This window comes from Anolis sagrei, chromosome 5 (genome assembly GCF_037176765.1).
Source record: "Anolis sagrei isolate rAnoSag1 chromosome 5, rAnoSag1.mat, whole genome shotgun sequence".
NCBI classification, from domain to species: domain Eukaryota; kingdom Metazoa; phylum Chordata; class Lepidosauria; order Squamata; family Dactyloidae; genus Anolis; species Anolis sagrei.
Genome location: NC_090025.1, coordinates 153136306 through 153280484, shown reverse-complemented (window position 1 = coordinate 153280484; position 144179 = coordinate 153136306). Strand labels below are relative to the sequence as shown.

Sequence of the window (144179 nt, the reverse complement as noted above, 5' to 3'; positions counted from 1 at the left end):
CTGAAATGAAGTGCTTTTAAGAGAGGATGTATGGCTTGAATCCAGCAGGAAGCCAGGGAGCACGAAAAGGAGTCTTTGGAGAAATTTCCTTCATTAAACAGTCTTTAGGAGGCTTGAGCTTAAATATAACAGTCTTTTATTGATGAACAAACAGGAATTGTAAAGCTTTCTTGGCAAAAATCCAGTTCTCTCAAACTTGTCCACAGGGAACAGGCACTATCTTCAAAAACTTTGTTCAAAGGAAAATTCCCCTTTCTAGCTCCTCCCAGGCTACTGTGAACCTAAACCTGACTGATTTGAATCCACTACCGGCTGAACTGCATCTCAGAACTGAGCAGACGTACCAGCAGGCCTGTAGTCACTTAGCTGGAGATCTTGACGATTACAGCTGTTATTCCCTCCGGAATTCCTCAGGGCTGTAAGGCTGTTTCCCCGGAACCTTTGGGAATCTTTATAGGCTCTTAAGACTGTTCTCCCCCAGGAAGTCTTAAGGGACGAAGCCTTTGTACAGGAGGACGTCTGTATCCATCCTCTGCATTGACTTCCTTGGCTGAAAAATGGCCCCTTCCCTCCAAAAAACCTAGAGAGGGGCAGGACCAGGGATCCTAACTATTATTGACAGGTGGCTTGCCCTATGAATACAGCCAAAGGAAGCCACCTATCTGCAAAGTCCCTGCAACTTAGGACTATGAACAAACACTCAGTGCAATGCACAAAATTGGAGCCCCTGGAACAGCCATTCCAGAACTGAATGATTTTTAAAATGTAACTTGCTAAAATGCTAGAAATCTAAGGAATTCAGTGAAATTTCATGAAGTTGCATTTTTTTATTAGAGAGGCCCTCGTTTTGCCCCACTTCATAGTTACATCCCTGGATAATAGGATCTGTACTGTATTCATAGTGAAATGGACAAAGAGCACTTAAAAGTTCTGAATCAATGTCTGCATAGGTTGGTTTTTTGTTTGTTTCAGGAGCGACTTGAGAAACTGCAAGTAACTTCTGGTGTGAGAATTGGCTGTCTTGAAGGACATTGCCCAGGGAATGCCCGGATGTTTTTGATGTTTTACCATCCTTCTGGAATGCTTCTCTCATGTCCCCGAATGGGGAGCTGGAGCTGACAGAGGGAGCTCATCCACACTCTCCCTGGATTCGACCCTCAGACCTGTCGGTATTCAGTCCTGCCGGCATAAGGGTTTAGCCCATTGCTCCACCGGGGGCTCCTGTCTGCATAGGTAACATGTACGTTTTATTGATTAGCCCATTAACCACATCAATTTCTGCATAGGTGCAGAACTCATTTTATTCATTCATTTCATTCCATTTCTATCTCATCTTTTCGCTAAAAAAATACTACTTGGGCGACAAATAGCCACATACACATGGAAAAGGAAGGGGGGGGGACAAATTTAATATGAGTATAACAACAAATTTTAAACAGATTACACAGCAAAGCCATTTAACTTGTTAATAAAAAATAAATGAACAATAATTTTGGGACAGCACAGTAAGAAAATATATACACCAATGTTGACAAAAATTATTTACATACAAGTTTATTAGAAGTTTGTCCATTTCTTGCTTTGATTACATCCAGAGTGAAAAAGAGCAGCGAATATAGTATTCCTATTGAGAAAATGTCCAGGACCCCTGAGAATTTTGAGAAGTATTTTTATTTGTTCTTTTTTTTTTCTTCCTTCCTTTCTTCCTTTTTGTTCCTAGTTAGCCGTAGGGTGTCTTAAAATATTTTGATTCGCTTCATCTCAATCTGTATGGCTGGGAAGATTCCCAGAACCATTATGAGGAATAAAAGAAATGTTTCATATTTTGCTTCTATATCTGTCCTTAGGAAGCATGAAAGTCAACTTGAGCCACTGCCTTTCAGAATCATTTTTCTTTTATGCTCCATTGTGCTCTGAATGAGTTTAGTTTATAACACGATACATTTGCTCAAAGTCAAGGTGACACAGAATAGAAAGCTTGTTTCATAACAGATAAATCCTATAATATTAGCATTCTTGTTTTCCTCTGAAGAGTTGAAACATGGTTAATCACCAGCGGCTATGGGGCAAGATTTGTGAGCCAGACACTGGCAATGCTCATCAACTGGAAGAAACAAACCAAATCAACACCCTTCAAAGCAGTTTTGATACGTTAGGATTCCACTTCAGGAATCAAAATCTGCAATTTTGATTTGAAAAGGAAATCTCCTAGTTTGTCTTAGCTAGTTCTTAGCTTTGTTTATGGAACCATTAAGAGTGCAGTTTGACACCACTTTAGCTGCCATGGCTCAGAGCTATGGGATCCTGGGAGATGTAATAAAACCTTCTCTATCAGTGAGTGTGCATACCTCATCAAACTACAACTCCCATATTTCCATAACATTGAGCCATTACATTGGCACTACTAATTCAGAGAACCCAAAAAGATGATAAAAATTGAAGGACAGGTCAATGTCTAGCTAGTATATGAGTTCAACTGTTTTCAGTGACAATGCAGTCATTGTCCTTTGGATTTTCTTCATTATCAGATCAGAGCAAACGTAACCACCCACTTTTTTAACTGTGCCATTAAAGCTGATGTGAGTACTGATTTAATCAAAGGATTACAAACTTTTCATTACACAACAAAAGTACTCCCTCCACAATTCTCATTGGCATTTCAATTCTGCCAGTTTGGGATATCAATCAGAGTTTAGTTTAAAAAATGATAGGGCTTCTGTATTCTTAAAGGAAGAAGGACATTTTATGGGCATGTGGGCATAGATTCCCTCCTAATTCCTACTTTTGTTAGCTTGCAAGATATACAAACTGCTCTTTAAAGGACATTTAAATAAATGCCATTCATTGTAATGCTAGGAATCAAATGTTCTGTAAACAAAGAAGATTGCAGTTCTTGGGAACACCAGTAGAAATTCAAAACTAATATTAGGGGCCATTTCCACATGACTTATATTGAGTTGCAAAAAATATTAAGTAAATCACGTTTGTCTCCCATGAAATCATTTTAGAGCAGCAAGTGTTGAACAGAGAAACAAACAAGACACTCTATCCACATTCTCCAACATGGCATTCTCCAGGTGTGAAGGACTACAAGACCAACGCTTCCCCATGCCATTGTGATCATTGCTATAGAGCAGGTATGGGCAAACCTTGGTCCTCTGGGTGTTTTGGACTTCAACTCCGACAGTTCCTAACAGCCAATAGTCCAAAATACCTGGAGCCAATAGTCCAAAACACCTGGAGGGCCAAAGTTTGTCCAAGCCTGCTATAGAGGCTGGAGATTTTGAAAGTTGTAGTCTAGTATATCTAGTAAGCATCAGGCTTGTAAAGGTTGGCATTAGAATGCCTTCTGTATGCCTCTTCCAGTTGACAGAGTACAATAGAATTCTCTAGATTCCTGTAAAACAGAATGTGTGTGTGTATACATACATATACATATACAAATATAAATATAAATGTATTCACTGGTCCTGTATCCACAAATTCAAATATCCATTGTTTGAAAATATTCCAACTCCCCCCCCCCTCCCAAAAAAAAAAAAAAGAAGCCTTATGCGATTATCTATAATGGAGCTTGTCAAATTCTGCCTCTAACAGTCATGCCAATGTAACCTTTGTAAAAAGAAAAAAATTACTAAATACAGTGGGTCCTTGATATTATTTATTTGTGTCAGGTGTGACTTGAGAAACTGCAAGTCACTTCTGGTGTGAGAGAATTGGCCATCTGGAAGGAGGTTGCCCAGGGGATGCCCAGATGTTTGATGTTTTTACCATCCTTGTGGGTAAACAGTATTTCTTGCTGTTTCTTTGTCAGTGTTGATGTGGAGATTGTCTGGTTTGCCCACCCTGGTACATGCAACATATCATTGTCCTTCTTTAAGGGTCCCTTTCAAATCTATGATACTATATCTGTGTGTGTGTGTGAATCATATCTCTATCTATCTCTATCTGTCTGTCTGTCTGTCTATCTATGGCTGGATGGCTCTTTGTCAAGAGGACTTTGATTACATTTTCTTGCCCTGATGAAGGAAGTTGGATTGGATGGCCTTAAGTATTTTCTGTTGAGCATGGGGGATCTGTGTGGGAAGTTTGCCCCGATTCTGTCCTTCGTGGGGTTCAGAATGCTCTTTGATTGTAGGTGAATTGTGAATCCCAGTGACTACAAATCCCAAATGTCAAGGTCTATTTTCCCCAAACTCCATTTGTGTTCATATTTGGGCGTATTGAGTGCTTGTGCCAAGTTTGGTCCAGATCGATCATTGTTTGAGTCCACAGTGCTTTCTGGATGTAGGTGAACTACAACTCCCAAACTCAAGGTCAATGCCCACCAAACCCTTCCAATATTTTCTGTTGGTCATGGGAGTTCTGTGTGCCAAATTTGGTTCAATTCCATCGTTGATGGAGCTCAGAATGCGCTTTGATTGTAGGTTAACTATAAATCCCAGCAACTACAACTCCTAAATGACAAAATCATAATTTTTGAGTGATTGTCACTCCTTGTGTTGTGAGACATTTTGCTGCCAAATTTGGTGTGATTTCGTTCATTGGTTCTTTTGTTTTTAAGGTACTCATTATGCACAGAGCATTTATATATATATAGATTATTATTATTAATAATAATAATAATAATAATAATAATTGCTTTTTATCTCCATAAGAAGACTTAAAGCAGCTAACAGTAAAAGCGTTACAATACAATTTAAATATACAAATATTTTTAAAATATTAAACATCATTAGTATTAAAAACAATTCAGATTTTGTTCCAAGACCCCATTGATACCAAAATCAATGTATGCTCAAATGCTATTATATACTATAGTAAAATTGTGTTCCTCATATAAAATGGCAAAATCAAGGATCAAGTTTTTGGGTACACACACACACACACACACAAACTCGTTGTCTAGCCATGGAGGGTTGAATACACAAATGCAGAATTTGTGGACACAGAAGGCCAATTATATACACCAGTGAATACCAACTTTTGGTCCTCCCAATATTTTGAACTTCAGCTTCCATACTTCCTAACAGCTGGTAAGCTGGCTGGGATTTATGAGGCCCTCTACACATGCCTAAAAATCTGGAATTAACCGGGTTAAAGGAGGGGCTAGACAATATTTAGTTAAAATGCGGATGAAATCGGATTAACAGCTGAAAAGTATATGTTAAAAAATGCACGTAAAACCCAATTCCTTCCAGAAATTGGCATATTCACATGACTGTATAACCCTGCAGTCATGCAAAACATGCAAAACACGTGCTTTCCTCCCTTTCCTCCTGTGTGGACTGCTCCAGCATGCTTGCACTTTTTAAAAGCTTGAAACAGCTGATTGGGCTGTCAAAACATGGAGCCCTGGACACACAGATGGCTCATGGGAAGCAGAATAGGAAAGCAATTAGAATTCTCTGAAACTCTTTCTTTTCAACTTCATAATATTAAAGAGAGCTTGAGTTAACAACTGGGAGAAGAGAGAGTTCCAATGGAAGTTAAAAAAAATCACTCCATTACGCACACATGCAAATCTGCTTATGTTTATATTAAGATATTTGCATGTATGCGTATGAAGTCCAGTGCATAACAGAGTGATTTTTAGGGGGGGGGGGGGAGATGGCAAGGGACCATTTCCCGGGACTGACAGGTCAATGTGTGGATCTGCTATCAGGTCCTGGGATTTTTTGCCTCAGTTATAAAATGCAGATTTTGGTGCTATCTGGAAGCATCCTGGGAGTTGAAGTTTAAAACAACTGGAAGACCGAAGATTGGGAACCACTGATATACACAATCCTTTGGTCACATTTGCTTTGGTCACATTTCTTATAGCACAATGGTTCCCAACCTTTTTTTTTTTGACAAGGGACCACTCTCCAACATTAGTACGCACTAAAAGGGTTACAAATCAATTTTTGGTCAACTTCAGATTCAGTTTGGTTATTGGGGGTGTTGATTCAGAAAATTGCATTGGATAGACCACATTAGCTCTAGTTTCTGATACAGAACATATGTCATCTAGTAGTCACCATCTGCTCACCCACAGAAAACCATATTTAATAAGCCCCGGCATTATATGAGGGTTTTATGAGACCTGTTGCTCTTATTGCAACGATGTAGTAACAGTGAGGCCATGGACCATATTTTAGTTCTTGTGAACCACAGGTTGGGAACCACTGCCCTGCAGTTATTCCTTAGAGTTACACTTTTCAAACTTTTTCAGAACGGGATATGTGGAGAGAAAAGGTATGAATGAGGTGTAAAGAGCAATCTTTATTGCATCTTTCACACTCCTCTCAGAGGAAGATATTGGGCACGGTGAAACAAGGAAAAAGGAAATCAGCAGACAAGTTAACTAACAATCAGTATAGGCATATACCTGTGTTGTCAAAATAAAAAAAAAATCCACGATCCACAAAAGAGCAATATCTTTATTAGAAAACCAGATTGCACAAAACACAATTTGTGAGCTTTTTTAGTACAGGCATGCGCATGTTGCAAACAGCATACATATGGTGTTTCATCTGGGCTAGAGTTTTATACTGTTTTGTTTTTGAGAAAGACTTGCAGTAACCTGCAAGGAATCTGCTGGGAGTTCTAGTCCAAAAATATTTCTCCATTTTTGAACTTCATCACAGGAGGGGTCTAAGTGGCCTTCCTGAAATGTGTTCTGGACAGCAATAGCATATCCAGTGGCGCTGGGAGACATCTAGGTTATTTTAATGGACCTTTGGATGACAAATCAATGAGTCAGAATTGTGCTATAATAGAAGAATCAATCAAAAGTCTTTAAATCAAAGGCTGTACCTGGATGCCTTAAAACAAGAGGCAATTTCAGACTACACAGGAGGCTTTGTTTCTTGTGAGAGGGGTGGTTTTTTGTGTGTGGCTAATTATTAAAATTACAGTTAAGCAACAATTTTCTGAACTTCTAAAAGAAGTTGAAATGCTTAACATCAGAAGATTAATAAACCAGAGTAGATGTCTGTACTGCATTCCAAAGCCACCCTGCAATTCTAACTCCAACCCTGACTTAGCCTTAGAGGCAAAGCAATAATATAAACCTAGCTGACTCTAAAGTGTACCTTGGGGGAATTTCTGAGCAACACTTCTAGGTCAAAGGGCAAATCTTTGGCAAAAAGGACAATTGTTTAAAAACCTCAATCAAATTCACCACCTGGGGCCCAGGATAGGCTCAAAGGGCAGGTTTTACAATAAAAAGTGTCATGACAAAACAGTTTGTTATCCAAGCAAGGAAGTCTGTGGGAAATCAATAAAGGGAACAAATGGTCTCTGTGTCTTTTACTCAGATTCTATTTTCTGCCTTTTAAAAAGATAGTATGGAAAGTGCAGCTGGTACAAAAAATATGGCCGCACACCTTCTGGTAGGCATTAGTAGGATGGCGTACATATACCACAAGTGTTCTGCTATTTGCATTTTGTTTGTTTGTTTAGTTTTCCCTTACCTTAGTCATGTCCAACTCTGGGGGTTGGTACTCATCTCCATTTCTGAGCCAAAGAGCCGGTGTTGCCTGTAGATACCTCCAAGGTCACCTGGTCAGCATGACTGCATGGAGCACCATTACCTTCCCGCTGGAGCGGTACTTATTGGATCTACCCACATTTGCATGTTTTTGAACTGCTAGATTGATAGAAGATGGGGCTGACAGCAGAAGCTCATGCTGCTCCCCAGATTTGAACCTGAGACCTTTTGGTCAACAAGTTTAGCAGCTCAGCGGTTTAACCCACTGCACTACCGGCGGCTCTGTGGTTGGGTCCAATTCAAGGGTATTATTATACATATCTATAAACCTCTATATCAGGTATAGGTAAACCCATGCCTGGGGACCAGATGCTACCCCTTGGGCTCTTTTCTCACACCCTCCTCTCTCACACCATCCTATCCTCCCTATCCTATCTTTCCTTCCTCCTTCCCTCCCTTCCTTCCTTGTCTTTTTCCTTCCTCCTTTCCTCCTGGGGTATGTTTAGCTGGGAGAAGAGAAGGTAGAGAGGGAACATGAGAACCATGCTTCAAGATGTAAAAGGGTGACCTATTGAGGAGGAAGGAGAGGGAAAACTGACTTTCTGCTGCTCTAGAGACCAGGTCACAAGGGAGCAATGGGCTCAAATGGCAGGGGAAAAGATTTGACTGAAAAGATTAGGAAGAACTTCCTGAGAGTAAGAGTTGTTGGAGAGTGGCATAGGCTGCCTGGGAGTGTGGTGGAGTCTACTTCTCTGGAGGCTTTTCTGCAGAGACTGTCTATCGGAGTGCTTTGATTGTGCCTTCTTTCATAGCAGGGAGTTGGACTAGATGGCCTTTGGGTGTCTCTTCCACCTCTAGGATTCTAGGATTATATATCGGGAGTAGGCAATATGGGGTCTAATTGATACACTTTTTCTTTCCCATCCATCATCTCATCCTGACCAAGGCCAACCCTACTGGGATCCAAATGTTTCCTGTCTTCCCTTCACTTTCTGCCTCCTAAAGAGAAGAGGAAGGGGAGGAAAGGGCAGGGAGGGGACTTGGGGAGAACGCCCCCCTCCTGGCCCACCCACACCACTCCAGCCTGCCATGTGGCTCCCAAGTTAGAAAGTTTTCCCATGCCTGCCCTATATGATTCTAGCACAGTCCAGGGATCCTTTTTTAAAGTCAACAGATCCCATCTGATCTTGGAAGCTAAGCAGGATCAACCATATTTAATATTTTAGAAGAAGGAATGAGCAAAACCAGGTTTGAGTATTCCTTACCTACAAAATCTAAAGCAGAGAAAGTTCATCAACATCTACATGTCTCGGAATCTCTGAATTATAAATGCAGAATAGTTATGCTAATTGTATGATTGCATAATGCACAATCTCATACCTTTTAAAAACAAACAAAAAACTAATTATATATGGTTTCAATGCGGTTCCCCAGACATTAGTATTCACTGCCAATGATCTTTTAAAATTTACTTCCTTTAAACAGAGCACACTATTCACAATGAAAGGGCTTGTTTTGCCTCTTTAAATAACCATAATAAAAATGCCAGAACCATATAGAACATGTGGCTAAAGTGGGTGCATTTAGGTACTTGAGATGAGATAAATTCATTTTTTTCTGATAGAACTTCATTAGCTCCAGCAGAGAAGAGCTCTTTGCCCCACCCCAGCCATTTCACAGATATATAAACCCATTGTCCTAATTCCAACAGACCTCACTACCTCTGAGGATGCTTGCCATAGACGCAGGCGAAACGTCAGGAGAAATGCCTCTAGAGCATGGCCCTATGGCCCGAAAAAAGCGACAAGAACCTGTATTGACACAGTTTTTGTAACCACTAAATTACCAATTAAGAGTCATTTTCAGGTTTTTTAAGACTTGAAACTTTGTTGGCAAAATAGAAATTTGATTTAATTAAGTCTCTATAAAATATAAAATGAGTTGTAGAATTTAAATTATTTTGTGTTATGGGCTTAATGATTCACTGAAAAATAAACATTGTCTCTTCTGTTGAGAATGAGTCCCCACCAGTCCAGTCAAATGAGGGATTTCTCCCCAAAACAAATAACAAAGGGAAAGAATTACATTTCCCTGCCATATCTGCTGCAGCTGATTCAATACATATCCCATACCTGTTTGCATGATAAGGGGCTCATCCTTAGTGGTCAGATGGGTCAGGAAACAGTATCTTTTAGGCTTATCTCTTCTTTTTTCCAAGAGCCAAATGATGTTTTGCCAACCACAACCATATCAGGTTTTCCCAACTCTTTTTCTTCCTATCAGCAACATGATTTACTCAAACTGAAACTTTCAAGTATCTGTTGGTAGTGGATTGCAACATTCAATGTGGGCACGCCTGGTCTGTTCACCTTCCTGTTCACCATTTGTTCTTATAACCTATGATTTCATGCTTCTGCTTCCATTGTTTGATCTTTTCCTCCTCCTCTTTCTACAGCATTAGTCAATAAGTTCTGATAACTATTATTGTTGAGCTGGGATGAGATCAATCTCTCTGACCCATATACCTCAGTATTACATTAATCTCCTCCATATTCATCAGGAGTTCTACTGTATATGTTTGTAGAAGACTTGTTCTATGGGAAGGATCTTATGCAGTACAGAAGAAGCAACCCTGCAGCTTAGAAAGGTATTGATGGTATGGAGAAATTATTAAAACATAATTTCAAAATCAAAACATTCCACTTTCTAAGATTTTTTTAAAGAGTGTGGACATGGAAATAGGAAGAAGCTGACCAAAACCTAATGCTCTTGATATCGAGCTCCTTTTTGGAGGGTTCTCCCAGCGAGGGGGAACCCTGGAGACCTCTAATGGGGTCTTGACCTTGGCGAGCTGCCAGCAGAAGCCAATCCAAAGCGCACAATATTAAGAATTAATCTCGCCAGAGGCTGAAGAGGTACCCAGCGACCGAAGCGTTTATTTAGCGATTCAGCTGAAAAGGATGCATTACAGGGATATTTCCTCAAGTAAGCATACAGTACAGTGAATTTCAGGCATATTTATACAGGCAAAACAAAGAAATCCAGGTTTGAATCCCCCGCCCGCCTCCTGTCAGTTCCCTCTGTCCTGATTGGCCGGCTCCGGAACAGCTGGGAGGAGGCTTGGCCGCTGGTCCCACCCTCCCTCCAATCGCCGGCCGCTGTTGCCTCCAGAGGGCCAATCGGAGCCCTCGGAGCGCCTCCAGAGATTGTCCAATCAGCGGCCAGGAGGCGGGCTCTAGTTTGACAGCGCAGAGGGGCGGAATGCCTGGGAGGCGACTGCCAGCTGATGGAACACCTTTTGTCTCTTCACGGCAGGGAGGCGGATGGGGAGAACAAGGGATTTCCTGGGTCTTGATAAAAGATGTGTATGAGCAAAAAGGGAGGCTATGGATGGTGCCTGGATCTCAACCCTGTAGGCAAAGGAGATCCTTTGACACAAGGGAGCATACACAAACACCATAATTTGATGCAATCAGTCTGTTTTTCCGGCTTTTGGCTGATAAAATCTCTGACCTTTGTTTGTCTGAACTCTGAAAAACAAAGCCATAGATTTGCCAGTATTTATCCATGCAATGTCAATATGAATGGAGTTTCTTCCAAGGAAATTGGATTCCTTAAACTGTAATCCCCAGGTCACATACTCTTTTGTAGGGTAAAGTTCAAGGGGGGGAAAGGCAAGGAAAAGGTGAGGGTACATCTCATTTCATTTCATCTCATTACATATCATATACTTCATATATATTCTTCATAGATTTCATAGGAAAGATCCCCATCCCGTCCCAGCAAAGTTTATTAGAAAAAAACCACAGCCATTGATAGAGATAAGCAACAGAGTTCCTGAGGTATGATCCTTTGCAACAAGGGCATGCACCCACAGGCGGGGGCCATGCTTCCCAAGCGGCTTGGCTTTTGGAGTTCATGGAGGAAGTCCGTGATGCAAGGGCACCAAGTCAATCAGAGAAGGCAGAAAGATCCGCAAAGAGTCCGCAAATGGTGGAGAGTGGGGCAATGTCCTTTGGAGAACTACATTTCCCTGATCTTTGGGCCAGGGTCCAGTGCACAAGCCAGAGAATTCACAGAGAGGAAACAGGAACCCAGTTATGTGTGCTGGGTCAGGAAGCAGCAGAATCCATTGCCCGGCCCTTGGCGAACTACAAATACTTGGGGGGGGTAGATGCTCTGCATCAAATCCTCCCTTCGAGGCTGGGAAATGGTTACACTCATTTCCTCAAGCCTCGACAATCCCCCCCAAGCATCCAGGGCCTCTTTCTAGACTGATTAGATTGTATTCTGTTGATTATTTCGGGGCCCAACTCAAGCAACAACAGCAGGACCCCGCCGGGTGGGAGAGACCAGTGGCAGAATGTCCTTTGGGTTGGAGGAAAGAAAGACTGAAGTAAGAAGGCGAAGACGGTGGAGGCAGGGGATGATGGGGTCTGTGATGGCCCAATGAAGAAGGATAGCACATGGTGGAATTCTCCCATCTGGCAGTGGTCCTCAGGCCTCCTGGGGGCGCTGGCTCCTCCCTTGGCGCTTGGGGGAGGGAGAAGATGGGGCACAGTCTGGCTACTCCTTCTGGCGTGGCGCCTCCTGGTGACCGCAGACAGGTCCGGCTCTCCATCATCACAGAGACTCAGGGGTAGAGTCTAGGACAGTCAGAAAGAAGGTTTACAGCCCCCTCCCACCCCCCCCCCTTTCCCAGCCCAAGGGTAGTTAGTGGGGAAACAAAAGGGAAAGAAAACTTTCATACCTAGTGGGGGCGTCAGTGGTCTCCTTTTGGGTCACTCCTCTGCACAGCCTCTGGAACGGGCAGGGCCTCCTTCCTTCCTGGCAGTTGCTGTGGGATCCTGGTTGCTCCTCCTGCGATGGCATTCCCCCGTGGGGGCTCAGATCAGCCTCTAGGAGGGGCTGTCTCTTCTGGGCGGCGTGGGGTCTAGTCCTGCTCTCCTAGGATCTTCCTGTGCCATCTGGGTTCCACACAGGAAAGTCCACAGACCTCCCATTGTTCACCTCGCCCAGGTAGTTGTCCTCAGCGGCAGGAGTGGATTATGGGTCCCACAGTTCGATCTGCGCCTCTTCACTGTGCAGAGGGGATCCCTGGACCTCGACGCCCCCCCCTCATATTTAAGGCAGTTAATGGGATAATTTAGACATACACATACATGCGCTCAGGGAAAGGGGAGGGAGGAAGGGCCAGGAAGGAAAAAAAGCATCCGAGGGACTGCGTGTGTGAGAGAGAGACTTAACCATAGATGTGGGTGAAATGTCAGGAGGGAATGCTTCTGGAACATCCCTTCCCTAGGTTTTTGGAGAAGAAGGGCGAGGGAGCAGCAGGATTTCTCTGGGATAGAGGGAAAAAAAATTCACAGAATGCTGGCTTCTTAGAAGATGGGAGGGGAGGGAGAAGAGAGAGAGAGAGAGAGAGAGAGAGAGAGAGAGAGAGACCCAGCAAACTTTACTTGGCAAAAGGAAACAGGAGCAGGAAAAAGGTCCCCCCCCCCCCCACACCTCCCTTTGTTTGCAAGAGGAGAGAGGGAGGAGGGGTTTGAAAGCAAAAAGGGGAAGTTGGAGAGTGAAGAGAAAACAAAGGAAAGGCAGGGACATTGGTGACTGCCCCTGAAAAATGGGTTTTGTAGTTGCACAGAAGAGAAGGGGAGAGGAAGAGAGTTCTTGGGTCAGGGAAACCAGGCGAGAGAGAGAGACTTTTGCAAGGCAGCTGAGTCACATCAGTGGCAGGGTCTCTCTCCTGGTGAGGGGAAACACTGTTTATTATAAATAAACAGGCACTGAAGATTCAGCTTTTGAAAGAAAGGGGTGTGGTAGCTTGTTGAAGGGGGGAATGAGCAATGCCTCCCTTTTCCATCTGAAGGAAGGAAAAAGGTGGCACAGGAGGAAGCAGGAGAGGAGGAGAGCAAAGAATTTCCCTGATCATTTCCTCAAGGAGCAGTGGAAAAAAAACCAAAAAAAACAAACAGACAGAGGGGCATATGAATGCATCATAAATAGGGAATAGGGAAATGGAGGGGTTGGGAAGGGAAGGAAGGAGTCAGGGAGATTGGGTAAAGGGAAATGGGAATGGGATGGTAGGGGAACAAGCAATTTCTTCCAAAGGGAGAGGGTGAAGGGGTCTGGAGGGGGTTTCCTGGGGGTTGGGGCTCTGTAACCTTCCCCTGCATGGTCGGAGTTGGTCGCAGCTACCCCCCTTCCGCCTCCCACCGGCATATGGTAAAAAAAAGCATGAGGCAAAGGCGGTTTCGGCCCTCTTGGCCCCCTCACAGCGATCCGACTGCCATGAGGGGCCACGAAACTCCACCTGCTGAGGGCCCGGAGGGCCACCTCTCCATGCGATTTTTACCCTACTGGCCTGCGTCGGCGACGCAACCCTGCCCCATTCCGCCAGTATCTTCCCAAAAGATGTTTCTGATGAAGCAGGACGTTTGATCCCAGAATAACATGCGCCCATCTCTCTTGATAGCCCCACACTGAAGTGGCTAATCAGGGTAGCCCCCCCAACCGCTGGCAGGCTAGAGCCTGAACGGTCCCCTAGCAAGAGAGCCCGAGGCGATCAGCCCTTGGCAGCTAGGCAGTCCGAAAGGGAAGGGCTCCCTCTCCAGCGTAGCTCCAGCCAAGGCCGCAAAAGCGAGCTGAGTTGCTATTCTGGACCTCAAACGTGGATGTTCGCTACCTCCCGCCAGGAATTTGTTACCGAGACCTAGAGAATCCCTCCCCAGTGGGCCGACTCCGAAGCTGGTTCAGAAAGCCTAGAATCCCCTCCCACCTGGCAGCCAAGGCAGCCTGCGGTTGGCTTCTTACCCGTCCGGACGTTTTCTTCCCCCCTTTCCGCGTCGGTCGCTCCTCTTCCTGGAAGTCCTTAGATCAAGGCTTCCCTGGCGCTCCTTTGTGCTGAAACCCTAGGTCAGAGCTTGGGAGGAAGTGGCTGCGGGAGAATTTGTAGTTTTGGTTAGCTGGTCAAATGAAAATCCGAATTGGGAGAGGCGCCTCTTTTCCCAAGCCGTTCCTCCTTCGCTGCTGGCCCAAGGAATCAGACCAAGGCGCCTGCTTGAGAATTTAGGCTATAATTTAGTCTGGAACCTCAAGCAGCAGTCCCTTCGTGGTAAAGCCAAATGATATCGAGCTCCTTTTTGGAGGGTTCTCCCAGCGAGGGGGAACCCTGGAGACCTCTAATGGGGTCTTGACCTTGGCGAGCTGCCAGCAGAAGCCAATCCAATGCGCACAATATTAAGAATTAATCTCGCCAGAGGCTGAAGAGGTACCCAGCGACCGAAGCGTTTATTTAGCGATTCAGCTGAAAAGGATGCATTACAGGGATATTTCCTCAAGTAAGCATACAGTACAGTGAATTTCAGGCATATTTATACAGGCAAAACAAAGAAATCCAGGTTTGAATCCCCCGCCCGCCTCCTGTCAGTTCCCTCTGTCCTGATTGGCCGGCTCCGGAACAGCTGGGAGGAGGCTTGGCCGCTGGTCCCACCCTCCCTCCAATCGCCGGCCGCTGTTGCCTCCAGAGGGCCAATCGGAGCCCTCGGAGCGCCTCCAGAGATTGTCCAATCAGCGGCCAGGAGGCGGGCTCTAGTTTGACAGCGCAGAGGGGCGGAATGCCTGGGAGGCGACTGCCAGCTGATGGAACACCTTTTGTCTCTTCACGGCAGGGAGGCGGATGGGGAGAACAAGGGATTTCCTGGGTCTTGATAAAAGATGTGTATGAGCAAAAAGGGAGGCTATGGATGGTGCCTGGATCTCAACCCTGTAGGCAAAGGAGATCCTTTGACACAAGGGAGCATACACAAACACCATAATTTGATGCAATCAGTCTGTTTTTCCGGCTTTTGGCTGATAAAATCTCTGACCTTTGTTTGTCTGAACTCTGAAAAACAAAGCCATAGATTTGCCAGTATTTATCCATGCAATGTCAATATGAATGGAGTTTCTTCCAAGGAAATTGGATTCCTTAAACTGTAATCCCCAGGTCACATACTCTTTTGTAGGGTAAAGTTCAAGGGGGGGAAAGGCAAGGAAAAGGTGAGGGTACATCTCATTTCATTTCATCTCATTACATATCATATACTTCATATATATTCTTCATAGATTTCATAGGAAAGATCCCCATCCCGTCCCAGCAAAGTTTATTAGAAAAAAACCACAGCCATTGATAGAGATAAGCAACAGAGTTCCTGAGGTATGATCCTTTGCAACAAGGGCATGCACCCACAGGCGGGGGCCATGCTTCCCAAGCGGCTTGGCTTTTGGAGTTCATGGAGGAAGTCCGTGATGCAAGGGCACCAAGTCAATCAGAGAAGGCAGAAAGATCCGCAAAGAGTCCGCAAATGGTGGAGAGTGGGGCAATGTCCTTTGGAGAACTACATTTCCCTGATCTTTGGGCCAGGGTCCAGTGCACAAGCCAGAGAATTCACAGAGAGGAAACAGGAACCCAGTTATGTGTGCTGGGTCAGGAAGCAGCAGAATCCATTGCCCGGCCCTTGGCGAACTACAAATACTTGGGGGGGGGTAGATGCTCTGCATCACTCTGAGTTTTGAATAGAGCAGAATGATTCAGTACTAATAGTGCGAATGAGCCCAAGATGTACTTGCTGATATCTTTCTTATGCACAACTACTGAAAGTGTGAGAGAAATAACCTTTTGTTCTACACCAGACCACCCTAAGGCAGTGCATTTTAGGCCCTGTCTACACTATCATATAATCCAGTTTCTGAGTGCAGAATAACTGCATTGAACTAGATTATATGGCAGTATAGACTCATATAATCATAGCAGCAAGTCTGCTTTCCAAAACAGGATTATGTGGCAGTGTAGATGGGACCTTAAGCTATCTGACATGGTGGGTAGCAGTTTGTTTTGTCTACCAATTGCATGATATTTATGCTGTTTGACTACAACTGTGTTTCCCTTTTCTGAAAACTATGAACTGTCAATGGTTTACGAATCAATTTATTGTCGAAAGCTTTCATGGCTGAAATCACTGGATTGTTGTAGTTTTTTGGGCTATATGGCCATGTTCTAGAAGCATTCAAGAACATGACCATATAGCCCAAAAAACCTACAACAACCCAGTTTATGAATCAGCATGTGTATATGACCACCACTCCAAGTAACACTAGCCTAGAGGACATGTACTTTTGCCACAGTTGCACATCTTGTAAGGCACTGAGAAATATCTTCTTACAAAGACATTGTTTGGAATTTGAATTGTTTACACAGACAAAAGATTGGTACTTCCTTTATACAATGCTATGAATCTTTGCTCAGTCTTTGTTGGATAGAATTCATAACTCTGCTTATTCATATGCATAATCAGGCATAATTACTGTGATTAGGTCAAGAACTTAATCTCTTTTGGCTTGAAGGTCTTTTGTGGATCAACATGTGCTAGTTCTGAACTGTGAAATCTCTCTAGCTGTCTCTTAAAGAGCTGGGGGAGGATGAGGAGCTGTAATTCAATAACAACTAATAATTTATATGCAGATGATCCCATGTTCAATCCTTAGCACCTTCAGTTATGGCAGCCTAAAGCCCAGGAAATCTAATGCCAAATCACAAATTCTAAACTCACTATCAGGCATTTCCTATAAAAGGTAAAGGTTTCACCTGACATTAAGTTTAGTCATGTCAAACTTGCATTGGGGGGGGGGGGGTTGCTCATCTCCATTACTAGGTGAACACGTCCAGGGTCATGTGACCAGGATAATTGCATGGAGTGCCCTTACCTTTCCGCCAAGGCAATACTTATTGATCTATGCATATTTACACGTTTTTGAACTGCTGGGTTGGCAGAAGCTGGGCCCAACAGCAGGAGCTCATCCTGCTCCCCAGATTTGAACCACTAACCTTTCAATCAGCAAGTTCAGCAGCTCAGTGGTTTAATCTGCTGCACCACCAGGGGGCTGACATTGCCTATATTACTGTGTAAATTGAGTTCCTAAATAACAGTGCCTGAATTATTCTTATACCTTTATCAGAAATGAATAGGTGAAGAGTCTCATAACACAAAGTGTAAGATTGGGCACATTTATACTGACTGCTTAATGTGGGAAGTAGGCTAGGCAGACAGCTCAAAAACAGAGTGTTTAAATGGTGCAAATATGCACAGCAATGCAAATTTAAGATTTTAAACCAGGTTAAATAAAATCAAAGGATATTCCAAAACAGAGCTGTAAAGCCCATCAATGAACATAGGCACAAACTGAATGTGAAACCAAAACTGCGGTGTGTGTAATTCCACTGGTGCAACCCTGAACAGAATGTTTATTTTCTGCAAAAATATTCACTCAGTTCTATGCACGTGCACAAGACACCAACAACTCAATTCTGACAACAGTTGAGATGTTGATATGTAATCACTGATATCATACCAAGCATTTGGCCTTGCCTATTTTGGCCAGATCTAAGGCCTTTTGCATGTTTTGAATAAAAATTGCAATTGCAAGATGTCATTAAGTTCTTGGGTTTTGCCCACATATTAATGTGTACTAAAAGTAAGGAAGTTAAAAAACTTTATAATTTTCCCCTCTTCTGTTTGTCTCCTTCTGACTCACTTGCAGCAAGGAGACTGAAACACAGAAAGAAAGAAGGAAGGAGTCAAGTTTTGAACATTAAACTTTAATGGGAAATTATTCCTAACTGAACTGTCTCCTATACTAAAGGTCAACAAATCTGGTGTCTCATCTATGCCAAATAATATATTCAAAAACACTACTATTCTGATACATAGACTCAATTTTCCTAGTTTCCAACAGACCCCACTACCTCTGAGGATGCCTGCCATAGATACAGGTGAAACGTCAGGAGAAAATACTTCTAGAACATGGCTATACAGCCCAAAAAACCTACAACAACCCAGTGATTCTGGCCATGAAAGCCTTTGACAACACACTACTATTCTGTTTTCTAAAATGAATGTATATTCACCATTACCAGAAAAATATCTGTTTAGGATAGTTCTACTGAAATGAATTACTGGCATATTTTATCTGTAAGATTTATGAGAACTTTGTATAACAGCAATATCAATTTAGGATAATACTACCTAAATATCAATTTAGCATAGATTTATTCCAGTGTGTATGTGTGTCGGGGGGGGGGGGGGAGGGAGAGAACTGTGTGAAATGAAGATGATCCTTGATGGAAACATTAAAGCTATATCTTTTAGAACTCATCAGAATGGAAACATCCCTCCTTATCCTAACATTAATATCTCTAGCCAAAAAAAAAATCCTATATCAAAAAGTTAATAAGACTAATTCTAAGTACATCTATCCATTGCCTGCATTTCTGTCTCAGTCTCTTTGAAGTAGTAGGTACATCATCCACTTCTTCCAGTTAGTGACATACACAGACATAAATCCAACTTAAACATGTTCTTTCTTTTTTGTAGCATGACCACATCAAAAGGCCAAAGTCTGAAACATAGCCTACTACGCTTGGTATTCAGGTAGGCTTACTTATGTAATCATTCTTTGGAGAAAATTCCAATAAATATGTCAATTTATCTTCATGTTAAAATCAGTATGTGTGGTTGAATTGGAATACACTTGCATGGAATCTTGTAAAAGGACTTTGTTTAGTATTAAGAAAAGAAGAATCCACTTTCCAAAGAGTAGAAATCATCTTATCTCTCCCCCATCCCCCCCCCCCCCAACTTTCTGAAACATATGCACACAACTCTTGCCAAATCGCAGTAAAATCCCACTAAAATCTCACTTCCACATTCCATGCTCTCCAGTTTTGAAACAGCAAAGCTGGAGAAACAAGATAAAAGGCAGCATTCACCAAATAAATCCGCCCCTACATTCTTCAAAGGAGTGATGTCTTCACTCTTCAGGTCTTCTTATTGCAACACTAAGATAATCGCCTGATGTTTCTTTGGTGTGCTACAGTAAATGCACACCTAGCATTGCACAGAAAGGAATACCAAAGCACTATAGATGCTCTATACTCCCAGGAAGCCGGTGAAGGAAGTTTCAAAATTAAATGGTGGGTATTTTAATGTACATTGAAAAATCAATAAACATATTTATAAAAAAAATTAAATGGTGGGTGTATCAACAAAGGAAATTCTCTAAAAAACAGCAAAATCCCGGCTCCAACTGTGTCAAAGGACCAGAAATAATGTAGCAATGAGTAGGGGATAAAATAAGGTTATTCCCCCTATTTCCCCAAAAGAATTCTGTGCTCCTGTGACATTTACCTTCAGCCCAAAGATTTCTAGCATGGCTGTAACTTAAATTCCAGCATATTTATCGTATCAGTAGTGAACCGAGGGCGCAGTTGTAACATATTTAAAAAAAACACAAAGTTTTAAAACTTGGCATTATACTAAATGTCCTTTGACCAGTATCTGGCCACTTGGAGTGTCTCTGGTGTTGCTGTAAGAAGGTCCTCCATTGTGCATGTGGCAGGGCACAGACTGCATTGTAATAGGTGGTCTGTGGTTTGCTCTTCTCCACATTTGCATGTTGTGGACTCCACTGGCTCTGCATCTCATGGGAGCACAGTCTGTTCAGTGTTTTCCAAGTGGCCGAGTCTTCTGTGCACCCAGGAGGAAGTCTCTCATTCAATATCAGCCACAGTTTGAGGTTCCATGTTTTCGCCTGCCACTTTTGGACTCTTGCTTGCTAAGGTGTTCCTGCGAGTATCTCTGTAGATCTTAGAAAACTATTTCTTGATTTAAAGTGTTGGCAAGCTGGCTGATATCCAAACAGGAGATGGGCCAGAGATGTCACTGCCTTGGTCCTTTCATTATTGGCTGCTACTTCCCAGCAAATGTCAGGTGGTGCAATACCAACTAAACAGTATAATTTCTCCAGTAGTTTAGGGCATAGTGATCCAGTGATAATGCGGTATGTCTCCAGTAGAACTCCAGTAGACTTCTTAGAAATACAGTTCAGACATTCGTAGCAAAGGAGCAGGCAATTTACCAAGTGAATATGCACACAATGCATAGGAGTCTTCTGAGTGTGAATGGTTTTCACTGTTTCCCTTTGCAATGCTCAAAATTTGAAGAATGAAGACAAAGTTAATGGGGGTCAGAATTCTTGTTTTGGAGGCAATACCTTCTTTTCACTCCTCACAGATACTCTCTGATATATTCAATTATCAGATAGCCATGAATTTACCCCAAATAATAGCAATGAAATTATTCATGAATGATGATAATGCAAGAGCAGGAATTATCATGAAATCTCCTGGTTGCTTTTCGAGCTTTTTAGTTTTAGAGGCCAAGTGCTGTGTAGCTGATAATCACCACAATCTTCTTCACCACAACATAAGAAGGAGTTCTCTTCTTGGTTTCACTTTGTTTAGGCCATGACATATGCTCACACATGCAAGGCAGGAAAAGTCTCACTGCTGGGCCATTGCACAAGCCTGCCAGCCCCTCAAATAAAAATATCCTTCCTCAAAAACATTATATTGGTGGATGTAACAACAAAAATAAAAACTTTTTTATTCTGAGGACTGTATCAAATGCATGGTCTTGGCAGTGCAGCCCTCCCAAGTTCTGCCATACAGCTGTCCAGCCAATAGTAGCTCCCCAAAACCACCCATTTTGAAGAGTAGAACCTGTTTTTATTTATGGCCTGGTAAAGAGCCCCCAGTGGCGCAGTGGGTAAAAGCACTGAGCTGCTGAGCTTGTTGATCGAAAGGTCGCAGGTTCGATTCCGGGGAGCGGCGTGAGCTTCCGCTGTCAGCCCTAGCTTCTGCCAACCTAGCAGTTCGAAAACATGCAAATGTGAGTAGATCAATAGGTACCGCTCCGGCGGGAAGGTAACGGCGCTCCATGCAGTCATGCCGGCCACATGACCTTGGAGGTGTCTACGGACAACGCTGGCTCTTCGGCTTAGAAATGGAGATGAGCACCACACCCCAGAGTCAGACATGACTGGACTTAATGTCAGGGGACTACCTTTACCTAAAGAGCATGTAACCCCAATTGCACTAAATTTACAAATGGCATTTGCTTTTGTGCAGAAGTAAATTGCCCCAGCTTCCTTTTGATGTCCACATTCACAAAGTTAAAAATCTAGATTGTTGGGCTTTCTTTTAAAGGAATTGAAACTCAGCATGAAAGAGTATTATGATGCATTATACAATGCTGAGCCCCGGATTTTAACATATCACTTGCAAAGTCTCGATGGAACCGTAAGCCCTTTATGAAGTAAACGTTTGTTTGTTTTTTGGACAGCCTTTTGCTTCCTATCGCGATCACTGAGAAGTTTTAGGGTGCAATCCTGTACTGAAGATCTACCAGCTGATGGGTTATAGGATTTGGCAGAGGCTCTACACCAGTGTGGGCCATTGGGGAGGGATGGCATTGCCACATTTTGGCACACCAAAATAGATACTTCATCTGGTGGGTGACCTTGTGACTGATTTGGGCCATTGTTTTTGTATTTTGAGAGGAGCTTGGGGGGGGGGTGAGGTGGAACTGCCACATTTCCAACCAGAATGGAGTGTTTGAAACTAATTTTCAGGGGGTTTTAATCACTCTAAAACCAGCATTAATTTAATACTGATAAATGCTTACAAGTTCCATAGTAGTTATCTTTAGAAGCAGCTTTTCTGTTCAGCCATTGTCCAAAACATGAGAATGCTACTGGGACATCTTCTGGGTATCCACCAAACATACATCTTTGTTTTCAGGATATAGAGGCTGTGGTAGTGTTTCCAGGAAGTTTGTGGGTGTATTTAATATCATTTATTGCATTTTTTTAGTTTGTGATTTTCCCTCCTTCACCCCTGCTGGGCATGAATCAACCAATTATGTTTCAGGACAAGTTATAATGTTCATTGAGGACTGCTTTGTCTACATATTTCCATCAGCAGAGGAAAAGGAAGGATGCATCTGCCTTTAAATGGAGTAATTTGTCATGGTACATTATGTTTTCAAGACATTTTACAACATTCCATGTAGAAAAAGTGTAGGTAGTCTACGTGGAGGAGGTATCCTCTGGAAATGTGTTCCTTCTAGCTGTTAGTATGGCAACTGTTCATTACATGTGATTGCATTCATAAAATGACACCAATTCTTTGAGTGAGTCACAGAGAAAGAAGTGACAAATCTCATCAACAACAACAAGAAAAATATTTTAAGCAAATGCCTGACCTTCTACAAAGACATATCTATTTTTGAATAGAAAATATGACCCTATCTGAGCAATCACATTTTTCTCAAACAGCTTTTCTGGTTGCTGTCTTCTGAACAAAGAAACCATCTTAAAAATTGTGAGAAGAATTGGCAGCTGTGTAAATGTAAGAAAGGATTGATAGAAACCACCTCAAGAATAATAGTAATAATTAACTTTATTTATATCCTGCCCCCTGTTCCAAAAGGGACTCAGAGCGGCTTACATTGAAAATAACAACATGGCTCAAACAAATTGTAATACAAAAACAAAAGCAGCTATAAAAATATTAAATTGCAATATCAAAACATCACAAAGTATAACATTTTGTGCTGGAATAAAATAAAGATAAAAACAAATGTCCTAACCTGAAAACATGTTCCCTTAAATACAAGGATAACACTGCATTGCACATTGATATTTTGATGTTTTGATTGATACTTGAATAGCTAATTCAGCAATCTATTATTATTATTATTATTATTATTATTATTATTATTATGTTTATTTATATCCCAATTTTTGTCTCCATATGGAGACTCAAAGCGGCTCGCAACTATAAGCATTTCAATACAACTTTATACAAATATACACATACTAAAACAATATTAAACAACATTAATATTAAAACAATCCAGGTTAAACCCATAAAAACATATAAAATCACATCACTAAATCACAGCATTATTGACGGTTAGGGTCAACACTGTCAACACTGACAGGAAAGGAATAGCTGGAAAACAAAATGGTCCTTTCTACAATAAACTACAAAAGGAAGGGCACTCTGAGGTTCGAAGGTTAGATTTGCTTGCTATTGAGCAATGGTTGGAATTCAGCATTGTACAGGATCAGCAAAGATATTTTCAGATAGAATAAACACTTCTGTGTATCTGGCAGGTTTTCATTTGCTAACCATTTTTTGTTTGGTCACAAAGTTACTTGGTTGTTAATCCAGAGACAAACATGAACACATTTGACAGATACTGCTGTTTAATATTTGCTGTTTTGAATGTATGAAAAAAAAACTATACATGGGGAACATGTATAGTTTCCTGGCATGTGAATGAAATGTACATATTAATTTCCACCTAAATACCCTCAAGGCATCAGATCCCATCTGATCTTAACAATTAAGCAAGATCAGGCTTTCTTACTTCTTGGAAGGGACACTTTTAAGGCATACCAAGTGCTTTAGGTTGCTAACAGGAGCGGCACTCAGGGAGCACACCACTCCTCTGCTGAGCCAGCTCCACTGGCTGCCAATCCGCTACCGGGCTCAATTCAAGGTGCTGGCCTTGGCCTATAAAGCCCTAAACGGTTCTGGCCCTGCTTACCTCTCCGAACGCATTTCCACCTATGAACCGACTAGAACATTAAGATCGTCTGGGGAGGCCCTGCTCTCGATCCCGCCTGCGTCACAGGTGCGCTTGGCGGGGACGAGAGACAGGGCCTTCTCAGTGGTGGCCCCTCGACTATGGAATGCCTTGCCAGCAGACATCAGACAGGCACCTTCGTTGCTGGCGTTTCGGAGAATGGTCAAGACCTGGCTTTACGAACAAGCGTTTGGCTAGGCAATGCAACTAATTAAGGAAGACGGTAATTGAACATAGGAATGGCACAATGACTATGAGAATGGATCTGACTTTAACGGAGGCGTTATATATGTTGTTTGTTGATTTGTCTCGTCTGATGTTAACTGTTGTGGAACGACGTTGTCGTCCCTGTTGTTGTATTGCTGTGTTTTAAAATTGCACTGTAAACCGCATTGAGTCGCCTGTTAAGGGCTGAAAAATGCGGTATAAAAGTGAAGCAAATAAATAAATAAATAAATTTAGGTAGAGTTCATAAGACACCAGTGGCAAACCTCCTCTGAATTCTCCTTGCTATGAAACTCATTGAAAGCCATAAGTTGACAGACATCTTGAAGGTCCATCTACACAACATTTATGTAATATTGAGGTGTTAATTTCAAATAATACTATCAGGGCAGAAACTATGTGCTCAAATTAGGAGACAGATAGAAATTATAAATATTTATTTATTATTTATTTTATTTACCACATTTATACACCACACTTCTTACTCTGAAGGGGACTTAGAGTGGTCTTACAGTAGGCACAATTTGATGCCACACAAATACATACAAATAAATAAACAAATACATTAAAACCCAAAAAAGTTAAAAACATCAAACATTAAAACTAATCATTAAAACCATGCAGTCCAAAATCATAACCCAGAGCCATTCCATTTGTCATTGCACTATTTTGTATTCACTTTATGCACTGATTGAAAGTTACTGTCCAAAAGCTTGGTCCCATAGCCATGTTTTTAGCTTTTCTTGAAGGTCAGGAGGAAGGGAGATGATCTAATTTCACTGGGGAAGGAGTTCCATAGATGAGGGGCCATCACTGAGAAGCCCCTGGCTCTTCTCTCCACCAACCACACCTGTGAAGAAGGTGGGACCGAGAGCAGGGCCTCCCCAGACAATCTTAACCTCTGAGGTGGATCACAAATCCTTCCAAGTATTTTTTTTCCTCATTAAATACATTTTTCTTCCAATGGCCACAATCCACCTGGTTCTCTTGCACAGGTTTCATTTTACAGTTCTAAGCACATTACTGCTTTCTTGCAAAGCTCCCATTCAGTTGGGCTGCAGAAATCTTTTGCAGAAATGCCAGTGGAGTCCAAATTAATACCTAATAATAAGATATATTCTCTAGAGATATTAATTTCCCCACGGTAATACCAGTTCCCTGGCTTTCATTTCCGATGTCACAACTTTGACAAGCTTTTGCAATGATAAGATTTGGACACAGGTTGCTAGACTGGTGGAATAGGGCTTTTCTACTCACTCTCAGATCCCAGAAAATACTGCACAGAAATTTTATTTTCTGTCTATAAAATGTTTCTTTTTTCATTTCCAACCCCCCCCCCCCTCCATGTGAAATCTGCACACAGTGAATCCCAAACTGTCACTCATTTTCAAAACTATCCCATAGTAGGAATTAATGTTCTAAACTTGTTCATTGGTTTCATTGAAAATGAAATTTGCAAAGAATTGCATTTTATGTCCCTACTGTTGTTGCTGCTGTGTGCCTTCAATGCATTTACAACTCGAGACCTTAAGGATAATTTATCACAGGGTTTTCTTGGCAAGATTTGTTCAGAATTATTTTGACTTGGCTTCATCTGAGGCAGAGTAAGTGTGATTTGCCCAGTCACATAGCGGGTTTCCATGGTCAAGTACATATTTCAACTCAGGTGTCCAAGAGTTAAGGCCTCACCAGACAGGGCTTGTTTCGCATCCTTGTGTCCCAACAAGGGAGCCTGCCCACCATGGATCTTCGCTGGGAGGGCAATGCTTCCCATGTGTGATGGGCAAAGTGGTGCCACAAGGGAGTGGTGTGCAGGGTGACAGATTCGCCCCTCTGCCCCCTCTGTCCAGCAGCAAAGCCAGGTGAAGCATAACACTTTGCCTGGCCTTTGTGATGAGGTTCTTACTCTAACCCTCAAACCACTACATTACACTAGCTCTCAGGTCCCCACAAACATCACATATTTCCAACTATCACTAGTCCCTATTTTGTACAGATTTCATTTTCTTTGATGGAAGATAGAGCTCCTCTCTCTCAGAAACAAGATGTGCATGTGCTTTTGCATGTCAGTGTGCATGTGTTTGTTGCTGCCCTTAATCTCAGGCCTAGCATGACATGTTGCCCTTGAGCCCTCAAATGTTGGCCATCTCTAATGTAGCCCAATGTTATTCCAACATGTATTTCCTCCTGCTTTAGAATAATTCTGGTTATTGCTTTATTATATACTGCATTGTTGTGTAAGCGGACTTCTTTGTATTTAATAGATATTGGAAGGTTCCTTGTTTATCTCTAAACCTGATTGCATGGTAGTGGCCCATTGAGTTAAATCTCTAAAGACTGAAGCTTTAGATAACAGCTTTGCTGTCTCTTAAATGCTGATATATCTGCAATGAAAACATAAATGACAACCCCTCTATTGTTCTATATTAGTCACATAAATCAGAATCAGTAGGAGTAGGTTATAGTGTTACATTGTCATGCTAAATAGATACAAATGGGAATTAATGGCTACTTCAATTATTCGCTTGTGCTTCTGAATGAAAAGCTCTAGACAAAAGAGTTATCATGTAGTAAAACAGAACTAACAGCTCAGCTGTGGGAATCTCAGAGCTGTGTGATCGCTATGTATCATCATCATTCCTACAAAAACAACTTGATGTTCTGCATTATCAACAGCGTAAATTGGTCCAGGTCAAGTCTAAATCAGTGGTCAGGTCAATTTTAACAGATATAACCAACAGCAGTCTTCAAGGAGAAGTATTGCACAAGTATTGGATAGACTTCCATATGCAATCCATACACCATAGCATAATTTAGGAATATGGACAGCTTTACAGCAGAAAGAGGTCTGTCTACACTGATGGCTAATCTAGAAGAGCTCAAAGACTTTTCCTATCTCTTTCATGGAAAAAGACTAAAGAGATGTCGTGTCTGAGGGCCCCATCTACACTGCCATTATAATACAGTTTCAGAATCCAGATCCGCTGCACTGAACTATATTATGTGGCAGAGTAGATTCATATAATTCAGTTCAAAGCAGTTAAACTGCATTCTGAAACTGCATTATATGGTAGTGTAGATGGGACTAGGGAAAGAGAAGAATCACGAAGAAAGGTTGTCTGTCTACCATGAAACAGAATACAGTTTGTCCATCACTGTTCTGATCAGTATGGTTTTACAGATCTTCTAAAAAATGTTCAAGTCCTGGAGTCCTGAATTCCACTCGTGTACAACCTTCAGCTATCTAGACAATCTACTGCAGTCAACTGGTTATCATGTTTTTCACCAATTGCAGTGATTCAGAGTCAAGCAGGAATTTCCCCCTTAATACATGGCCTCCTGTTTCCTATTTTAGGCAGTGGCCAAAAGGTGTTGAAAGGAGAAAAGCTGCTTATGTTCAGCATTATACAGCAATTCTCTTTCTCAAACAAGGACATTTTCTCTCACTTTAGTACTGTGCTGCTTGCCATGAAAGAGGTAATAAGAGTGAGTCATCTGTTACTAGTAACAGACTGTATGAGAGCATTAAGCTCTGGTTACTGCGGCATCTTTAGCTGTACAGCATGTGCAAAAAAGGATGTAGGGGGGCTGGAGTCTCTAAGAAACCAAGATGACTCTATTCTTTCCCACACAACCATTCTCCTTCTGTCATGGCATCAGCTGGATAACCTTTAAAATATAGTCAGAGAAAAACTCTTCATGCATAGTATTAATCTATGAATATATATTAGAATCCTATTACAGGCATACCTCAGTTATGAAAGCCTCTGTCTAAGGGTGCATCTGTTCTGTAGGATTAATGCAATCTGACAACACTTGAACTGTCATGGCTCAGTGCTATGGAATCATGGGAGTTGTAGTTTTACAAGGTCTGTTAGCCTTCTGTCCCCAAGCATGTTGCTACCTCACCAAACTGCAACTCCATAGCATTGAGCCATGGCAGTTAAAGTATTGTCAAACTGCATTAATTCTATAGTGTAGTGCACCAAATGAAGCTTCTTTTTTACAAAGATTTTTTTATGACAGCCCTGTCCAAACCCCTTTCTTGTCTTTTGCATAGCTGGAAGGACTCCCCAACCCCAACACTGGCGTTAAAAGGATGGAAGTCTAGAGAAAGTGACTGCAGATTTCAGTGTGACTGCAGTAAACAAGGCGATAAAACTTGACTTGGGAAAAATTGGATTCTCCTCTAAGACCCATCTACATGGGCCACACATGGCAGAGCTGATCCAGAGTGGGGTTTAGTGGTTGATGGGTGTGTGACACAATACTAACTTGGTGGTGGGAAGGAGTCTGCACTGCCCAATGGCACCAATTAGGTTTGACAGTATTCAAAGGCCATTCTTACAACTCAGGGGAAATTACTGGTGGCTATCTTTCAACACAAGTAATAGAACTGGCCAGAGTGATGTGGTAGAGGAAAGGGGAAAAGAAGGAATCACCCAAATCACCAATATACTTTGGCTTTGGCATGTTGAAATCATATCATTTTCAATCATCCATGGTCTGCCTTCCTGCCTATTAGCTATTCAGATTCCTCCAGCATCATTTCCTGACATGGTTGCACCTAGAGACATGATAGGAAAGGAAAAGCCTTTCAGATATCTTGGGGCTATTGTCAGTGCTGTCAATGTAGGGTAGCTGATGGGAGTTTTCCACTTACGACCTCTAGTGTTTTTTATCCTGGCACTTTTCCTGCACTATTAGCTCAATACATCCTTTTCCAACCCCTTTCCCTTGAAAAACTCTTGAAATGATTTTATTGTCTCGGGGAATCCCCATTAAAAATCATATCTATAGCCCCCCCCCCCCCAAAGTTCATTTTTACAATCATAGTCTCTTGAAACCCCTACTGACTTCTCACAGAAGTTTAGGGCTCCAGAGAAGTTACTTTGGATCACAGGTAAAGAGTTATGATGTCTTATAACTCCATGATATATATAGGCACTGATGGAGTTGAAATTCTATTCAAGAAGCCTAAAGATGTAAGAAAAGGTAATGTATGGAAATTGGTTTCCCTATCCACCATTCACTACCATTTGCTGAACTGTAATGAAGTCAAAGAATCTTTGATTTCAAATGCTCCAACACTACATTTCAGATGAAGATATGAAAAGCAATTCATCAATGAGAATATTTATGGGAGGAGACAATGTATTTGAAAGAATATATAAAACTATACAAAAAGAATCAGAATAATGCATTATGAAATGACTGCGTTATAACGTAAGTTTTAGAAGATGTTGTTTTAGTCTTGCCATTAATGTCTCATCATAATTAATTATTTAAGTATGTGTAAATGGAAGCCTATTATGTAGCTGTATGCCAGACACATTAAAGCCTACTCCTTCCATTAGACCTGCAAAAATGAGTTTCTAATTAAAAGGCATAATATTAAAATATCTGTAGATTTCCCATCAGGCTTTCTCATGTGTTGTATTATTCAATCCCTTTATGAAGCTTTTGAAGGACTCAATTTGACGATACTGATTCAAGAGCAAACAGTATGAAAATAATATTTGGTTACATACAAAATATAAATAATATACATATCTCACATTAATCGAAGTAAAATAAGAATGCTTTTTCTATGAATTGTATTATTATTATTATTATTATTATTATTATTTTATTCCTTACTCACGTCTCCTCGTACCCCAAAATGGGTTACAGCACAGTTAAACACATAAGCATTGTACACATATTATATATGTTTCTCATATATATATATAATATTAAAATGCACAGAACAGAGTGTAAAACACAGGTCATGAGTTAAAAATTCATGATTGAAACTGACTGGGTGATCAGGCCTGCCAGAAGAGATATGTCTTTAGATGGTTTTTAAATTCTGACAGATTATTTAGTTGTCAGAGATCTTCTGGCAGGTTGTTCCATAGTCTTTGGGCAGCCAATGAAAAGGTCCTCTGGGTGGTGGTCGTCAATCAGGTTCTGTCTGTCAGGAGTGGCCACCCCCCAGAGGACCTAAAAGTGTGGGGCAGATTGTACAGGATAAGACAATCCTTTAGATAACTTGGATCCAAACCATATAGGGCATTAAAAGTCAAAACCAACACCTTGTACCTTGCCTAAAAACTAATTGGCTGCCAGTGGAGTGACTTTAGGATAGGTGTAATATGCTCACTCCTGGATGTTTCTGTAATGAACCTGGCTGCTGTATTTTGAACCAGCTGAAGTTTCCAAACTTGATGCAAAGGTACTCCAATCTAAAGTGCATTGTAGAAGTCCAACCTTAAGGTTACCAGCATGTGCACAACCATCTTTAGGTCCTCCAAATCAAGGAAGGGGTGCAGCTGGCGCATCAGCCAAAGCTGGTAGTAAGCAGTGCACTTCTGACCATCGCATCTGCTTGGCTGACATTTGGAGTCTCCCAAGCTGCAAACACAGTCTTTCAGGGGGAGTGTAACTACCATCCAGAACTGGTTGACACAACTCTATCCCCAGATTAGGACTCTTGATGGCAAGTGCCTCTGTTTTTCACGGATTCAGTTTCAATTTGTTTTTCCTCATCCAACCCATACCTCCTCCGGGCATTCGTTCAGAAGAAACATGCTATCCTTAGCTGAGGCTATTTTCGAAGGCATTTGGGGAACATGGGAGAAGGCCTTTTTGGTGGCTGCTCTCTGACTGTGGAACTCCCTCCCAAGAGAGACCAGGATGGCTCCATCCCTGCTTATCTTCCACAGACAGGTTAGGCCTCTGCCAGAAGGATAAGGAACAGGCTTTGGGAAAGCTGTGGGTGGGATTGGGGAGGGTGTGAGTTTTAAATGTGATTTTAAGTATATTTATTATATTTTAATTTGTTTTTACTACACTGTACAATTTAATTGTTTTTTAACTTTTGTATTGCACTTTTTAAATTTGACTAAAGTGTGGGATTGTTGGCTGCCTTGAGTCCCCACAGGGAGAAAGGTGGGGCATAAATAAAGATTATTATTAATAATAATAATAATCAGGACCTCAAAATCAAACTGCAAAGGCTCCAGTACAGGTGGTCCCAGTGGTCATCGTCACACTAGGTGCCATGCCAAAAGATCTCAGCCGGCATTTGGAAACAATAAACATTGACAAAATCATGATCTGTCAACTGCAAAAGGCCACCTTACTTGGATCTGCACACATCATTTGAAAATACATCACAGAGTCCTAGACGCTTGGGAAGTGTTCGACTTGTGATTTTGTGATACAAAATCCAGCATATATATCTCGTTTGCTGTGACATTTTGTGTTATTGTGCCAGTAAAATAATAATAATAATAATAATAATAATAATAATAATAATAATATGCAAAGATGATCTGCAGGCTGCTAAACTTAAAAGAAACCTGCCATTTTCTGTCTAGAACATGACAGTACTGCATATTTCACCTCAGGACCTCACAAACCTATGAACACCGACTTGTTCATACTCAGCGTGGCAAGTCCTCTTGTTCTTTCCAGGATTATTAATCAGGCTGTTGCTATTCATAGTTGGGCTTTCATGCTTTCCTTCCCAGCAGGCTAAAGAACATTTACAATGAGCTGTGAGATTCTTCCAAGATGAGCTGCTAAGGGTCAGACCTAGATACCTGTAGGCCAACTCTCTAGAATATGAACAGAGGCATCATATGGAGCATGGATAGAGGCATCATTGTTGTGGTGGGAGAAACAGCAATGTGCAGAAACAGATGTACTCTTTGAGTATGAATAATAAAACCAATATTTTAAAAAGGGAGAAAGACTGAAAAATCAGAGATTGTTAGTCAATGTGCAAATGATTACTCTTCACTTCCAATTTAAGTACACCACTGGGAGCCAACAAGGTGTAATTGTTTGATTATTGGATGAAGATTTTTGAGATTAGGGCTCAAATACCCAGACACCAACAGAAACCTGGGAAAGTCCAATAAGAAGGGAATAGAAAACATACTCTAAACAAATCCTGCTGAGAAAACCTCTGATATGTTTGCCTTTGGAGAAGTCAAAAATGATCTGAAGGCACACAGTAGTAATAACAAATAACCACCGTTCAAAATTTTGGGTATATGAATATTGTATGTATTTCTCCCTAGACTTTGGGCTGTCTAAGCTTCACTCTTAGATGGCTCCTGGCTGGTTTGCCAAATGTGGGCACATACATAAATATCATTCTGAGCCTTGTTTTTGGATAGAATGTTATGTGACTCACTAATGGAAATAGCTTGACCTAAAATGCCAATTTGTCTCATTTTCCTTTCTTTTTCTCTGAGACCATTATAGCAAACTGCAGGAATCAGGCAAACAGCTTCCCTAAGATGCAAGCCACATACTGTGAAATTTTGCCATTCCACCTCCCCCAGCTCAGTTTGCATGAGCAATTTCCATTCTGTTGTGCTTGCTCGCAGATGGTGTTCTGGAAATATGAAAGAAAACCGAGACCATTTTTCAATCTGTCACAAAGAGATCTGTAGAAATTAGTGTAGTGTGTTAGTGTATAGACAAAAGTCCTCTAAGGAGTACTGTCACCAAAGGATGCTACCTTTTAATCTTTGGAATTCTGAATTAATGGAAAGATAGGAAATATAAACCTGGAGGCAGTTTAATTTTCTGCCTCAATCCCCATCTGCTGAGGTCTATTTAATATAGGTGTTTGTTTACAAGTGCTAACTGTACAGTGCCTAGCTGATGTGATGGGCTGGGTGAGGGGTAACAAGCTGAAGCTGAATCCTGACAAGACAGAGGTACTCCAGGTCAGTTGTGCGACCGATCGGGGTATAGGATGGCAACCAGTACTTGACGGGGTTACATTCCCCTGAAGACACAGGTCCGCAGTTTGGAGGTCCTCCTAGACTCAGCTCTGACACTTGATGCTCAGGTGTTGGCGGTGGCTGGGAGGGCTTTTGTACAGTTAAAACTTGTGCGCCATCTGCAAACGTACTTTAACAAGTCTTACTTGACCATGGTGGCCCATGCCTTAGTTACCTCAAGGTTGGATTACTATAATGCACTCTATGTGGGGCTGCCCTTGAAGACGGCCCAGAAATTTCATCTGGTGCAAAGGTCAGTGGCCCGATTGTTAACTGGAGCAAATTACAGGGAGCAGTCAAGTGCCCTGTTTAAACAGCTCCACTGGCTGCCAATAAGTTTCCGGTCCCAATTCAAGGTGCAGGTTATCACCTATAACACTCTAAATGGTTCAGGATCTGCCTATCTTCGTGACAGCATCTTCAGGGGAGGCTCTTGTCTTGTTTCCTCCTCCGTCTCAGCCGTGGTTGGTGGGGACGAGGGAAAGCGCCTTCTATATTGTGGCTCCCTGGCTCTGGAATTCCTTCCTCGGTTAGATCAGACTAGCATCCTCCCTGTCCACTTCCCGCAAGGACTTAAAGACCGGGATGTTCTGCTGCGCCTTCAACTAGGCAGTTCCTTGGATAACTGGTCCCAGTTAGAACACACACAAAAAAATCTGTCATTAAGCACTTTATCACTGTTATATTCCAACCTTTATTGATACATTTTCTTTCCTTATTGTTGCTATATGATACATGCACCTTACTCACTAGCTCTATCCTCTATTGTTGTGGCACAAGTCTGCCCACCCATGATGAGACACTGAATTTTACCACTGGTTGTTGGCCCTGATTTTTGCTTTATATATTGTTTAATTTTGCTGTTGTATTTATTCTGTTATATTGCTTCTGTTATTATTTTGTTGATGTGATTTTAATGTGTTATGTTTTAACTATACTATTGGGCCTGGTCCCATGTAAGCCACCTAAGTCCCTTCAGGGAGATGGAGGCGGGGTATAAAAATAAAGTTGTTGTTGGCATTATTATTATTATTATTATTATTATTAAAGGGCCATAATGTCAAGAGGTTGTCTAGTTCATGTTTACTTTTTTCTGTCTTAAGACCAATTTTCTCCCAGTGTCTCTACTCCTTTTTCATGTCTTTTTTTTTGGGGGGGGGGGGGGGGTTGGTTGTTTTTGTTTGTTTTACAGTGGCATGACAGTTTGAGTGCTGAACCGAAGAATAGGATTCAAATTTCCCATTTGGTCATGACTACCCACTGGGTAATCTTGGGCAAGTCTCTCAGAAGAAGAAGAAAATGTGTTAAGTTTGCGTTAGGGTTGCCATAAATCTAAAATGACTTGAAGGAATCAGGCACATAACAACAACAAAAACAACAGCAGGTAACATGAATCTTTTGCCCTTCGATCCCACTGTGCAATAGCCTTTCCATTGGATCTGTTGCCAATAGACCTTAGCTCAGGTTTCTGGCTTCACTCATAGACCATTTTGTTGCTTTGTCCTTAAGATTTGTCTTGCTAATAGATTCTTTAAAACTACAACGATACTAGATTTCCGTTCGCATTTAATTGCTAGTGAAGAGTTCTGAAAAGGTAATACCATGTGAGGTTTCAGAAGGCAACATTTCATATCTCTAGTCTTTGGGCTAAGGAATAATCTGGTTTTGTGTAGCACATAGCATGCCTGAACAGTTGTTGGTGATTAGAGTAAACAATACAATGCCTCTCCTCAATATAGGATGCCTCCATGCAGTGAGGAAATAGAAACAAAGAGTTAACAACTCAGAGTTGACTATATGGTCTGTTCAATAAAATTATGCTCATGTTTGAGTGTTTAAGGGTTCAAAAGCAAGCGATTGATGTGTTCAGAAGCGGGTTTACACAAATGCTTTTCAGTCTCTGTATTATGTCTTAAAGAAATGTAGGATAAACAAAATGCAAGGCTTATTGTGCATGATTATTAGCCTAAGGTACATACATACTGTAGTGTTACCTTTCATGCATATTCTAAGATTTTTTTATTAATATATATTCATCCATTCAACTTTAAAAGCTATGAAAGGTTGAGTTTGTAGTATTTATTTCATTCTTCGATATAATCATGTAAATTGCAACAAAGAAGATGTAACAACAGCAATTTAATGCACTTGGTTCTGCATCATTTAAATTTTCTGAACAGCTTTTAAAAACATCCACACATAAACATAGATTCTTGATCAACAGGAACATAAACATTATTGTAAAACATGCAAAACTGCTAAGAGTGAGCACTTTCCAACATCTTACCTCAGCACACTAGAGAATGAATCCACTTTAAAACTACAACTTTAAATCCAGTTTCTGCCTCCTGCAGAATGCTGGGGTTTGTAGTTTAATGAGGCTGTTAAAGTCTCCTCCCTAAACTACAAAGACCCAGAATTCTGCAGGAGGTAGCAAACAGATGTAAAGTGGATTCATTCTCTGCTAGAAATTGCAGAGCAGCAACAGCATTGCCAACATGGAAGGCCATATTTACCCTCGACTGTATCCAGAGCAGTGCAGTGATGAATGAATACTGAAGGCTGAGACCAGGACCCTGCTGTCTCTCTGAAAAATGCAGAAACAGCCACAGCCTTGGTAGAGTTACTTTGGTGAAGACAGACACACCAGACAGTAACAGAGATTAATCACACCTTTTTATGGTTCCATTTCCTGGCTCTTCTACAACTTTGAAATACCTTCAAGTGTGCAGGCAGGACAATCATACATGTCCTTTTAATGAAGTCACTGAAACCAACCATACAGAACCACAATTTCATGATATGGATCTTGACTTTATCCATATTTGGTTGCAGAAGGATACTTCCTCTTGAATCTGTTTAGGTAGACTTTTCTTCACCAGTCCTAATCTTAGCCACAGTTTAAACATTGCAGCAACACAGAGGGATGAATTCAAAGAGAATTTGTTTCATCAGCACCATGGAACATTAAAGTGTATCTTGGACTTTGAATGATAAAGCAAAGCATGTTATCTAGTCAGTAAAATCCAAAAGATTCCCTCCCCTCCATTCCAGTTATATCTCATATCTTAGTTCTTTTCATCTCTGCTTTTACATTTGGTAAATCAGTATGACTTAGAAAATATCAGGAGTGTAGGTATATTATATGATGAAAAACTGCAATACAATTTCCTACTTTCATACATTGTGTTGAAACAAAAACTGGCAGTCAAAACTGATACCTGCTTTTTGTTCATTATTGAGAACTTGATCCATATTTTCTGGCATATAAGACAACTGGGCATATAAGATGACCCCCAACTTTTCCAGTTAAAATATAGAGTTTGGGATATACTTGTCGTATAAGACTAATCCTCTTCCAACGCACACCAAGTAAAAATTTTAAAAACATCAGATTTGATTTCAATATGGTAATTTTCCTATTACCATGCTTCCTTCTCTGCCTCTCAGATCTTGCACATGTGTGCCTGCATTGCTTCACTGAGCCCTCAGGAGCGAGATCTGAGAGGCAGAGAAGGAGGTATGATAATAGAATAGAAGGGCGAACCAGACGGGTGAAAGAGGGATGTTTTTCTGTGCACAGCACTGCTCTATCTCGTTTTTCCATATCCTGGGGGTCCTGGACACCTGCAGCTTACTCCTCCCTTCACTTGCCCCCTCACTTCATCATCAGAACCATGTTAAGTCACTTCTTCCCACAAATCCTGGTGAGTGGCTTTTCTTGTACTATACTTGTACAGTACCACCCTTGCTGCTTTCATAAGGTTTCCGCATACGGTGTTTTTGAGCTTCCCCCACCATATGTGGCAACTACTGTTTGAGCACTCGAATTATAAGATGACACCTGGCATATAAGGCGACCCCCGACTTTTGATAATTTTTTCCAGAGTTAAAAAGTAGTCTTATACAACAGAAAATGTAGTACTCCTAAATCAATCATCTGAACATGAGGAAGAACTTCCTGACCGTGAGAGCCGTTCAGCAGTGGAACTCTCTGCCCCTGAGTGTGGTGGAGGCTCCTTCTTTGGAAGCTTTTAAACAGAGGCTGGATGGCCATCTCTCAGGGGTGATTTGAATGCAATATTCCTGCTTCTTGGCAGGGGGTTGGACTGGATGGCCCGTGAGGTCTCTTCCAACTCTTTGATTCTATGATTGTATGAATCATGCCATATTCTGTTTCTTGCTTTGGAATACAGTTCATCCCTATTGAGGACAGTTAAGTATTGGAGTGCATTTATTTATTTTATGTATTCATATCTTGTATTTCAGAGATATACTCTTACAGTGGGTCTGCAATTATTTCTTTTCATATGTGGACAAAGGCAGGCACATTTTGTTCATCTCTCCATCATTAAGCTGGCTAGCTAACATGACAAAATCAATAACAGGAACAAAGTTGTTGGAGTTCCTGGTCTGCTAAATTTAATTAAGGCCAGGGCTGGTAAATGGAAAATAGAGATTACAATACCGAGGAAAGGAATGCAGGACAAAAAAGAATAGGGCACAGCTCTCAAGAATTTTGTTTATGCGTAAGGCAGCACAGCCCATATGGTGTGGACGTAAACAGCGTGAGCTTTCTGTATTAGCATTGTGCCATTTCTAACCCTTTTCTATTAGCTTGTTCCTGCCTGCTGCCAAAAGTGTCTCCTCCTGCTTGCAGAACTGCAGACCTCTTACAAGTATAAAGAAGATTGCATGTTTATTTTTCTAAATACTTCTGTAAGAGAAATTCAATAAGAAGCTCTAGTAAAATGGCTTCTTCCTCACATCTCCTGAGATCATGTCACTTCTGGATATAGTTAAAGTTGACAAATTAAGATTTTAAAAAGAAAGGGAGAAATCTTAGCAAGTAACCAGAAGTATGCTTTGAAGATCCACAGCCCAGCTACTTAGCAGCCGGCTGCTGTTCCCTAGATTTTTGTTGGCAATTCCATTTAATGGCTCCTGAAAACTACAGGGCTGCAAGAGAATACTTTCAAGAGCAAATTACATGCTATCTGAGTCACACTGCTGACAAATGCCTATACCGTGGTGAAATATCAAATGTTCTTAATGCGGCAGATGGCTTTTTAAAAATTCTGTCATACAAAATATCACTCTGATGTAGCCTATCTTTTAAAATGCATTTTAACATCCTATGCATATTGATGGTTTTCTAAAATGAATTTAATAGCTTTAAAATGTCAAAGCATCTTTCCTAGCTTGACTTTCTAAACAAATGCATTCTTCTTAAAGTTTGTGTGGCATTCTCTGTAAAAGAATGAAAATTCTGCTCCCTGACAATGTTATTTTTAGTTTCATTGGTACATGTGTTGCATCATACTGCCGTTACAGGATTACAGATATCACTAGTCTAAGGATATTTTAAACAGAAATTCCTTGCTGGTATCCACAAAGAAAGCAGCTATAGGACTCATTGTGTGAGGGAGGCTATTATTATTATTATTATTATTATTATTATTATTATTACCACCTTGCTTTTCTCTCTAAGTGACTACTAGCATTGCAACATGATCATCATCTTTGGTGACAGACCCTATTGCACAGTGCTATGCAAATAGTGCTGCCAGTCCATCTCCTGGCTGTGATTAACTTGTCCCGTTCTATTGATGGGCAAAAACCATCAATTGCAGCTAATCCCAGAATATTTCTCTCATGCACCTAGCACGATGGGGCTGTTGTCCTTCTGTGCTGACATGCCAGCACTGAAATGACATCCAGGAGTGGGATTCTTCTACTCTCCCACTTTTTCCCACCTCCCTCTCATTACTGGATCATTTTTTAATAAAAAAAATGCAATGTTATTTGATTTTCTTAAAATCATGTCTGAAATTACAAATTGATTTTTTTTTAATTACAGCTCATTGGAAGTGTCAATGGGCAGGGATATGTTGTCTAAATGAAATGGGCAAGTCAGACACTTAAAGTTGTCTTCTAGCAAACACCATTCGGCACAAGGCTTCAAGATCCATAGTTTGCTTCATCAAATGTCTTTCTGAGCCATTTTAATTCTTCATTCATTGTTAGCTAATCTTTCACAACAACAAACTTCTGAGGGTCTTTATAGATCCAGAATGCAATATCTTCAACTATTACTTGACCTTGCTGTCCACTGAACATTGCTTTATGAATCATTCCTGCGATGAATTCTATGACTAAGTCTATGGCCCCATTTTCATTGTCTTATAATACAGTTTCAGAATGCAGATCATCTGCATTGAACTTTATAATATGGCAGTTTAGACTCATATAATCCAATGCAGTTCAATCTGCATTATATGAGTCTACACTGACCATTATAATGCAGTTCAAACTGGATTATATAACAGTGTTGATGAGGCCTAAGACATGTTGAAGTGTGGGACCGTGAATTGGCAAGTCAGCTTGTTGTTGTTGTTCATTCGTTTCTGGCTCTTCGTGTCCTCATGGACCAGTCCACACCAGAGCTCCCTGTCGACCATCACCACCCCCAGCTCCTTCAAGGTCAATCCAATCACTTCAAGGATGCCATCCATACAACTTGCCCCTGGCCGGCCCCTCTTCCTTTTTCCTTCCATTTTCCCCAGCATAATTGTCTTCTCTAAGCTTTCCTTTCTTCTCATGATGTGGCCAAAGTACTTCATCAGCACAACTGCACAAATGAAGACGCATGCAATAATAAGAATGTTCATGCCAGTATGTACCTACTATTGGTGATGATGGAACTGCTGTGGAATTGTGGCCTCATACAATAAAGTTAATATATATTCAGGTAAAATTCAGAGACAAACTAACAAACCCAATCCGAACCACTCACGTGAAAATATAATCTATTACAATGAATACAATTTACTCCAATAACATTTTGTAATGCAATTCTTTCAGTTCCACTTGCAGCTATGTTTTTGACAATTATCTCTATAAATAGATTTTTTTAGAACTGCCTACACAAAATGAATACATAAACCTGTACAGCTATGGTGCAGCTACAATGGAGTATTTTTACAGTCATATATGATTGTGCAAGTGGTTAAATAATGGTGCACTGGGGGAGGAGAGAAATCGGTTCTGTTTAAATAACCAAAATTAGATGCTGATCAAGTAACTGTTTTGATTAACATTGGCCACATCTATCACTCTACAATCATTTTCTTGAAAAATTAACATCAAAGATTAGAATTGTATTGTTGACACAGTAACAACAAAAGAAATCTCCAGCAACCATGGAGATGGCTTATTTACGGTTTCTCCATGAAACCATACCACTGAAATATATGTTGGCTGGAACTGATGAATCATCAGTTTCGTATTTTTAGCACTTCAGAAAACAGGAAAGCTGTGGTAAAACTAGCTGGGTTGTGATAAAATGAATGCATGAATGTTGCTGCACCTAAGAGATCAACATCATATCTAATCTTGCAAAGTAAATCCTGACATATAGTTGTGGGTTTTTCTCCAACATTACTGTGCTCTTATTAATCATCAGTTTCAGTAAGCCTATACAAAACTACCACATACCTTCCAAGATTTCAGAGGAGAACCAGAATATATATGGTCAAGATGGCAAAAGTTGGTAATGAACACATGCTACAAAGGGCACTATTTTTCCCTCCTCTCCTCTACCTGAGAGCCCTTCCGCACTGCCCCTATATCCCAGGATCTGATCCCAGAGTATCTGTTTATCCCAGATTATCTGGCAGTGGGGAATCACATACTGCAGTTAAAAGCAGATTATCTGGGATCCTGGGATAAAGGGCAGTGTGGAAGGACCCACAGATAGAGGAGAGGAGGGGGAAAAATAGTGCCCATCATAGCTTTCTCTTGTTTGTTGAACAAACTATAGCTGTGTAAATAATAGTATTGCTGCTTTTTCCATGGGGAATGTATGTTTATATGTTTCAATGAATTAAAGGTGAAAACTGCCCATTGTCTAACACCAAGATAGGTCCCACTTGTTGGATCTGAATTAGTTCCCAAAGATAACTGCCTTTGCAAGATGCAGTGTAATGTGTGGTTCCACCCACACATGATCAATGGATGATTCTAGTCGCTACTGGCAATTGAAGGCATATTTGTTTCTATTTTCTAACCATGTGCAAATTGCATTTTATTGGCCTATGCAACCAGGTGATTGGGCCCTGAACTAATCTTGCTGATTAATGCTTCAGGATAGCTACAGGCACAGGAAAACAAATTTTTACTGCAGCTTTTGTATTACTTTTGATACACATTTCAGGCATAATTCTGTTACCAAGAAAAGCTAACACAAAGGCTAATAAACAAAAACAAATGTATTATTCAATAATGTATTCCACTCATAATCTGATAAACAAATACAGGTACTTAAGCATATAAACATCTGAATATCTGAAACAGCATATTATCTAAACTCTCCCGAATGATATATTGATGACCTGCTGTTTTCAGGTGAGATCTTGTGCAAGATTGTTTTTCTTGAGTACTCACTGACATCAATGATACACATACACACATACAAAATGTACACTGCATTTGGCCATGCAGAATGGCATTTCCATGTTGCCAGAGCAGTTTCCTTCCATGAAGGCAAGACGTTTTGCACAATGTAACAGTAGTTTTGCATTAATTTTGACATCTACAGAAGGCATACGTACTATAGATATGAAAAATGACATTGCAGTAATAATCTAGATTAATTCAATCTGTACATACATTATTAACTTTTTTTGTCATAACATTAACATTTTGAGTATCTTGACAGGATGTGCAAAGTGCAGCTTTCCATATGTCATTGGACTGTAACTCTTACTGTCCATCACAACTTGATAAGTTGTCTAGGGCTGATGGTACTTGTATGTTATCAACAAGGCTTTACTTTGCTCCCATAAGATCTAATTGTACTAACATTGTAAAAAAGATATTTTTTTAAAAAATACAGTCAATTTTGCCTGTGGTCTCACAATCAAACATTAGTGCTTGGATCATCCCCCACCCATTATTCAAAGACAAAATTAATTGAAATACAATACTGAGCATGTATGTCCTGACCCAGGTAAAAGCCAAACACTTGAACAGTAAAGTTTGGGTTTATTTAAAAGGGACTTGAATTCAAGCCAGTGTTCAACTGGACTGATCCAGAAGGAATTCCCTGCCCCCTCCGTGCAGCAACGCATCAGTCTCCTGGCAAATGATAAGCAGTAGATAATTGGAGCCAACTATTGCTTTGAGGAGAGGGATGCCGGGATGATGGGAGAGGAGCTCAATGTGAATCTTTGAATGATATGTATGTGGTGCTCTGTATGGCATTTTTTCAACAGAATGGAAGGACTGCTACAGAGGAACGGGGTCACGATGACTAATGAAAAAGTCTCCTTTCATTACTGTATGCAGGTTTGATCCAGCTCTTTTTATAAACCCAAACAGGTTTTAATTTTAAGGACACCCAGCTGTCCACAAACACATGGACAAGGTGAACTGAAACAATTAATCATAACTCTTCCCTCATACTTATGTTTTAAATCTAAAGCTACACTCTTAATGATAAACCCTGAACAATTCATTCAATTATTTCTAACCCTTTCTCAAGCTCAGAATAGTTGTTGGCCTTGTAACAAACTTTTCAGGCATAACGTGCTGTAAACCCAGTTGTATTTAATTTCTTATTTGAATATTTGACTGTAAGCCACCTCAAGATTCTGAAAAGTGACTTGACAAAGACCACATAGTGAGCTTGATGTCTGCTGGAAGATTTCAATCTGGTTTTACAATATACTACAGCCATTTTTCACAATGCTAGCACAATGCAGTACCTTTTGCACAGGAAGCCAAGAAGCCAGCACATTCTTAAATAAGACACATGGATTGGGTTTTCTCAGGGAGGTATATTCTGAAAAGAACAATTTGTTATAGTATCTGACAGCTCCATTCTTACAAAGACTGACATTGGCATATGGCTTTAAATAAGATACTACTTAGAGCCAAAGCATACTCAATTGATGCCATTATTGCATTTCCTAAATCGTTATTCCAACCAGGTAACGATTTACCACTATAGCTTGAGCTAATGTAGCAAATTGTGAGAGATCATAGGAATTGAAATCCAAAGCATCTGAGAAGCACCATGGCTGTAGACGTGATACAGAGACTAGCGTAGTCTATTATGGTTTCTCAAAGGATCTTGAATTAACATAAGTGTGGAAAGCCCCTGATCTGATGTCATCGTACTTAGGACCCTATAGAGTTCAATATGGGTCTGCCTCTCAGATGCAACAGATATATATTTGGGTATTTTGTCATGCAAGAGTCTCATACTATTTGTAATGACTCTGAAAGGCATGAAACAAACCTCCTTATTTTAAATTCTATGTGTAGGATGACTGAGTCATGCAAAAAAGGTATTATCACCAGAAAATGGAGCCTTCAAAAATCAAACAGAATCCCACTTCAGCTAAGGAAAAATGGGAGAATCCATTATGGTCAATTAATACCTTTTACTCATTTCAAGCACAAAAGCTACTCTATATTACACAACTTTTACAATTAATATTCACTCAAGAGTTGATAGTTGTGCTTCCTTTCTCACAAATTCTGAGTCCAAGAAAAACCAAAGACTGGCTGCTTTTTTGTGGAACACAAATTTTCCAAAATAAAGTCTTCCAAAAATAAAGAGTCCATCATCCTTTGAGGCAAGTCTATTCCATTGTTGAACAGCTATTATATTAGAAAGGTTATTTCTAAAGTTTAGGTGGAATTGCTTTCCTTGTTAATTTGAATCTATTGGTCTAGGTTCTCTAGTCTCTGGAACAGCAGAAAGCAAGCTTGCTCCACATTCCACATGACATACTTTTAGATATTTAATGATAGCTATCATATGCAAAACTGGATAAGACTCTGATGAAGGAGGTGTGAAAACTGGAGGAAGGAATCTCAGCATTTTAAGATATGCAGATGACATATGCTACTAGTAGAAAACAGCAAAGACTTGGAACAACTATTGAAGAAAGAAAAAGAAGAAAGTGAAAAGAAAGGTTTACAGTTTTATTGTTATTTATTGTGTCAGGAGCGAACCAAGGGTGCAATTGTGATGTATTTGAGAAAACACAAAGTTTAAAAACTTGGCATTCTATTAAATGTCCTTTGAAGTGCCTCTGATGTTGCTATAAGAATGTCCTCCATTGTACATGTGGCAGGGCTCAGGCTGCATTGTAATAGGTGGTCTCTTCTCCACTTTGTAGCCTTAAGGTTAGCTCTGCATCTCGTGGTGCCAGAGCGCAGTCTATTCAGCGCCTTCCAAGTTGCCCAGTCTTCTATGTGCCCAGGAGGGAGTCTCTCATTTGGTATTAACCATGGATTGAGGTGCTGGGTTTTAGCCTGCCACTTTTGGACTTTCACTTGTTGTGGAGTTTCTGCAAGCATCTCTGTAAATCTTAGGAAAGTATTTCTTGATTTAAGGCATTGGCATGTCGGCTGATATCCGAACAGGGGATGGGCCGGAGATATCATTGTCTTGATCCTTTCATTATTGACTGCTACTTCCCAATGGATGTCAAGTGGTGCAGTACTGGCTAGACAGTGTAATTTCTGCACTGGTGTAGGGTGCAGACAGCCTGTGATAATGCAGCATGTCTCATTAAGAGCCACATCCACTGTTTTAGCATGGTGACATGCTTTCCAGATTGGGCATGCGTACTCAGCAGCAGAGTAGCAAAGCGCAAAGGCAGATGCTTTCACTGTATCTAGTTGTGATCCCTAGGTTGTGCCAGTCAGTTTTTGTATGATAATATTTCTAGTGCCCACTTTTTGCTTAGTATTCAGGCAGTGCTTCTTGTAGGTCAGAGAATGGTCCAGGGTAACTCCCAGGTATTTGAGTGTGCTGCAATGCTCCAGTGGGATTCCTTCCCAGGTAATCCTCAAAGCTAGAGATGCTTGTCTGTTCTTGAGATGAAAAGCACATGTCTCTGTTTAGATGGATTAGGAATCAACTGGTTTTGCCTGTAATAGGCAGTAAGGGCACCTAAAGCTTTGAAGAGCTTCTGTTCAACCATCACAAAGCTCCCTGCTTGAGTGGTGATGGCACGATTGTCAGCATAGATGAAACTCTCTATTCCTTCTGCCAGTGACTGATCATTGATGGAATAAGCATGCTCCCCTGAGGCAGGCTGTTCTTCTGTTTTCGCCATCTGCTTTTCTGGCTCTGGAATTCAACAAAAAAAGCTCCTGCTTTTTTTTTAGCAGATTTCCTATGAAGCGGGTGAGGTGGTAGTCCTTTGTGATATTATAATTTTTCCTCAGGAGAAGGCAATGATTTACAGTGTCATAGGCTGCTGACAGGTCTATGAAGACAGCCCCTGTAATCCGCTGCCTTTCAAAACAGTCTTCCATGTGCTGAGTCAGGTTCAACAGTTGAACAAATATAATGATCACATATTATTCACATAACTTTAAAGTAGATGATGAAAACATTGAGATAGTCAAGGATTTCCTGTTGCTTGGCTCAATTATTGACCAAAATATGGATTGCAGTAAAAAAAAAAATAGAAAAAATTAGGAGTTGAATGGGCAGCTATGAAGGAATTAACACAAAATCCTGGAGTGTAAAAATATATAATTAAATATCTAAGACAGGATTGCTCATGTCATCATATTTTCAGCTTCTATATATAGTTGTGAAAGATGGCTTGTGAAGAAGGCTGATAAAAAGATAATCAACTTATTTGAGATGTTGTACTGGAAGAAAGGTCTGTGGATACTCTGGATTTCCAAAAGGACAAATAAATAGATCTTAGAGCAAATCAGGCCTGAGCTGCCCTTGGAAGCAAGAATGACTGACATCACTGTCCTTGAGACACAACCATGAGAACACATGCTTCACTAGAAACGTGCAGTATCATACTTGGTAAGCTAGAAGGCGGCAGTAGGAAAAAGGGACGACTACATCACACATGAACAAGTCCATGAAGCCACAGTACTGAATCTGCAAGACCTGAGTGGGGCTATTGATGATATAGTAACTCTAAGGTTTTTCAGTTATATATAGGATCACTGTAAGTCGAAGTTGGCTTGACTGCAGTTAACAATTATGTCAACTCTCGATCTTCTTTTCTCCAAGCAAAGCATGCTCATTCCCTTGAATTATTCCTTATAAGGCTTGGTTTACAGACCTTCCATCAGCTAGGTCACACTTCTCTCTTCTGCTGCCTTCATCCCAGAACAGGGACTCAAGGCAGTTCACAATTAGAACAAAAACATAAAACCACATTATAGCATTAGAAGTATAATTAAGCTAGTTATAGTAGTAAAACACTACAGATTTAAATCATTTCTAAAAACATCAGTAGCACCATCACATCATCATAGTAACAAGCTGGTACTAAAATAGTGTTTTCCAAATACATTTTTCCAAGCAAATTTATTCTAATGTTTAACCAGTATTGCTTTTCCCCTGGTCATATGTAGAGAGAGCACATCTACTACATCTTGTGTGTCAAGTTGTGAGCATCATACACATATTTGCAGTGTGTAGTGGGATCTTCAATTAAGCAAACTTTCTTCTCCAGGCTAAATGTATCCAGCTCCTTCAGCTGCTCGTCACAGGAATTAGTTTGCAAATCACTCAGGATTCTGGTCCCTTCTCTGAATCTACTCAGTTAGCTTTTTATTTATCGTGTCATCAGCAACCAGATCATTGTATTACATTTCTAACAGAACAAAACAAGCAAACAGATAAAAAAACACAAATTTTGCAAACTTGGTAGTTGATTAAATGTCCTTTGACCAGTATCTGGCCACTTGGAGTGCCTCTGGTGTTGCCGCAAGAAGGTCCTCCATTGTGCATGTGGCGGGGCTCAGGTTGCATTGCAGCAGGTGGTCTGTGGTTTGCTCCTCTCCGCACTCGCATGTCGTGGATTCCACTTTGTAGCCCCATTTCTTAAGATTGGCTCTGCATCTCGTGGTGCCAGAGCGCAGTCTGTTCAGCGCCTTCCAAGTCACCCAGTCTTCTGTGTGCCCAGGAGGGAGCTCAGTTAGCTGGTTTCCAGTTTATTAAATGTGATGCTCGGAACTGGGGATCATACTTCACATGCAACAGAGCAGTACAGAATACAACAAGACAACTACATCTTGAGGCTAGGCTTCTGTTAACACAGGTGATGAATCATGCTCAGCTAGTGTCTTATCTATAACATGTAAATCCTGCCATTCAGCTCCATCTTCCTTTATTCTGTCATAAACTACTTCATTTAATATTTTAGTATTTAAAGGCAATACTTTAGATTTAACTGTTGCATGTTGTTTTGTTGCTTTGGCCTATATTTCCAGATTGTAAAGATTCTTTTACTTCTTGATCTCTATCAATATGCAGCCCAGGGGAAAACTAAGCCAATGCTGATCACAGATCTCCTGTTGCATGTCTGGTTCACCTGACAGACCAGAACCAACTATCTCTGATTAGGGGTCAGAACTTCTGGGTTAGAACACTCTACGAAGAAAGTTAAATTAATTGCATGTTTCATGTTTTCCTTGACATGAGCTGTTTTGCTGTGTGGGAAAAGAGCATATCTAAACAAATAAGGAAATAATACTGTCATTTTAGGAAAGGTTCAGCTTGGTGCACACACATTGTATGCACAGGACCTTATGCCTTCCAATAAAGTTATGTTACTATGCCTCAGTCAGTTTTTGTCTAAAACAGTTTCTATACAATATATTTTATTTTCCGAGCTAACATGTCTGCAATGGAGTCAAATAATGGATGATGTTCCTTTAGATTCCTTCATGTGGCCTTTTCCATGAAATTCTTCTCAAACTTCTAAACTGATTTAAATCCATTCTCATACAAATATCTCATATGTATTTTAAAAACATTGCTTTCTTTTTGAAAAGGGGTGCCTGAAAAGATGTAGTAGGATGTTAGGTGACATGGAAACATTATGAATTTGCATTCAGTTAAGAACACTGATAGAATGTAATCCTTTTTTCCAATTTTGGATAATAAATTGCTGGAGATGTTCATTCTAAAACGACTTGTGCTCAGCAGGATTCTCAATCACTGCCAGGTTATCAGGCACAAAGATTTGAGAAAAGTATGATTTTTTTTTCCATATATTCCATTTTAATTTGAATTAGTTTATGCCAGCATGGGAAAAAAAACTGTGCTACACTTGAAAAAAATATAGTCAAATCACATTTGTTTGCAAGCTCGTTTTGGTTTCTTTCAAACCTTTACTGAGAAGCAAAGATTCAACTATTTGTTAGCATCATAAAAGTACAGTGGGCTCTTGCTATCCAATGGGGTTGGTGCCAGGCTTCCAAAATCTGTGGATGCTCATCTCATTATTTACAATGGCATAGTAAAAGAGATGCTGTGCCCTTGTATAAAATGGCAAAATCAAGATTTGCTTTTGGGATTTTAAAAAAAATATTTTCAAGCCAGGTTGGTTGAATCTGTGGATGTAGAACCCCATGGATATGGAGGGCTAACTGTATATACATTTTGTAGGTAATTATTATTACAGTTATGAAAACCAAATATGTTGACAGAAATCAGTACTTTTAAGGAAACATTGCTGTATCATGACTCTAATTGTTTCCTGAATTTCCCCTCTTCACATGTATGCATGTGACTATGATCACTGAACATATGGAGATTAATTTGAATGTAGGAGTTGAAGTGTTTATCTCAATCTTACAGCTCTAAAAAAATAACAAAGTTTATGTGTTACTCATACAATCCTTTTAGCTAAGCAGTTTTCTCCTATTATCCAAATGAATATAAAATAAGGGGGGAAAGGTGGGAGGAAATCTATGAACAATTGCTTCTCATATTTCTGGCACAATGTCTATTTCTTAGGACAGATTTAAACTTCATTTTTTCGAAAGCATCACTGGCTTTTCCTAAGGAGCTAGAATAATGACTGAAGAATTCTAAGACTAGAGCTGCCTCCCAATTTCCTTCTTTCTGGTAACAGCTGCCTGATATAAAGAAGTTATTATTAAACTTCTTCATAATAAGCAGCTGTTACCAGGAAGAGGGAAAGTTCATGAGGATGAAGTCCCCCAATAACTCCTGTTCTTGTTGACTAAAGAAGTCATAGTTCGCCATCTGAAGCTTTAGTATTCAGCTACCAGTATGTAATGCTTCTTGTTAATAGTTCTCTTTTTAGACATGCATAGGAATCTTCTATGTAGTTTGGAAATATTGCCTGAAAGCTTTACAATTTTTGTAAAGCTTTCAGCCAATAACTCCTTGTGAATCTTTGAAATTCACAAGGAGTTACAATAATCTGGACTGCAAAATCTGGTTGCAACTCAGATTTTGACACTCTTCCTTGTAGAAAGGATCCCTGCAATCCTATGTCTAACAATCCTAATTTGATGAATGCAGCTCTATATTTTGTATTTTGTGTGTGTGTGTGTGCGTGTTATTCTCAACCTGGGGCTCACAACCCCTAGGGAGGTCGAATGGGTGTTTAAGAGGGGTTGCGCTGCCACCTCCTTTTGCCCTGCCCCCCCCCCCCCCGCCTCCCCGAAATGGCTGTCGGGCCCCCTCTGCCAGCCAAACAGCCAGGCAGCACCCATGGCCATGCCACTTCACCTTCTTCTCTATCTTTTCTCTTTCCAATCAGTATGGAGGGGACCCTCCTCCTCCTCTGGTGGGCTTACGAGGCACTTGGAGGTAGAGGTGCACACACAGCAGGAGGAGACACCCCCTTCTTTCTCCCCTTTCCTTTTTTTTTTCTTTCTCTTGCCTCCCTCTTTCCCTTCCTTTCTCCTTCTCTTTTCTATCCTTTTACTTTCTTTACATCCCCCGCCCCCCATTCTCTTCCCTTCTTTCTATCCATTCTCTCCCTCCCTTCTTGTCTCTTCTTCTCTCTATCCCTCCTTTTTCTTTTGATGATTGTCTTTTGGAGGTGACCATGTCCCTCCAGGGTGCCTCATGCACTGCAGGACGACAGCAGATGCAGGGAGAGGGAAGGAGGGAGCTGCTGCTGGCTGGTGGGGCATTGCCTTTGTTTGCCTGGGCGGCATTCAATTTTCTCTTTCTTTCTGTTACCCTTCCTTTCCCCCTCTCCTTCTTCTTTATCTTTCATTCTCAGAGGAAGGCAATGGGGAACACAATCTGGCCAAGAAAACCCTGATGGTTTTGGCCTAAGCCAGGTTTAGTTTGAAGTCACATCAGAGCAGCCTACCTCTAAGAAGAGACCTTCTCATCCACATCCCTATTCAAGTCTTTGTAAATTCATCCCTCATCTTAAACATATACAGGCAATCTTCAAGTTACAAACAAGATAGGTTCTGTAGGTTTGTTCTTAAGCTGAATTTGTATGTAAGCCAGGATATGGACATTTCTTCAGTGTAACTCCAGACAGGGCCGTAGCCAGAAAAAAAATTCGGGAGGGGTTGAAATTTTCGGGGGTGTGTGTGTGAAAATTTCATTGGGGGGGGGTGTTGAAACCTGCCTCCTAGCTCACGCTGAAGCCAAGAGCACAGCAGGGGGCAGAGCAGCCTTCAATAGCCTGCAGCTCTGCCCCTGTCAACCACCTCCATCAAGTCTGGTCTCCTTAATGAGAGCATTCAACACTCCCCCCCCCCCCCAACTTGGTTGCTTCGCTACATCGGCTATTGCTGCAAGTAATGACAGTGTGAATAAATTGTCAATATTTGCTTGAGATAATGCTTGCAGTTCTGGAGGGACTCTTGATTTTTTGCATCTCATAGACTTAGCATGGGGATTTGGTTAATCAGTTAAAATTCACAAGTAAACCAGTTTTTTAAAAAAATCTGAAACATTTGGGGGGGGGGTTGAACCCCTAACCCCCCCCCCCCCCTTGCTACAGCCCTGACTCCAGATACACACACACACACACACACACATTTGCTTTGGATAGCATAGGGAAGGATTAACACTCCGGTGATGTTTGTTTTGCTGTCTTTGTCCCTGTTCAGAAGATGTCATCTCACTTTCCATCCCTGTGAGAATTGGATTTTGAAAAACTTGGAAACAAGGATCAGAGATAAACCTTCAGTGGAGACACTTTTCCCTTTGATAATCCTTTTGGGAGTGAACTTACCTTCTGAAGAATCGATTCCTCTCCCTTTCTTAACTAGGAGTCATTTGTAACTCAGGGACAGCCTGTACTCTGAAGAACATCGTCACACAAATGTGGACAGTTCTAAGGGATGAAATTATGAAGTAGCAACAAAAAGAATTTTATTGTTGGGGGTCACCACAAAATGAGGAATTGCCAGGGAGGCCCTCCTCTCAGTCCCAACTCCATCCTAAGTGCAGTTGGTGGGGACGAGGGAGAGGGCTTTCTCAGTGCAGGCTCCCCGACTTTGGAATGCTAGCCCCCACTCTCCAAGTTTTCCAGACACATCTGAAAACATGTTTTTTTAAAACAAGCTTTTGACCACAATTAGTACTTTAATTAAATTCGAGGACCTAGTGACTGTCATGTTAGCACTTTATGGGATGGTATATTGTAAAAAGCCTGCTTATATCCGCAGCCTTTGCTGCATTTTATTGAATTCAGTATGTTATTTTATGTAAATGGTTGTGTAAATTTACCTTGTTATTTGTTTTTATTTTGTGTGTTGTTGCACTATAGAGTGCTTTTTGTGAGCTGCCCTAAGTCCCTTCAGGGAGATGGTGGTGAGATCCAAATAAGGTTTTATTTATTTATTTACTTATGATAACTATTATAACTGTATTAAAGGGTTGCAGCATTAGGAAGCTTGTTCTGTGAACCATTTAGTAAATTACTGTCTATACATACTGATACTTTAAAATAATAAAACTCTTCAGTGATACTCTCAACTTGCTTTTTTCTGTCACGCCATTTTACTTTAACCCACTTTCCCTCTCTGATTTCCATCAGCCATTTTATGTTATTGAGTGTCAAATGTTGATCGCAAGCATATAATACTGAATAGGATAATCAGAGTAACCTGTTTCCCATGGTTACAAACTCAAAATAAGCACATGATATTTCAAAACTGAAATGCTAAGAGGATGTAAGCAATTTATAGTATTATCCTATGTATGCTTATTCAGACACAAGTCACACTATGTTTAAAAGATCTAATTCCAGGTAAGTGGCCAGAGGACTGCAACTTTATTCTTTTTAAGGGATATTACTTAGGACTTCAGCCTTGTAGTATCTGCTTCCTCTCTTTTTGACTTCTCACTCCCACCTTAGTGATAAACTGTAGAACAATAAATGAGAAATGATTTGTTATGCCATTGCTGGTAATAAAAAGAGCATCTTGAATAAGTAGTCTCTAAACTTGTGGAAGTTCTCAAAGTTATCTCTTCTCATAAATGGTATTTGTTTGTTTGCATTGTTGGTCCAATAAACTATATAATGAAACCTGTGGTTCTGGGAATTATAATTCACTTCCAGTGCTAGGAAGCTACCTGTCTGAAGCTAGAACAGCTCTAAAAAAATCCCAGCTGAGCTTTCATGCCTTTGAACAATCTCAACAGTAACATATATTTTTGAAGGTAGAAAATATTTTAAGGAAATGCTGGTTGAGATTGTTACTTTCCTCCATGAAGATGATTTATTAGAAAGTACTGCAGAAGGTATGAAAGAGCATACTAATTTTTAACATATGGATTGTCTCCTGAGGCTGGAATATTTCTTCATATAGAATATATACAATTGAAAATTAATTACAAACAAAATCAGACTGTATCACAAGATTTCGCCATCTTATATATACCTTAATTTTGCTAAGAAGCAAAGTTTATTTCCAGAAAGGTTTTTAAAAACATCATCCTACCAGATGGGACATTTTAGTACTCCAGTCATATTCTGTTACAGAATTCACACCAAACTGGATTTATAGGATAGGTATTTTATGACACTGCAACTCAAGCATTCTAAAGAAATGTCTCCAAGTTTCAGCCACCTGCCAAATAGATGGATTTTTTTTTTGGTACAGATAAAAAAACATCTGGAACAACTGTTATTTTAGAAATATATTTCATTTTGCCATTAGGAAATCTTTGTTTTTGTCTTGCACAATGTAATGCATTAGATTAAAAAGTGCCATGTCATTACGTGGTGAAACATAATGCAGAAAGCTAGCAAGAATACTCAGATGAGAAATAACTTAGCCCTTTGCAGAAGGATGGGAGGGCAGCAAGTACAGTAGCGTCTCGTTTATCCAACCTTTGCTCATCTAACGTTCTGTATTATGCAACGCAGTCTGCCTCCCGCCCAGATCCACAGCTGTTTCAATACATTGAGATGTTTTGGTGCTAAATGCGTACATGCAGTAATTACTACATAACATTACCATGGATTGAACTGCTTTTTTCTGTCGATTTTTTGTAAAACATGATGTTTTGGTGCTTAATTTGTAAAATCATAACATAATTTGACATTGAATAGGCTTTTCCTTAATCCTTCCTTATTATCCAACATTTTAACTTATCCAACGTTTTGCCAGCCTGTTTGTGTTGGATAAGCGAGACTCTACTGTATATGTTCACTTTATCCTGTCCAAGGAGGACCAAACAAAGATATTAGTGTATTAGAAGCAGTGGTGGAAAGGCCTGAACTTGACATTCACAGAGAGATTTTTTACAGAGTATCCAGATATATCATCTAGAAACACAAGGGGCCAAAGAAGGATGAAAACACTGTATGAAAATCATTTGAATGACTCTTCAGAGGAAGTATTAATTGACACATATTGCATGAAATATATAGAGAGAAATGCTCTTTCTTGAGAATACGGAAGAAGATGAATTCAACTAAAGAAAAAGTATGAAACATCTTGGCAATGGCATCACTTTGAGACAAAGGCATACGTTTGTTTGTTGCTCCTGGCAGGAGTGCATTATGAAAAACAAAAAGGCTTGGAGAAAATTATGGCATCCCATTCTCAAGACACTACTACTTCTAAGCAAGTGAATCCAATATTTTGTGCACCTACTTATGTATTTGAAGTTTTAAAACAATAACAATGTTTTAGTGATAAACTAGCTAGACTCCTGGACCTCCACACTGTATTTGTAGAGCAGCTTTGGCTAAAGATTTCCACCCCACCTTTATTTCTGTTAAGTTAAAAATAACAGTTGCATTCATTTGGGAGCTTTAGCTGCTTGCATCTTTTTACTGAAACAAATATTCCACAACATGGGAATATGCATTTTCTGGTTCTGAGTTTTTTGGTATTGTGAAATGTTCTTTACTCTATATCTTTAACCTCAGGAAACACATATAAATTCCCATGGGGTCAGGAAATATCCCAGAAGACAATAATGTATGGTTGTTTGTTTGGTTTTTTTAAAAAACAATGTGATGATGAAAGGTAGTATTACAAACCATTGACAAATTTTCCTGTGCAAATCACTCTGAAACGAATAGGATTGCTCAAGAGTGGAACTACCGTACTATATAGCTTCCATATACAGTGATACAGATAGGTCTCCTTTATGTAGAAATCTTAAATACTCCAAACCCCTCCAAAGACCACTGCCTCTTAGGAAATGGGGTTATTTATACATCCAGAACCTGCCAATAGTGGTGTGCAGGCAGGCTTTAAACCAGACTATGAAGGCAAGCATGAAGCAATCCTATTGGTTGCCACTTGTATTGAGCCTAGAGATAATTAAAAAGAATAATAAGGGAGAAAGCATTTCCCCCTCCCTTCCTGGCTACTTTGCTAAAATGGCAGAAAGTGTGCTGACAGCTAGGAAAATGTCTGGTTTTTTTTTACAAGGGTCTTTTCATAAGTGAAGTCCTCTCGCCTTCCCCCTTTTCTCTTTCCCCTGTCAGGGTTACTTCAGGAGAGATGCAGCAGATGTTGGACTAGCCTCCTTTCCTTCATTCATACGTATTCCAAATGCCAAAACACCTGAAATCTGAAAAATGTATGGTCCCAAGCATTTCAGATAAGGGGGACCCTATCTGTATTTGTAACAGAGTTTCCTGGAGACTATGCTTCTTAGCATAGTGTACCTCCCCAGGAGACATTGCAAGAGGCATTTTGACTGTTAGAGACCCACTTAGCTCAGAAAAGGAGTAAATTACTTCATGTAGCAATTAATTATGGCAAACTATTCTTGCTGACAAGAAACTAACATGAAGACAGTAATCTCTACTCCCACCTTCTCAAGAGGAAAGCATTATGTGATAAACCCTTTTCTCTGCCCACCGTTGCAGGGTAATAAAGAAGTAATAAAAGAAGGCTGAGGCAACCTTGTCAAATTAATCTGATAGCACTTTTTCTTCCAGATTTTATAATATGATTACAAGTTCACATCAGAAATACTGAAGGGAATGTCTTTAAAAGTGCAGATGTATAAGCACTGTTTCTGTACTAAGCTTAAGAAAGGATTTGTACTGATTTGCACAACTAATCTCTACTATTTTTCTTAAATCTTACTTATTGGCAAGACATATACAGTTCTAGATTACTTGTTAAGATGAACTAAATAGGAGTAAAGTTTTGGCAATTAAGACTCCTGTGGCTATGGTTTCATTATCTGAATGTCTCTGTAGAGTTCTGCTACAAAATTCCTCACAATACAAATACATCACTTGATAGGAGTGGGGTTTACTGCATATAAAAACATATAGGATTTGTTTTTTGTTTCTACAATGTTCTACATTGTACTTAGATACATGGTAAACAAATTGCTTTAATCAATGTAGATCTGATCACTGAAAAGCAGCTCCAAAGTTTACTCTGTAACCTAAAATTGCCTTGTCAAAATGTGGAACAGCATATAACCAAAACTTACAGACTCCTCTATGGTGCAGGTAAATAATAATTCACCTTTATATTCAGGTTATGTCATTACATTTAAAGCCTCTTAAGAAGTCATCCTTTTACTTATGGCCTCTGGTAGAGAAATTATGTATGCCAATTATTTATCTTCTTTCTCTTTGAGGGAGTGGGTAAAAAGCTTAATTATTTCCATTATGTTCTATGGATTGCACAAAGACTGTCCCCATCACTATTTTAATCTGTTTGTCTACACTAGGATTCTCTATTGTCATTAAGAACAACTTCTAAAAGCACTATTGTTCAAACACTTAGCAATGTTTGTATCTTTCGCATTTGAACATGTCCACTGAAGCATGTGCATAAATACCTGCTAAATAAGTCAACATTTTATACTATAACATTTTATAAAATGGGCTGCTGTCCATAGAATCTTATGTCACATAAAAATGGTTAGCCTTTAAGTTGCCATCACACTCTTTGTTATTATTTCCAGTGGAAAGGAAAAAGAAAATATCTGGCAACTAGAAGATGTGAGTGGAACACATCTGCTTGAGTCAGAAAACTGTTTCTTCAAATGCAGTTTTCAAATGTTGGGGAAGGCTTGCTGAGTTACAATGGCCAGTACAAATGAGAACACCGAGCTGCAGAGGGATTGAAAAAGAATTTTGCATGATCTGAGGATGTATTTTATTCATACTGGGAAGGCATGCAAGAAAATCCCATAATTTAGTCTGCAGGATGCATCTGTTTCATTGTTTTGATTTTTTTCAATTGACCTAAATATATCAACTGTGAGGTAATACTTAGCTGCATTCAGTCAGGAAACGAATATTGCAGTGGTTCCTCCTGTCTGATTGCATTCTTCAATGAAAGACTTTTTAAAGTGTCAAACTTATGTCAAACAAGAGTGACAGAGCATGAGACCAAGCCAAACAAAGAATAATATAGCAATAATAACTGAACTGATAAGATCTTTTAGATTCATTTGTTTATAGGGACTCAGACCCTACAGCTCAGCAGAAGCTTGCCTTGCTCTTCCTTCACAGCACAATGGCCTTGAACAGTCACAGATGCCATATTGTATGTATAGATACAATGCAAAAGGAAATGGTCTAACTGAGGCCCAAGTCCAATTGAATTAGCCATCTTTAAACTCATTGGCCTCAATCCAATTAATTCTTGCTAGACATACTGACACAGTGGGAATTTAATAAAATACTAAAATAAGCTACATTAATTCAATGGGCCCACTTAAATTGGGATTAGCTATTGGATTTAGGCCACTGCAGTTTACAGGCTTAAGTATGCCTAACTGCACCAGACTCAGATTTATGATTGAACTGAAGAAGATAGGATGATAAGCTCAGAAAACAAAACAGCAGGTTTGTTTGGGCTTGCTCATCAACTTTTTAAATATTAGTTTTGATGTATGAACACATGCAACTTTGCTAGATTGTACATTACAGTTTTTTTTAGTTTCTTCTGTGTTGTTGCTGCTGCTGTTCTGAATTACTTATAAATTATGTCCACCCTAAAATGAACATGTCATGAGGATTTCTTGAAAAGATTTGTTCAAAGTGGGGTTGCCTTTCTCTGAGTTCAAGTTGATTTGTCCAAAGTCAGCAAGTGATTTTGATGGCTGAGCAAGCATCCAAACTCTGGTCTCCCAGAGTCCTAATACTATATTCATGTTAGCTCCCACATATTGATGTAAGACTAAGATTGAACCAGCCAGATGTCGTTGCGAGTTGGACTATCACTCTGAAGGCCAGGGTTCGAATCCCCATTTAGCCATGGAAATATATGAGATTGGTCACGTTACACTCTCTCAGCCTCAGAGGAAGGCAAAGGCAAGCCCCTCTAAACAATTTTTGCCAAGAACACTGTTAGGCAAAAGTAAAAAAATACTTGGAGGTACACAACAACCTGTTCTATGCTCTCTACTGGAATGTTTTCATTCTAGTTCACTATGAATCTGACAGATCAGTTTTGAACATTCAGGTAATTATTATCCATTCTCATATTGCCTAATGCCTAATTTAATAGGGAGTAGTGCTGGGTTTTTTTAGTGGCATTTCCCCTTCTTTTGCATTATCAGTAGGATCAAAGGGAATAAAGGATTTTAAAAAATATCAATAATACTTTCTTATATTTGATTGTATGACACAGCTCTTTCATTCATTTCTGTAATGAGAAAAAATATTCATATTCATATTTGTGAGAAACCATCTAATTTACCTGCAGAAAAACTTCTGCAGAAAAACATGAATATTTCAAAATGCAGTATTCTTTATATAAAACCGTGACTGCAAAAATTCATCTTATCCTTTAAGAAAATTAGGGATCTAAGGAGGTTTTGCTTAAGTACCAGAAGGCTAGGACTCGCTGAGAAACAATGTAAAATCACTATAGGAAGCATATGTTTTAACAAACTTACTCAATGAACTGCCAACACTTCTAGGTCAGATTGCAGGAGATACATCTGGTTACATCCCAAATAGTCTACTGCAACGCACTCTATGTTGGGTTGCCTTTTAAGACTGTTTGGAAGCTTCAAGTGGTCCAATGCCGGGAGGCAGACTGGGGTACAGGGAGCACACAACCCCATTACACCAGCTCCACTGGCTGCCAGTCTGCTACTGAGTGCTGGTTTTAGACTATAAAGCCCCAAACAGTTCTGGCCCAGCTTACGAGTCCGAATGTATCTTCCTCTATGAACCATTTCAGAGGTTAAGATTGTCCTGGGAGGCCCTGCTCTCAGTCCCAACTCCTTTGCAGGCACGACTGGTGGGGACTAAACGGTGCCTTCTCAGTGGTGGCCCCTCATCTGTGGAACTCCCTCTCCAACGAAATCAGATCTGTTCCTTCTCTCTTGATCTTCAGGAAAAAAACTCAAGATGTGGCTTTGGGACCAAGCTTTTGACAAATAATTAGAGCAGTGCAGTAAGAGACAACGAATCAATCTGATTGACAAATGGAATGGCCCTGGATTATATTTCGGATGGCGCGATTTTAATTAATGCTTTAATTATTCCTGTTTTAATTTTTTGGTTTTAATTGTAATGGTTTATTTGTTATATGTTCTGTATGGCATTGAATTGCTGCCTGTTGTAAGGCCACCTTGAGTCCCCTCTGCAGTGAGAAAGGCGGGATACAAATATGGTAAATAAATAAAAATAAATCTGATGAAGTAGCTTCGTTCTCCCTAAGCACAAGTTGAGGCCTTTTATCTGTTACCTTCCCACAGAGCGGTACCTATTGATCTACTCACATTTGATGTATTGTCGAATGTGCGGAATCACTGGGTTGTTGTAGGTTTTACGGGCTGTATGGCCATGTTCTAGAAGCATTCTCTCCTGATGTTTTGCCTGTATCTGTGGCAAGCATCCTCACAACCTCTGAGGATGCTTGCCAGAGATGCAGGCAAAACTCCAATAGAGAATGCTTCTAGAACATGGCCATACAACTCGAAAAACCTATAACAACCTACTCACGTTTGCATGTTTTTGGATTGCAGGGTTGGCAGAAGCTGGGCCTAACAGCAGGAGCTCATCCTGCTCCCCGGATTCAAACCACCGACCTTTCGGTCAGCAATACGTGCCACCGGGGCCATGTGTGTGGGTGTATACATATATGCAAAATATGAGTGAAAAATCCCAAACACTTCTGGTTCCAAACCTTTGGGGAGAACCCCAGAATTGAGTGTTTTTACTGTTCAGTGGCGTCTCTGAGTGTAAACGGTTACGCTTCTCACTGACGTTGCTGGGCATTAAACCTGCCTGACAGTGCACCCACACTGTCGAATTAATGCTGTTTGACACCACTTGGAAGACCTTAAGCGGCTGAGAGGGGAAAGGAAGGGGCCTGAGTCTGAGAGGAATGGTGGGAGTTGAAGTCCAAAACACCTGGAGGGAGTGAGGGAGGGAGGGCCCAAGTCTGCCCATGCCTGACGTAGACGGACCCTGAACGAGGCTGGCTCCAGCAGGCTGCCCTCCGCGGGGTTCTTACGTCCTACTCGGGAAGGCGAGGCCATGACTCAACACGCCGCGATTCGTCATCTCGGTTCTGACGGAGGGGAGACGCCAGCTGCTCCCCCCGCGCGATGGGGTGGGTGGGGGGAGAAGGGAAGCTCCTCCGTTTCCTTCAGGGAGGCCTGAGGGGGAAGGAGCCCCCAAGCCCTGTCTTTGCCCCTCCCCCACCCCTTCTTGCGTGCTGACAGGAGCTGCCGCCGCCGTGCTTTTCAGGGATTTGCGCGTTTGTAGTCGTTTGACCCCGAAGGCTTTCCGTCCACGAAGTGACCAACTCCTACCTTCCTCCCCCCCCCCCCCGTCCACCCACCCCGCGCGCCCTCATATGAGCACGCGCGCGCTGATAGAAACCGACGGCGCGCTCTGCTGGCGAGCGTTCCCCGCTCTTGCCGTGGGGCGGGGGCGAGTGGGAGCGTGGTCAAGCCACGGCAAAGGAGCGAGAGAGAGAGAGAGAGACAAGGAGGGAGAGCGCCCCCCTCACCGCGCTCCCAGCAAAGTCAACGACCCGAAGCCCGCCGGGCCCCATCAAATGCCTGGGCCCGGCCCACTGACGTCATGGAAACAAGCACGTCAGGCGACGGCAGCCAATCGGAAGAGGGGAAGGAGGCGGGGAGAGAGGAGCGGGCCCCGCCCCTCTCGGGCACCAATCCCAAACCCCGCCCCTTTCGCTCGCGCTCTCTCTCTCTCTCTCTCGCTCCCCCGCCCCTCCTCCTCCTCCTCTCTCCTCACGCCCTCGAGGGGCTCCCTCCTCCGCCGACCCTGTCACGTGACGCCGACTGGGCCACGCTCGGAACCTTGCCTGAGGTGGGCGAAGAAGAAAAAAAAACAGAGGCGCAGAAGTGAGTGGAGTGGGTTGGAGCGACCCCTTGTTCCCCTTGCGCGTGGGAGGTGGAGGTAGAGGTGGCCCCGCCCCCCTTTGGTGGCTGGAGGCGGCGAGGAAGAGCCGGCGCTTCTGTACGGGTCCTGAGAGGGGGGCAAAAGGACGCCGCCTCGCAGGGCTGGCGAGGGCGAGGCGGAGGCGCTTTGGCGGGGGAGCCTGCTGCCGAGGGCGGGGCCTTCCTCTCTCCTCCCTCCCTCCTCCGCCCGCCCTCCCTCCCCGGTCGCAGGCGGGCTCGGCGGCGGCGGCGGCTCGGGCGCTCGCTCCGGGGTGGGGTGGGGGGGACCTGCGGTTGGTTGGTTGCTTGTTTGGTCGGGCGAGGCGAGGCAAGGCAAGGCGAAGCAGCGCGTGGAGGAACCTGAGGTAAGCATGGCTGAGGCGAAGGGAGAGGAAGGGCGCGGAGGGCGGCGTCGGGTTGGGGCTCCCTCGGAGACACAGAGAGAGAGAGAGGCGCAGGTGGTGGAGTCCGCAGGCCCCGCGGGGATTAGCCAAAGCGGAGGAGGAGGAGGAGGAGGATGAGCAGCCCCCGCCGGTGCAGCAGGGCCTGCGCCTCCTCGCCTCTCCCCACCGCCTCCTCTTCCTCTTCCTCAGTGGGCCACGGGGAGCCCACGCCGCGGTGTGTGACCTTGAGGGCAGCCACTTGCCTCCACCTGGAAGGAGGGAGGAAGGGAACGGAGGGAGAGGAAGGAAGGGGGAATGGATGTGGGGACTGGTAGGTTGCCCTTTCTGGTCTCCCCAACCAACCCCCCTTTTTAACCCCCCTCCCCCTCCCCAGGTGCGCATTATTTTTCCTCTTCGGAAGACCCCCGCCGGTGAAGGTGTTTCTTGGGTCTGCTGGGTTAAGTAGCCGGGATTAGGCGGACGCTGCTGCACGGCATTCTCATCCCCAACAGCCTCGGGAGTTTATTATATTCACATACACACGCACACAAACACACATATATGTATATATATAGAAAGAGCACACTCAGAAATTCCTGGTGTGTGGCTGTCGTCCACACATATGTACATATGTAAACGCGCGCACACAGCTGGGATTATATATTAGAGAGGAAACAGAAATGGTGTGTGTGTGTGTATGTATGTATAGACAGATAGATACTACCTGTACACATGTAAATACACGTAGCTGGGATTATATATTTGAGAGAGAACAGATAGAAATACCTTGTGTGTGTGTATATGTATGTATGTATATACCATCCAAACATATCTACAGGATTACTAGAGAGAGAGAGAGAACAACCTGCTGTTTGTGTATATATGTAGTGCCTGTACATAGGTAAATACACACACATAGCTGGAATCATATATTAGCGAGAAAACACATAGAAATACCTGGGGTGTGTGTATATAGCGCCCACACATATACATATGTAAATACACATAGCTGAGATTCTATATTGGAGAGAGAAAACACATAGAAATACCTGGTGTGTTTGTGTATAGCACCCACACATATGTATATGTGGAAGCACACATATAACTGGGATTATATATTAGAGAGAAAGCACATAGAAATACCTGGTGTGTGTGTGTGTGTGTATAGCACCCACACCTGTAAATATGTAAACACACACACATAGCTGAGATTCTATATTAGAGAGAGAAAACATGTAGAAATGCCTGGTGTGTGTGTGTGTGTGTGTATAGCACCCACACATATGTATATATGTAAACATATATATACCTGGGATTATATATTAGGGAGAGAGAGAACACATTGAAATCCCTGGTGTGTATGTATATTTAGCACATATATGTCATATATAAAGACACACACCACAGGGACTATACACACACACACATGCTTACATGCACACACAGTGTGTACATACAGTATCTCTCCTCCTATCCAGGAGCTAGACACTGGTTTTCTCAGCTGTGCATATAAAGGGTTCTGGAAATGGACGTCTGAGCCTTGAATTCAGGTCTCCAGGGCAGTCAGAATAAAGAGAAAGGGGTGGCTTTCCTCTCCCACCTTCTGAGCCTCTTGCGCCATCCACACTCAGGAAGGCATGAGAATAATTTTTAAAAGCAGGGGGATGGCTATGCTTCCCCTCTTTTCTGCATGACTACTCTCTCACTGGTTCGTCAAAGGGTTGATGTGCTTTATAAACTGGCTAAGTAAAACCCTGTGAGAATGCATGAGGTTGCAGTAAGTCTGTTTGCTGTGTGGAGGTATGCACATATGCGCGCCGAAGTGTATTGCTGTTATGAACTCTGATAAGGGATGTCAGCTGCGTCCCCAGATGAATGCAGCTTGGGCTAGGGAGTGTGTATCAGAACAGCTTTTGGGTGATGTATTCCTTTGGATCTCATGAGCCTCGTGTCTTTACTGCAGGCCAAGTGGTACTCCATACCTTTGGTTGTTTCAGCACCAGGAGTTCAGGAGGAAGGGAGTATGATGAGGGGTGAGGTGGAGAGTGACTGTTGCTGGCTGTACTTCATACTTCTCTCCAGCAGTGCCTATATAAAATGGTACTTGGAAGATGGCTAAATGAGAATACCTTCATACATTCATCTCATAAACAGCGGGCACATTTAACATTTAAGGCTGTGGTATTGGACAGCAACATTAATAGGAACTGATAAAAGTTGGGAGTGTCTGACCTTGGTGTTTCTAATATGTGTTGTAGCTCCTAATGTAAGAATTATACAGTTTCACTAAAACAAGGTAGGAAGTGCTTAGCTGAAATATTTCTCTCTTCTTGGCCTGTGCCTTTGATCCAAATATGTTTTAAAATGTTCTGAGTAGTTGTCATTTTGTCTGTGCCACAGGTCTTTTCATCTACTGAGAAAGGTAAATTTAAAAAGTATGAGCTATTATATGTGGAGTATAACAATGATTTCATTGACACACAGACTAACACATTTTATATTTTTCATTGTAAATAACTAATATCCAAATTTGGGTTGCTTGGCTTTTAAACAGTTGATGTAGCATAATGCATCTTATTTCTGTATACACACTTATTTTCCTTATACATGTCACTGTTATATTAGCCTTCACCCAGTTTGGAATTTTGGGATAAACAGAGGAAGACAATTGGACAGCTCTCCTGAACAAATATTGCAGAAACAACCTCTGTGATAGGGTCCAAAATTACTTGAAGGCACATGGCGATGACATAAATTAGCATGTAAAGTTCATGTGAACTATAAATACAAAATACTGCTATGTCATGAAAGGCGAATGCTCTAGATATGTTCTGCAATGTATCTTGTTGAGAAGCCTTTGAACGGTGTGGTACACAAACATAAGTTATTGACAATATATTTAAACTAATTGTGACTAGAAGGAATGCAAGCCTTCAGTCTATGTATGTGGAAAGGGATATCATAGGAACATGTATGTTCCAGAAGCACACACTTACAGCCATTATACTCATTAGGATCTAACCTTATACTGTGGCTAATAGTTGGAAATTGAAAGGAGTTTGAAATGTGTGCCAATAGAACATTATAATTATAATTTATACATTATAATTTATTTTGCTGCTCAGCAATAGCAAGACATTTTGGAATGAGGCAAAGTCAGTGTATAATAGCGAACAGTAAATTAAATATGTTTAAAATATAGGATATACTAGTCAGAAAAGAGATCTAACATCCTTTACCATGTAGGAGAATAGCTTTCAGGTTCTTTAAGGCTGTGGAGCAAGAGTAGTGAAGCTATTTATCGGTCATATCCAGGGCTAAACTGATAAATTCATCATGTCTGACAACTAGTATTCATGCCTCTTAACCTAAAGATGAAAGCTCTGTAATTAATTGTATAGGATAATGACTGTCCAGGTGTGCAGTGTTTATTATAGATCTCTTCTGAAGATTATTGGGACCCCTGGTCTCTGTATGTTTTGAGGCTAGTGTAAAACATTTCGCTTTGGCAAACATAGTTGTGCTACTGCTTAGCACAGTTTTCCATGAAATTTTGAAGTACAACCAGATAACCATCAGTACTGAAAAGCAGAAGTCCTGTAATGGAAATGCAGATTCTCTAGAATTGCTACCTCTGGCTTTCAAGTTAGGAAGCACCATTGCCCAGTTCCTCCTCTGGACTCTTACTCTGATGCTACTTTTCATCTTGTTTGGGCCTTCTTGTTGCCTTTTGCTGCTTCCCATGCAGTAGCTGTGTTTTGAATCAGGATTGTATTATTGGCCTTCCTATTCAGTTATCCTAATAAATCCAAAAGGACTGGAGACAGGTGTATATGTGTGCTGCATGTATTTACCATAGCAAATGCAGTTTATCTGTTTTAAACATGCAGCCATTTTTTCAGATAACTAGATGTTCACATAATTTGCAAATGGATATGTGGAAAATATTCACTTTTCAGGAAGTTCTAGGAACTTTAGTTGCAAAAATTGTTATATTTCAGAGCATTGTACAAATAAAAGTAGAACTTGGTGAGGGCTGTTTTGTATTTTCATTTCCTGAAGTATTACTGTATTTTCTTCAAAACTCCACAGTACATGTTCCCTTTCTTTGGGTATAATCATGCACTGTATGTGGCCACATATTTACATACTGTCTTTCATTTTTCTGTCCACATCTTGTTGCATGGACTCATCACATTCGTAAACATTTCTTGCTGCTTCATTATCCTATTGGGATGGTTGCACTTCTGTTTCTTACTCCTTTTTCTTTTGCACGTCGACAAGACTTTGGAACCTTCCGTTTCTGCTATTCCTCCCTCTGGTTTCCCCTTGTACAGTTTGTATTATTGTCAACCAGAACCTGCTTATCTTTTTTATCTTTTCACTTATTTTGTACTCAGAAATCCCACATTATACATTTTCCCATGCCTGTAATCTGTACCCCTGTGTCTTTCTGGACTTGCATTATTCTTTCAGCCTATTTTTGCTTTTGTGGCCATTAAATAGAACAAGAAATTCAACAATTAGCATTTGTCTAACCTGGCAATCCTTGCTTGTCACCTTAAAATAAACCAGGAACAAACCCTGTTTTGTGATACTGGCTTGTGGGAATGACAGGTCATCATTCCTTCTTCAGGTGAAGTGCTGAGAAGAGAGTGGAAGTGTATTGATGGCTTTCATAGAAATTCGGGGAGCCATCCATCTCTTGGATATGTAACTACTTAAGAATGGGTGCCAGTTTGTGTGTTTTTCTGTCTTGAAGGCCTATTTCAGAAGAATCGTCCGTCTGTCCCCGGCCCACCACACTAGAAATAATGACTGGCGTCAATATTTTTTGGCCCTCTAGTTCCACATGAATACCTTTCTACTCACAGAAACATTGGGTCCAGCCTCTAGATGTTTTACTCCCTCAAGGCCTCCTAACTGCAGACTATTCCTTCAGAATTTTAACAAACCAGAACGGTGGAGAGAGTTAAGTTTAGAGATAGGATGCCTGGATTCAACTCACTGCTCAGCCATAATTATTAGGTAGCTTTAGGCAAGCTTCTGTCTGAAGTTGTTAAAAAACAGGATGAGATAAACTGCATTACTTTGTTGTGTACTAAAAGTGTTGTAGAACGAAAGAAATGTGTTTTGTCGTTGAGCTTTTGTTTTTGCTTTGTTTTGCCAATAACTACTTGTATCTGGAGAGTGATTATTGACTACATTTCTTCAATCTCTACGAAGATCCAGAAATGTTGGTTTGCTATAGTAATCAACTGCTGTTAATGGTTGCCATTACCCCTCTTCTCAGTATGATATGGGTGTAGGCCAAAGGGGAAATGAAGTGTATTTTATCTCCATGCTAGACTCTTAGGAAAGGCAATAAATTAATGTTGTTACTTTTTGAAAAATGCAACAGTTTAATCTGCGTTATCCATTTGCTTTCCTGATATTAAATATATAGTAGGATAAAAATATTTTTTTACCTGATTGATCTTTCATCCTAATTTTTGTAACTTTTTACCTTTTAAATACTTGTCACAAGGCCACATGTTCAGTTTATTTTGCTTCTGTTTAGATAACTACCAGTGCCCTGGTGGGTTTTGTCCACATTGCATATTTTGATTACTACATACTGTTAGGTTAATCTGTTGTTATTATCCAATGTGAATGGTACGTGACTAGGTTATATATATTGTATATGTACTACATGATATTGATGTCAGTAGATTTGAGACTCAGATTAGCTTTGCTTCCCATTTCAACATCCCTGATCTCTTTGCTGACTTCTGTATCTGAGATAAGTGTCAAATATTTTGACCATAAGCTATGCTGATATGCAACGAAAGCTGGAAGTAATTCATTGGACCTTTGATGGCCTGGTATGCATTTGTGTGTGTTGTGTATGTCTTCATGTGGTCAGATTTGTGTCTACTATTACATAGCAGATCGATTGTATATAACATGTTGGGGCTATGTTTGATGCCTGAACCATTCCAAGTACTTGCTAAAGTAATTAATAGTGTTTGAATTTAAGTGTTGATTTTCCTTTTATTGGCAGGGGAAAGATGCTTATCTGGTGCCATCAATATAGTTGATTACTGTAGATTACGTCAAATATTCAGTGCCAGGCTGTTAAAGGTGCTAAACCCAGAAATACAGTAGATATGGATGTGTTCACAAATATTAATGTCCCTACCTAATCTTCATAATGCATGTCTCACTATACTTGTTGAATTTGCATAAACAGTACAAATAAAAAATTGTGAATAGTTGTTTAAGAGGGTTATGGAGAACCATAGTCTGAACCAGTTTTTGGTCTTTTTGGATGAATGTGATAATTTCTAGGCTGTGGCCCTTCACTTGATCTTGGACTGTAACTTCCAAAATCTATGATTATGTTGTTATGCTATGGTTATGCTAGCTAAGCCATTTGAGATTATTACAGTTGTACTCTAATAACACTTGGACAAATTGTTCATCACTGCTGTTGATTTAAAAGGGGGGGGGGGGTTCAAAACTGATAACTTAGATTTAGAAATGCAACAATGATCGATGTATTTTATTCATTAATTGATCAATGTATTTTATGTATTAGTTATGTAATTAATTAAACATTGTACATTTAAGGGAAAAAAATCACAAGTGGCATCCAAACAACAAAAACACTAACATATTGGGGGGTGGGGGTGGTGACAGGATGCAAAATATCGGTATGATTACGTCAGTACAACCATGACTTGTTCGCATGAGAATACTGGAGATCAGAAATAAAGGAATGTCAGTGTATGCTTTCCATCAGCTGCTAGGGAACGTCAGAGAAGAGAAGTGGATAATCGAAGAGCTCTAATTAATGTTCTCCCCAAACAGATTTCAGACCCAAGTAATACTAGGGGTACATCTTCCAATGACTTTAGATACTAGATAGGTTACTAAGGAACTATACTTATATTACAGTGTCCAAAGTATTAGCCATGTTAGCTTATTTCAGCAAAACCAAGAAAGTCCAGCGCTACCTCAAAGATAGGTATATTTCTTTTTCCACATTTTTTCATAAACTATAGTCCACTTCATCAAATGCATTTCATGTTACAGATAATTACTTTGCCCATCTTGTGTTTGCAAACTAACAACTTTTTTTCAGTACCTCAAGTCAAAAATAGTTTACAGCAATGTTGGAATATAAGTGATTTGTCAGAGTGGGGCAGGGCAGTTCTTGGGAGGAAAAAGTCTGCCAGAGTGTGTAAAGATCAGTCTTGCAAACTAGGGTTTTTGCTTTCTTGAAAATATTTTGTAACACTTTTTAGTCCCCCCCCCCGTCCCCCCCATTTAGTGGTCACATAACAGAAACCGCTGTTAAACGTTTTGAATTAAAAGTGGTAGATTTTGTCACCTGTGTGCCTTTAAACTATCTACATTGTAGGAGTTGAGAGGATCATATTTAGGAAGGCTCAAATGTGATTCAGTTTCACAGTATGGCTTAACATAACTGTCTGGACTTGTGCGCAGGTCTTTTTTATGTGCTTAGGCTTTAGAAGGAGCTGTTTTTGAAGTGTATATCTAATTTGAAATTTATCAATTACATAGTAACAAGTATAGTGCTGGATGGACACTGTTGTACAAATCAGTCGTAATCCACTCCGTGTGCACTTCAGCAGGTCATCTGTTCTTATCTGCTCCAACATCCAAAAGGTGTTTTTGACATCAGCTTCGGGAAGTCTCACTTGCTCATCTACGAGGAGGTGAAGGAGGGCCTTTTCAGTGGCTGCAAATACTGTATAATGCCTAACCCATGAAATGCAGGTGACCTCTTTTCTGAATGTTGTTTACTGGTCAGATAAGCCACTTCTGTTCTGGTTAGCGTGGCCTTCTAAATATGATGTCACTTAAAGGGTTGTTATATCTACAGTTTTCACGTTTGTATTGGCATGTATTTTTAACTTTAAAGGTATTGTTTATACGCATTTCAAAACCCTGAGCTCCTTTAAGTGGTGCATGCATATTAGAAAGGCAGAGAATAAATTTGTAAATAAATAATGGAAGGTGTTAAATTTGTTCCAGGGTTGTGACCATGAAGTCTAAACTAGCTGCTATCAGTGTAAGCTTTGCAGATCAGTTCACTGCATGGAAAACATAGCCTCAGTGTGTACTTTCATATTAATCCTTTGTTTTTAGATAAGAATGAAGGTAATACAAAATATTGGTTTCGGGCTTCTATGAATCCTGACTAATTGACATTTATCAGTTTCTTGATTGTTGGATCTGTATCAGCTAATCCTTATGAGATCGTTGCAATGTGGAAATGTCCGGGAGGCACTTGCTTGATTTTCCTGGCATGTCTGATGTGAATGCAAGTTCCACTAAAGATGAATATTTAAGCAGATATTTTAAGTTGACATTTAATATATGTACCATGAAGCTTGCTAAATGTACTTATAGCCAAATGTTAAATGTCTTGGGTTTCAAGAATATATTGTATGTAATTAGTTTATTAATTGCTCATGAGTCTGTCAGCCTGCAAAATTTGCATTCATATACACATGTGGAGAACAGTTGGTTTTTAGATTGCACAAATGTTTGTCTTTTACATGTAAGTGCTCTCTGTTCTTTCGAAAGGAGGGAACTAATACATCTTATGATGTTAGTCCTCTCTTTCCTGTGTAGGGTAATTTTTGTCAGAAAATAGTTTTGCTCTTATATTACATTGTAATCTGTTATTCAGTTATCTGTATCTTTCCATATCAGCCTGCCTTAGCTTTTTAACATCTGCAGTGATGGCACTTCTCTTCTGCTGCCTTCAAAACATAAGTCTGTGGGCATGCAGGAGATGGTAGGCCTATTTTAATTCCTGCTAAAGTGTATACATGTGGAAACCTGTTCTTAATCTCTGGTAGGCTTTACATTGCTACAGTAAAATCATATTGAAGTGATATTTATATAGTGTATACAAAAAATGCCATAGAATAAATCAAAATTGAATATGACTACTTTGTATTAATGGAAAGTACATCTACACGTGTGTAAGAGAGATTATAATTTTTATCATACAAGTCCTTGAATTTTGAAGGCAATAGTTCTGGGGTATTGAAAGAGCTTGTATAGACTAATCAAAGCTTGGGAATATGTTCAAAGCTCATATGGTATGTATCACATGCTTTTTCTTCATGCTGGATCTTTTAATCGTAACTCCATATTCACCACTAACAGCAGGTAGCTGGAATGAGTGTCACTACCTAGATAGTACATCATACTGAATAGGAAGAAAGCAGTTTAAGTTAGTCTTATATTGCGTGACAGCTGTTAAATTGACTGCTGGATACATCAGGGCAGAATGTCTTCTCCTTGGTTTTTAACTTAAAATATTTGGTTTATATCTTGCAGCAAGTAACATGTCCATTAGATAGATTAATGTCCATTAGATGGATTAAGTCACTTTGTTGCATTGGATTCGGAAACTTATGTATTTGAAGACAAATTGTTTAAATAAGTAAATCAAAATATAGTTATTACGCAGTAAACTTATGTTTTATTTTATTGCAGGCGGGGGAGGGGGGTTAATTACCTCAGTGATAATGACAACTGTAATACAGTTGGGACACTCTTTATCTGAAATGCTTGAGAACAGAAGTGTTTTGGATTTTTTTTTTCATATTTGGCAATACCCATATTTGCTTATATGTACATAATGAAATATTCTGGAGATGGGACCCAAATCTAAACATGAAATTCATTTACGCTTCATATACACTTTATACATGTAACCTGAAGGTAGTTTCATACACTATTTTAATAATTTTGTGCAATAAACAAACTTTGCGTACACTGAATAATCAGAAAGAATCTATGTAATGATTTTGTAGTATTTCAGATTTTTGGAGAATGAATTTTCAGCGTGTATAACAGTATTGCTCTTCAAATGTTTAGAGTTACTTCAGACATTTGTAATTTGAAAAAAATAATTTTATTTTCTAACCATACCTACCAATAGTATTTGAAACTAGAACTATGTCTTAAAGAGAATCACAGTATACCCAGCAGTAGGTTATAGTGTCTTACAGTGTATTTGACTACAACATTTAATCAAAAATAGTCATCATTAAACTATTGCAGAGGATTGGGGGGGATATCAAATAAGTGGAAATTAAGAGTTTTAAAAATGTGTGAGTCATCTTCAAAGCACAAAAATACACACTATGTGGAAGCAGTACAGTTGGTAAGGGTTTGAGAGGACTTCTGTTTTCCATTCCTCAACCTTTTTCTTTATTTTTTATATATAGGCGGTATGTTTTGTTGGCTTTTGTAATCACAACAGTATTATTCATAAGCAAGAGAAATATCAGTTAACGGGCAGGGGATGGGTGCTCTGCAGAAGCATACAATCAAAACTTGTAAAAGCCCTAAGGAAAGGGGGAAACCAGAGTACATCTATGAACACATACTCCATGATTATGGAATGTTGACTGATCAGAGTGATGAGAGAACAGGACAAAATACTATGAATTTTACTATATTAATATTATATGGCTAACTGGAAGCTTGACTATAAGCACTCTCTGCAACAGGTCAGTTTTGTAATATTCTATTGTGCTATCCAGTATTTTTCAAAGAAGTAGTTTTTAAAATCTTTTTTAATGAAGTCTGAGGTATTTTAAAGTCTAAACAATGCCTTTTAGCATAGTTCTCATATATGATAATTGGCAGTATATGCAATACTGCATAGAAAAAAAATATTTGTAATCAGTCGTTCCATAACTAGAAATGAAGGAAGAGCTGCTGCTGTTAATGACATCATATGGTGTGATGTATGTGTGAGGAAAGTATACTCCATGGCCATGCTAAACCCAACCCAAGGATTCTTTTTCCTGAGAATTTAAAACAATGATTGTACAGGGTTAGTCAAAATGCATAGGCCAATAAGCCATTCAATTGAATGGCTTATTGGCCTATGCATTTTGACTAACCCTGTATTTTATTTTTTTCAGGGGTGCAGCTCTCTGATACCTTGAGCTTAGGGAGGACAGTGTGGTTCCATAACCCCAACAATTATCTGTCCCTGGTCTAATGGGAATGGAAATGGCCTATGGTTTCCCATAGCTGGAGGAGTGCTGTAGCACTTAGCACAAACCAAGGATGCATGTGGTCATACTTTAAAACACTGGACCTTTTTATTGCAGTCATGACTTCTTTGTATGCATTGAATAGGACAGCAATGTAACAAAATGCTGTTCCCTTTGGTCTGCATAATATTATAATACTAATTTCACAATTTCAGTATTTAGTTTGGATATGTTACGAATCTTATGGCTATAAAGTAATGCTTCAAGTCAGTCATTAACTTATGACTTATAATTATTCCATTTTTGCAGTGGCCATATGAATTATATGAAGCATTGTCTTGAAGCAAACTGTCTATTGTATCTAGCCTTCTGTTGCCTTTGTTCCAGAGTCCTCCACATACCCTCACACTTCATGGTAACCGCTTGAACTAGGCTTGTGCATGGATTCGGTTTGGTCTGTTCCCTTTGGCCAATCTGGATTGTTTGGCTGGCCGTAATGGTAAGGGCTCAACTGCCTTGTTTTTCCCCCCCGAAATGGGCCACACAGCAACCGGGCACAGCTTCTCCTCTCCTATTCAGCACCATGCAGCGCACAAAGAGGCTGCCATGTGCTCGCATGGGGTTTCCCTGTGGCCCCTGCCTGTTGGGCCAATCAGAATAGAAGGACACCATGACATGTCTTGCACAAGCTGTGTATTTAATGGGGCGAGCGCCTCCACTGCTCTCAGTTGCGTTCTGGTTCTAGAGAGGTGCTTCAGTCTGCTTGCCTTGCTGCTCACTCTCAGCTTTATTTTTTGGCTTGGCTTGGCCTCTCTCTAGCAATGAATCTTTTCAATTTTCCTTTATTTTCTTGATTCTTTTTCTTTAGTGGGTGGGGTGATGTGTGCATTTGGGAACTAAGGAGAAAGAAATATCATCTCTTTGCTCTTGGTTTGCTTTATTTAAAATATTTGGGTGGCTCTGAATGCCATGAGTCACCCTTTAGCTTATTTTTCTCCTCCCCTCCTCTCTTTCAGAAAATAATTTTAGAATTTAATAATAATAATAATAATAATAATAATCCCAACAAACAAACAGAAAAACCTCATTCTCAGAAAACTATGTAGTTACCTACCTATAATTTCATTCCTTTGCAAACAAGTTCTCTCTGTTTATATTTCTCTTTGTGCTTTCTGCCAGCTGAATTTCAAGTAATCATAATAAGGATTAGTAATAATTCATTGGCTGTTTCCAGTAGTAAGAAGAACTACAAAAATTAGTTTTGGGCTTCAATCTGTGGAGAAACTTTGCCACAACCTATCATTTTTTGTAAGAACAAGAAATGCAAAAGCTTTGGAAGAAGTTGCTTGCTGTTGTTTTTTTATTAGTAAAGAAAAAAAGTGTAATAGTGGGCACTGGGCTGTGTGATGTAGAAATGCATCTTTGACACTTGGCGGGAAAGGATGGTGCCCTGCTGCAGCTGCTCCTGGAGAAGTTACAGGGTGAGGCCAACAGGGGATACCTTTTGAGAATTTTTTTTGAAAGGAGATTTTATTTTTAAAAAGAAATGAGATTCCTAAAGATCAGGATGACACAAATGTTATGAAACTTGGTGGGCTAACAGTGGTTGATATGTCCTCCAAGTGTGGTCATTTTCATTCCAATAGCCCTAAAATGACAGGAAGGAGAGCCTGGGGAGCCCCCCCATTGCCACCAGTGGGCCAGATCTGCAGACTGAGAATTGCCCATTTTCAGGAGGGGCGTGAAATTCGGTCAACAGAAATGGATCGAGGTTCAACCGAAATGCACAAGCCTACTCTGAATTCCTACTGCAACCTCTGCCAATATCATATTCATTTTTTTGTCTCTGTACCCTCCCCAAAACATTTTCACAATCAAGCAAACTATTTTTTTTCCCGTATTGGCATTGCATCTTAGTCAGCATTTTTTTCTGGTTTTTTTTCTGAGCTTAAGGGTGTTTGCAAACATTTGATGACATCAGTGTAATCAAATGTAAGAAAGTGATAATAGGCTACAATGGATTTTATGATTTTATGGTTGTTTTAAAAGCCTGGTTCGGTTATAGAAATAATATCTAAATTCATGTAGTAATTGCAGTCTTAGGAAATGGAGATGAGTGATGCCATCTAGTGAGACTTTCTGCTTTCAGCTATAGAAGGCAGTAACTGAACTGTTAGTAATTGATATGCTGATATTGAGCAGCATTAATTCATGCAAACTGGCTTGTTGCTAGCCCAACCAAAGCTAATGTTTCTGATATTAGCATTTGGGGATTTGAATACAGGTGCTTTTAAGAATAATCTTCATATTATTATATAGTGCATTTTTTATCCCTTGATACTTTTTTAAATGTGTGATTTTTTTACATAGGAATGGGATCCTTGATCAATGTCCTCATCTCACAGTGACACTGAAAAAATATGGCTATTCCTATAAAAAATTAAATACCACTTTTTGTTGAATCAGGGAAAATGAAACTGTAGGCATAATATATAGTGTTGTGAACAAAATAAATCAGGTATGTTCTTTAACACAACCATATGAAAATGCCAGTTGTCTTTCTATGCCCCTTTCTCATCATGTGCCAAAGAACAAATGCAGTATATTCAGTAATGTAGTAAATACCGGCAGTGATTAGTTTCAGGCGTAGATAGGAAAGCAGTGGGGAAGGAAGTTGTGTCAATATGTGTCTGGCAGCGTTGGTTGTAAAGTTTCCTTCTGTGGCTGTTATTTATCTGAAGAGACCTATTTTCAGTATGTTCAGAGAGAAGTGAAATTCAGTTGCCTGTTCATCTATATTTTACAACTTTTTGGTTGTATTGTGTTACTCAGACATATATCAAAATACAACTATGTTAGGGAACCAAATAGTTATTCAATCAGGCCTGGAACTGAACAATATGACAACACACTATGGGGCAACAACCAGCATCTAGGAGCCACATTTGAGGTTCAATATATATGGCCCATTATAAAGTTCAGAGCATTCAGAATGGTAGGAAAACAGGAAGAAGGCTGTAGGAAATGTTTATTAAAACAGTTATAGTAAGATGTAGTTTGAATGATTAGGATGATGTAAAAAGAGTTTTATATAGTAGGCTTCAAGAATTACATAGTAATTAAGCTTTCTGTCTTAATGAGGACCAGGCAATATGAGGAGATTTCTTTAAGAAGCATTTAAATAAAGTTGCGTTCTCACCGCTTTGTCAGACTCTAAGTAAATTAACATGTTTTTATATCTGTTCCATTAAATAATCCTACATCTTGTGCAAACATATTTTGTTCATCCTGCACTGGCTTTTGATTTCTCTGGACAGCTCCCATTTTCTGCTGACAAAGCACAAGCAGTTTGTCCTAGCAGAGTTGACAATTTATAAAATTTCCATCCAATTATAATAAGTTACATTCCTCATTAACCACAATGGAAGGCTCATATTAGATGCAGTACCTCTTATTTTATTATCATAATAACTTCCTTAGGCAACTCTGTGAAACTAAAGGCAGTTACTACTTGTGAAGCAGATTTCCTTATGTCACAGTATACGTCACTTCATTAAACAGTATTTGCTGAGGATCATGTATTTTCCTCTGGATGAATACTTGGAGGGAGGTAATGGGCTGGATGAAGAAAAACAAATTGAAACTGAATCCAGACAAGGCAGAGATGCTTTCTACTAAGGATTTTAATCTGAGGGTAGAAGTGTGTCAACTGATTCTGGATGGGGTTGCACTCCCTCTGCAAGACCATGTTTGCAGCTTGGGAATGCTCTTCAGTCTGTCTTCTAAATGTCAGCTTGAATAGATACAACAACCAGGAGTGCTTATTATCATTTTGGCAGGTTTTCCATCTGCACACCTTCTTAGAATTAGAAGATGTAAAGACAGTAGTGCACACACTGGTAACTTAAAGGGTGGCTTTCTGCAATGCACTGTACATTGGGCTCCCTCTGTCCCAAATTTGGAAACTCAAGTTTGTTCAAAATATGGTAGCCAGATTGGTTACAGGTACATCCAGGAGTGAGCACATCATACCGATATTAAACTCACTTCCAGTTGCTAATTCGTTTCTGGGCAAAGTACAGAGTATTGGTTATTTATTTATTTACTTACTTACCTTACTTATATACCGCTGTTCTCAGCCCGAAGGCGACTCACAGCGGTTCACAACAAATACGAACAGCAAAAATTCAGTGCTACAGTATAGAAACAGTTAACAACCTAACACATTACACAATTAATAAACAGTTACTACAATACCCATTCACTGTCGTCTCATCATCAAAAACATGTTCCAGATTCGTCATCCATTGTTCCATTCCAGTGTTCATTAACCAATCATTGCATTATTCGAACGCCTGCTCAAACAGCCATACATTTAAAGCCCTATATTATTTAGGTCCATGTTACTTGCAGGTTTGCCGCCTTCCGTACAATACACCCTATACATTCAGGTCTTCTGGGGATGCTTACCTCAACCATCCAGGACTAGACTGGTGATGGTTACCTGGAGGACTTTTTCATTGGCTGCCCCTGATCTGTGGAATGACCTGCTAGAAGATATTTAAGAGTTAATTTTAAAATATTCAAAATCTATCACTTCTGGCAGGGCTACCTAGTTGATTTTAAGCTGGGATTTTTAAATTGACATTTTGACGTTCATGAATGGATGATTTTAATTTGTTTTGATCTTGTGCTCATGTGTTTTATTCTGTTTTTTTTAAAATGGCTTCATATTTTTGAGTTAAATGTTGTATTTTAATCTATGAATACCTCTCCTCAAGCCTTGAGGAGAGATGAGTAAGAAGTAAAATATTACTATTTATTGATTTAACATGTCTTTTTATTACAGTGTCTTAGAGCAACTATTTTGGAAATTTTTAAATTTTGTTTACAAATTATAAGTTGTATAGTTTGCAGATTGCAATTGTACCAATGAGCAAGAATAAGTTGTGTAGTCATAAGTTAAATACTCCCAGTCCCCTCATAGATCTTCCAGGGACAATTATTTCCTGTCTATTTGATGGCACTATCCTGTTTCCCCAAAATAAGACCTACCCTGAAAATAAGCCCTAGCATGATTTTTCAGAACTTTTGAGGAAGCTCAAAGTATAAGCCCTGCATCAAATAAGTCCTAGTTGCAGTGTGTTAAAAAGTTGTCGAAGGCTTTCATGGCCGGAATCACTGGGTTGTTGTAGGTTTTTTCGGGCTATATGGCCATGTTCTAGAGGCATTCTCTCTTGACGTTTCACCTGCATCTATGGCAAGCATCCTCAGAGGTAGTTCCAACAGACCTCACTACCTCTGAGGATGCTTGCCATAGATGCAGGCAAAATGTCAGGAGAGAATGCCTCTAGAACATGGCCATATAGCCCGAAAAAACCAACAACAACCCACTATTAAAAAGTTGATTTAAATAGTGTCCAAGCAGCTATACGTAGGCCATAATGAATCTTTTGGAACAAAAACTAATTTAAGACCCTGTCTTGTTTTCAAGGAAACAGAGTAGTTGTCTCTATCTCCTCCATTTTGAACTACATGGTTCATGAGAGGGTGACTTATGTCATCTATAATTCACTGGAAAGTTTAAATGGAAGCCATGTTCCTTCAGTTAATGTCTAGCTACCTACTTGTTGATACCATCATAAACTGGGTTGCTTGCTATTTTAAAGACTATTTAGCACAAATTATCTATTTCCTGCCATATGTTTAAGAATATGCAAGCAATCATGTTGGATAAGAGAACTAGTGTATTGTCTTCATTAGAGTGTTGGGACTGTGACTGTGAAATCAATGTTGTCGTCTTACACTGAACCATGAAATTCTGTTAAGTTGTTCATTTGATCTTCCTCATGGAGTTATTGTGAAAGAAGGAAGGAAGGAAGCTGGTTTAAGCTCATATAAATTTTCCTAACTGACAAATCTATGGATCCATGTGATCTATAATACTGCTTCATTAATTTTTCAGAAAGGTTTAAAGAAGGTTGTTAGTGTGTGTAAAGAATCTTTGTCAGTTCTGCAACACTGAACGTGGTTATCCAAGGTATTCTTTTATTGTGAAGTTGTATATTATTTCAATTTAACGGTCAAGATCACTACTTTAGATTGGGATAGACTACTTGCTACCCTTTTAGATGTTTTATTCTGCAACTTCTAAGTTACATCCAGCATAGATAGTGGGGAATATAAGCCAAAATATCCAGAAGGCACTAGGTTGCCTTTTCCTGTTGCATAGCTGTATTCAGGAATTCCTGAAGCCATGTAATAAAACACTTGAACACATGATGACATCCCAGTGTCATCCTCAAATATCAGATGCCCTCCAGCTTCTTTGTACAGATGTCTAAAGAGACGAGTGGAGCTGTATACATACCAGTGTGCATAGTAAGAACCTCAGTGGTAGAGAGTTTGAGTTCATTTGAAGACTCATGTATTTACATGTATATGTACATCAATCAGTACAGGCCTGGGATTTTGTTTCTAAGGTGACTTACACTTCTAGAAGCCTTGAACATTTAAGCCAAGGCTTTTAAAAAGTAGAAAGCTGCATAGACATTTTCTATTGTGATTTTGTAAGTGATTTTCTTTTTATAGTATGTATACAGATGGAAATGCCCAGGGAAAAAAGCAGAACATCTTGCTCCATTTCAATTTTTCCAGTGGAAACTTTGTGGTACCAAAAAAATCCCAAACCAAAACTCAAAACAACATACCCTGATTTTTCCTTTAAGAAATTTCTGAAATGCCTAAGGCAGTTTTGGAACGGACTTTAAAGCACGCAGCAGCAGCAGCTGAAATGTTAAGTCTGTGCTGAGGCACATGGTCACAAAGATGTGTAATATCAAACCTGAGTTGACTTTTATTTTATGCTTTGGAAACCAGAAGTGAATATAAGCAAAGATATCTCAGCTGAGAAGGTCTTTTGGAAGAAGCAATATAAAGAAACTATTCAATAATGATGTATAGTATGAGAGTTCAATAAAGGTAGGAAATACTATATTAGTTACAGTATTTCCCATCAGTGGGAAACAATGTACAATTACAGAACTGTGAAGTACTTTTTCATCCCTCCTTCATGCTTCCCATCTGCTGATCTTTTAACTATTTTGAAAAAGAATATCAACACAGAATCCTTATATAAAGGAAAGTTATGGGCAACATTACTATGCCACCTCCTTGGTCTGTCTCAGGCCTAGAAAAAACTTTTGTAAACAAGTAACTGACTTGTGGCAATCTTGTAGGGTTTTCTAGGGAGGATTTGTTCAGAAGATGACTTTTTTCCTAATGTTACAAAAATGTGGATAAAATCAGCTTAAGCTAAAACGTGGTAAAACATGGGGTATTTAAAAGTTAATATCTATATTTAAAAATAACAGTTCTGTGCTGGTCTCTTTTGGAGTTTTTAAACAGAGGTTGGATTGTCATATGTCAGAAGCCCTGAACTGTTTGGGACCCGCATACCTGCATGACCGCATTTTGGTGTACGAACCCACACAATCTCTCCGATCATCTGGAGAGGCCCTACTCTTGCAGGCGCGCTTGGTGGGGACGAGGGAGAGGGCCTTCTCGATGGTGGCCTCCCGTCTCTGAAACTCCCTTCCCAAGGATATCAGGCAAGCCCCCACATTGGCAGTCTGAAAACGTGGCTGTTCCACGTGTGCCTTCCCAGAATAGGACACAATTCCCAGCAAAATGTCCTCAGAAGCACCTTAACTATTCGTTGGATTGCACTCCCTCATTTCTTTCAAAACCCTCTTACTAGATATATCCTACCTTTGTTCATGCCCAGTGTTTATTTTTTAATCTTAAACTATTACATTCGACCCAGCCATAGGTTTTTAAATCTTTATGTTTTATTGTTTATATGTGACTTATATTAACTGTATTGTTTTTTGTTTATTGCTTTTTTTGTTTGTTTATTGATGTGTTGTCGGGCTTGGCCCCATGTAAGCCACTCCGAGTCCCTTGGAGAGATGGTGGCAGGGTATATAAAGTATTATTATTATCATTATCATCATTATTATTATTATATGCTTTGTGTTTTCCTCCATGGCCTGGAGTTAGATAGATGGCCCTTTGTGGTCTCCTATCACACTGTGAAACCTAGTGATCTGCAAGCTGCATATTGCCTAACCTGTTCTACAAGCTCCAAGTGGTTCTCATGAGTTACAGTACGTTCCCATACTTTGCTTTCCTAAAGGGTTGCAACATTCCCAGCTCAGGTGGCTTTGATTCCAGTTTCTAGGAGCGTATGAAGTCTTATTGGTGATTTTTATTCCAGTTTCTAGGAGCATATGAAGTCCTATTGACAGGGAAAGTTTAATTTTCTTAACATGTGCTAAGAAATCCCCATTTCATCACAACACAGTAGAAGACCAGTATTTTATTTGAAATTGTATGTAGCCATTTGAATGTGGGTTAATTAATTACACACTAGTTTTGTATAACTTCCTAGCCCACAAGGGCTTCCAAGGTGATGAACAAAGAAAAAGTAATTAAAACAATGTCAAGATAATATTATTATTGTATTTATTTATATTCCATTTATCTCTCCCAAAGGAGACTCAAAGTGGCTTACCATAAAAGCTTTAGCATACAATTGAAAATAAACAAATATGCAAACATTAAAACAGAATTAAATATAAACAGTATTAAAAATTCACAGTTAAAATCCACTAAAACATATTCACAGTTAAAAACCACAGCACCCCCTGACTTGATCTTAAAAACCTTCATCTTTAGAAGCCTGTCTGAATAAAAAGGAATATTAAAATATTCTTTTGAAACCCTTAAAAGCAACCTGAAACAGTTAAAATGGTAATTTCCTAACTAGTTTCAAAGTTTTGGCAATCATTTTACAGTTCAGCAAAATTTGGCTAATCTGGAAGTTTCACCTTGTATTATGCAAGTAAGAAGTTTCATGGAAAACAGTTGCACAAGTTTAGACAAGGCTTGTTTATGTCTGAGCCTACTAAGAAAAGATGTGATTGTCTAAACTGGACCATAGGCTAGTAATTAATATTGGCATTTTGTATTCATTTAAGTAAATAAAAATATTTTGTCAAGTTTTGATTACAAACAATTCTAGAAGATTACGTTCCACCCAGAAATGCTGCCACTAATCACCATAACAGATTGCATAGAGATTCATCTTCTGTATAACAAGATGAATCAACTGAGACTGCTCTCAACAGGAAAGATAGAATGGAGTGAGAGAGGAGGGCCTGAGAAAAGGACCTAAGGGGCCACATCCGGCCCCCGGGCCTGGGTTTACCCATACCTGGACTAAAGGAAGAGAGAAGAGAAGCTTTCTGGAAAGTTGCTAGCTACACAATGGTGACTCTGATCCCTGTGGTTTGGACTAGTGATGTACTTGTTGCTAAAGGTAGCTTATGCTTAGTCAAGGGTGTACTTGATTTCATGGAATATCTCGTAATTATTTGTCCATGGACAGTTGAAACTGACAGATGAATACTAATGAGCCAGACTTATTGCTGAATATGTCAAGTACTGGCTTGAGAAGGTGTTGCTTCAGATCAGAGCAAATTATATGGCTGGCCTAAAAGGGAATGCTTAAGTTAGTAAGAGTTGTCTTATCACAAGCTCCAGAGGTATACTTTTAAAAATGGTTCAGAGATTGTAGCTCCTGCATACAGCTGCTGATCTCGGGGATTGGGAGAGGGGGGCTTACAGAAGGCTTTTGTTCATTGAGGAAAATTTAAAATAAAATTTCCTCTGGTATTTTCCAGCAGAAAAATGTTAGAAATATAATGTTATCAATTCCTTTATACAGCATAATAAAAGAACAGGTTAAAGTGGTCAGATAGAATGTATTTAATAGTCAAATCTACAATCAAATTATAATTCACTTTTTCAAGTGATATTTCCTTTTTCAAAACTTAATAAAACCCATTGTATGAATCAGAAATTTTTATTTTTTTATAATGTAGGCACATACCTAAAGTTTTGTTTTACATAGTTTTAAAGATCAAATTAGGTAGGTGACGTCCCCCATTCTCCATACACTGAGCAAACCGATTTCTGGCGTTTGTCATGACTCTTGCCAGCATAGCAGGCATTATTTTGGCAATTTCTTCCTGGATGTTGGTCTTCAAATCTTGTAGGGTCCTTGGACAGTTCACATAAACACAGGATTTCAAAAAACCCCATAGAAAAAAAATCATAAGGGGCCACATCTGGAGAGTGGCGTGGCCACTCCAAATCCGCTCGAAAAGTAGGCCTCAACAGCAAAAGCACGTTCCTCACTGTTCCTACGCATGATGGTGACTGAACTGTGTCAGGACAAAACTTTATACTCCTGCCTCTCGAATGAAACCACTAGCGCTCCGCTACATCTTCAACCGACTGAATGGCGCACATTTTAAAAAAGGAAGTTATGCTGCCTCACCCTGTATAACCCAGGCATCACTGACTTCCTAAACTAGTATTATTAGTTCCATGCTGGATGCAGTATAGAGAGAGAGCACAGAAAGCTACTTTAGTTAGGACATTTTATTTAAAATTTGGGACAGAAGACTTTCAGAATGAATTGAGATTGGGCTGACTGCCCTCTCTTAAGTACTGATGGCAAAATCATTAGTGTTGCATCTCAAAAATGGCAGTGTGGCATATCATCTAGAATGTGGACATTCTGCCTTATTTGTCCATCTAAGGTGTCTAGTTGTTTACTAGTGAATAACTTTTTTTTTGCCATTCTTGATTTTTCCTTTTTTTGTTTTGAGGAGTTGAAAGTATCCCACTGGGATAAAAGCTGCAGACTTGTTTCAAATGGACTTTACCATGTCAATGCTGAAAGGGATGCACTGTCTATCAATTTGTTTTGGAACTGCATTCTATATTCCTATTCAATCTTGTCATCAGTCGGGTGGTTCTCCCTGTAACGCAGGCATGGGGAACCTTCGGCTCTCCAGGTGTGGTGGACTTCAACTCCCACAATTCCTTGAGGCCAAGGTAAGCCTTTGGGGTGAATGCCGAGCCTCAAGGAATTGTGGGAGTTGAAGTCCACCACACCTGGAGAGCCAAAGGTTCCTGACCCCTGCTGTAACGGTTTCATCCACACATGGATGTTACACACACCTCAAACACAGTGTATTTTTAAGAAGATTTTGTTTCATCAGCCTATTTTCATTTGCAAAATGACTGGCCTGGACAGGTTTTCGCCCGGGTCATGGGACGGAGACAGTCCTGGTTGCCATTACGGATGAACTCTGTCGCCAGTCTGACAACAGTGAATCCACGCTACTGGTACTTCTCGACCTTACCGCAGCGTTTGACACCGTCGACTACGATCTAATGATTCACCGTCTTGCCATGTCCAGAGTTCGTGGTCAGGCCCTCAATTGGTTCAACTCATTTCTCCGGAACCGGAGTCAACACGTGGAGTACATGGATCATGTCTCCGATAGATCCCCCCTCCTACGTGGGCTCCCCCAAGGTGCAATTCTCTCTCCTCTTCTCTTCAACATCTACGTTAGACCCCTTGCTAGTTTGGCTCGGAGTTTCAGCCTGGACTGCTACCAATATGCAGACGATACCCAACTCCTTCTGTGCCTGGAGCCTGGAGCAAAGTCAATTCCAGACAATTTCACCCTATGTCTGGAAGCTCTGTCAAACTGGCTACGTGCTAGCAGACTGAAGGTGAACCCAGTGAAGACTGAGATTCTCTGGCATGGCCGCCCGGCAGGTCTGACTCCTCCATTACCCACCTTCGATGGTGCCGCCCTATCTCCATCGACCACTGTTAAGAGCTTAGGTGTCATCCTGGATTCACAGCTGACAATGGAAGCTCAGGTCTCTGCTGCCAGCAAACAGGCCTTTTTCCATCTACAACAAGCGAGGCAACTGGCACCCTACCTATCTTACGAGGCTCTGGCAACTGTCATCCATGCCACGGTCACGTCTAGGCAGGACTATTGCAACACCCTGTATGTGGGCCTTCCGATGTCTATGACCCGAAAGCTTCATATTGTTCAGAATGCGGCAGCCAGGTTACTCACAAGAACGCCCATGAAATGCCATATAATACCAGTGCTGCAACATTTACATTGGCTCCAACTGAGTACCGTGGCCTGTATAAGATGCTAGTTCTGACCTTTAAAATTCTTTACGGCCAGGGTCCATCATACCTTAGGGACCGCCTCTCCTTCTCCCATCATCGGAGGTCGCAACGACCAGCCCAACGTGACTTACTCCATATACCAGGTCCTAGAGAAGTGCACTTGGAAAGGACCAGACGCAGGGCTTTTTCTGTTTCTGCCCCTGCCTTGTGGAATTCCTTGCCGCCCTACATGAGAGCCATGTGTGACTTAGGGCCTTTTACTCTCGCACTTAAGACCTGGCTTTTTACTAGAGCATTCGATCTCTGTTAATTTTTAATTTTTGTATGTATGTATTTTATCTTTTATAATTTAGCTGTAAATCGCCTAGAGCATTCTCGGATGGAGGGCGATTAATAAGTTATTAAATGATGATGATGATGATGATGATGATGATATGTTAAAAGTTTGTAAGGAAATAATAGTGTTCAAATTAGAAAAGTTTTATTCAAATAAAATCAGTTCCCAGCTTCACACAATGTGTGATCTGTATGCTTGTTTTAGAATGCAAAGTTTATTAAACCATGGATAATGTTATAAAGAACAACTTTCAGTTCTTGGATGACATTAGCACATAGCACATTGTAGTATCCTTCATTAGTCTAATTGCATGGGATTAAAATGGATATGAATTACAATGGGCCCTCCATATCTGTGGGATATCAAAAAGATGTATACGCTCAAGTACCTGTTGAAAATTTTGTTGAGCAGCAGTGGAGGGTCCACCACTAATACCCTGTGCCATTTTTAAGTGAATGCATCTAGTTTTTCTGGAGGCCTTGCATCATTTCTGCTTGCCCGGCTTGCAGAGAGATAGAAATTCATTCACAGTCTCACAGTAAACTTGCAAACAGAACATACATGTTTGCCAGGCTTGCAATGAGGCAAATGCATTCACACTCTCTGGAAGCCTCACAAAGAGAATACCTGTGCTTGCAAAGCTGGCAGAGCAACTCTAAGTTTGGCTGTCCACCCTGTTATCCCTGCACACACCCAGAGGCAGGGTTGGCACTGCAGTTGTGTGAACTCCAGCCTTTACAGCACACTCTGAAACTCCCTTACCTCTCTTGTTCTCTGTTCCATATGCATGCTGAAGGCAGTTGCTGCTTCTGCACACCCATGTGAACCCCAACCTAAGCTACCCTGACTCTCACTTCCTCTTTTTCCACTTTCTTTTCTTCCACATGTCCACTGTGTTCAGCCACTGATTGTTGATTATGACAGTTATGTTTTTTATGATGTTTTTAAATTTTATTGTTTTATTGTGTCATGTTTTAATTGGATTTGACTGGACTTGGTCTCCATGTAAGCCGCCCCAAGACCTTTCGGGGAGATGGTGGCGGGATACAAAAACAAAGTTGTTATTATTATCATTTCACTCTTCCTGCTCTACTGACGGATACCTAATGTTCTGGAGGGTGAGCTAATGAGCATTGGAGACCTTGACTCCTCTGGTCTGGTGAGATCAAACAAGTCAGTAAATACGTGGTTTGTTGGATCGGTTGCAATTTTTAGGGCCTGTGTGTGTGTGTGTACCTTCAAATTGTTGGCACTCCAGCTAAGAAACTGCCGTGCCCTACTGTTTGAGAGCCTAGTAGTTAAATGATCAGAGCTTGGGCTCTGTCTTCTTATAAGCATGTGTTAGTATTTATATGTGGTTGGATTGCAATTTTTAATTTCTAACAAAGCAGTTTATCATTGGCTTTGACTGTTAGGGTTGCTGTGATTTGCAGCCCAACAATATATGCATGATTCTTAGCTCTGATATAAAGAATTCATTGTGGTCCCTTACAGTTTCTAGATAAACCTAGGCATACTTGGAGTAGAACTCTTTATCCATCTTGTATCCTCTCCTTCTATGTAGCCTGGTCACTTGGGAGCTTGTGGTGAACAGCAAAAGCATTTAACTCTTAGAAGCTTATAGAGCAGAGCAAATTGTAAGATTAGCGTGCTGATTGTTATCATTTGTATTTTATGACAAACAACAGTCATAGAGTTGAAAGAAAGGCTGAACAGCTTACCTAGTTAAGTTTAATGAAATAAGGCAAGCTATAACACAGATGAGATGGGACATTCTTTTAGAACTTCAGTTATTCTTTCAGAGATGTTTCTTATTTTCTATTTTCAAACACAGAACCGAATTACATTACCTATCTTTTCCTGCCTTTGTTCCCAGTCAGTTCTTGGTCATTGGAGATTGTCTGACAAAATCTACTTCGATGGTATACACTCAGTTTTTCCATACTACCTTGAACAGCAATGCATGATTTTAATACCATTTTCTTCTTCTTCCATCCATGTATACGTTTTTTTGGTTGACCTAATAATTAACATGTTACCACAATATGGACTCCTGGGTTTTTAATATTTTGGAAGTAAAAACATTTTAAATTCTGTAGGAAAGTTTGAACTCGTATGCCATTTGACCAAGTTATCAAACTACTTAAGAATTTGAAATGGCAATACAGTCTCTGATCCAGAACATGGGATAGATTTGTTTTATAACAACAACGAGAATTTCGTAGGAGTGTCAGAGTTGTCTCTTCCCACATCTAAACCATCTTCAAACTCAGAATGGTAAATCTACAGCTGTGCCTTCAGGATATATGGTGCATTTTATTCTTTTGTGTATTTGAATATCTCTTACTATTAAGTGGGCCTTATTTATTAAGAGATTTCTTTCCTCTAGGAAGGAAATGTTATCATCCAGAACAGTATTGGCTTCCTTACTGAGGGCTGTGCCCCAGTTTATTTTTGCTTCTGGATCCTGCCTCAGCCTAAATAAGGGATATGGTTGAGTTAAAGTACTGATAATATCTTCTGCTTAGTGTGAATCTGTGTCTGTTATTTACAAAAAACACTTTCTTTCATATAATTGCCATGTATCTATAAAATTATGTACATGGCAGGTTAAAGTATGAATTTGTTTTTTAAATAATAGAGAAATGTTTAATAGCCATATTGCTAAATTTTATAGAGGTATTCATGGAGATATCGTTACAAATCGATCAGTGCTGAGAATTAATAAGTATTTATGGTTTTTTTTAGTTTTGTTGAATTTGATTAGAAATGTTAGCTACATGAATATCTGAAGTACATATAAACGTTGACAGAATTTATTTAAAAATGTGTCATCTTAAAATACCTTATTCTAAAAATCAAGCCAATAGCAAAACAAATGTAGACATATCAGACAGCAGCAATGTGATGTTCTACAGATTTGTAAGGGCTTTTGAGCTAATTATATCTAAGCAAAGGATTTCCTAAGATAATCACTGAGGGAGCGTTCTCTGGAAGCAGGCTGTTAATAATATGCAGCTGAAGGTCAAATCTTCTATACCAAAGCGGCCAAAGCTTAAGTTATATGTCATAAAATGAACTGTTGGTATCATTTTTTTAATCAGCTCATAGACAGGAGGGATGTGTTAAAGTCTCTGGTTGTGGAACACATTAAAAAAAACACTGCATTTTACTGTCAAATTGATAAGTTTCATATTGAGCCCACAGAGTTTGCTAGGCTGATTTATTTGCAACCTGCCAGGATGTTGAGAACATAAGGGTTGCAAGCGTGCATAGCTTTTGAATCATTAATTAAATATGCACGTTCTTCTCTGCACATTGACTTATGTTACTCAAAAGTTTGAAACAGTCTTGTTTTGTTAGCATTATATAAATTACATTAATAACTTTGAAGAAACCAAATTTTGGCAATGCAGTAGCAAAGTAAAGCAAATCCAGGTCGTTCAGCAACAGTGATGATGTGAGATCTCTCCCAAGGGTTCAGAGAAGAAAAGTGAATGTCACCACTTCTAGTTGTTGTCCACTTCTGATACAGGGTACGCTTTCTGTATCAAGGTTACATGAGGTCAGCATCAAGTTCATATCACAGACTTGATGGTTTAACTTGAAATAATACCATTGCCATCCCATCAGTCTAGAGATGGATCGAAATTGGTGTGTAATGCAGAAATACATGTTTTGTACTGATAACCAGAAAGGAATGCAAGTAATTTATTGTCACCTTCATCATCTTGCAAACGTATTCCATAGTTTATGTTACTGATTGGAACAAAGTATATGAAGTGGTTGTCAAATCAATGTCAGTATTCCACTGGGTTTCTGAACTCTGCACAAAATCTATATTCTCTTAGCATTAACGTACTTAACATTCAATTATCTTTATGACCCTAGTGTTGGCATATAGACCCTATTTTGTGTTCTACTTCTTTTGTTTTCTTCCTTTCACACTCTTAAGTTTTCGTTAGCGTATGTATTCATTGTCTAATACTGCTTCAAGATTGATAGCCTTTTATCTTGGTCCCTATTTTACATACTGTTCAGATGACTGGTTGTGTTGTGTTTTATTATTATACTAGCTGTCCCCTGCCACGTGTTGCTGTGGCCCAGTCTGTGTATATGTATTTTGTGTGGGTATATATGTATATATATATATATGTGTGTGTGTGTGTATTTGTGTATATGTGTAAATATGTTGTTTTGCGCATGCATTGTGATTTATTTTTGCTTTTTTTAGTCTCTTGTGCTGTGGTTTTCAGTGTTTTTATAAGTGATGGTCACTTATTGGCGTGATATATGTATTTTGTCCAAATGTGGTGTCTATTCTCCCAGTGGTTTTTTATTTATGTTAATCATAAATACACGGACAGTATTTTATTTATTTTTATAGAATGTCTTGAGCAGTGTTTCTAAACCTTTTTAATGCCACAACCCCTTAATGCTATTTTAGTTGCTTCTTCATAACTGTCATTTTGCTAGTGTTCTGAATTATCTTGTAAATATCTGATATGCAAGATGTATTTATGTTGAAAGTCTTCAAAAATACATTGTATTTCTGTTGTTATAAATTGAACATAATTAAAGCATACTGATTAATCACAAAAACAGTAAGTTTGGGGAGTATGGACAATGGATGATGGGATTTGGAGTACCTTCAACTGATTCAGCTCAGTTCCACAGACCACTAAGACCCCCATGAATGACAGATCTGAACCAAACTTGACCCACAGAACCTTCATGACCAGCAGAAAATACTCGAGAGGTTTGGGAGGAATCCATAGTAATAGGATCCTAGTGTTGCAAGAGACCTACAAGGGCCATCCAGTCCAACCTCCCTCTGCCATAAGGGAAAAACACAATCCAAGCACTCCTAACAGATGGCTATAGAGACTCTGCTTAATAATATTATTATTAATAATAATAGTAATAGAATCCTAGAGTAGGGAGACCTCCAAGGGCCATCCAGTCCAACCTCTTTCTGGCATAAGGGAAAAGCACATGAAAATACTCCGGATAGATGGCCATTTAGACTCTCCTTATTAATAATAATAATAATAATTATTATTATTATTATTATTATTATTATTCCTTTCTTCCTCCCTCCCGTCCTCTCTCCTTTCCCTTCCTTCCTTACTTCCCTCTCCCATCCCTGCCTCCTTTACTTTCCTTCCTCTTTCTTTCCTTCTACCTTTCCTTCCATTCATATCCTTCTTTTCACCAGTCCTTTTCTTACTTTCCTCTCTCCTTTCTTTCTCTTCCTTCCTCCCTTCCTTCTGTGGCAGTTGGTAAGGGATGTGGAGGCCAACTTAGGGAGTGGCTGATCTTCCAATGGTTTGCATCCTCCCTTTACCCAACGATCCCGAGGGGGTGTGTGTGTGTGTGTGCAGCCACTCCTGCAGCCAGGCTTCCCTTTCAATCCTCTGGTTTTGGGGGAGGGGTTGCCTGGGGGCCACTTGGGCCTCAAGGAGCCTCTACGTGACTGCCAGGGCTTGCCTCGCCCAGCCTCCACTCTCTCCTCCGTCTCCTTCCTTCCTTCCTTCCTTTCCTGAATCTCTCCCCTCCCGAAAAGAAAGAGGACCCTGCCTTCCTGCTTGGAGGAGGGGCTCCATGGTGAGGCAGTCCTTTTCCCTCTTGACGGTTAGTGCCTCAGTCTTCTTGTGCATGCTGTGGAGGGGGCCTTTTGCGCATGCTCAGTTAGGTACTTTTTGGAGGGGGATATTAAAGTTATTTCCCATTCGTTTTTAAAGACTTTTTTGTTTGGAAGACATAAATTGGATAAGAATGTGTTTTGCTGCCAAATTTGGTGTCAATTCATCCAGGGGATTTTGAGTTCTGTGAATCCCACAAACGAACATTACATTTTTATTTATATAGATATGGGGAGTGGAGATAAGTAGTTCAGGTTCTTTATATATGAAAACTTGCTTGTATATGAAAGAATATTTCTGAAGAAGCACTACTTCTGTCAGAAGGAATGTTTCTGGTATTAATCTTAAGATTGTTATAGCTGTTAATATTATTAAAGTAATTCAAGAGTTTTTAAAACTTTGATGAAACAGTCCTGTAGATCAGTTGCAAGTTTATATACTTATGTGGGAAGAGAGGGAGGAAGATCCGGAGATTTCAATAGAAACTGTAAGCTTTCACTTGAGTTTCAGATCATAGCCAGGACTTCAAGAGATTGTATAGCAGATCAGTGTGTCCAGGAAGTGTATGAAGCACTCAAGAAATCTCCAAGAAGTAACTCTAGTGTTGCTTCTGTTGATATCCGTAAATTGGGAATGATGTTCCTGACATTGGGGATCAAGTGTTGCAGTATTAGATATATAAGCTGGAGTCTAAATAAATGACAACACATGTTGATAGTGATGATACTTATAAGCCTTGAGCATTAAAATCATTCAGTAATATTTCTGCTCAGAATCTTTTCTGCTTTGTTCATTATGGAAAAAATTATAAGCCGAGTGAGAGGGGAGAGAAGGAATAGTACAATTAAATTCAAATCAAAATTCAGTTCTCTTAAGAGCAGTACATGCTCATATGTATCCATTGTATATTTTTGGCAACTCCATGAATATCATAGGCAAGAAATAGAGGTAGTTTTGCCAGTTCCGTTTTCTGAAATATAGCATATAGTACCTGGTATTCATTGGCATTCTCCCAGCCAAGTACTTACCAAAGCTGACCTTGCTTAGCTTTCAAGAACCGACAAGATCTGGTACCCATGAGACATATTTAAATGCTGTAAGCCATCAAGTACTGTACTAGGAAGAGGACAATTATCCAGTGCTGTTGCATAGATAATATACCAGTTATTGATTTCTGGGGTTAGGTAGAGATTTAGCAGTATGTGTGGTAGACTTGGGCCCGAATCGCTGTTAACGAAAAGAGTTGTAGTTTTCAGAGGACCATTTTCGTTTAATTTCTGAAAACAGAAAGGGGAAGAGCGAGACAAAAGGACCAGTGAAACAGATTCAGAGAGCCGAAATTTTCGGAAAGAGTTAAGTTCACAAAAATATCCAAGACAGGGGATTTGCAATGTCTTTTTCTCTCCCCGGCAAAAGATGCCTCCTCCATTTTTTCTTGGAAAGAAACCTCCTTCTCCAGAGAGGACCCTGGGAACTCGCTTTCCCAGTGGCACTAGCATAGGGTGGTCACTGAAAAGTTCCTCTCGGAGGATGAACGGAGTTGAAGTCTTTCTCTCTGTGTGTTTCTCAGCCAACAAAAAGCCTGGTGGTGTCCATACTCTGAATGGAGTTGAAGTTTCTCTCTGTGTGTGTTTCTTAGCCAAAAAAAAGCCTGGTGGTGTCCATACTCTGATTGGCTGAGAATGGACACAACCAGTGACCACAATTCCCAGAATCCTCTCTTGTGGTATGTCTTTAAAATTAAGATAATTAAAAAAAATCAATAGTGACTTGTTTTGAAACTTGGGAGGCCTATAGTTGTAAATGGGGTCTACAACTGAGGTAGGCTTCATGCAGACAGGCCTTAAAATGGCTGAGGATTGAGCGTTTAAAGTTTTCCATTGTAGCCAATGGGCCAAATCCCTGCCGAATGAAACAACATCACCCCTCCCCTTTCTGATAACTTTCCAGTAAACAAAATGAGGGGTCAGACAAAACAGACCCGAAAATTGCATGCCTTTTGGCCTGAATGCATGTGCCTATTGTATACATCTGCAAATTTCAAATATGCTGTAACACAATATTAATACACTAAAAAAACACACCAGATATTAATTGCATTTGAAAACTTGAGCATTTTCTTCCATTTCTCTTGCTGCTGGACATAATGCCTAAGTTTTATGGTGGCATTAATGTGTATTATGCTATAATATACAAAATGATAAGTCCCGGTTCCAAGGAGTTCATAGTTTAGAGTTAAACACAAAAGAAACAAGGCTCTTTCAATTCAGGGTAGTTTTTATAATAAGGTTTTTGGGAGAAGGGAGTTTACAAAAAAGGTTGATTTAATAAGAGATTTAGAGGGAAATGGGAGATAGCATCATGTGAGTTTTCTGGGAGGCAGTTCCATCCATCCAGGGCAGCAAGGGAAAAAGAAAGTACCGTGAGAGATTAGTTGGTGGAGGGTAGTGAAGCTGGACAAATGAAGATGTTTTTAATGGTTATATAAATCAAGCGAAGAGTGGGGAAAAGGTGTCACAACCTTTATGATCGGACCAATTATCTTGTGGATTTATGAGAAGATAGCATTCAAAGATCATGTGATCAAAACAAAATTGACAATAATTTTGCGAGCAAAATGCTGAATGTTTATGAAGAAAACAAGGTGAGACAGTAGAAAAAACTGTAATATAGGTGAGAGATCACCAGAGGGAGTAAAAATGCTTGTGTAAATTTTACATATGGTGTGAAATGTGAGGAACAAAAGAAGAATCAAATTTGAAGTTACACTGCCTATTTAACAAAGTGGATTGTAGGATAGTTAAGCGTTTGCATTGTGATCTGCATGTCCTATGTTTCTTGATGTCATCTTAATTGCAGTTTCTTATTGTATTTTTGTTTGTTTATGGTAAATGAAGGAAAGTGTATACAGTGGGGAGGACTTGGGGGAAAGATGGAGAATATGGATACACTGAGCAAAAAATGATGGCAGAGTATCTTTGCAGAACTATCAGAGGCAGTTGGAGACATGGGATTAAACAGTTTGGGATACTTCAGATTTAAGTGGGAGAAAGCAGGTATACAGGTGTTGCTGAACGCTATCTGGTTGTATGAGTGTGTTGAGTGTGTATAGCAAGAGAAGAGGACTAAGAACAGATCCCAGAGGAATTTCAACATAGACATGGATATGTTCGGTAGGTAGTGAACCCACTAAGGCAGGGGTTCCCAAACTAAGGCCCCTGGGCCAGAGATGGCACTTCAAGGTCATTTACCTGTCCCCTCCCCTAAACCTTAGACTTAGGGTCGCCCAAAGTCTGAAATGACTTGAAGGCACACAACAACAATCCTAATTAACTTGACTCATCAGACAAAAGCAGGCCCACTACAGATAAGACACGTGCGGTGTGCATAGGAATTTGTTTGGTTTTTTTTTTCAAACTATAGTCTAACCCCCCCCCCCCCCCCCCCAAAAAAAAAGTCTTGGAGACTGTGAAGCAGCCCTCTGAGTATTACAGAAAGTGATTTTGCTGATCAGATTATTACATAGGATATCCAGAAATCAGTTTGAGGCCTGCTTAGACGGTGATTACACAAACCAGAGCATTAATATGCGTTAAGGGCTTTCTTTCACATGCTCTCCTGGGCATAAAAGAACAATAAACCAAGCATGGGCAATTTATCTGATATGTATTTCCAAGTTGTATTCAGGACTTATTTCTATATTTCAATCATGGATATACAAAATATATTTGTTGGGAGACAAAGATTTCTGATAAGAGAGAAACAGTGCAAACTGTATTCTATTTAGATGTAAATTAATACTCAGTGTTCAGATTCACAGCTTTGTTTAGGAAAATCTGCCTTTACCATTCTGATTTGAGTTACCTTTGCTTAAATCATTGGTTAAAGCTTACAGGTCCTATTTGACATCTCTTCCTCCCTCTCTTCCAACACACAAAAAATGTTTTCACCCTTACCACAATCATTAACCAGAAATGGGTTTGTAGGCTAAAGCTGAAAATTTTCACTGCTGCAGAGGCAGTTGCACCTTATAAAAGTTTCACAAGCTTAAACAGTTCATGTTAAAAAGGCATTCCCCAAAGAATAACCATTTTTCAAAATCAGATATAGAGAGCTTTAATATAGGTAACTTATTTGATAAGTTTTAAGTACATGTAACAAAGAATTCTGATTATCCGCTTTAACTAGGTTATTTCTCAAGATGTCCATAACTTTGCCCGTAGCAACTTGGATAGTACAGTTTGGAAGAACGTTTTTACCCCTTTTCTCAGCAATATGTTCTCTGTGGTTTCGAAGTTGCTTTTATGTGGACAGAAGAGAAAAAGGGCAGCGGTGGATGTGTTCACTTTATTTCATATTTTGCTCTCTTTTTTTCTTCTTATTCTGAATATACACTACGTACTTTCAAAGAGATTGAACTGTCTGTAGTTTTTTATTATTACTTGCATTGACATTTCTGGGATGCCCATAATGAGAACATTAAGAAGATAGTCCATTGAAGTTTCCTTCTTTTACAATTGGGAATATATTTGCCAGTTTCTTTAAAAATCAAAGCAAAATTCTCATGACCAAACATACAAGAACAAAGTTTTTTCCTTTTTCAGCAGAACAGAGAGGCCACCAGATATTTTAATGTCTGCTATTTCAGTACTGTTGAAAGTATTTCTGGTCTCTCAGAATTTCTTGCTATACTTACATGGACTAAATTCCACAATTAGTGAGCTATTCTTTCAGTCTCAGAATTTCAGAAGCCCCTTTTTAGGCATTTTGTTGAGCATTTCAAAGTGGCTTCCTCTCTTCTCCAAGTGACCCTATCCTCTTTAGTCCTTTGCATAATTTTATAAAGGTATGAAGAGAGTCATTTAGAAGCTTGTGTGACTAGGAACTTCGAAAAGAGGGGATTTCCAACTATGTAAAAATGGAAAAGGATGCCATTTATTGACTGCTTATAAATCTTTTCCAGACCTTCAGATGTACAATAAGAAATTCTGAAGAGCCAGTGGACGTGATAAGGATGAGATTTGTCCTGAGCTGAAGGATAGGGCAGCAGGGACAACTCATCAAGTGAGATGTAAAAGATAGAAGGAGGGGGTGATAACTGATAACTGGCAGGGAAGACTAGGTAAAAAGCACAGCAAAGACTTTATGTTTTAGCATTGAGTAATGGGAAGTCATTGGCAGAAAGTGAGAGTAGATATAATGAGTAAACATGTTAATGAAAGCTGCAGGACAGCCCTTAACAGTGAAGAAGGCCTGTGGGTGAAGCTTTGCTGAACAAGCAAATAAATGTGGTCTGTATGTGTTGAATCTTGCTGCTCTGAACATCTTTCTTTTGTTCACAGATTGCTTTCTCCATTCAACTGAAGTGGAATGCATCAACGAACTATGGGACTGCACTCAAGATAACGCTTCTGGAAAAACTGTCTCATGGCTCTCTTCTTTTTGAGTGGTTTATATCTACATTTTTGATGGTTTTCATATCTGAAGGATTTATTTTTCATTTGGAAATATTTAAAATAATTAATTGTTTGTTTTTGGAGACAACTTGCTCCTGTAGAACACTTTAAGACATGGGAGACATGGCTAACAACTCGGTCGCATATAGTGGCGTAAAATATACTATAAAAGATTCAAATCATGGAGAATTTGGCATTACACTTGAAGAGCTCCGTGACCTTATGGAATTGCGTGCTGCTGATGCTTTGCATAAAATACAAGACTGCTATGGAGATGTGTATGGAATCTGTACAAGATTGAAAACCTCTCCAAATGAAGGTAAGGATAATTTTTCATAAATCACAAGTAACATGTATACTTATTCTGTTCATGTTTTCTTGCTCAGATGTATGCATTGTTTGTTAGGTATTACTGATAGTTGACAGCAACATTTTATAGATCTATTTGTATATTGATATACAGTTTTGTTTTCTGTTATATTAAACTGATGAGCCAAACAGTATACGTTTTTATTATGTAAAATAAAACGATGAACTTAAGAATTTAAATGGTCTATACCAGTAATGGGCAACCTTTTGAGCTTGGTGTGTCAAAATTCACCAAAAAAACGAGCACAACCCGGGTGGGGAAAAAACCGTAATTTTTTCAATATTTATAGTTTTGAAAACAAAAATGTATAATTGTAATGTATAACTGTATTTAATAAATGGCGATCACAAGGACCCCAGAGATGTGTCCCCCATGGCATTCCGCTGCTCCCTGCTCTTCCGCCCGCAAGTGAGGTCCAAGATACCCTAATGGCCTAACCAGAAGTCCCAGAACTAGACACTCTGTGCTGGATTTCTTTGCTTTGGTCTACAGACCTCCGGCACAGAGTTTCTACATTACAGCAAATGTTTCATCCTTGGCTACTGCACCTGACCATGCAGGAGCCAAGGATGAAAAGTCCTTCTCGGCATATTTCTCTGTATGTGGCCGCGTGTCATCGAAAATGGCTACACATGTCAGTACTGACACCTGTGTCATAGGTTCACCATCATGGGTGTATACCAAGGTCAGCTTGGACAAAAAAAATGGTACATAAAATTAGATCTGTGTCCAGTAGCTAATTCAAATTAGGGCAAATCCACTTTGGTCTTATGTATGTTCAATTGATTCAGTGTGTCTACTGTAGTTGGAAATAGCTCTGAAATCTGGTCATCTGATGTTTGATTAATGATAAGAGATTTCTGTTACAGCTGTTATGAAATTAAAGTTAGGAATCTCGACTAAAGTTTGGTTCCCTATTTATGATAATTTAAATGTGTGGGCAGCTTTTTCAGGTTTTGTACATAAAAGCAAAAACTGTCCCAAACAGTGGGGCCATCAACCTAAATTCATTTGATTGCTTCAATTACAGTGTTCTAATACAGTCAATGGAACTTATATAAATGTTAACTTAATATGTTTCTATTGATTCTACTCCAGTTGTAAGTAACAACTGGACAGTATACTTTCTATTTATTCAAGAAACTGGTTTGTATAATTTTAAGGCATCATTTAGAAAGTTGAGTCAAAGGTTTATATTTGATAGAATTGAAGAAACAAGAAATTAAATGGAATATTCTGAGGGGTTTTAAAGGACATGATTCATGACCTTTCTTTAAATGTAAGCATTCAATAATTTGTCTCTACTTTTTTGAAATAGAGATGTTTGATAATAAAAAGAATCCTAGTGAATGGAATTCCCAGGTCTTTTCTCTTCAGTTTTCATGCTATTTTTTATTTTTAAAAAGTGTTCAATTGACCTACATGTATAAGTAGCAAATATAAGAATACAAACCTGATACCCATTTTTACTAAGAATGTATTTGCAGCTTATCAAATCTATTTGTGATTTGTTCAAATGTGATCTTCTAAGTTTTGTTTTTTCTGCTTTGGAAGAAGGCTATTAATATTGAATAAGAAGATGCATATTTTCTTAAGCAATTAAACAGACATACAAAGACAGAGAAATGATTACATTGGCCAATACACATTTGGTGCCTCAAATATTAGAACTATTTCTGGATATATTTGATCTGTTTGAAAAATGGTACTGGTTCTTCCCTAAAAGCTCTTGATTTTCAGATAAAGAACATATGCCATCTACCAGTCTCAATTTGCTTGTACATAAAGAATTATGACAAACATATCTAAGAAACTTGAGCAGATGAGATCTATCCAATGCAATTTTCTGAATTAGTGTCCCAAATAGCCCCAGAAGCAGGCTTAAAAACCAAGACACCAAGAAATGTTTTGTTGGACTGTGTTATCTTCAGCTTCTTTTCATTATCCGTATATCTTTCTCCGCAATCTTCTATATAAATAAAAATGTAATGTTCGTTTGTGGGATTAACATAACTCAAAAACCACTAGAGGATTTGACACCAAATTTGGACAGCATACACCTAACAACCCAATGTATGTCCTTCACTCAAAAATATTGATTTTGTCATTTGGGAGTTGTAGTTACCTGTATACAGCAAATATGGGGACAATCTTCAACCATTGGTTTTCTGATATAGACAATTCAGTTCACAGTTGGCATTTGAAAATAGAGGATTGGGCATCGACCAATAAACTTCAATCAAGACCTTTACCTTTTGCAAAAAAATAGGTAGCACTATATGGTGTCACCAGCTTAGAATCAGTTCAGTGGTTACACAGTCATAATACTTATCTTGGTACTTATTTTTAGAATCTGATTATTTACATAATAATGCCATGTACAGTTATCTTGCAGTAAAAAAATTATGCAAGTTCAACAACCTCAGTGTTGTATAAATCTTATTAGTCTCTATATTAAATACCATTAGTTTGCTTCTCTGATATGCAAGCTTCTTAGACAGGATAGATGCATATTTTACTTTGCTTACAGTCAAACATTTTGTTCCTAGCTCAACTGCCACCACCCCACCCTACCCCCACCTCCCAAAAGATCTGGAATCTGAAATGTTACTCATCAGGTGAAAATGGTCTGGAAAATCTCAGCCAGACATTCTGAGTGGAACTGGCAACTGGAATTTTGTTTATTTAAAAGTTATATATTGCCTTGACTGAATTTGATTTTAGGGTGGTATTGTCTATTCAGGTTGGGAGTTACACACTCATAGTCTATGGCAATAAAAAAAAAAAACAAATACATGTTACACAAAAGTAGTATGCATCTTTGAATTGAATGGGTAGGTAGGAGGGCTTCTTCTTTCCTACCCCCAAGTATCTGAAGCAAAGTAATTGTGCCTCAGATGAGATCTTGCAGTTCTAATAGTTGGTAGAATACGCTTTCTTGTCTTGAAATATACAGATATGAAGCTCCATAGTGTAGTAACTGTTTTGAGGATCCACTGGCCTGAAATGTTTCAATCTCTTCTAAGTCTTCTTTCTCTGTAGTGTGAATGCCTGCAGTTACAAGATGGTAACCCAAAGGTTACCTTTTCCCCTTATTGATAATTTCGACGTTATATAATTCCTTCTTGTATCAGGACTAAGCCAGAGTACTAACTGTTCTGTCTTTGGTGGAAAAAATTATTTTCTGAAGTGAAATGAAATTGGAACACACAATGCTTTGAGTAAATTGCACTTCGTCTTAGTATGGAGAAGAAAGGCATGGTGCCTTCCTTCTTTAAATTGGTAAGGAGATTTCTGTTATTTCCCCCCATCCATTCTTGCTCTCTTCCCCAAAAGAAAGCTTTGAAAGATACATACTTGAGAAGCATTCAGACATTATCCTGATGTCTGATAGAAAGACATTTATGCTTGTTTGATAACAAATGTTAATTGCCAAAGGACTGCAAAAAGCTTCAACAGACTGCTTTAATTCCTGAGAAACTTTCAGTCCTTATTATTGAAACATACAACTTCCTTAAATGCAGGTGAAATGGAGGTCTAGTGGGCTGATGCTATGTTGTTGGAAGACCAATGAAAACAAAGCATGTAAGGAAGGAAATTAGCAGCATTCCAGTTGATATTGTAGGATGAATTAGTAAGCATTATTATTATTACTATTACTATTATGTTGATACACATCCCACGTTTTCTCTCCATAAAGAGACTCATATTGGCTCATAATTAAAATAATTACAATACAACTTAAAATATACAGATATTAAAACGTTATTAAACATCATCAATATTAAAAACAATTCAGGTTAAAACCATAAAAGGATATAAAACCACAACACCTCCGACTAGATTGTAGATCATCTTTAAAAGCCTGCCTCAGTAAAAAGATTTTAGCTTGCCACCGGAAAGACAGCAGCAAGAGGGCCACTCTGGCTTCCCTGGACAGGGAGTTCCAGAGTCAAGGGGCAGCCACTGAGAAGGCCTGCTTTCTCATTCCCACCAACCGAGCTTGAGATGGAGGTGGGACCAAGAGAAGGGCCTCTCCTGAAGATCTCAGGGCCCGGGCAGGTTTGTACAAAGGGATGTTGTTGATGTTATATCTGGTCTTGATCATTATTGCTGTATTAGCCTCTCCTTCCAAGAGACAGATTACTCAAAGGTGGATTAATTATAGAACCATGTAAACACAATAAACCATCATTTATAAGAACACATAATGAAATATAGTGTAACCTCCATTTAACTGCATACTGGTTTTGTGTGTTTTCATGTCTGTATATAGCTTCCTAGTTTTATTACCCTTAATTCATTGTTTTCAGCATCAAATTATGTGTCATTGTCATGTATGTTGTGTCAAAGAAACCAGTACTTGAGAGATCTTGTGCTCTGTGTTCACAATTGTTCTACCATGGCGATGTTGGCATAATCATCAGGCTTCTCTAAAGATGGAAATTATTTAGCATCTATATGAGACATACATGAATCCAGGAGAAAGGTTCACAGAAACAAGGGAGTTTGATGTGTAACATTCTGGGTAGAAGAAGTCTGCATATATAGCCTTTTTGTTGTTATTGTAAATGTGTGCATAAAATTATTCCTTGAAGGGCTAACTTGGAAAACATGGAACATAAAATATGAATAATTGCTTTCTGACATTTACCTATTAATGTAAGATACTTAAGGTTTCTGTAGCTACCCATGGCAAACCTTGGTTGTTATTAGAATGTAATGTGTATATAATAAAATACCCTAAAACAATTTTCTCTTTCTATTATTTAGGCTTAAGTGGAAATCCAGCAGATATAGAGAGGAGAGCAGCTGTGTTTGGGAAGAACTTTATACCTCCTAAAAAGCCAAAAACTTTTCTCCAGTTAGTATGGGAAGCACTACAGGATGTTACTTTAATTATATTAGAAATTGCAGCCATAGTATCATTGGGCCTTTCTTTTTACCAACCTCCTGGTGGGAATGAAGCACGTAAGTAAACAGTTGAATAGTTTTCATAATGAAAAGCATTTCACAGTGTGTGTAGTAAAATAGTATTGAGAAGCCATAAAATTGCTTGTGCCCCTAGAACCTCTGGGAACATGTCATGTGATATAAATATTAATACAAGATATTTGAATTGCAGCTGCTTGTAGTCAGCGTTTCATTTGAACCAGACAGATGAACACTGACTACATGCAGAAATTTGATTTCTATCTTTAATCATTCTTAGAAAACATAAGCTTCAGTTGTCTATAACAGCGATAAGCAACTACTATAGAAGAAGGACCAGTTTCCATCTGTGCCCCCACCCTATGGGTTCACTGTTAAATGTTATGCACTTCCAGATGCTATTTGGGGTAATTTTTTACTTGTTCAGTTGTTTGAAGAGGCTGGAGGAGCCTGGAATGTGGGAGAGAAGTAAACTACTGTACTGACTGCTGGATGTAATTTATTTTTGCCAGTTTTTGGATGAGAAAGAACCCAAAATCAATAGAAAAATTCACACATTCTTTTTGAAAGGCTGAGGATTTGGAGTGGCAAAAGTGTGACTCCAGGTTTATAATACTCATTATACCATTTCTTTTAATGTGTGATAAGCATAGAAGGAAGGAAACTTAAGAACTGCAAAATATCTTGAATTATAGGTAGAAAGAGATTGTTTTAAATTTGCGTTTGCACTGGCATTCTGAGGTTTCCCATTGTTTTATTCCCTCAAGTTTAGAGTCAGTTTGTTCATTGTGTTTCTCATTGAAATGTAGCCGGAATTCCTTTCATTTTAAAAAGCAGTTGTGCTCCCTAAAGCCCGTTCACCTCAGAAAGGTTTCAGGGGGTCCTTGAGCTTGAATGGAAAAAGAATCAACTTAACAGTTTTATTTTCTTTGACCTTTGACAGAAATCTAGCATTTTTTCACTTATGAGTGTATGCAATAATTACCATAGTATTCATTTCATATTACATTACAATTGTTGCATATCTTGAAAAAACATTCATATGGTAGTTGTTAGAGCTAAAGTTAGATTACACGTGATCACAGTCATGCTATGTACAACATTATGCAACATGTCAGTGTTAAGTATTACAAAACTATCTGTTCCTACATTCTCAGATGGGATCCATGTTTTCACATTATTGGCAAAGGGGTTTGTGGACCCAAGGTTAAGAACCCCTGGTCTAAAGGAACCAGATCCAATTCAGTCTTGGACTCTCAGTAAGGCCAGCTCTGGCAGTACTTGGGTATATTCAGAGGAAGTATTCCTTGCCTAAGATAATCCTATTAAATTTATGGGCAACTTGAAGACACTTAACAGTTGGTGTCTACGGATTCAGTGTCCATAGATTAAAACAAATAGCAATGCTTTCATTCAAGTCTTGGAGTTTTTTTTAAAGTCATATATTAAATCCTCAGAAGTTATGAGAGGTATGAAGGGGGTTATTGGTGTTTTATCAACATTCTATTTTGCATGAGATATAACGTTTATTCCCTGTTCTAAAAGAAAACTACCTTTACCATATCTGCAGACTCCATATTTGTGGATTGAATCAACTGCAGGTCCAATTTTTTTTTAAAAAAAATACGGGAACTTAGCAATTGATGGTGACAGAAGGCATTCTGCTCATTGGTTTGTGTGAGAACCCCACCACTCACTATGTCCTGCAGAAACTGCTTGCTGGCCTGTGGTTGCAGTGGGATCTTGCACTTTTTCAGGGCCATGCCAGTTGACTATAAGCATGTGTTTCCTGTTCATTTATATGGGAGCCACTCACTATATTTTGCAGAAGTTGTTTGCTGACCTGTGATTGGCAGTGGCAACCTCCAGCTTCTTCAGGAACATGGTGATGGGTGGTGGCAGGTGCTCCTGCTCATTTGTGAGAGCTCCGTTGCCACTGCTCAATGTTTTTTGTGGAAGCTGTTTATTGGTCTGTGATTGGCAGCAGTGGCTTGCATTTTATTCAAGGATTTGGCAGTTGACAGCTGTAGGCTCTGTTGCTTGTTTGTTTGTTCATTTGTGAGAATATCATTGCTTCTACTCGCCATGTCCTGCAAAAGCTGTTTACTGCCCTGTTATTCATTGTGGCAGCAAGCGGCTTCTTCATATGAAGATGCTCCCACTTGTGAATGAAACAACTTAACTGCGCCAAACCCTAACTCTTTTTCACTTTACACCAAGGTGAGAGGATGTGTAGATGGGAGAGGCAGGATGAATGGGATGGAAGGTAGATTGGGGCTTGGAACTGTAGCTAGGGTGTCTTGGTGTAGCATGGGAAGAGAATTGAGGCCAATTGCCATGTCCCTGAAGATGTTTCTCGCCATCATCACCAGTTGCAGGATAGCAAGCAGAAACATCCACCTCCGTCACCAGTCCCCATACACCTTGCGGCCAGGACTTGCTGTTGCTCTACACTCAATAGACTTTGAATAACTTAATTTTTGGTATCCATGGGGGTCCTGGAAGGAATTCCTCATGGATATGAAGTGCCCACTTTCCTTTGGCGGGCTCCTGTGGGATGTGTTCTGTAATACTTCTGAAAACGTTGTGCTCATCATCACTTGAGGTAGATGGTGAAGGTTCATTTTTTACTTATACCCTGTTGAAAGGCCTTCCATTATTTGTGTTATTTGATAGGCATTAACAGAATGCATGTGGTGGATTTGGCCAGGCTGTGAAGCCATGTCTCACTGTGTTAACACAGAAAAATTGTATGAACTTACTGGCATCAATAGATACTGAAGTTATGTAGCTCAAGCTTTCTGTAGGTTGGTTTCCTTTTTTTAATTTGAACCTGAGATTAATTCCACGGGTTGCATTTTTTTCCTTTTGAAAAGATTTCCCCCAAATATATTTTAAAAAGAGCATTTACATTGTGTTAGAAAGACAGCAACAGCAAAATGTGAAAGAAGAGTGAAATTTGTCTAGTAAATCACCCCTAAAAAGCAAAACATTTTGTGGCATTTGTTCTCAGGCTAGAATAAGGTGTGCAATTTGTGACCCTCTTGATTATTTTTCAGTGAGGCACCCACTTCTCACTTCCGAGAGAGGCTGTAAATCCACATTGTCTCCTTATCATCTGATCCAGAGTGATCAGAAGTCAGTTCTATTTTTTCTGTTTTTCCTCTAGCTGGTGTATGGCCAGTTTGGGGTAATTTAAATACATTTAGGGAAAAATGATATTTTAAAATTCAGCATAATATCATTACAGCTAGTGTTTGGAGTTCTGCTGTAGAAAATTTTGCATGTTTTTTAATTGGAGGATCTGCAGGAGTTGCGGGGCTTGGGTTGATCTTCAGAGGTTGCAAAACATAGTCAGGATGCACTTCTCCACCCCTTGTTTTCAATGATCCTCAGAATAGCGATTTCCTTCCTTGAGCAACCACCATAACAAATCTGATCTAGTCATGCATAAAAAAAATACTGCTTTGCTTTTAATCCAAAATTTGGCATGGTAAAAACATACTTTTATAGATTGTCCCTTTGATTTTTTTAATTCCAAAAATGAAAGCTGAAGAGCTTTGTTCAGAAGCATTTTGGAGTAGAGAAATTGCTATTTTTGAATGATGAACTCCTGCCCACTATCTACTCCACGTTATGTATTTTGATTCTAAAATTATAGTCCTATGTAGAAATCTTTGGAAATAATATCCAGTCTTTTGAATACATACAAATAAATTCAACTTGTAAGCACTGAGCTTTTGTTTCAGAGGCCTTTAAGCTAGATGAAATGCATTGTTTTGTTTTGAGCTAGGTACTCTGTCAGATGAGAAAAATATCCAACTTCTGGTCGTTTCTTTCACTTCTCCTTATCTATTAATTTTCCAGTTAGCAGAAACAGTTCGGGTGTGTTTTCTCTGTAACTGGAAGAGTCATAGAAGGCCTGAAAGGAACAGACTCCATCCTTCATTCTGATAGCCTTGCTTTTAAATTGTAGTGCCATCCCCTTTGCTTTGATTATTTACATAGATAACAGGACAAGATTTCTGCTATATTGCCAGAGTTTTCTGACAGAGAACTCCATGAGAGGGTTGGCTTGGGAACAAAATCTCTAGGAACCATCCCATTCTCTAAGTGGTGAAATGAGAGAGTTTATTGGTAGTTTATCCTGGGAAATCCTGAAGAAAGTACCAACTCCCTTTGCTCCCTCTACTGCAGCAGGGAAGAACCTCAGAGCTGATGCCACCATTTTTCCATTCAGGCATTACAAAAGGCCAGAACCAGTGCCACAGTGGGGAGTGGAGGGAATCTTATTTTCTTTAGGTTCTTGTCTTACTCACAAGTTATATCACAATCTGTAATTTTGGCCCCAAACCTGCCCTCTGCTTATGCATAAGACAACCAGAGTACTTTCCCATATGCCAGAGTTCTGCACACATTGTATTGTACATAAGTGGAGGGTTAAAAATATACATCCATCTCCCCCCTCCACTTTCTTAGGCCTCAGCGAGGTCAGTTCCTCTGGATAGATAAGACAAGTCTTCATGCTGGCACTCTTCTAAATAGTGGACTTAATCCGTGGACATGAGTAATTGGATTGACCTCTACTTGCTGCATTTCCTATTCATGGCATATATTGTGATGGAAAAGATGAGAATTTTAAAAACCTCTTTTTTGATGGTGAATGAGTTACGTTCTCTTGGTTTTGATATTTTATATTCAGACTTTGGAAATTGCAACTGGACAGAAGATGTTCAGAAGCAATGCCAAATACAATGTAAGAGTTTAATTAAAAGATTTCAAGGAGCATTGTCCTAAGTTGACCAGCTTGGTACATGTTTAGCCATAAAGCTTGGCAACACTCTGACAAGGTAGCACTGTTGGTCCTCATTCTACCTTTTTATAGGCCCATAATTGCTAAACATCGAGGCCCCTTCCACACAGCTGAATAAAATCCCACATTATCTGCTTTGAAGTGGGATATATGGCAATGTGGACTCAAATAACCCAGTTCAAAGCAGATATTGTGGTATTTTCTGCCTTGATATTCTGGATAATATAGAAAGCTTTTCAGATGAAACAAGGAGAAAGTGCTAAGCCTTATAAATAACAATAAAAATATTTTTTTTAAGTATTGGTTTAAGGTCTTCCTCTTTCAGAAGTTCATATTCTATATAGTATTAGCAATTTGATTGCTTGGTATTTAGGCCATTACCAGCCTTGTTTCCACAGAGTTTGCATCAGAGCTGCTTTTACACCAATGAAATGCCACCTTCTGTTATTTGTATTTGTGTATGCAGTTGCTCTTTAGTCTCTGTCAAACTGGAATATTGGAGTCATGAGTTTCCTGAAAACTTAAATAGCTTTCTTGCTTGCATTTATATAGAGAGTGAATAGAAAAGTCTACAAAGTTAGGACTAAAACTGAAAAGAATGTTAAATGTATTGTCTGGCAAATCATAAAACTGCTATGACCACCTTGTTCACCACGAGAAGCATGCTGTTTCCAACAGAAACAAGATGAAGAGAGTTACAGAATATCTCTCTGTAGTTACTTCATCTTTTCTAGTGCAACACTGCTGTTTAAGAAAAATTCTTTGTTTAGTTTCAGCCACTTCTCCCCTGGGAATTTTAATTCTTGCATAATAAGTAAAAAAAAAAAAGATCATTCCTTCAAATTCCACTCCACAGTGGATGATATAATAATAAACTTATAATAAACTTTTATTTGTATACCACTGTATCTCCCCAAGGGTACTCAGGATGGTTTCCAGCATAGGTATAGCATTGTGCTCGCTTCGGCAGCACATATATTAAAATTGGAAAATTGGAGGTAAAGCATTGTAATTACCAATACAAAAATATACAAAATAATCATTATAAAACATAGGCATAATACTATATATCAGCCATACATATTTAAAATTAAAAGCCAGTTCAGTACTAATTTCAATCAGCAAGTTTAGCTTCCAATGGCCAGAATTCCAGAGTGGGCCTCGACTACTATGAGAGGGCTGGGCTAGTATAACGAAGTAGACTAAGGACCAGGGAGTGGGTAAAGTGCAAGCATGGTCCTGCCTGGTCAAAGTGGGACCTGGAGCTATTTATTTCCAAGGCCTACAGCATAGCTATAATAGGGCTGGGCCAGTGGGGACACATTGGGCCAGGGAAGTGGATAAAGTTCAAAACATGACCCCAACTCATGGCCAGGGTAGTACCTGGGGCTATTCATTTCCAGGGCCTGCTGAATAGCTATAATAGGGCTGGACCAGGGCTGGTACAATGAGGTAGCAAAGGGCGGGGGAAATGGGTATGATGTATTTAATCTGAATACAGTGACCAATGTATATTGTGGGCTAAGATTCTTATGAAAAAACAGTGGGAGTTCTTTTAACACCATAAAATGTAAAGGATATGTCTGGGATGGGGCATATTCACCATATCCCCATCAGTGTGGTAGCAGCAAATGAAGTCCTCCAAAGAGTACCATCCATTTAGAAAGGTATTCCACACACATTATTATAAAACCAGTTAGCATTTTTGGTAAGTTAATTGGCTTCAAAGGAGGTCACATGTATCTCTATGGCTTGTTTTAAAACATTGTACTCATTTTTATGGCTATTTTTTCTTCCATGCTGTCAGATTTTGGTGCATAGCATCAAGGATGAGACAAAGATTTTAATTATTGTTGTACCACTGAATGTTGACACTGTATTGACAGTAGTGAGGGGTCTTAGGAGAGGGAGCATGTTATCTATCACTGTTTTAAGACAAACATGGTTCTTAATTTTGTATGCAGTACAACCTTCTATGTTCTTTCAAGTCCCTCTTATATGCCCCTTCAAGTCAAATCCCATGGATTTCATGGAGTTCTTAGGCAAGGAATACGCAGAGCTTGACATAACTTCCTCAGAAATATAGCACCTGATACTCTCCTTTCCAAATACTAAACAGATCTAGCAGCCTTGTACCTTTGGAAAAACCTAAAAGCATGATGTGTTTTTGTGTGGAATTGGTAACTTGTATTATTATTAGCATTTGCATTATTTCAGTTTTCATTTTAATACAGAAGAATATTAAGATTGCAGTGTTTGTTATTTTGCAGTATGTGGAACAGTAACCATGGGAGAAGAAGAGGAAGAAGGAGAAACAGGCTGGATTGAAGGCGCCGCTATCCTCCTGTCTGTTGTCTGTGTGGTATTAGTCACAGCTTTCAATGACTGGAGTAAAGAGAAACAGTTTAGAGGGTTGCAAAGCCGTATTGAACAAGAACAGAAGTTTACTGTCATCAGGGGTGGCCAAGTCATCCAAATACCCATAGCTGACATTGTTGTTGGTGATATTGCACAAGTAAAATATGGTAAATGTGTTTTTATATTATTGATACATTTCTAATTTATTGTATTAAAAATAAGTTTTTAAGTGTCTTATGTTAAAAATAGTTTTGGCTTCTTTTTAGGTGACCTTTTACCAGCGGATGGTGTACTTATACAAGGAAATGACCTCAAAATTGATGAAAGTTCACTGACTGGAGAATCTGATCATGTTAAGAAAACATTGGATCGAGATCCTATGTTGCTCTCAGGTGGGTAATCAGATGATAGCTAAGATCTGGGCATGAGATATTTTGGAAACTGGACAAAGTTTCCTACTTCTAGAAGTAGGTCATGTGAAACATTGTCTTCCCAGGTAACAATGTGCTACGATCCAGTGCTCTTATGTATTATGTATTGCGCTTTTAACCTCCCCGAGACCAAAAAGATGGGTCTTAACAAGAGGTAGGATTTCAGACATACAAGCATCCTTTAATGTAATTAGTAGTGTGTGTAGGTGCAATGTATCTACTTTGCATAAGATTAAACATAGAACAGTTTTATTTGAGCCTGGCAGTGCTGATTCAGTGTATTTCTGAATTTTGCTCCATTAAATAAAATTCATTAATTAATTGTTTAATACTTCTAGACCGAAATAAAACAATGAAATCCTATGAATGAAAAGTGAGTTATGTTATTAAATTTACAGAAGTTTTGTAGAATACTCTTAATCTTTTTTTATTGTGGTTGTCTCCTATTGCTTTGAACTGAATTTAACCTCCTATACAGATTTAATACAGTGCTACTTTTGAATTAATTATAAGGTGTGTTAGGACTAAAACTTAACTTCAGTATGAGTTATTGTATTTCAGTAGAAACGTAGAAAGTTAGATCTGCAACAAAAATATTGCAACTTCTTCTCATCTTAATATAAAAAGATGGAGCCAATCATATTCTTTGTTGACTACTCTTTTCCCTAAAGATAATATGGGATTGTGCTGCAGTTCCCAGATGCCTTAGTATTAATTATGCTGGTTATGGATGCTGGCAGCTGCAGTCCAAAATATATAGAGAGAGCTGCACAAATATTTATTTATTTATTTATTTATTTGCAAATCACATAGAGTATTCCATTGTTGCTAGTAACTCAGTTATCCTTGTACTGTTTGTTCCATTAGATTTAACAAAATATATATAGAAGGAACATTTAAACTTTCTAAATTTGATAATAATCCTTTTAATTTCTAAGCAGCTCTGCTTGGGCTTCCTCTCTACTAGTCCTCACTACCTGAGTGTGCTCTTATGTGTATATGTGCCTTTAACTTGCATGTCAATTCATAGTACCCGCATGAGTTTCATAAAGATTTCTTATGCAAGGAAAAATAAGAAGTGATTTTGCCAGTTACTTAGTTTGAAATATAGTTTACAACACCTGGTATTCTATGGTGGACTCCCATCCAAGTAATAACCAGAGCTTGGCTCTTGTTAGCTTCCATGATTGGATGAATCTGGTGCCGTTGGGCAGTGAGTTTGCTGTTAGTAATCTAACTATACATATTGTCTGTATTACATCATTTTAAATTGGACTTCTAGACTGTTCTAATGATTATTACTATGAGCTTTCAATAATTCGTTTATTTTTTTTCTGTTGATTGCCATTAGCTATCTGGAATGTTATTTTTAATGGAAAGTCAAACAAAAAAAATGAAGTAATTGAATGCTAGTCAGTCATGCATTATGACTATAAACCAGAAAGCAATAGAAAATAATGGATTACATTGGAACCCCTTTATAAGTGCACTCTGTTTGAACCTGCCTACACGCCATAACAGTTGGTTTTTAGGGGATTCTCATGGCCTTGTAGGAGCTCATTTGTACTGTATTTCAAATCAGAGAGCTGAATTCAGCAATTTTGTTCACTTAGAGCTCTGGGGGAAAATAATATTGAATTGTGGGAATACCAAATGTTATCCTGTCTTTTGGAATGTGTTACCGTTCAGTATGTGATGATATAAGATCATTCCTTCTCCTACATGGTGTGATGTTATTTTGTTTCCTGTTACAGGAAAAGTAAGCATGCTAAATCATTACAGTAGACATAACATTTTTATTTTACTGGTATGAATTCACTAAAATGACCATTAAAGAAACCATAGTGCAAAAAGGCTTGTAAAGGGTTCACAGCTTGAAAACTGATGAGAACCACTGCATATGGTGTAACCAGCTCCTTACCCCCCTCCCCAGGTCACTGTGTTCGTTCTAAACAACTGCAGCCTGTTCATATCCCCATCTGTCCCTCCCTTCTTTCTGTATACCATCTGTTCCTGTTCTTTTCTTTCAGCGTTCATTCCACTTCTTCCATCCTGTCTTGCCCCTTAGGTCTAAGCCATTGTCCAATACTGCAAAAGGTTTTCACTAATTGCAGTATGTGAATTCAAAACAGGAAGGATGGTTAGCTGGTCTCCAACAGGCAGGTTGAAATACATATCATTTCCATAATGTATAAGTGATATTTGGATATTATCAAAAGACCAAAATTAGTGTATAAACATTTCTCTTGTGCTCAACTCCCTTTTTGCAGATTAAGTATTTATAGCTACAGAGACTACCTTTTACCAGTTATATCTGTATTGTTCCACACTAACAGCTGTGGTTTCATTCTATTGAATCCTGGGATTTGTAATTTAGTGAAGCACTCGCTGAAAATTCTTAATGCTCCTGCCTATACTCCAAATCCCAGGATTACATAGGATAGAACATGCATGGGAAAACTTTGGTCCTCCGGGTGTTTTGGACTTCAACACCCACAATTCCTAACAGCCCGTAGAAATTGTTGGAGTTGGCTGTTAGGAATTATGAGAGCTGATGTCCAAAACACCTGGAGGGCCAAAGTTTGCCCATGCCTGGGATAGAATCATGGCTGTTAAAATTAAATAGAAGAACCCTATATCCCTGGGATATACATTCCTGGCTAGACTACAACTACGTGATATAGCAGATATGAATAAATACCACTTAAATTGCCTCTACAGTCATAGCATATCATAGAGTTTCATTGTAGGATCTAGAGATTCCTAGAGAAGTAATGAATTGGATGAGGATCAACAAGTTGAAACTCAACCAAATAAGATGGAAGTACTGCTGGTCTCGTGTAAAAGGGATCCAGGAACAGGGTGGCAACTTGAGCTGGATGAGGTTATACTCCCCTGAAATCTCAGATTCGCAATCTGGGGATGATCCTGGACTCTGCCTTAAATCTGGTAGCCCAGGTCGTGGCAGTGATCAGGACTGCCTTTGCCACAGTTAAAGCTTGTGCGCCATCTGCGACCGTTACTGGAGAAATCAGACTGGGCCACCATGGTACATGCCCTGATCCTGTTTGGACTACTGTAATGCGCTATATGCGGTTCGGCCCTTGAAAAGTGTTCAGAAACTTCCATTTGTACAGAGGACAGCAGCCAGGCTGATCTTAGAGAACATACCACTCTTCTACTAAGACAGCTCCACTGGTTGCTAATTTGTTTCTGGGCCGAATTCAAGGTGCTGGGTTTAACCTAAAAAGCTCTACACTGCTTAAGTCCAGGCTACTTGAAACACCGTGTCTCCTTATACAAACTTGGCAGACAGCTAAGATCTGGCGGTGAGACCTTGGTGTCGACCAGGCACCTTCCAACCCAGAGGGTGCTCACTAATGCTTCCTCTTCATCCTGGAAAGAAGTGACGAGCGGAGTGCCACAGGGTTCTGTCCTGGACCCGGCCCTGTTCAACATCTTTATTAATGACTTAGATGAAGGGTTAGAAGGCAGGATCATCAAGTTTGCAGACGACACCAAATTGGGAGGGATAGCCAATACTCCAGAGGACAGGAGCAGGATTCAAAACGATCTTGACAGATTATAGAGATGGGCCAAAACTAACAAAATGAAGTTCAACAGTGACAAATGCAAGATACTCCACTTTGGCAGGAAAAATGAAATGCAAAGATACAGAATGGGGGATGCCTGGCTTGAGAGCAGTACGTGTGAAAAAGATCTTGGAATCCTCGTGGACAACAAGTTAAACATGAGCCAACAATGTGATGTGGCGGCAAAAAAAGCCAATGGGATTTTGGCCTGCATCAATAGGAGCATAGTGTCTAGGTCCAGGGAAGTAATGCTACTCCTCTATTCTGCTTTGATTAGACCACACCTGGAATATTGTGTCCAATTCTGGGCACCACAATTCAAGAGAGATATTGACAAGCTGGAATGTGTCCAGAGGAGAGCGACTAAAATGATAAAGGGTCTGGAGAACAAGCCCTATGGAGGAGCGGCTTAAGGAGCTGGACATGTTTAGCCTGAAGAAGAGAAGGCTGAGAGGAGATATGATAGCCATGTATAAATATGTGAGAGGAAGCCACAGGGAGGAGGGAGCAAGCTTGTTTTCTGCTTCCTTGGAGACTAGGATGCGGAACAATGGCTTCAAACTACAAGAGAGGAGATTCCATCTGAACATGAGGAAGAACTTCCTGACTGTGAGAGCCGTTCAGCAGTGGAACTCTCTGCCCCGGAGTGTGGTGGAGGCTCCTTCTTTGGAAGCTTTTAAACAGAGGCTGGATGGCCATCTGTCAGGGGTGATTTGAATGCAATATTCCTGCTTCTTGGCAGGGGGTTGGACTGGATGGCCCATGAGATCTCTTCCAACTCTTTGATTCTATGATTCTATGATTCTGGCATGCACTTTAAGTTGACCAGGGAGGGCTCATTTTTGGGGGTTGTCCCTATGCTATGGAACACACTGCCTGAAAAGTTAAGATCTGCCCCTTCTTTAATGGTATTCCAAAAGGGTGTGAAGACATTCCTGTTTCAGAAAGCATTTAATTAAGTCTAACTAAGGTAGTGGTAGTTGTACCTGAGGAATCTGTACAAGGACCAAGTAGCAACAGTAAGAACTGACTACGGAACAACAGACTTCAAGATTGGGAAAGGCATACGGCAAGCCTGCATACTCTCACCCAACCTTTTTAACATGTATGCAGAACACATCATGCAATGTGCGGGGCTCGATGAATCCAAAGCTGGGGTAAAAATTGCTGGAAGAAACATTAACAACCTCAGATATGCAGATGACACCACTCTGATGGCCGAAAGCGAGGAGGAGCTGAGGAGCCTTCTAATCAAGGTGAAAGAAGAAAGCGCAAAATCCGGGTTGCAGCTAAACATCAAAAAAACCAAGATTATGGCAACAAGAATGGTTGACAACTGGAAAATAGAGGGAGAAAATGTGGAGGCCGTGACAGACTTTGTACTTCTAGGTGCAAAGATTACTGCAGATGCAGACTGTGGCCAGGAAATCAGAAGACGCTTCCTTCTTGGGAGGAGAGCAATGTCCAATCTCGATAAAATAGTAAAGAGCAGAGACATCACACTGGCAACAAAGATCCGCATAGTCAAAGCCATGGTATTCCCTGTAGTAACCTACGGATGTGAGAGCTGGACCTTAGGGAAGGCTGAGCAAAGGAAGATAGATGCTTTTGAGCTGTGGTGTTGGAGGAAAGTTCTGAGAGTGCCTTGGACTGCAAGAAGATCCAACCAGTCCATCCTCCAGGAAATAAAGCCCGACTGCTCACTGGAGGGAAGGATACTAGAGACAAAGTTGAAGTACTTTGGCCACATCATGAGGAGACAGGAAAGCCTAGAGAAGACAATTATGCTGGGGAAATTGGAAGGTAAAGGAAGAGGGGCCGACCAAGGGCAAGATGGATGGATGGCATCCTTGAAGTGACTGGACTGACCTTGAAGGAGTTGGGGGTGGTGACGGCAGACAGGGAGCTCTGGCGTGGGCTGGTCCATGAGGTCACGAAGAGTCGGAGACGACTGAACGAATGAACAACAACAAAGGTAGTGGAAGTTCTCGGTTCTTATATTGGTTTTAATGTTCACACAGTTTTAGTTGTGTTTGCTGTTTCAAATATTTATGTTTTAATGGGTTGTTTTAAATTTTGTATTATGTTTTTATTCTATTGTAACCACCTTGAATTTGTGCTCAGAGAAAAACAAGATATAAATTAAAAATAAACTATTCTCTCTAGAAATTTGTATATTCTTCCGTGTAACTTTCTGGGTCCAGACTGACACAGAATCGCCTGGAGAATCTAGAAAATGCCATAACTGCATTTTTACATACCCTGGGTGTGAGTAAGTGAAAACACAAATATGGGTTCTCTGGCTACAGAGATCTTAATGTAATCATGATGTAATGTGAATAGGTACTTAGTTTTTTAAACTATTCTAAAACATGTGCCCAGATTGGAATACCATCTACATCAGTGTTTCTCAACCTTCCTAATGCCACGACCCCTTAATAGACTTTCTCATTTTGTGGTGACCCCCAAACATTGCTACTTCAGAACTGTAATTTTGCTACTGTTATGAATCGTCATGTAAATATCTGATATGCAGAATCCTAATATAAATACCTGATATGCAAGATGTGTTTTCATTCACTGGACCAAATTTGGCACAAATACCTCATACGCCCAAATTTGCATACTGGTGGGGTTGGGGGAGATTGATATTGTAATTTGGGAGTTGTAATTGCTGGGATTTATAGTTCACCTACAATCAAAGAGCATTCGGAACTCCACCAACGATGAAACTGAACCAAACTTGGTTTGAAAACCAACTGAAAATACTGAAAGGGTTTGGTGGGCATTGACCTTGAGTTTGGGAGTTGTAGTTCACCTGCATCCAGAGAGCACTGTGGACTCAAACAATGATGGATCTGGACCAAACTTGGTACAAATACTCAATATGCCCAAATGTGAACACTGGTAGAATTTGGGAAAAATAGACCTTGACTAGGCCTGTAGCCAGGATTTCATTTCGGGGGTGGGGCTAAAAAAATTTCAGGGGGGGGGGTGTGGGGGGGGGATGAGTTTCGGGGGGAGGGCTGAGTCTGAGTGAAAGAGGGTCTAGCCTACCAAACCTTTTGTATCATTACCCCAATACCCCCATGCATATGGGATATATTGATTATGGTGATCAGATCATGATATGAATAAACATAACAGTTTAAATAATGCACCAGTAAGGCCTTTTCGCGAACCACCATGAGAATTTCGGGGGTGGCTACATGCCTGACCTTGACATTTGGGGGTTGTAGTTTCTGGGATTCATAGTTCATATATATATATAAGTAGAAAGGGACAGACCTCCTTGTTTGGGAGAAATTCTTGATATTTTGCCCCTTAAGGGAAAAGGTCAGAGACGTGGCATTTCTACAAACATATTACTTACTTTACTTACTTACTTAGGTGATCCCTTGTAGTCCGAGTAGGGTTGTCATCCATTTGGGAGTTGTAGTTGCTAGGATGTATAATTCACCTACAATCGAAGAGCATTCTGAACCCCACTAATGACAGAATTGGGCTAAACTTCCCACACTGAACCCCCATGATCAACAGAAAATATTGTATTTTCTAATGATCTTTGGCGACTCCTCTGACACCCCCTTGCGACCCCCCTCAGGGGTCCCGACCTCCAGGCTGAGAAATGCTGGAATTTAAAAGACCACTTTACAAAACCTGATATTTAATAATATTTTTCAAAAAAATACTTAACCAGATATCACAAACCGCTCTTTCAATATCTGAAAACTAAAATAATTCGTTGAGTACCATAAGATGTACAATTAGAAAGCACATGTTAAATAGTAAAGAGAAATTATACTTTGTGTAAAATAAGCATTCCTTCTTGGTGCACTTCATTTAAAGCAGCTTGAGCTTTTTGGAAAGAGCATTATTAAAATATGGAGTGATTGGGGAAAGGGATGGAAATCAAGTGCATATACCATTTATTCTAGGCATATTTTAAAAGATGATAATCAACAATATAAGGACACACACTTTTTTTTAATCCAGAAGTATTTACAGTGGTATTCTCCTATAAAGATGCCACAGTATCCTTATCATTATTCATCCTCTGAATGCATAAATTGCAATAGCTGAATTTTGACATTACCAAAGCAGTAATGACTTAAAGATGGAGGCTTGATATTAAGTCATTCGGTGAAAAGATTGGTTTTCTAAATTTGATACTATAGGCCAGGGGTTCTCAAACTTTTAAAGCCACAGAACCCTTTTTGAATAAAAACTAATAAAACTTTATATTCCGCTCTATCTCTCCATAGGGACTTTTTGAAGGAAATGTTTCTCATAGAGCCCCAATAAATTATTGGACCACATTGGGGCCACATTTCATTTTAAAATTTGACCAATGGGCTAGACCAGTTGCAAATGAATTAAGAATGTTTGGGTGAACTAACTGAAAAAAAACATGAACAATTTCCTATGCACACTACACATACCTTCTTTGTAGTGCTAAAGAAAGAAAGAAAGAGAACTTACAATATTTAAAATGAAGAACACATTTAACCAACATAAACTTGACAGTATTTCAGTAGAAGACCCTAGGACCATCCAGTCCAACTTGTTTCTGTCATGTAGGAAAAGCACAGTCAAAGCACCTCCAACAGATGGCCATTCAGCTTTTGCAATCATAATCATAGGAGCCACCCAGTCTAACCTGTTTCTGCCAAGCAGTAAAAGCACAAATCAAAGCACTCCCAGCAGATTACAATCCAGCCTTTGAAATAATAATAATAATAATAATAATAATAATAATAATAGCAACCCTAGGGGCCACCCAGTACAACCTACTTCTGCCTTGTGGTAAAAGCACATTCAAAGCATAGTGGGGAACCTTGTAAGCCATGATGACCGAGGCAGAGAGGCCTTGCAGGCTGTGGCAACAGCAGGGAAGCCTTGCTGGCCGTGGTGGCGGCAGCGGGAGGCCTTACAGACTGTGGCAGGGAGACCTTGCAAGCTGTGATGGCGGCAACAATGGAGAGGCCTTGTGGGTTATGGTGGTGAGGAGGTCTTGCAACAGCAGCAGAGAAGCCCCATAGGATGCACTGGCATCTCTGGGGCTCCACAGTTCGCATGCTTCCTAATCAGTGGGGAGCATGGAGGGGGGTACAGAGCAGTTTGAGAACCACTGTATCTGGTCCAGAAACACTGTGTGTGTGTGGGGGGGGGGGGGTATGTATGTGTTATGGAGTTAATAAGATTAAAACAGCTACCCAGTTCACACCCACACAACCAGTCTGCCATCCTGCTTCAACCAATATTGTTATATTGTCTGAGCATGTGGCTCTACCTTTAACTGAATATAGACATAGGAATTTATTATATTGCATATGTAGATCGAGAGATTGGTTACTCATGACACAGAATAAAATGAATGCATTCTGTTTCCAGGGTCTACTAAGCATCATTAACTCAGTCTAAGCTCTCTTTGAGGCTTTCTCTGTAGATCCATAGAGCATCTAATCAAGTCATAGACATCAAAGCTTTAAAAAAAGTAAAGGTAAAGGTTTCCCCTAATATTAATTAGAACAGGGCTTCTAGCTATTGAATTATCTGATGTACCCCCACAGTACCTTGTCTGCACTGAACAGTACTGGCCATCAGGTGGGTTCTATGGGATTGCAAAAGTGGAAAATTGATAAGACACTTTATCTGATGCTATTTAGTACTTTCTGACAGAAATTGAATGCACTAAAACAGTAAGAGTGCATGTCAGGTTTAACTGCTTCCAATCCCTTGTTATCAAAGCTGCTGGAAGATTTTCTAGGCCTTCAAATTAATCCTGTCTTTGCACGAATCTTTGAACAGGAACTACTAGTGCACTGCATCCCAGTTGGAAAGTCAGCAACACAGATCATGAGCCATGTGCACAGTAGATGGTTCTGCAAACCACTGAGATTTGAGAGTGAGAGCAGATGGGGATAAGAATTGTGTCAGTATCACATGTTCCAAAAAGTATCCAATACTTAATGTAGAGCTTTGAGTCCTCCCAGGGATGAGAAAAGCGGTATATAAATACAGTGAATAAATAATAAATAATAGGGTTTTGTAATATTATGCTAGACTAGGAATGGGATTTACGCACATCTCCAGATGTTGCTAAACTTCAACTTCTAGGAGATCTAACCACTACAGTCAGTGGATGAGGAATTCTAGGTGTTGTAGTCTAGCAATATCTGAAATATCGCTTGATTTCCAACCCTGTATTAAACAATGTTACCTTAAAGAGTTCATGGTATGGTTCTCCTTGGCAAATGTTACAACATTATTATTTAACTAGAGCTGTCTACTCCCTTGTCTAGGTTGCTCTTATACTACACAGTTCTGTTAAGTGGAAATTAATGCTATTTCCACAGGTCTGATGATCTGTGCTCTCAAACTACTATGCTTGATCTTCTCTCTTTGCAATTGAAAATAACATTGCGATGCTTTGTTCCCCACTCCCCTTTTCCTTTTTTCCCCTTTCTCCCCTTAAAAAAAGCAGTCTGCTCTTACTGGTGTCTCTGTCAGTAAGAACACAGTAGCTATAAGGAAAGCATTTGTTCTGCATATAATGGTACCCAGTAAATGACCAACTAGATTACTAGGTTGAAATTCTGTTTGGCTGGAAAAGAAAGCCATCCGTCTCAGTTATTTCTACAGGCATAGCTCAGGACCCAAGGCAAACAGATATTTTAAAAGTAGTCCTGTCTCTAGAATCAGCAGATGAAGTACATTTCCGTCCCTTTTGGCATGCAAAAACTTTGCAGGGGTAGCCCCAAGGCTACAGCAGAGAATAAAGGCAAAGAAGCTTAAACTGTTAATTGGAAGAGGCTGGTATTCCCGACATAGGGGTAGGTCCAGGTGTTTGCCTGTATTTTATCTCTCATTTTCCTTTCCTCTTCCTCTCTTTAGTTGTTGTGGAGATGGTTTTTTTTCTGCTCCCTGCAATGATCAATGAGCTGACTTGTCAGCTCATTATGGAGAGCTATACAGCTATTTTGGAGGTGTTAAAGAGCATTTGGGGTTGGGGGGAGGTCAAAGAAGCATCTGGCTATTCAAAATGGTATATTATCAACAGAGATTTCCAGAGGAACCTGGTAACTCATATTTAGGTGTTTCCGCAGTCTTTTCCCCCACTGAATGGATATCTGTAGTGTACCTCTACACGTGATACTTTTACGCTAAATGTTAAATATTGGCTCTTGCTCAGTGTGTATATGTCATACTTTCATGGGTCTGATAAGATGAACATGTCTTTCACACATGAGATGTACAGAACCCCTTCATCTGCCCCCACCTTACCTCTTTGCAGTCTATTCCTAATGTGATATTTGGGAAGGGAAAGGCAGCTTGATTGCTGGAGGAATGGCAACAAGAACAAAAAAGACAAATAGTTCTGTACATGGTATCTGCTACTTCTAATTTTAAACTCTTCTGTCCATCACCACTATTTCAGGAAATGCTTTCTTTCGACATGAAGAACGACAGCCTTCAATTAATTTGGCTCTTATCTCAGACTGCATCACAATATTATTGGGCTAACATGGGGGTTGTTAGAACAAGTGTCTGCCACCAGAAGCTTGAGAAGCGGGTATATGTACAATCTTTTTCGGTTACTTGCCAATAGATTCTGGAATTGGGATCTTGTGTATTATTCAGATATCTTAGCACTAGTTGGAAGCTGGCAGCTGCAAGATTTTCTAATGGTTGTTGTTAATTGAATAGTTTTGATCGTCTCAGACTGTTTTGAGTATTATAAAATCTTTATATTTTTGGAGGCTCTTTTTTGTTCAAACTGTTGTACATTCTTGTAAAATTGGAGTAAGATATTTGGTTTATTTCTCCTAGCCAGCATAGCCAATGATGAGGGATTATGGGAATTGTAGTCCAAAGCACATTTAAGTCAACAGTCATCCTGCCATGAAACATCAGTAGAACTTAAATGTAGGCAAATTGTGCAATTCCAGCATACTTTTCGGCCAGCTAGAGAAATTTCAACCTTACATAAATATAAATATAACAATGCACAATTTTGTATTTCAGGTACTCACGTAATGGAGGGTTCAGGAAGAATGGTAGTTACTGCAGTAGGTGTGAACTCGCAAACTGGAATTATCTTTACCTTGCTTGGTGCTGGAGCTGATGATGATGAAGAGAAAAAAGAAAAGGAGAAAAAAGATAAGAAAAGTAAGCATAATGTTGTAAAAACTCAAATTCTTGGATTAGTTTCTACTGGTACAATGCGTTCAATAACTTATGTTTTATAGAATTCTTCCATTCAACTATTCAAAATTGATTATTTAAGTAGATCCAGAATGACTTTGAAACTACTCCTATACCTCCTTCAGCTGTGGAAGATAAATTTGAAAACAGAATCATGATCTTTGCTATCACCGAATTCTCTCCATGCCTACAGCAGACAGTTCACTAGCCACTTCAGTCCAATAAGTTTTCACTTGAAGACTCTTTAATTGTATCACAAGATTACGATGTGTTAAGCGGGCTCTGTCAGATAATGGGAAGCTCTACAGAATATAATATAGAAGCAGCATCAGCCTAAAACAGGAGTGGGGAAAGTATCTGATGTCTGGAGAGCTATACATTCTCCCAACTGTCATCTAGACATACTCCAAATTTTATGTATTATGTCCAAGGTAAGACTATATCATTTAGCATAGTGAAATTTAGGTTGTTTCCTATTTCTTGATATGTGTCCCTTCTGGAACTTTCAAAATAGGAGTAGGAAACTTTTTTATTTATCTTTCCTACCCATCCAACACCTTGGCAGTAAGCATAAATTAGTTACTGTCATTTTGTTGCAAATAATCTGAGGAAAATTAGATTTATTTTCAAGACTCTATTGCTCATATCATGTGGTGTGGGGTAGTTTCCTGGAGTTTAGTTCCAGGACACTACCTCACACCACATGTATAGCTGAATCTGCAGGTGCTAATGCCCCATTATATATAGTGGTATAGTAACATTGAGACCCTTATATAAAATGGCAAAATCAAAGTTTTCTTAAATATTTTCAAACCATGGATGGTTGGATCTATGGGAGCAAAATCAATGGATATGGTGGGACAACTGTATATAAACATTTGAGCTATAGTTGTTTTTGTAGTAGCATTGCAGTTTGTATTACAACATGCATCTGGAATAGTTGTCAACGTAGTTGGCAAGAAATTTATGAAATATGAACCTAAACTACTCTGTTCTTTTCTACGCTTTGTTTGAATTGAAATAATAGAAATGGCTTTTCAAGAACAAAAAGTTACTGTGTTGTTGTTCATTATAACCTAGACTCTAGGCATGAGATTACAGGCAGTTCCCAAGTTGCGAGCAAGATAGGTTCTGTAGGTTTGTTCTTAAATTGACTTTGTATGTAAGTTGGAGCAGGTACATTTTCAAGTGTAACCCCACTTTTAAGTTTATTCTGTCATTCATTCATTCATACATACATACATACATACATACATATGGATGGGGGTGGGAGATTTGGATAGCATAGGAAAGGGTTAATACCCCTGTGGTGTTTATTTTGTTGTCTGTGCCTCTGCATGGGAGATTTCACCTCATTTTCTGTCCCTGTGAGAATTGGATTTTGAAAATGGTTTGTTGTGGAAACAAGGATGGGGATAAAGCTTCAGTAGAGACACCTTTTCCCCATGCTAACTCTTTCAAGCATGAATTCCCCTTCCGAGGGGTAGATTTCTCTCACTTCCTGTTGTCTCAACCCTGTTCTTAACTATGAGTCGTTTGTAAGCCAAACTCGGGGACTGCCTGTATACAGTATCCCATACTGTACTTAATCTGGCTAAAGAAATTATTGAATGTAGTACAAATCCCATCATCATAATTAGAGTTGTAGACTAACACATATAACCAGGTGGTTGGAGAATCTGGAATGGACTTTTCTGGAGCACCTTTGCATAGTAGAGTAGTAAGCACTCACTCGTTAAAGAAATTAGAAATAATCTTTCTGTGCTATTCAACAATATCTTTAGTTAAATAAAAGAAACCCCAAAGGTACAAAATCTCCAAATATAAAAGTATTTTAAAAAGGAACCACTGTTTTTTGTTTGCAGATAAAAAACAAGATGGTGCTATTGAAAATCGTAATAAAGGTAATGAACAATGCTTGTTACGTTTAAGTCAATTGGTGCTGTAGCATTTAGGCAAAACTTCTACTTCTATTTTAACTGCGTAATCTTAGATGTCAACTTTCCCTCACAATGTGTAGTATTAGGATGCTGGAGTTCCAAGCTACTCATGGCACTGTGATGTGGAATAGGAGAATATGACGCTGCCACCTGTTAACCATTGTTTCGCTCTAATAAATGCATGTTACTCTAAAGTCCCTGTTACTTTTCAGGCACTTAGGTGCAAAAATTGAGTGAGATCTAAGGAGCCAAATGGAGTGATATCTAAGGAGAAACCAGACATTTCTCGTGAGGTGTTTCCAGCCTCCCTACCTCCTGGTCCCTTAGAATATGAAGTTAACTAGAAGGTGGTAGTGACAGATACCTGCCATCTATGCACTAGATATCTACAGAAGGCAGTGATAGTGCAGCTTTAAACCCCAACAGGAAAGAAGCAAATCTTTTGTCTTTTGAATCTCCTGAATTTCAGAAAACCTGGAGAAAAGGATTCTGCCATGCTACCCTTTTCCATAGAATCTTGCAGAATGCAAACATAATTCTTGCCCTCGTGTTTTCTGGTATATATAGAATTTAAGAATATGATATTTTTGCACTCAGCCTTGCAAAGAGGGAAAGGAGAACACTTGCCACTGGTGAGTGGGATTGCTGATATCCAATTTACTGCTGAGTAGACTAAAATGTTTGAATTTTTGGCTATGTTTGTGCAAATTAAAATTAAGGCAGATTTGTCAGATTGAACACCAAGGCTACAGGTAGTCTTAGTACTTGAGAGACAGAATAAATTTCAGTGGATAAATCTTTTACATTGAGGTGTACTCTAGAGTGTGTGGGGAGGCTATTGATATATTTGTGTTTTTTATGTTTTTTGAAAACTTAGCAAAGGCTCAGGATGGTGCCGCTATGGAAATGCAGCCCCTGAAAAGTGAAGATGGTGTTGATGGGGACGATAAGAAAAGAAACAACATGCCCAAGAAAGAAAAATCAGTTTTACAAGGGAAACTCACAAAATTAGCAGTTCAGATTGGCAAAGCAGGTATGAATTTTCCATTTTTAGTCCTACATAGAGGAAAATGTATTTAAATAGTTATTTTTGTGAATAACCATTAGGAAGAGTAGATCATACAGTAAGTACAAAGTAGAATATGTTTTGTCTCTGGCCTCTCAGAGATGCTGATTACTTAAAAACTACAAATAATGTGGAATTTACCTTTTCTTCTATCTGCACACGGGATTGGTGTTCTTGAGCTATTTGCTACAGAACCAAAATCTTCTGAATTGGTCACTACCAATTCATACCTTATAACTTTGGTTGTGCTTAGGTTTTCCCCGGAAATTTGCCCCACTTTACACTTATTTTGAACTGCCTTTGCCATTTTATTCTTTGTGATGTCTTTGTAATTTTGACTATCCTGAATTATATGGCCACTTTAGTATTCTCTCCTAACTCTAAGTATGTGAGTTTATAAATAGAGGTCCGGATGTAGTACTTAGATTTGAATCAAGCATTCAGCTTAAAATCTTAAGGTTTTTAACAAACTAGACATTAGAAACTTACTTTCTAGACTGCACTTCCATAATGCAAACTAAATTGGTTTTCTTTTCTTTATACAAGGATTACTGATGTCAGCCATCACAGTCATCATTCTTGTATTGTTTTTTGTAATTGATACCTTTTGGGTCCAAAAGCGCCCATGGCTAGCGGAATGCACACCTATTTATATTCAGTACTTTGTGAAGTTCTTCATCATTGGTGTTACCGTTCTGGTTGTGGCAGTTCCAGAAGGTCTTCCGCTTGCAGTAACTATCTCATTAGCTTACTCTGTAAAGGTATGTATGAAGAAATATGGTTGTGTAAATTACCACTAAATTCATACCACAAACATCCTATCCATCAATTTCCACTTTTCCCAGCAAAGGTACCCACCTTCAAAGGAAAAGAATTGAGAAGTGATCTTTGAACTCCCCCATCCCCAATGATTCTTTGATTCCTACATTACAATTCTAGAATATGTCTGTGTGCGTGATACACATATTTATAAAAATGTGCATGCCACCTCTGTGAGAATTTCTACCTTTTTTTCTTCATGGAAATTTCTCTTTGTACTCAATTTGTGGCAGTACAGAAAGATTGGGGCAATAGGAAAAAAAGACATGGTAGCTTGTGGATTGGTTTCCTTAAACAGATAGTTTTTTAAATTGTTCCCCTTTCGTACAAACTTCGGAGCACATCCACCATTCTCTCTGTCTTGTGTAAAACATTGGAAAGAGTACAGTATTGGCAAGGAGTTCAGATATCACAAGTTTGATCCAAGTGGTTTTTAAAATTCCTCCTTCACCAAAAAAAGAAGATAGCACAAGAGGAAACTGCAAAGAGTGAAATGCAGATGTATAGCAAGTAGCATAAAGGAAATTGTAGCTGAGGAGTTAGTGCCAAATGCAAGAGCACTCACTATGGCATGAACAGAAAGGGAAACTACAGAGGAAGAGGGGAATGGCTACTGGGGATGGGACCTAAGTGGAGACAGGTTCATAGGAAAAATATCCCATGGGTACTCTATCATGGAAGGTAGTGGTTTGCCAGCCCTCCACTAAGTATAATATCTTTCCTTGTCTTTGTAATGAGTTTATTTCTTCGTAAATGATGGTCATTTATAATATAAACATTCGTTTATTTGATTCTAACTTTGTGTAGAAAACATAAACATAAAAATGACTGTGTGATTCATTGAGAATCCCAGCTTACGTGTGGACAGTCAGAATCAGATAACGAAAAGGGTTTCATTACTCTTGAGACTGACTTGTTGTTTCTTTTCTTTGTATATAGAAAATGATGAAGGATAATAATTTGGTCAGACACCTGGATGCTTGTGAAACAATGGGAAATGCAACAGCCATTTGCTCTGATAAAACAGGAACATTGACAATGAACAGAATGACAGTAGTCCAAGCTTTTATCAGTGAAAAGCATTATAAAAAAATTCCAGAGGCACAAGCTATTCCTGAGAAAACTTTGTCATACCTTGTAACAGGAATCTCTGTTAATTGTGCTTATACTTCCAAAATCTTGGTAAGTGCAAAATCAAAAGCTTAAAGTTTAAGATACATTTATTTCTGTAAGAACATCCCAAAGGTTTCAGTGCTCAAGCATTTGCATGTTTTCCACTGAAATCCATTGTCAGTATCACCCACACATTTATTTATTTATTTATTTATTATTCAAACTTATATGCTGCCACTCCCCTGGGGCTCGGAGCGGCTTACAAGAATGGCTAAAATCTAACACAATTTAAAAACAATTTAAAACAATTTAAAAGCAGCAATATCAAAAATCAAAGGCTTGTCGAAACAGGTATGTCTAACATGCCCTGCGGAAAGCTGATAAGTCCTGCAAGGCACAGACTTCAGGTGGCAGAGTATTCCAGAGTGATAGTGGCGCTGCTGTAAAGGCTCTGCATCTGGTTGCTGTTAGACGCAAAGTCTTGACACTGGGAATTTCCAATAGATCTTGGTCCTCAGAACGGAGGGATCTCTGGGGTTGGTAGGGGGTGAGGCGGTCCCTCAGATTTTTATTTATTGTTTCATAAGTGAAATGAGGGTACAGTTATAATGTATTTATAAAGAACACAAAGTTAAAAACTTGGAATTATATTAGATTTTCTTTGAGCAGAAGCTGGCCACTTGGAGTGCCTCTGGTGCCGCTGTGAGAAGGTCCTCCATTGTGCATGTGGCAGGGCTCAGACTGCATTGTAGTAGGTGGTCTGCGGTTTGCTCTTCTGTGCACTTTCATGTCGTGGACTCCACTTTGTAGCCCAATTTCTTAAGATGAGCTCTGCATCTCGTGGTACCAGAGTGCAGTCTGTTCTGCGCCATCCAAGTCACCCAGCCGTCTGTGTGCCCAGGGGGAAGTTTCTCATCTAGTCTCAGCCACTGATTGAGGTGCTGGGTTTTAACCTGCCACTTTTGGGCTCACTTGCTGAGGTGTTCCTTCAAGTATCTCTGTAGATCATAGAAAGCTGTTTCTTGATTTAAGACATGCTGGCTGATATCCAAACAGAGGATGGGCTGGAGATGTCACTGCCTTGGTCCTTTCATTATTGGCTTCTACTTCCTGACAGATGTCAGGTGGTGAAATACTGGCTAAGCAGTACAATTTTTCTATTGGTGTAGGGTGTAGACATCCTGTGATAATTTGGTATGTCTCATTAAGAGCCACGTCCACTGTTTTAACATGGTGAGATGTATTACACCCTGGGCATGCATATTCAGCAGCAGAGTAGCAAAGCACAAGGGCAGATGTCTTCACTGTCTCTAGTTGTGATCCCCAAGTTGTACGAGCCAGCTTTCATATAATATTGTTTCTAGCACTCACCTTTTGCTTGATATTCAAGCAGTTCATTTAGGTGGGTGAAACTGACATCAGCATTTTAAATATATGTGTCCTATTAAAATAGTAGGTGCACATTGCTAAAATATTATTAAGATAACAAATTAACTTTTCTGTATGATGCTAGAAGTATTTGGCTAAGATGTCATAACTGGATAGTTTATTGAGTGAATTGATAACTGGCTTCATGGGGATATTCACTAATGACACTATCCTCCCACAGTATAAATTTGCTTCATTTCTATGTAGATATGTTGAAAATACGTTGCAAATAAATACAGAAATATCCGTGATTACATTTTATTCACTAGAATCGTAGACTAATAGAGTTGGAAGAGACCAAATGGGCCATCCAGTCCAACCCCCTGCCATGCAGGAAAAGCACAATGATGGAATCATAAAATAATTAATGAGCATCATTTTTACTGTAAAAAGCAATGCCTGATATTAAAATATGTTTGGCCTTTGGCATTCTGAGAAAAATAAAAAATAAATGTAAGAATTGATCATCTTAGATTAGTGGTTCTCAGCCTGTGCGTCCCCAGGTGTTTTAGCCTACAACTCCCAGAAATCCCATCCAATTTACCAGTTCTTAGGATTTCTGAGTGTTGAAGGCCCAAACATCTGTCCTGAAAATAAATGATTTTCACAAAAATCTTGCTGTGTATTTGCCATTCAATTGAATGTACCTCATTTCACTTTTATGAAGAAAACTTCCATATAATTGCATGTACTTTGAAACGTATTAGCTAAAATATCTGATTTCAGAATATAACTGCTTAATCTTTGGTTTGTAGTTTCTGATTTAATAAATTTCAAGTCACCAGTTTCTTGTTTTAGCACATTTTATGTTCTGGAATACAAAACTTTCTCAGTGAGTTTATTCTCTCTTTCAGTCTCCTGAAAAGGAAGGTGGACTGCCCCGCCATGTTGGTAATAAAACTGAATGTGCCTTGCTTGGACTACTACTGGATTTGAAACGAGATTATCAGGACGTTAGAAATGAAATACCAGAAGAGGCACTTTATAAAGTCTACACTTTTAACTCAGTCAGGAAATCAATGAGTACTGTGCTGAAGAACTCAGATGGCAGTTTCCGGATATTCAGCAAGGGTGCCTCCGAGATAGTACTTAAAAAGCAAGTTAACTTTTGTACTTGTGGTCTCCTATGCGATTAGGTTCCTGAAATGATGCCATCTGTGTTATGGTTTAGTCCAAAATGTTTAGTGTTTCTCAATCGCTTTTAGAACTAACTTATCTAGAAACCTTTCCCAGTAAAGAGTTGGTATCAGAATTATGACACATCTAAAACAGAAGCTAAGTAAAGTACTCTCCATCAGGGGCTGGACCACTGTTGGAGCTCTTGCTGCTGTTAAAAATTGGCAGCAGCCACAGGAATTGTAGCTGCTAATGCGATTTTTTCTTTAGCAAGTGTGTAAAATATTTGGAGTGCGGGAAAGGTGTTAGGACACTTTTCTGAGCCATATATTTCTGCAAGACACTGCAAACAAGAATATCACAGATTCTGTAGCAGTAATTCAAAATAAGGATGCTTAAGTTCTCATGCAGTCCCCAGACTATGTGTTATCCATTCTCAGTAAACTCAAAGTTTTGTTTACCTTCCTTTAATTAACATGATTGCTTGTATGTATGTGTGTGTGTGTGTGTGTGTGTGTGTGTGTATATATATATATATATATATATATATATATATAATGTAATGTAATGTAGTGACTACTTATTAGATTAATTATAAAAAGTAATTTTATAGAGTGCTAGTGTGATGTAGTGGTTTCAGTGTTGCACAAGGGATCTATAGACCATGGCTCTAATCTACTTTCAGCCATGAAATACTGTGTGATCTTGGGCAAGTGACACTATCTCATTCTCAAATATTCATTTAGTTCTTTTATGTACTGTTTTTCTCATGAAATAAGACCCAAGGCAGCTCACAGATAAAAGTATTTAAAACAACCCCTTCTGAACAAATTTTGTCTAAAAGATTCCTATTCCATGTTTGCCTTGGCATTGCATGTCAGAAATGACTTAAGGGCAAACAACAATAAGATCTTGGTTACCTACATTATAATACACTAGATGTTATCCAGAAATCTGGGAAGCCTTTAGTTGGATTAACTTAATATTGGACACAGACAATTCAAGGGTGGAAACTATGGCTGGCAGAGGTTTTGAAAACGCTCCTCATTTAATTGCTTTCCATTAGAAGCTGATTGGAGTTGTAAGACAAAAACATCTGGAGAGCTACATATGCCCACCAGAAATATGTCTTTCCTATCCTTTTTTCCTTTTAGCAGTCTACTTGAACTTTCTATTAGATTACATATAGTCAAGCCAAAATGCAAAGTTAGGTTTTTTAGTGGGGATACAGTTGGGGTATCCCTATGTTTTAAAGCATGTATTCTTGTCAAGGGCAAAGAAATTTGTTTGGGGGCGGGGGGGTCATAACCCTTGCTTGAGATTTAAGAAACTCATTTTGTTTTCAGATGTTTTAAGATCTTGAGCGCAAATGGTGAACCAAAAGTATTCAGACCAAGGGACCGTGATGATATTGTAAAAACAGTGATTGAGCCCATGGCCTCAGAGGGACTCAGAACCATATGCCTGGCATTCAGAGACTTCCCAGCTGGAGAGCCTGAGCCAGAATGGGACAATGAAAATGACATTGTCACTGGCCTTACATGCATTGCTGTTGTGGGCATTGAAGATCCTGTGAGGCCTGAGGTAGGAGGAAATAAGTGTATGTTTGTGTATTCTTCACTAAGGTAGCCTGTTGCCTCTTCTGGGATGTCAGCCAAATTTGTGCTTAAAAGCATATGAGAACACTTTGTTAGTTGTTTAGACTTTACAGATATAAAATGTCCTGTGTTGACAAGAGTGTTGCTAGATTCATAATCAGAGATGCTCCACAATATTGAGAGAGCCAAAGCCGGATTGAAGGGGGGGGGGGGGCAACCATTGTGTCCTTAATCCTGTTGATTAGTTTCAACTAGAGTAGATTACTTCAATCAAATGTAAAGTAGTGACTAAATTGCTTGATAGACATTTGTTTTTAGTAGCTGACAGCCCTCTTTGGGAGGAAAAAACTAAGTAACACACGTATATTATTTGTTGGAAGTATTTTTTTGTCAAAGTCAAGTTTTACCTTGGTGGGGGAATGTGTACATGGCAAATTGCTGAAAGTCAGGGGAAATGTTTACAAATCTAAAGCTCACAAGGTTATAAAATGCTTACCTGATGAATTCTGCAGCAAAATGTGACTCAGAGGGACTAAAATATGTAGGACAAAATGTGACTCATAAGAACTCCTAGGCTTGGATGAGGGTTAATGAATTAGATAATGTGTATGAATGCTAGTTGAGCTTATTGTTAATGTTGCTTGATCCAGATTGTAAATTAATTAAATAATTAAATATATAACACATACACACATACATTCTAAATTTTATCTGTATTCCATCCCTAGTATTTAAAAATGTAAAATGGACACTACAATTATGCTGGTAAAGCTTTTGTAATAAACAGCTTTTTCTTTCTCATAGGTACCAGACGCAATTAAAAAATGCCAGCGTGCTGGTATAACTGTACGAATGGTTACTGGTGATAATATTAACACAGCCCGTGCTATTGCTTTGAAATGTGGCATTTTGCATCCTGGTGAAGATTTCTTGTGTTTAGAAGGCAAAGAATTCAATAGGCGAATACGTAATGAAAAAGGAGAGGTGAGTGTAGTTAATGGGTAATTCAATTTAAATTTTAGAAATCTGAGTTACAGGACTAATCTAAATTATCTTTACAGATAGAACAGGAACGAATAGACAAAATTTGGCCCAAACTCCGTGTTCTTGCAAGGTCTTCCCCCACTGACAAACACACATTGGTGAAAGGTAAGTCAAATAATGCATCTATAAAAGTGCTACCCAACAGTTCTACATTGTTTGAATAGAAGTCTGTAGAAGTTGGAGAGGATGGATTGCAATATAACACTATGTAACAAAATTTGAAATATTTTCTGTTCCTGGTTTGAAAGTGTTATTCCTGTTTAATTGTGCGGTACCTACTTTGAAAATAGTCATTATACTCCAAAAATTTCATTTTTGTGGCTGTCACAAACTATTTATGTTGAATTGGTTGAGACTTGATGAGATATTCATTGAAAAGTTATAGCAAAATGTGCTAAAGGATGTCCCGCAAAAACAAAAGTTTTTGCAATTTTAAAAACTTTTTCCATATTTTTTATGATGGAACCAATTAGAAAATGACATTTATAACCCAGGAACAAAAATCTTGTTACATAGTGTAACATAAACATTGGTGTTTAGATCCACATGCAGTAGCTCACAATTCTCAATTCATATTTATATTTTGATAGCTATACAAATATTTTTGCTTTCATTTTAGGCATAATAGACAGCACTGTTTGTGAACAGAGGCAAGTTGTAGCAGTGACTGGTGATGGAACCAATGATGGGCCTGCTTTAAAAAAAGCAGATGTTGGTTTTGCTATGGTGAGTTAAATTAAAGTGTGTTGGGTCGTGAGATGTTAATCTGGCTCATGCTAAACTGATACTCCTTTTGAGCACCTAATTCTGTTATCAGGTTTCACCTCCTTCCTTTTCCTTGTCACAGTAGAATTGTGACACTGCATCTAAGATGAGTGTAGAATTCTTTATCTCTGTAGAATTTGGTGTCAGGTAGATCGCTTACATGACACTGAAACTTGCATGTGTGTTAAATATTTCTCTCCTAATGTGGAGTCTGTGACAGTGTTGTTTTTTTCCTAGTCAGCCTAGCTATACTTGTTGAAAAGACTCGTGTGCTACTTGCATATAACATTTTAATGCCACATTTTCTTAATAATTAGCACTGACTGGTACCGCATATGAACATCAGTAACATGATCAACATTTGAAGGAACATCTCTCCCCATATTTGTTTGGTCTAGAACATATATGGGGAGAAACACTTTTTCTGTCCTGCAGAGGAAATAATACACTATATGAAGTAATGGGAGAGGGCCTTCTCTGCTATGGCACCCTGTTTTGTTTCCTTAGAGGACTCATTTTCAGTGTCTAGTTAAATTTTGGCTTTTAACAGAAGACTTCGTGGCATACTGATTTCATTCAAATTTGTATCAGTGTGTGAGTTTAATTTAGTTGTAATTTATCTTTTCCAGTTCTTTAATTATATACTCAATGTTTAAATTAATTTATTGTCTGAAATGGTTACTGTTCTGATTACAATTATTTAAACAAAACTCATTGTAAACTGGCCAGAGATAGATTAGGGTTCAAATGGTGTAATTGGATGGCTACCTAATTAATTAATTTTGCTCTCAGTGGTTAAACTCTTACTTAAATTTAATGATTTGGTAACTCTTGCTGCCTTATTTTCTCATCAGGAAGATATACAAGGACCTCAAAACACATTGCTTGTATAACAACCCATACAATTTCAGTAATGTTTAAGAACTGTACTGCTTTGCCACCTAGTGGATTTGTAGATTAACTGCTGATGTTGGGTGAAAAGGAAGCAAGCTATTTTGGTAATTTTCATCTAAGCAGAAGGCGCTCTCTCTCTTGCGCGCACACACACATAATTATAAAATGCAGTTGAAGGCAAATAATGGTTAAAATATGTCATTGCCAGGTTAAGTGGATATATGACACTAAAGTAGCTTCGGTTGTTCAGTGATCACTGAATTCAGGAATATACCTAGACATCTAGGGCTGGATTGCATGCTTACTATGTCCTTAAATCCGAAGTTTGTTTCCAAAATTACCCAATAATAATATTGTTTTTGGAACAAATTTTGCAGGAATCCAAAAAACGTACTGAGGGGTATGCATTGGATTGCTATGAAATGCAATTTTCTAAGCCCTGTACGGAAGTTGTTTGATAAATGTAGATAGTTTTGATCTGTACATAATATTCTACTCCCAACCAACAATGTGCTGCCACCTATAATTCATTTTTCAACATTTTTGGATTTGGTACCTTTTGGAAACAAACCAAAAATGTTATTCAATAACTGGTCTAAAGAAAAGCTGCTCTCTAAGTATTACTGCTGTTACCATTTATTTACAAATGACATTACTCAATATTTTTAGATAGAATCTTGCTTTTAAAAGGTGATTCTTTTTACCATCTACTTTTAAATTCAAGAATTCCAAGTCAGTGCAATCTAATTTGAGTGCTTACACTATATACGGTTTTCAAAATATATTGAATCAGGTAGAAGAAGGGAACCTCCAGTGTTTTCTGGAGTTTAAATGCAATTCATATGGCAGGATTTTGGCACTTGCTTGTCAAATGCAGAAACCTAGTAATTGTATGGTGAGTAGACTGGAAGAAGAGAGAATGGGTGCCCCATCCCTCTTCTCTGCCCAGCACATGGACCAAACAATTGGCAAAGGGAAGCCCCTCATTCCAGACCCTCCTTTAAATGCAGCATGGTGCTGGGATACAGCCAGATGTCTCCTTTGCTAGCAACCCTTTGCAAGCTGATAACTGTATTGGGGGGCTATTTATAAGGTTTTTTATATAGCTGTAACATAATAATAGTCCTCACTCCTCATGTTGTAACTTCTTTTTTGTTTCCTTTTAAATTTTTCAGGGTATTGCTGGAACTGATGTCGCTAAAGAAGCTTCTGACATTATTCTTACAGATGACAACTTTTCAAGCATTGTTAAAGCTGTAATGTGGGGACGAAATGTGTATGACAGTATCTCCAAATTCCTTCAGTTCCAGCTCACCGTCAATGTAGTAGCAGTAATTGTTGCTTTCACAGGAGCCTGCATTACGCAAGTAGGTATTATGTACTCATTTTCAGCTGATAAGGTTGAAAATGTTATCTTCCTAACTTTGACACAGTAGTTGCCCTTCAGCATGATTTGCTAGAAGTCATCCTGAAGCATAGTACCAGACCACAGTAGAGAAAATGTTTACTGCAAAAGTTGTTGGTTTCCAAGATGTTTGTTCTTTATGTATTAGGAAAAATATCATTTTTATAGGATTCTCCACTTAAAGCTGTTCAGATGCTATGGGTAAATCTCATAATGGACACACTGGCTTCACTTGCACTGGCAACAGAACCCCCCACGGAAGCTCTTTTGCTGAGAAAACCTTATGGTAGAAATAAACCTCTCATCTCGCGCACCATGATGAAGAATATTTTGGGCCATGCTTTCTACCAGCTTGTGGTTGTCTTTACACTTCTTTTTGCTGGTAAGAATGCTAGACTTATATGCTTTTAACCTTTTCAACTGCCGCTTTTTTTTAAAGTGGCTGTTTCTCAAATGGCTATTAAGTAATCAGCTGCATTTGTTTATAATATTTCTTGGTGAATTCAAATTTTGCCATGAAATACCAAGCATGTTTATTTCTCATTTGCAGGTGAAAAAATCTTTGACATCGACAGTGGAAGAAATGCACCTCTTCATGCTCCTCCTTCAGAGCACTATACTATTGTATTTAACACATTTGTGATGATGCAGCTTTTTAATGAAATAAATGCCCGAAAAATTCATGGTGAAAGGAATGTATTTGAAGGAATATTCAATAATGCTATATTCTGTACTATAGTTCTTGGCACTTTCATTGTACAGGTGAGTAAATTATTGAACTTAATTTATGCAGGGCATTTACTTTTTACATTTAAAATTGCAGCTGCTCCCAATTTATACCAATGTTGGGATAGGTCATCCCTAGATACATTAACATAGCATGTCATTTGATGACATTTTTAGAAATGCTTTCCCTTTGGAAAACTAACTAATAAATGCTCCGTCACTTTTGTTCATGAATCTATAAAAAGAAAGATGGGAAGCAAGTTTTTCTATCAAAAGATTAACAGTATTATTCCTTTTGTACAGGAAAAAAATGTTCTTTGTTTCCAGACTTTTTAATGAATACATTTTATATATTTTAGTTGAGCTTTAAATTGTTGTGTAAACTACTGTGAAAGCTGTACTAAACGACAATACAGAAATATTTTCAGATAAAAATAATGACTTTGGAATGTTTGTGCTTATTTTTAACAGATAGTTATTGTGCAGTTTGGTGGAAAGCCTTTCAGTTGTTCAGAGCTTACAGTTGAACAGTGGCTATGGTCAATATTTCTAGGAATGGGAACACTTCTTTGGGGCCAGGTGAGTGGTATTTTTTTTCTTTTGTGTGCAATTTAGTTGTTGAAATCACCAGCACTGTTTCAAAAAATTATTTGTTGCTTTTTTCCATACGGACGTGACTTTTTCCACCATCAGCCACTGTTTGAGATTATAAAACTTGAATTAATTTGGGAAAGGAAGTGATACATGTATTGTCAAAGGCTTTCACGGCCGGAATCACTGGGGTGTTGTGTGGTTTCCCAGCTATGTTCTAACAGCATTTTCTCCTGACATTTTGCCTGCATCTGTGGCTGGCATCTTCGGAGGATCTGAAGGTGGTAAAGCAAGTTGGCAAGATGCCATCCACAGATGCAGGTGAAACGTCAGGAGAAAATGTTGCCAGAACAAGGCCATACATCCCTGAAAGCACACAACTCCCCAGAAATGTGATACGATCTCCTCCTGCTTCTACAAGTTATCAATACTTTGATGACTCTTGTATTCCCCAATTTTATATGTGTGTGTGTTTATTGTATTATACCTTTCAAATATAATACCACAAATTAGGGTAGGGCACTTAAAATGTGTCATAAAAACTTGTGGCCTGATCACAGTTAAGAAAAACTTGTTCTGAGAGAAATAATTTGCACAAGCAACATAAGTTTTAACAGTAGTGTTTCTTGTTTCGTACATTCAAGTATGCTATCAAGTTGATGCACTTTCTTTATTAGGCTCAAAGCAAACAGTGGATGGCATTGTTAGTAAGGCTTCCATTGCTAAATGAAGCAGTTGGGCACTAATTTACATAGTGAGGCTGTTCTTCAAATGGGTTGGTTCCAGGGTATTTAGGACTGTATACACAAAATGTCAAAATGGTGGTCAATTCAGACCTTTCATAATATTGTATGCTGGTCAAAGAATCATTGCATCGGAAGAGACTACAGTATATTCCTCTGTATTCAGGAAAATTGGTAACGCCATTCTCAAGGTTACCATGCCTTAATGGCTATGGCCAGGTCTTTCTTGATACAGTTCTTAGACTATCTGATGCTTGTAAAATTTTGGTGCCATGTTAACAGCTTACACCTGAAAAACATCTATCCATTGTTTCATTCCAAGGGAATATTGGAAATAAACAATTGAAATACAGATCTGTGATTCATTTTGAAGTATTGTATTTCATTCTTATATACAACTTGTATCTTCTACTTTGCTTATAGAAACCATTAACTTTTTATTTTTCACAATTGCAGTTGATATCAACAATTCCAACCAGTCATTTGAAATTCCTTAAGGAAGCTGGCCATGGAACACAGAAAGATGAGATTCCAGAAGAGGAGTTAGCAGAAGATGTAGAAGAGATTGATCATGCTGAAAGAGAGCTACGGCGTGGTCAGATCTTGTGGTTTAGGGGCCTAAACAGGATACAAACTCAGGTATGGTCTTGGAAAAGGTAGGAGATGGTGAGGGCTGAGGGTTTTGACAATCTACTCATTACTATTGGCTTGGGTGGTGATCATAAGCTGTGTGACTGAACCCTTCTTCACCTGGGTATATGGAGGTCTCTTTAATCTCTCAAATTCCACCTTGACTTCATCTCTTAATGCACCTCTTGCCTCTACACCTGCTCTATAAAAGTGCCTTTTTTTCTTTACTTTTATGTGTTGTAGATGGGATGCTCCTTTCTCTTGTTCTCTCTCTCTCTTGCTGAGCAAGCTGTCACAATCTCTGATTCCTTGCAGATGGATGTAGTGAATGCTTTCCAGAGTGGAACTTCCATTCAGGGGGCTCTAAGGCGGCAGCCTTCCATCGCCAGCCAGCATCACGATGTAACAAATATTTCTACCCCTACACATGTAGTATTTTCCTCTTCTTCTACTACTACTACTGCTTCTACTACTGTGGGGTGTGAGTGTGTGTTCCTAAGTGCATGAACTTAACATTTCCTAATCCACACACCTAACGTTTCATTCTTTCCTTCAATCCTTAAACTCATCATAAGGTTTTTCATATTTTTACTCACAAAATGGAAGTCCTCACGTAGCTTTTTTTTTTTAACCTGGAGGGCTACAACACAGTTGGAACCGTTGCTGTAATGGTTTACAGTGAAAGCTGTGAGCTTGCACATATTGTGCCTTCACTCTTGCACAGAAGGGGAGGTTTTTTTTTAAAAAAAAATCAGAAATAATTGTTATAAATATTTGAGTATATGCCCTCAAGTATAATTTGGCAAGAAGATGTACAATATCATTCATCAACATGTTTAAAGTCATTCTAGTATATGTGGCTAGCATCAAGAAACTTGGTATTAGAAAAGAGCAAACTTAAATTATAATTTGTGATTTGGATGTATTGAGAACACATTCAGGTTGTAAATGGAAGTCTGTCAGTTGGTCCTAATTCTAATCTGAAACCTGAGTATGTATGTTTTTGCTTTAAATAAATGTTTGCTCACCTATGCATGGAATTTCCTGAAAAGTTAGACTACTGCATTACTAATTGAGATTTCCCTACATACAATTGTTATGAGTTGAGGATCCATACCAAATCCAGAGGATGAATTTCTTTGTGGTTCGTCTCTTGACAAAACTATATAAACTTACATCACTTTCTCCTTCTAGCACTCTCTCCCTGGGTCAAAATAAATAAGGAGATACATTGAGCAATAAGCACTTGTGTTAAAATAGACTGTGTGTGGAAGCGACATCTTTTTGTGTTTTTGTTTATACTGTCCTGAACTTGTTGAAAACGCATTTTAAAAAATGAGTGTTTGCTTCAGTGGAAGTGCCTGATTATTTTCATACTGTGACCTAAGAAACATTTTATAGAAATTCTGCTTCTCATAGAGAACCTGGTTTTCATTAAGAAATCCCATAGAGAAGTTCTGTTTGGAAGGTCTTGTACTTTCCAGAATCTTTATCTCTGTCCGGATTTGTAATATGTTTCTAAATGTTGTGGGATTTATATATATATGTATATCTTTGATGCCCAGTCCCAGAGTTATGTCTGTTTCATTGTCAGTCTGTTTGAAATTGAAATCATCCAGCACAGCCTTTTTCAACCAGGTTCTTTCAAGATATTTTGGGCTTTCGGATTCTATAATTCCTCACCATATTAAGAGCTGCAGTCCAACACATCTGGAGGCTACATAGTTGGTGAAAGCTGGTCTAGCAAAAAAAGATGACATCAGATGTTAATACTAACTATTTCTAATACGATTATGGATACTGTTTTCATTTATTATGTCTAATAATTTTATTATTGAATGTGTATCACTAAGCAGTCTTCTCTGTTGCTTTTGGTTCATATGGTAACCTCTTTTATCATAAGTTAGTCTTTTAGTCAATTAGATTGACTGTTGGCCTAAATGGATATTCATGTGGATGTCCAAAATTTAAAACACATTAACAGCCTTACTAATGGCTTTTCATGTATTAAAAATAATACAACACAACACAAATATTCACTAACACAAGTGTTTTGGAAGGGTAATTTCTTCTGTGCATTAGTTCAAGAAAACAGCAAGAATTGTATTGACGTAAACTAGTGGTTCTTTTTTTAAAAGTATTTTTTATTAAAAATTTTAAAGGAAAATAAAAGAAAAAGAAAAAAGAGGAGTAGGAAAGTTTAATGGGTAGGAAAGAGGAAGAAGCTAACTATGGTTAAGGAGATATGGAAGTTTCCCTACTAATGGAGATTGGGTAAACCAGTGGTTCTTAACCTGTGGGCTGCGGACAACCAGGAGGCCTCAAGGATGAAAATCCGGTCAGCTAGCCTCCTTCCTCTTTATTTATTTCATTTTATTTATTTCTACTCCTTTCATGCCACCTGCCTCTCCTTCCCTGTCGCTGACCGGCCCCTACCCCTTGGATAGACCATATTAGCTCTAGATTATTAAACATGGCTTTCTGTGAGTGAGCAGTTGGTGACAACTGGATGGCATATGTTCTGTATCAGAAACTAGAGTTGATCTGGCCCATCCAGTTCAATTTTCTGAATCAGCACCCCAAATAACCAAACCAAATCTGAAGTTGAGCAAAAACTGAGTCATAACCCTTTTGGTACTAACATTGGAGAGTAGTCCCTGGTCAAAAAAAGGCTGGGAACCACTGAAGTAGACAAACTACCTAGTAATGCAAAATTTAAGCATAACATTTGGAGAAAGAATTTGTGTTAGATTGAAATTCTCAGTTGAACAGGCATATCACAACATTACAAGAACATTAATCATGGGGGAAAGTTGCTGAAGTTCTTTATCAGAGAAAAACTAAAGTACTGCATTGCATAAATTGGTTGACAGATTTTGAGCAATGCGTTGTCGAAGTCTTTCATGACTGGAATCACTGGGTTGCTGTGATTTTTCCAGGTTGTATGGCCATGTTCCAGAAGCAGACTGTGAGCAGCCTCTCAAATATGTCAACCAATTTGTAGCATTACTAGTAAATGATGGTCTAGTAGTGCTACAGTCACTGTGGCTAAAGAGATCCAATGTGATGTAGTGGTTTGAGCATTGGTCTAGGAATCTGGACGATCAGGGCTTAAAATCATCCTCTGAATAGGTCTTGCCAGGAAAAAACCCACGATAGTTTCATCTTACGGTGATCATAAATATTGGAAATGAGTTGGAAGTAAACAATAAGAAATAATTCTGTATAAAATTTATGCATAACTTTCCACCAGAATCTGGTTTTTGCAATGTTTCACAAAAGCTTGTCCTTAACCTGGAATTTTTTTTTGTGCTTCAATAAATTTAGAGGCGGGTGAGTGATCAATCAATTTTATCCTCCTTTGGGATTCATAATAGAAACTATGCAAGTTCGATATTTAGGGGAAAGGGCTGAGAATGTATCAAAAAGTACCTGACAGGATTAAAATTTTATTTTGGTGGCATAAAAGTCCTGATCTAATATGTCAAAAGGGAATAAAGAATTATAAATTAGCATTTAGTTAATGTTCAAGTGTAATGAAATCATCAGTTCTCAATTAACTAGGTAAATAACCTGTTTGAGGCAGAAAACAAATCAGCCAGTTTTAAATATACAAATTGTGAAGAGGATCTTTTTAAAATGCTGCCTTTTTCAATTGGTATCAAGAGAACAATTTCATTGTTTCTGAAAGTTATGAATATCATAATCAACATTTGAAAAAAATCTCTGCTTAGATCAGTTTTCATTATGTTTTGTCTTCATTTCAATGTGTATACATGTGAATACAGTGTTTGTTTATATGTGCAAAATGGGAGAAACTTGTATATCTTACATATGCTTTATCTTGTATTTCTTCTTGACCATACAAATTATGGCCCAGATTACTATGACAACATTCTGCATGGCATATACTCAAATATCTGCATTTCTAGAAGTATTTCTCACATGATGTTAAAAAGAGTGTCCAGAAATTTTGTTTATGCTGGCCTGTGTTTTCATTAGTTCGAAATGTAATTTTTTCCACCAATAGGAAAAAAGTAATCTCTAACATCCTGCCATTTTAATGTTTCAAAATTCTAATATTTTACCAAGCTGGTAACATTGGAGGAAAGATTTTTCAGATTGGCTAAAGTTTTTAAAGTATTTAATCCATATTATTTTATAAATGGCTTCAATGTAGTTTTGTAGATTTGGCATTTTTTACAATGTACTTGATATTTCTATATCCACTGTAGCCTGGCAGTGCTCTATTGAAATACTTCTTTTATTATTTTTATTTTTTACAGTTTATTGCAAGTCCCACTGCATTACATACATATTCAATTCACTCATGTCTAGCTGTTTGTGGATTCAAGCTCATAAATCCGTATTCCCCTTAAAACAAATGTGCTACAACCTAAATGTATGCTTTTCATACTTGCAGATCCGAGTGGTGAATGCGTTTCGTAGTTCCTTATATGAAGGATTGGAAAAACCTGAGACACGAAGTTCAATCCACAATTTTATGACACATCCAGAGTTTAGAATAGAAGATTCTGAGACTCATATTCCTCTTATTGATGATACCGATGCTGAAGATGACGCTCCAACAAAGCGCAACTCAACTCCTCTTCCACCTTCTCCCAACAAAAATAACAATGCGGTTGACAGTGGAATTCATCTTATAACAGACTTGAAGAAGTCTGCTACCTCTTCATCCCCAGGGAGCCCACTACATAGTTTGGAAACATCGCTCTGATTGTAAGCTGAATGTTAACACATTAGCTGCATTGTAAAGAAACAAATTGAAACTGGGTCTTCTTCACTCATGGTGATGGGCAAGATGGTATTCTTGTCTGGGACTTCAATAAGAAGATACACTTGTACGAATGTAGATTTATTTTTTTAAAAAAAGCTTTCCGCCAGACTTGAGGGTGCTTTTGGGGGTGGGTGGGAGTAATAATGAACTCTTGACAGAGAAACAGTTACTTGGCTTAAGTGACCTGTGGATCATCAACTATACTTAAGAATGGCCCTTAAGAATGTCTTAGCAGAGCTTTAGTTTCTCATTCCTTCTGAGGAGAGGGCTGAAATGAGCAAAGGAGCCCTGGATCACTGAATTGATACCTTTCATTTCTGCTGTTGGCTGTTAATAATTTGGATTATTTATGTTTATAAATGATACAGATCTGTTTACAAGGTTTGTAGATACTTTTTTGTTCCTGTTCATAGATGGGAAGCTTCCTTATAAATGATGCAGAGAAGAAAATTAGTCCATCGAATACTGCTGTATTTTCAGGAAAGGGTGTTTCTATTGAAACTGTACTAAATTTTTTGCCTGCAACATACCTTGTTAAATATTGTAGATAAAATTGCTACTACTAATAGCCAAATAGGTGACACTAATGCTTTGTAAAAACCATGAGCAGTGGTGTTCTAATGAAGTTATGGCCTCTGTCCTAATTAGTTTCTTAAACATTTACTACTTAATGGTTTTGAAACAACTGTAAAATTTTTAAAAATTGAGAAACTTGCTAATAACTTCTGTTCAGAATTTAGTAGAGGATTGTTTAATGCAGGACAATGTGATGAAAATTGCTTGAAATACTTTTGTTATCTCAGGCAAAATGGATTAAATCAAAATACATCAGAACCTTAGTCCTTTCTGTTTTTGTCTAAACACAGTAGCTTATTGCTGTCTTGGTGAGCTGTGAGTGGAGCTGTTTATTTTTATGATCTTTACAGCATGAGGGCTGTTGGCATTTGGAAAGTTATGAGTAGGTGACATACGTGTTTTCTTTTTGTTTTGAAATTCATTTGTGTAAAAATAAATCAGCCCTTTTGTTAAAATAAACATGCAGCAATGGTTTTTACAGGATTCAGCATCTCTGCAAATACTATGCTAATTGATTTTGGTGGCTTCATTTAGGAGGAAGGTTAATGAAAGTTGTTCCCAAAATAATTTTGCTACTGTCATTGGTGAAACAGATACGACAAATAGTTCAGACTATAAACTTTTTCCGAGGCTATAAAATGGTAGCAAAATTGGTTCTGTTCCAAAGTTCACTTTGGATATTGTGGGGGGAAACCCTACTACTTACAAATCCTTTCAAATGTCAAATATCAAGTACCTTCTTCTCTAAGGCCAATACCAAACCAGACTGCAAGAAGCTGAATAACATATACCCCCTTTGAAAACTGGAAATGTTTCTAACAACAACCTTGTGTTACAGTCCATTCCTTATTGTTGTTTTTTTTCCTGCCTCTTAACCTTTTTCTCCTCTTGAAGGTCTTGCACTTCTCTTTTTGCTAGTGGAGCCAAATAAGGACTAGGAATAAGCTACTCAGGAAACTAGTTTGATGATAAAAGACTGTCAAATGGAAAAGTGAAATAGGATTCTTTGAGAGTCATTCCTTGTATTGAGAGTCTGGTATTACTCTTCTAAGTGATTTGTTATTTTTCAAAATGCTTTTGTAAGATCAATGCCTTTCTCATAAGGGAACCTAGTACGAATCAGCTTTGAATGTATTTGCTTGCCCTTTGCCAGAAACAGTATAGTGTGGGAAAGTGAGAGTAAACGAGAATACAGCATACCATATATAGAGTATGCAGAATGAAAAGTATCAACATGGCCATACTTTATGAGTGTTCGTTTGATTTTTGGAGAAGTAATGCCTGACAGTTAAACACACACAGTGTCATAGTTAGATACTATGATACAGACTTCCAAGAAAAATATTTAAGCTTAGGATAGTCAAAGAACACAATTTATATTTGCCCTTGAGATTTTACACACATTGCATCCTACTATCAACCACTCACTCAGGATTCGTGGATGATTTCCCCTTAGATTAATCTGGAACTCACTATTTTTATAGTCACACTTGTACTTTACATGGCATTTCTTCTCCCAATGGTGAAGCAGCACATTTTGGGAGATAAGTTACTCTCGTAAGCAAGAGAAAAGTGTGCTTGCAACCTATATAGAGAAGTGAAATTGAATTACTGAAACTATCTCATGTGAGACTCAGTGTAATAGTATTTGTTACGTTTTTACCTTGCTATTTGAACAGAAACCTGATTTTTGTTCTGTTTAATGGTAGTCATGACTACACTCTAATGTCCAAAACGTACTGTGAATTCTACATTTCAGACCTCTGCAAGAAGTTTAACTGTAGACTTTGTGCACAAAATTAATCTTTCTGATTCTGTTGACAGCAGTACATTGAATCTTAACAAAAAGTGTAAATGTAATTTAAAATCAGGCATAACTGTTCAATAACCTGAGTACTGTGAAAGCAAGATACCATAACATCATGTTAAGTTATCAAAACAATCATTTTCGCTTTTCAATTGCTGAGCCCCAAATTTGCTTTTTCTGGTTGTAAGGCCTACTTATTTTGCTCAATGTAAAATAAATAAATAAATGTGCTGTTTATCTGTCTCTGAATAGGGACTGAAATGTTTGAAACTATTTTCATTGAAATATATAACTTTATTCTAAGTAAGCAACCTACTGTGCATCTGTTTCTTTTATGGATTATGTATAATGTATTTCAGTCATGGGTAAAAGATGAATGAAGATGTAAATCTCTAGGTTACTGGCTGCATATTGTTACAGACCTCTGACTCCCAGTTGAGTACAATAGTTAATAAGACACTCCCTTCCCTGTTGCTTGGGAAGATGCTTGCATGGGGACACAAGAAATGGCATTTTGGGTGAAAAGTCACGAAATAGATTTTATATTATTAATTATAAATTCATAGACAGGACATATGATTAGTGCAATCCCATTTCCTACAGCATATGTGTGTGCTGAAACCACGATTTCGCATCTGGCTCTGGCTGGTAAATACCAGAGTTCCAGTAAAAACAAATGAATTCCATAAGCCTTATGTCTGTTAATCTCTGCTGTACTAAAAAAGATTCTTAGTTATATAGAACTGACATTTTTCAAGGTTTTATTAGAAATGCAAGAAAAATACACTGAGTAGTGGAGCCAAATAAATGAATGCCTTAAAATATATACAGAAAACTTCAAGTGAGAATAGAGCCCTA

At 39.2% G+C, this 144179-nt stretch overlaps 1 protein-coding gene across 4 annotated transcripts; it reads left to right on the top strand.

Moving 5' to 3' along the window:
- Positions 1 to 60419: 60419 nt before the first annotated feature.
- Positions 60420 to 141973, top strand: ATP2B1 (ATPase plasma membrane Ca2+ transporting 1). 4 transcript variants are annotated; one of them, XM_060777339.2, is made up of 22 exons: positions 60420 to 60585; positions 95444 to 95876; positions 100701 to 100898; positions 107943 to 108197; positions 108297 to 108422; positions 120083 to 120226; positions 122128 to 122166; positions 123080 to 123235; positions 123815 to 124029; positions 125027 to 125269; positions 127483 to 127724; positions 129091 to 129328; positions 130147 to 130326; positions 130404 to 130491; positions 131006 to 131112; positions 133221 to 133412; positions 133619 to 133832; positions 134001 to 134212; positions 134648 to 134755; positions 135967 to 136149; positions 136456 to 136542; positions 140564 to 141973. In XM_060777339.2, exons 2-22 carry the CDS (start codon positions 95672 to 95674, stop codon positions 140876 to 140878), a joined length of 3747 nt encoding a protein of 1248 aa, XP_060633322.2. In that variant the 5' UTR covers positions 60420 to 60585; positions 95444 to 95671; the 3' UTR covers positions 140879 to 141973. The 4 variants fall into 4 exon arrangements, with proteins under 4 accessions (XP_060633322.2, XP_060633320.2, XP_060633324.2 ...); XM_060777337.2 differs by lacking the exon at positions 60420 to 60585 and adding an exon at positions 60882 to 60986; XM_060777341.2 differs by lacking the exon at positions 60420 to 60585 and adding an exon at positions 60882 to 60986 and having other exon boundaries at positions 136456 to 136621; positions 140564 to 140685.
- Positions 141974 to 144179: the final 2206 nt, after the last annotated feature.

What these genes read in the sequence shown, in the direction of transcription:
- ATP2B1 (XM_060777339.2), top strand. Translation starts at nt 95,672, where the DNA reads ATGGGAGACATGGCTAACAACTCGGTCGCATATAGTGGCGTAAAATAT. An exon ending in TACGTAATGAAAAAGGAGAG is followed by an intron (nt 130,327 to 130,403) that starts GTGAGTGTAGTT and finishes TTATCTTTACAG; the next exon opens with ATAGAACAGGAACGAATAGA. An exon ending in CAGGAGCCTGCATTACGCAA is followed by an intron (nt 133,413 to 133,618) that starts GTAGGTATTATG and finishes TCATTTTTATAG; the next exon opens with GATTCTCCACTTAAAGCTGT.